This window comes from Solanum lycopersicum, chromosome 12, assembly GCF_036512215.1.
Source record: "Solanum lycopersicum chromosome 12, SLM_r2.1".
Taxonomy (NCBI): domain Eukaryota; kingdom Viridiplantae; phylum Streptophyta; class Magnoliopsida; order Solanales; family Solanaceae; genus Solanum; species Solanum lycopersicum.
Window position 1 is genome coordinate 35007270 of NC_090811.1, and position 107196 is coordinate 35114465.

Genomic DNA, 107196 nt, shown 5'->3' on the forward strand with positions numbered 1-107196 from the left:
GAGAATTTATATGTTAACTTAATTATAAAGTTGGATAAGCTTTTCGGTCTAAGCTAAACCTATATAACATAAGTGTTGTTAGTGTCGGAATTTGATTCCAACTATATACTTAAATAGATTGCATTGGTTTTGAAGCTCAACGAAAGGGGAAAACACAAGTCCCGGAGTGATTGTTCGTTGATTTGAGGCAAGTGGATTTCTAAACTCTTGTTAAGCGTATGAAATTCGTGTAACTTCTTGTGTGATGTTGAGAACTTATTTGTTGGTGTTGTATTCCTTCTTGTAAATTACGCTTTTGTATCAAAATGGTTATCTCCTAATTTTCATTTGAGCATGTCATTTGCATTGTATCTGAGAAATGGTTAAGGTAAGAGGATGTACCATTTCGAGGTTCGTATCGCGCGCCGTGATAGATATTATATTTCGAGGGACGTATCGCGCACCGCAATGGTTACTATTATCGAGGGTCGTGTCATGCGCTGCGATAGATGCATGGACAGATATGTCCCCCATGGGTCCTGGACTGAGAGACAGCGGGTGTGTATCGTTAAGAAAGACATGCATCATTATACTTGACATTGCATCTCATGACATTGCACATTTTATTATTAATGAACTTGAGCACGTGTTTTGCTGATCTTGTGATTGTTTTTCTATGAAGCTTGTGACTGTTGAATATTGAGTTGTTATTGAGAATGTGTAAACTGATAGAGTGTGGTTATTTAGTTGTGTGTTTGGTAAACTGTAAACTGTTAGGCTGTAGCGTGGAGGTTTAGATAGGGTGTAAGGAGTACCCGTATTTTGTTCACTTAACGTGTGTTTAGAGGTTTGCTTGTTGGGTACCGCGTGGTTTGGTACTCACCCCTTGCTTCTACAAATTTTTGTAAGTTACGAGCCCGAATCTTCGTGATACTTGTCATTCTTTTCATTTCCGAGGCATCTTGTGGAAGGTTGTGAGGTAGCTGTTTGTCATCTCAGCGAACTTTCCTACTCCAGTTTATGACTTTGTTTTTACTTGAAAGACAACTTCATGTTAGACTTCTATTTTATTTCAATTCTAATATTTACATTAGAGGCTTGTGCACGTGACAACCTGGTTTTGGGAATTGAATTAATACGACTTGGTTTCATAATAGAAATTGTTGTTGGAATGTTATTTACTTCCGCACTTTGTTAGATATTGGGTTTTAGGCTGACTTGTCTTGGTGAGATAAGACGAGTGCCATCATACTCATTTTTGGGTCGTAACAAAATGGTATTAGAGCCCCAGGTTCATAAGTCTTACGTGTACACAAGCCGAGTCTACGTAGACTCTCAAGGATCAGTACGGAGACGTCTGTACTTATCTCTGAGAGGCTACGAGGATTACTAGGAAACTTCCTTTTGTTCATTCCTTCTCATCGTGCTTAGTTACCTTCGTTAGTACTGAGTTCTTGTATACTCTTTTGACAGATGACGAGGACTAGAACTAATGTTAGTGGTGGCAGAGGGTTGAGTGGAAGAGTGTTAGTGGTTCTTATCCTAGAAAGGTCATATCTTTTATCCGTGCTCAGAGATTGGTGGAGAGAGGGTGTTTGTCTTACTTAGCTTTTATTCGGGATACTAGTGTTGAACCACCTACCATGGACTCTGTTCCCGTGGTTCAGGAGTTTCTCGATGTATTTCCTTCTGATCTTCCAGGTGTGCCTCCCGATAGGGATATTGATTTTGCTATTGATTTGGAGTCGGGAACTAAGCCTATTTCTATACCTCCATAACATATGGCCCCAGCAGAGTTGAAAGAATTGAAGGATCAGTTGCAAGATTTAATGAGTAAGGTTTTATTCGCCCTAGTGTATCACCTTAGGGTGCCCCTGTATTGTTTGTGAAGAAAAAGGATGGGACTATGAAGATGTGTATTGATTACAGACAGTTGAACAAAGTAACAGTGAAGAATAAGTATCCTCTTCCGCATATTGATGACTTATTTGATCAATTACAGGGAGCATCACTGTTCTCTAAGATTGATTTGAGGTCTGGATATCATCAGTTGAAGATTAGGGCATCAGATATCCCTAAGACAGCTTTTCGGACCCGGTATGGGCATTATGAGTTTCTAGTGATGTCCTTCGGATTGACTAATGCCCCTGCAGCATTCATGGAGTTGATGAATGGGGTGTTTCGACCATACCTTGATTCTTTTTTTATTGTTTTCATCGATGACATCTTGGTTTACTCTAAGACTAAGGAGGACCATGTCCGACACCTGAGGATTGTACTTCAGAGGTTGAGAGAAGAGAAGTTGTATGCCAAGTTCTCAAAATGTGAGTTTTGGCTTACTTCTATGACATTCTTGGGACACGTGGTGTCCAAGAAGGGTATTAGAGTAGATCCGGCCAAGATTGAGGCAGTTAGAGGTTGGACGCGACCTACTTCACCTACTAAGATTAGGAGTTTTGTGGGATTGGCAGGCTATTATCGACGATTTGTTCAGAGTATCTCTACTACTGCAGCTCCATTGACTAGATTGACTCGACAGGATGTGAGTTTTCAGTGGTCCGATGAGTGTGAGGAGAGCTTTTAAAAGCTCAAGACTTTGTTGACTTCTGCTCCTGTGTTGACTCTACCTGAGGAAGGTGTAGACTTTACTGTGTATTGTGATGCTTCAGGAATTGGTTTGGGTGGTGTGTTGATGCAGAAGGGAAAAGTGATTGCTTATGCTTCTAGGCAATTGAAGTCTCATGAGAAGAACTACCCTACTCATGATCTGGAGTTAGCGGCTGTGGTATTTGTACTTAAGTTATGGCGTCATTATTTGTATGGATTGCATTGTGAGATCTTCACTGATCATCGGAGTCTTCATTATATCTTTAGCCAGAGGGATTTGAACTTGAGGCAACGAAGATGGCTTGAGTTGCTCAAGGACTATGATGTGACCATTCTGTATAATCCGGGAAAGGCAAATGTTGTGGCCGATGCTTTGAGTAGGAAGACTCATAGCATGGAGAGTCTTGCATCTCTTAGTATTGAGGAGAGACCATTGGCTAGAGATGTTCAATTGTTAGCTAATAGTCTTGTCCGATTGCGGATCTCAGAGGAGAGTGATGGGATGATTGCTTTTATTGAGGCTCGATCTTCTTTAGTTGAGCAGATCCGTGCACACCAGTTCAATGATGAAAAGTTATGTCTCATTCGAGACAAAGTATTGAGAGGGGAAGCTAAGGAGGCTGTCCTTGACTCTGATTGTGTCTTGAGGATCGGAGGCAGGATTTGTGTGCCCAAGACAGGTGATTTGATTAGATTGATCCTTGAGGAGGCCCATTGTTCTCGGTATTCCATCCATCCGGGAGCGGCGAAGATGTATCATGATCTGAGTCAGCATTACTGGTGGTGTGGAATGAAGAGAGATATTACAGACGTTGTTTCTAGGTGTTTGACTTGCCAGCAGGTCAAGTGTGCACACCAGCGGCCCGGGGGTGTATCTCAGAGGATGCCTATTCCTACTTGGAAGTGGGAGCGGATTACTATGGACTTTGTTGTGGGTTTACCTACCAAAGCGAGTGGTTATGACTCCATTTGGGTTATTGTTGATAGGCTGACCAAGTCTGCCCACTTCATTCCGGTTCGGGTGAAGTATATGGTAGAAAAGTTAGCGGAGCTATATATTAGTCAGATTGTGCGACTACATGGAGTTCCAATTTCTATCATATCAGATCGGGATTCACTATTTACTTCTCATTTCTGGAAGGCATTACAACATGGTCTAGGTACCCAGTTAGATATGAGTACGGCATTTCACCCGCAAACAGATGGTCAATCTAAGCGGACCATTCAGGTATTGGAAGATATGCTTCGAGCGTGTGTGATCGATTTTGGTGCTAGATGGGATCAACATTTACCATTAGCGGAGTTTGCTTATTATAACAGTTATCACTCTAGTATCCAGATCGCCCCATTTGAGGCGTTGTATGGAAGGTAGTGTAGGTCTCCGATTGGTTGGTTTGATTCGGCGGAGATGGACTCTTTGGATACAGACTTGTTGAGAGATGTTATGGATCAAGTCCGTATGATTCAGTATAGATTATTGACAGCTCAGAGTCGACAGAAGAGTTACATAGACCGAAGAGTTAGAGCCTTGGTGTTTATGGAGGGTGATCATGTTTGGCTCCAAGTATCACCCATGAAGGGTGTGATGAGGTTAAGAAAGAAGGGCAAGCTTAGTCCTAGATTCATTGGCCCTTTTGAGATTTTAGGCCGAGTGGGAGAGTTGGCCTATAAGTTGGCCTTGCCATCTAGTTTGTCAGCAGTACATCCTGTTTTTCATGTCTCTATGCTTCGGAAGTATATTCAGGACGAATCTCATGTTCTTTCACTTGACTCTGTGGAGTTGGGTCCAGACTTGGCATTTGAGGAGGAGCCTATAGCTATTTTGGATAGGCAAATTCGAAAGCTTAGGACCAAAGAGACTGCTTCAGTGAAGGTGCAATGAAAGCACCGATCAGTGGGAGAGGCAACTTGGGAGACTGAGTCTGACATGCGTGCTAGATATCCTCAACTTTTTGAAGCTTCAGGTAATTACTTTTACTCTATGTTCGAGGACGAACATGATTTTTAGTGGTGGATAATGTAATGACCCAAAAGCTCCTCTTTAGAATTTTGAATATTTATTTAACTTAAGTTAATTAATCGATAGTTTATGGGCTAAAGTGATAATTTATTTAAGACCCTATACCATTTAGACTATATTTAATAAAATATGTGGGTAAAACCTATCACTTTTAGTACATAATTAATTTTTTTTTTAAAAAGAGTCAGAAAACACAAACGAAAAAGGGAGAGGAATGGCGTAACCTAGCGCAGCATCGATCAAAGAGGAAAAACAAAAAGAAAGAGATTTGCAGAATTCCCGTTGGCCATCTTCAATTCTTGGTAGGCATGCATTAAATACTTTATGTTACTTTATATAAAATATAGAAAATGTTTACTGTTGGATATATATATAGAATTGGAAGGAGTATGTTGGTTGGAAGTTTTAGGGGAGGAACTAATACTTAAACTATGCCTAATTTAAATGCTTTTGTGCAAATGTTTCCATTTAATGGATATATATATATGATATGATATTATAATGGAATGGAAAGAAAAGAGATTTGGAATAAGGAAGGGGCAGTGTTATACGTATTAGAGTTGGGTATGAATATGGCTGATTTCTATGGTCTAATCATTGTCCAATGTGGCCTAATCATTGGACAATGATGGCTTAATCATTGGACAATGATCCTTGGGAAATTTAAGTGAGGAATAGTGATAGTTAATTGGCACTACTGCACGAATATTTTATCCCTGTGCTTTCTTTATAAATTAATATATATATATATATATATATATATATATATATATATATATATATATATATAAATGGTATCACCTTATTATTAAAGTTATGAGTTAGTGATAGAAGTAATCAAATATTAGATTAAAATGTTATATGAATATCATTAAATTTATGATATTGGGGAATTATGCTTTAACCTTAGACTTGAAATTTGGAAATATGAGAATTTATATGTTAACTTAATTATAAAGTTGGATAAGCTTTTCAGTCTAAGCTAAACCTATATAACATAAGTGTTGTTAGTGTCGGAATTTGATTCCAACTATATACTTGAATAGATTGCATTGGTTTGGAAGCTCAACGAAAGGGGAAAACACAAGTCCCGGAGTGATTGTTCGTTGATTTGAGGCAAGTGGTTTTCTAAACTCTTGTTAAGCGTATGAAATTCGTGTATGTATTCCTTCTTGTAAATTGCGCTTTTGTATCAAAATGGTTATCTCCTAATTTTCATTTGAGCATGTCATTTGCATTATATCTGAGACATGGTTGTGGTAAGAGGATGTACCATTTCGACGGTCGTATCGCGCACCGTGATGGATATTATATTTCGAGGGACGTATCATGCGCCGCGATGGTTACTATTATCGAGGGTCGTGTCGTGCGCCGCGACAGATGCATGGACAGATATGTCCCCCATGGGTCCCAGACTGAGAGACAGCGTGTGTGTATCGTTAAGAAAGACATGCATCATTATACTTGACATTGCATCTCATGATATTGCATATTTTATTATTAATGAACTTGAACACATTTTTTGCTGATCTTGTGATTGTTTCTCTGTGAAGCTTGTTACTGTTTAATATTGAGTTGTTATTGAGAATGTGTAAACTGATAGAGTGTGGTTATTGAGTTGTGTGTTTGGTAAACTGTAAACTGTTAGGCTGTAGCGTGGAGGTTTAGATAGGGTGTAAGGAGTACCCGTATTTTGTTCACTTAACGTGTGTTTAGAGGTTTGCTTGTTGGGTACCGCGTGGTTTGGTACTCACCCCTTGCTTCTACAAATTTTTGTAGGTTACGAGCCCGGATCTTCGTGATACTTGTCATTCTTTTCGTTTCCGAGGCATCTTGTGGAGGGTTGTGAGGTAGCTGTTTGTCATCTCAGCGAACTTTCCTACTCCAGTTTATGACTTTGTTTTTACTTGAAAGACAACTTCATGTTAGACTTCTATTTTATTTCAATTCTAGTATTTACATTAGAGGCTTGTGCACGTGACAACCTGGTTTTGAGAATTGAATTAATACGACTTGGTTTCATAATAGAAATTGTTGTTGGATTGTTATTTACTTCCGCACTTTGTTAGATATAGGGTTTTAGGCTGACTTGTCTTGGTTAGATAAAACGAGTGCCATCACACTCATTTTTGGGTCGTGACAATATCTCCCTCATACGATATCAAAAATGTGCAAACTTAGTGGTATTGGAAATATCTCTCCAAGGGATTTCCAACCATATATAGAAATGACTCTAACTTATCCTGAACTAGAAGTTATGTCCATTTAAAAATGGCCGAAAACTCACTTTTCACACTTAGAAATTTTCCAAATTTTTCCTGTTGTTTGAAAAACTCAAAAATTAAGCTTCTTAGCTTCTTGGCAATTACAAGTTACGAGATAATACAATATCTCTCCCTTGGGAACATTCGCCCTTGAATGAGTTTTATTTCACTATGTTAAGGACAGTAACAATCTAAAAGCAAGTAACAATCATGCTTAGTCATAGTTTATGAAGTAATAAGAAGAGGATTAGTACCTTGTTCTACATTCTCTACGGATTCAAAGAGGTGCGGATATCTCTTCTTCATATCCTCTTTAATTTTCCAAGTCGCTTCTTCAACAAATTGGTTCCTCAAAGGACCTTGACTGATGTAACTTCCTTGGTTCTCAACTTGTGTACTTGAAGATCTAAAATTTGGACCGGAATTTCTTTGTAGGAAAATATAACCTTAATCCCAAAATTCTCAGTCAGTACAATCAATGAAGGATCACCCATGCACTTCTTCAACATAGAGATATGAAATAATGTATGAACCGCTACTAACTCTTGTGGTAGCTCCAACTCAAAAGCTACGTTGCCAATCCTCTTGGATCTTCTATAAGGTCCAATATACCGAGGACTAAGTTTACCCTTTTTGCTAAATCTCATAACACCCTTCATGTGTGAAACATTCAGATATACCCATTCATCAACTTCAAACTCCAATGACCTTCTTCTCACATCTGTCTAGGAATTTTGACGACTCTCTGCCGTCTTCAAACTCTCTTGAATCATCTTCACTTTCTCCATGGCTTTTTAGACTAGATATGGTCCTATCAACAGTGCTTCACCAACTTAAAACCAGCCAATAGGATATCTGCATCTTCTCCTAATACCCTTTGAAATCAATCACACAGGCCCTCAGCATATCTTCTAAGGTCTGGATGGTACGCTATATCCATCTCTATGAGGATGAGAACCAGTCCTTAAGTTCTCCATAAGAAAAACGTGGTCTTGGTTTTGCTTTTCTTTCAACTCTGGCACTAGTGATGATTCATCCCCATTAGTCACCACTATCCCTCCTTCTGTGGAATCCATAAGTCTGACTACCACGCATGCAAGTCTGTGCACATCTTTAGCTCACTCTCTCTTTTCTTCCTCAACATGGGTTCTACTCCTCATGGATAACCTACTCAGGGCATCAGCAACCACATTATCCTTACATGACTGGTAAAGAATACTCATGTCATAATCCTTATGTGCATATAACCACCTCCTTTGTTTGAAATTTAGCTCCTTCTGGGTGAACACATATTATAGGCTCTAGTGGTCAGTAAATATATCCACATGAACGTCGTACAAAAAGTGGTGCCATATCTTCAAGATATAAACCACAATAACCAACTCTAAATCATGGGTTAGGTAGTTCCTCTCATGAACTTTCAATTTTGTGGTGGCTAGGATATGAACTTGCATTTCTGCATTAGCACACAACTCAAACCAACTCTTGATGCATCACAGTACACAACAAAACCTTGATTACCCTGAGGTAACGTCAAAACAGGAGTAGTAGTCAACCTCTTTTTCAATTCTTGAAAGATTTTTTCACAAGCTTCAGACCATTGAAATTTAACTATCTTCTGAGTAAGCTTGGTCAAGAGAGACGAGATAGATGAAAAACCCTCAACAAACCTTCTATTGTAGCCAGCTAAACCCAAGAAAAATTCTAATATCGGTTGTAGACGTGAGTCTAGGCTAATTCTGAACTACTTCTATCTTTTGGGTAGCGACTCTTATCCCATCACCGGAAATTATGTGGACCAAGAATGCCACAGAAGCCAAAACTCACACTTAGAGAACTTGACTACTCCTCCTTTTCTTTCAAAGTTTGAAGTACTATTGTGAGGTGACTAGCATGATCTTGTTCATTCATTGAATAGATTAGTATGTCATCAATGAAGACGATATCAAACATATCTAAGTAAGGCATGAAGACTCTATTCATAAGATTCATGAACGTTGCTAGCGCATTGGTCAACCCAAAAGACAACCAAAAACTCATAATGCCCATATCTGGTTCTAAAGGCTGTCTTTGGAATGTCACATTCTCTAACTCTTAACTGATGGTAGCCAGATTTAAGACCAATTTTGAGAAATAGGCGACACCCTGAAGTTGGTCAAAAATATCATCTATCCTTTGAAGCGGATACTTAACCTTATAGAGTAGTCAGTAGTCTATACACATCCTAAGAAAACCATCCTTCTTTATCACAAACAAAACGGGAAGTGAGAGACTTGGTTGAATAAAACCTTTATTGAATAGATATTTCAGCTGCTCTTTCAACTCTTTTAACTCTACCGGTGCCATTCTATATAGTGAAATAAAGATAGGACGAGTATTTTGAATGACCCCTCCACCTTTCACCAACCTACCCCTAAAAAATTATTTTACAAAAAAAAAATTCTGTTTTTCAAAAAAAAAAAAATTTACCCCGCACTCTGACAACCACCCCTGTCCCCCTCCCCACCTTCCACCAACATACCCTATTTTTTTTCAAAAAAAAGAATTGTTTTTGCAAAAAAAAAAAGTTTACTCTCTTCTCCCGGGCATTCTCCGCCCCCACCCGAAACTTCCACCAACCTACCTCTAAATTTTTTTTATTGAGTGAAAGTGAAAATAAGTGATCTAATATGGATCAAATTGATACCTTTGACCATATTTGAAGAGACTTTTAAAATAGCTTGAAGCTCATATTTGATCAATTGTAATATGAGCGATCGAAGTCATTATATATGATCAAAATGGGCTCATTGTATTAATATGGGCTGAAATTGTCACCCCTACATACATTGTATTGTTAATATATGCATATCTTCTTCTTCTTCTTCTTCTTCTTTTCCATTTATATATTTGTTGTATATTGTGTGAGATTTTAATCCAAGACAATTACACAACAAAGTCATATCACTTTATTAATATGCAATAATAAATTTAAAAGTTTTGCATTATATAGATTGTATTTCTAAAAATAGTTATTTATTGTACTTTATTATTCAAATAGGTGAGTATCGATATTTTTAAAAATGTAGATGTTTTCCGGCAAAATATGCCTGCACAAGATGAACTTATCAACAATAAGCATTGGAGGTTAAAAGTTGGAGTTGCAATGATACGTATTAGATCACAAATATTCACATAGCTTATTATGTATTGGTTCATGATTCTCCGAGATAAGAAGGTAATTTTTTAGTTATTATTTGATCTATTGCATTTAAATTTTTATGTTGTATTATATTTTGATAGATTTTCTATTTTAATTTTTTTTCAAATTATATAGTCGACGTTGTTCTTTTATATATGTATTAGTTTGTTGAGTTTTAATGAATAAAACACAAGGAACATAATTTGATTTCACAAAACCTTACAAAATTATTTTACGGAAAAAATTCTCATTATTTTTGTTGTAATCTTAAACATTGTTTAACGATTAATAATATTTTAGCTTTTTATCATTTCATATATCTGTACATCTTATCTTTCATAAAAATAAAACTCCTAATAGTAAATATATAACTTTTATTATATAAAAATAACAAATTTAAAATTTATATATTTTTAAAATTCAAAAAATGAACTTTTATAGCTGAGTAACCCACATCGTTGCTCACGTTCCCTAACTATTTATTCTCCTACCCATTAGCCCATAGAATATATAGAGATACAGATCAAGCTAAATAAATAAAGTTTTGCAAAAGATTTACTTAGACAAAGATAGAAAACATCATATTAACATTAGTATATGATCAAGTTAAATAGTTGTGGATAAATGTTATATTAATGTAATCAGTTTTCCTATTATTTAGGCCTTATCTCTAATATTTTTACATAAAATCTAAAATCTTAAATTTAAAATCTAAAATCTTAAATATAAATAACAACAAAATTACATTCTCCTTTAATCATATCAAATCAAATTATTTCTCTTCTTCAACAAAACAACAGTACAATATTTTAGTATTTAATAAAGGAGAACAATTCAACAGGCCAGTGAACATCCATTCAAACACAATAAATAATCAACAAAGAGAGAGTTTAATCATATGTAAGATTATTTCTTTTTCAATTAATTGATTTTCAATGAATAAAAATTATTATTATTATCATGCAATTATAGTAATTGTTTATTTCCTTTTTACTGAGCAATCAAAATAATAATATCTTCATTCAGCAATTTTGACTTCAAAATGCACAAATCAAAATATTTACATTTTGATGTATTGTGTTTCTTTTATAAAAAAATATGATGATAAATGTAATCACGGACAACATATTTTCATACTGTTATGAAATTATATAAAATTAGAAGATGAATAAAGTAGAGCAAAGTATAAAAATTTTCTTATTCATCTTGAAGTATAGTCATGATTCATTGATCTTCTTTACAATGAAGGAAAATCCTTTATTTATAGGGAAAACTTAACATTGTTCCCAAGTAGGCTTCCTAACCATATCCTAAAAAGACTCCACATAATTAGACATTCATTATAATACAAATTGTTTATAACACTCCGCCTTGAATGTCGGTAGATTATGTGCCTCGTTAAAACCTTACTAAATAAAGCTCAATGGAAAAAAAGATCTAGTGAGGAAAAAGAGTACTTATATATAATAATACGTATTATGGATGCCTCATTATAAACCTTACAAGGAAAGCTCAATGGGACAAAACCTTGTGAGGGAAAAAGAGTACATCGCGTATTAACTCCCCCTAATCACAACATCAATTCAGAGACTAGAATCTTCGTTTTCCAAGCTTGTGCACAATCTTCTTAAAACTTGTAGTTGGTAGAGACTTGGTGAATAAATCAACAATAATATTACTTGAACAGACGTCTTGCATGTTGATATCATCATTCTTGGGAGCTTATGAGTGTAGAAAAAAACTTGACGAAATATGCTTGCTTCTATTTGCTTTTATAAATCTTCCCTTCTGGGTCAAAGCTTTCTACTAGTTCCTTATTTCAACTTCTTTAAGTAAATAATCTATTGCCAAGAGTTTCAATTCTAGCCATCAACTTGCATAATAACACTTATATATGCTCTAGGCATTTTGAATCTATTTAATCCTTATGACAATGATAAACAAGTTTTTCAAAACTTGTATATGCTTTAGATTTTGAACACATTGATATATTTTCATATCAATTTTGTCAAGTGACAACATTCAATATGAGATGAATGACATCTTCTAGTGCCTAGATTGCAAGGCAAATAAGTTTTACGCTTACCAAGATGCATTATTTCACTTTTCACTTGATAATTGTTTCTACATCAACATGCTTTAATAGATGTAGAATTCATATCCTCGTAATCTTTTACCATACTGTGCGCTATCGTATCAAAGATATCTTTAATGATATATCGTGTTGCTTGATTTCCAATACTGCATAACTAGTTAAGATCTCATCACTTCATTATTTTTAGGTAGATATCCCTCTCATTAGATTTTATAAAGTGTTATGTTGTAGCTCATCAGCAACACATTGTCTCCTTATTATGGTCATTTGGATTCTTTGATCCTCCCCTTTTTCAAGGATTATTTTATTTAGAATTGATTAATATATCAAGCTTCATGCATGTCGTAGACTCTATCCTTAAGGAACATTCAATAAGAGTATTTACAACACTTGTGTTGCTTCTAATCTCCCCTTTATATTGGACAAACTAACATATATCTCAATCTTTGGAGAATCTATCCTTGTGCATCAATTTATATTCATTGATTATATACTATATATCAAAATAATCAGATAAAAATATTTGGTCTCCGACCATAAATCAATTGAAAGAAATTTTGATCATAATTTATTGGTCTAATGCGTACAATTACTTTTGTATGCAATATCGTATATTATATCAACATATGAAGTTTTATTTTCATAAACAATGATTTTACTATTTGAGACATTTAGTGTCAAATCGTCTTGAGTATTTATCAATACTATCAAAATAAAGTGTCTCGACTACATATTCTGAAATTGTGCTCTTAAATCTATTATTTTTGGACAAACAATTTTGTGAATGTCAAACTGAAAGTTGACAACAAACGCACATGTGATTATCTTATTAAGGCATCTTTTTATCATATCATATGATAGAAGAACATGTTCATATTCACCTTTTATACTTTTCAGAATTTAGGAATTTAGTCTCAACTTTAGTTGATCCAATCAACTTTATCACGAGAACAAGCAACATAAAGAATTCTTGAAGAATCTTCTACTTTTTCAATGTATGTTCATTACTCAATATATACATCTTTGGGATAACCAAATTATTCATGCCAACTAATAAAATTATTAGTACTCGTAAATTTCAAGTTTACTACGTCATATGTCTTTTGCTTTAGTAAATTTCTCATTTACTATTATATGAGTAAATTTCAATTTTACCAATCCAAGAGTAACTTTCATGTTTATTTTTTTTCAAATACTTCTCCCTCTAGGAGAGTCGTGATCCCATCATTGAATGAACTAATCTGAAGAAAATTGTGCATATAAATATATTATTTGTGCCAACATTTTTGCAAACATCAAGTTGTGAGATAATAACAGGTACACATGAGACCATATATATAGTAGAAACATTTATTAGGACCATTAAATATCTAAACAATCCACTAGGTGGATGACTATGTCCACAAATATCTGTATACGTTCCTAGAACGCAGAAAATTCAATCTCAAATTTTGTTTACGATGGTCTCACAATTAGCTTGTCTTGCCAACAAGTAGTACAAAAAAATTTACTTACTTGGTCCCCAAATATGATTTGTGACCATATCCTATAAGGACTCTATACAATTAGACATTCACTGTGATACAAATATGTTTATAACAATAATGAATATGAAGTTTTAGGGGGAATTCTAATATTGAACTTTTAGAAATAAACATTTATAATTACTATTATTATTTAACAATTTGCACTTATATTTTTAAATATACTTAAAAGTAGGATATTTTAAAATTCAAATTAAATAATTATTATAGAAACTAACTAATATGTCATTCAAATTTATACTAGCTATATTTGGATAACAACGAAGTTGAATTGAATAATTAAATATATAATTAGTTTGAACAAGGGTAAGATAAATAAAAAGTTTAAATATAAAACAGTTATTTACCGTTCATATTCTCAATTCGAAATTCAAATAATTTTATAAAATAATTTTAAATAATTAAAAAATAAAATATGATAACTTCCAACAAAAAAGGGAACTACACAGACTAGGACTACAAACCCTATTCATTATAACCTTTTTAAACTACATACCCTAGGACTACATGAAATTGTTGATATAATTTGTCTTTCATATTTTCTAAGAAGTTATTTTTTTTAATTTCTACTACTAATAATATAATTTAAATAATAATAATATATTAATTCCTATTAATTTAATCTAACTTTTAAAATGTTACAAAATGCTCCAAAACGGAATTTAGAATTATTAAAAATAATGAAAAAAAACTAAATTGCACCACATGCACAGTAAATCTTCTTTTCAAATTTGAATTGAGATAAATTATTTTGTTGTGACACTACTTAAATATTTTCTCCATTACTTTATATAAATGAATATGTTAAAAGAAAAGAAAAAACACTTTTGTAACAGTTCACATACCTTTCCATTACTACACAAACCTATAATCAATAAAAATCTATTCAGATAACTTTTTATTTTATTCGTGTTTATCTTACATTTAAAAAACATGAATTATGAAGAAAAAAAACCTTCAAATAACAAATTTTTATAAATATGAAATTAAAAAAATTAGGAAATAAAAAAAATCACAATGATTGTGAATCATCAGTAAAACAAAAACTTATTCAAATTTATTTTACCTGAAGCCAACCAATTGGGAACTGATTAAATATAATATTAAAATATAAAATTAATATTAAAATATAAAATTATATTTATACCAAAAATAATAAAAGAGGTGTAATGATGTTCCAATATTTTACAATTAGTGGGATTGCCTTACAATTATGTAAATATTTTTGTGTTTTACTTCCTCCGACCATAATTATTTGTCATGTTAAGGTCATGCACACCTCTTAAGAAAATTTAATACAATGTGTAGTTTGACTGATATAATTCTATCAAGAATATCAAAAGTCTACCTAATTTTTTAATTGAACTACAATTTTAGTAAGGGCGAATTTGGGAAAAAATGATTAATTGTTTCTTGATTATTTAAATTGATAATTAATTTTTGACATCTATTTTTAGTATTCCTACCAAATAATTGTGGACGGAGAGAGTAATTTGGTGCTATGGATGGAGTAATAGTTCCTAAAATATAGGTATGCGATTAAATATGTTTTTTTCAAAAAAAAAATAACTGTTTAAAACAAAAAAAAATACCAACACTATATTATATCGAAATAAATGATGAAGTTTATATTTTTCTTGGCCTATTTTTAATCACATTTAAAAGCAAATTCAATCACTTTTAACTACTTATTAATCATAGATATTTGTTTATAATTATTCAACTAATATTTATTTGCGTATTAGTTTTTAAATAAATCCCTTCATAAATTTTATCTAAATTAATACGTTAAAGAAATATTTACATAAAGATAATTACTTCAAAATCTAATTATTGTACATGTATAAAGAGCAAATAATTAGGGAACAAATACTTTATATATACATATATATATTTCTACTATTATAGAAAAAAGCGTATTCAAAATGGCAACTTAATGTCAATAAATTTCAATTTGAGGATATATTTGACTTTTCAAGCATTAAGTAAGACGTGTCTTTTATCCTAAAATCAAATGGACACGTAGTCCATCACTTTGAAGTCAAGTTTTATCTTCCTCCAAAAAGAAAAAATCCCTACAACTTCTACACCTTTCCACTAGAACTAGAATAGTCAGCTTATTTGTTTTTCCTCTTCATCACACAACACAAATCAAAGCTGAAAGAACGAAAATTATCCGAAAGTAGAGGAGAAAGTTGGAAAAGGGGGCTATTGTTGCTTCCTCTCAGTAATGTCTGTAATTCCTTCTTCATTATGTGAAAAATAAACAAAAATTTGATATATCCTTTCGCATTTAAAAATTTTAAGAGCGATCCATTAATCTTTGATTATTCTATAGAACTTTCAATCCTAAAGTGCGGAACATCAGTAATAGTACTACTAATAATAATTGTTGCGAAAATTTCAATGCTATTATGACGACTTTCTTCTTTCTCTCACCAAATTGATAGTGGAGGAAAAATTTGACAAGTATCTTGGTTGGTTAACTTGGAGGAAAAGTGACCCTGCAATTGGTGCTTGTAGCCATTGAGGTGATTCCAGTCACTCTTGCCGAGTTGTAAGTATTACAGATCTGAGCCTCAATGTTTCATTTGCTATTATAAATTTCTTTGAACATTACACTTGTTGAATTCATATGTTAATAAGCACATGAGAATCTTTCCATTAAAGGAAAAAGACTTATCCTAGATTCAGAGCCAAATAATGAGGATTGTAGAGAGTAACGGGGAAAACTTCAAAGGTATGTTGCTCCTCTCTCTGCAATGCCCGTTATTTCAGTTCTTGTTGTGATAAATATAAATTCAATTGATATATTAAGTTCTTCAACTACCAAACCGTCCCTTAATCTTAGCTTGCTCTCTCCAAAAATTCTCAAACCCAAAGAGAGAATCAATAGCATTAGTAGTAATTACTAATAATAATTGGTGTGAAAATTCTGAGGCTATAATGATGATTTTCTTTTTTCTCTGAGAAAATCAATAGTGTACGAAAAATTGGATGCATCTCTTGGTCGAGCAATTCAAATGGCAGATTACCCTTTAATTTATACTTGAAGCCATAGCAGGAGATCACATACTCTTTTGCCGTATCAAAAGTATTATAAATATTAACTTTAATGTTTAATTTGCTTTGGATCGATTGAAAATCCCATCTTCACCTGCACAAAGTAGAGTTGAGATAACCTAAATGTCTGTTGAAATGATTTAACTATCAACAATTTGTACAGTGCAACTTGTGATTGAGTTCATAAATGTTCTTTACTTATATTTTTTCAAAGATTTATTACGTATGTGTTTGTGCATTGCAGAAATAATATATTGTAGGATTGAAAGAGAAAAGATTAATACACACCAATCCATTGGGAAAGAATATAAATTATAATATATGTTAATTTTTCCGTCGTGATTAAAGATATTTGTTTGAGAGTTCCAACTTCATATGTTTCTTGATATTCTCTTATGTCTTCTTAATATGTTTCTCCTTTGCCTACAAAAACAATTGAACGCAACTCTTTCATATGATGTTTGTACTTCAAATTAAAATGAGTAAAAGGTGAAAATAGATGATGTGTGGAGAAATGATCCTCTGCTTTTTGTTATCTTTCAGACATCTTCATTCTGAAGAAGAACATGGGAGAATGCTTGCAATACAATTGTTATGATTTTGAACATTTTGAGCCGGTATATTTGTCTTTTATTTTTTTTATGTTTCCTACATATGTATAGAAGACAAATCTCATGTTAGATATTCAGCTTGGTAGTTTTTATTAGTTGAGCTTGTCATTTTCAATCACTAATTTTCTATTGATATCAGTAATTTTGTTGCCTTAAATTCTTTGTATTCCTTCTTAGCTTATTCTCAATACTAAAAAAATTCAACTGGAGTTCTTTAAAAAGGGTCGTTGAATGAGATACAACTTTGATGAATTCCAAAAACTAATTTTGAAGGTATTTTTATTTCCACAATCCTCATTTGATCACGAGAATTGTTAACTAGCCAACATTCATTCTGGTAATATAGTCGGTCCAAATATCAATTTATTTGGCTGAATAATTCTTGAAGGTTTGTTATCTCCTCAGTTATTTCTATTAGTTGTGTTATTTTGTGGAGTTTAAGTTGAGTTTCATTGTTGCGCGTTGCTTAATCTATGTGTCTTAGGTGGGTTAGGAAACCTGATGTCAAACCCCTACAGATAATCAAAGACTACCCTGTCTACATGCACATTCTTTTTTCAAGTTCTTGATTACATTGATCGGTGATTATTTCTTCTACAATATTCATTAGGTATTGATATTCTATCAAGTTATTATTAGCTTGAGTTATCCAAGTTGCTTTAAACTAATTGTTTGAATGACACAAGGTATAATCTTGCAGTTATACCATTTATACAAGACGATAACTCTATGAATGACACAAGGAAAAATCCTACAGCTATACCGTTCATAAAAGAGGCTAACTATTTGAATGACTGACACAAGGTAAAAATGTTGCAGCTATACTATTGATATGACCTACAAAGTCTTGCATCAAATATTGCAGATAGATAAAATTTTCTTTTCCACATGCACAAGCTTGAGAGGAGTTTTTTCTTTTCAGTTACTCTTTGTGCGCGTTATAGTGAACTTTATTTATGCTGCTGAAATCATTATTTCATCATAACTAAGAACGAGTTACAAAAGAATAGTAATTTAATTCGGCTCTACTAATTATAGGATTCACTTTTATCCTAAAAATATGATGTGGGTGAATTACTCGCTCACACTTCCTCCTTCACAATTTGGAGATGAATATTTCCTCTAGGCAGGGTCTTTATGTGTTTGCTTTTACTATAATGACTTTGACAGAATGATGGCAAAATTATATTTATTAAGAGTGATTGCTAATTCTACTTCGTAATGAACTCTCCCTTTCTTTTGTTATGTTTTTTTTTTGCTTCTTTTTAATTGATAAGTTTTTAAACCTTCTTAAATTATCCTTGGTATTAAAGAGTTTGTTGTGTTGTAACAATTAAGCTTATCATGTATATGATCAATTGCTTATTGATTGTAATTCTTCTAGGCAGAGTCCCAATACCCATACCTAGACTAGGCTAGACCTCTTAGGTTATCCAAGTTAGAGTTCATGTCCTTTAATTCATTTTACCTTTTGATAACATCTTGCCCTAACCGACATAGACCACATGAGCTAGTGTGGAATCTCGTATAAGAAAGCTCTACATCGAAAGAAAGCGGACTATTTTCCAAGGTAGTACCAAAACAAAAAACATAGAAACTACGTGGATCTACTAGCTAATATTCCTATGCGGGAAACATAGTTCAAGAACTATGAGATTTATTTGTGACCCTCTTTACGCGCCATGCATTATAGTCTCTAATCTCGAGAGTAATATAGTGTTCCTACCTCCCCTATATGGAAGGGACACTCCTCTATCTAGTTCACTCGGTGCTAAGCTGGAGTTCCTTTTTGAAATGTCTTTAAGCCTTTAATTACCATTCATAACTTAATTTAGGTCATATGCTCTACCCCTTGCATATTCATCATCATCAATAACTCAATAAGAATTGTATGAGTATAAGTCCTTTCATCACAATTCATAAAAGTGAGGTTAACACAATAGTGCTTCATAACATATTAAGGCACATTGATAGTTTTCACCATCCTTATGCACATACACCTTAATGAACCTCACCACATAGTCAAGACATTTCAATTCAACATAATACCACCCTAGAGTCCTAGTACAAGGCATACTCCAAACGTAATATCATGACTTAACAACAATTAATCACAATTAGAAGTAAAGGTAGAGATTCTAAGACTTACCAAGTCTTCTCAAAGTATATCATCAAGATATTATCATCAACCCAACTTGGTGAGTACCATCATCACACAATGATAACCAATAGAATAACAAGGCCAATTGTATCTCTATAATACAATTCATCTTTAGATCACAACAGGAGACAAGGTACGCAGGCTAATTTCACATTATAATTCATAACCTAAACCACATCTCAAGAACTAGCATGATAGGCCTATAATTCATCTAAATTTAATAAAAATATCACCATAGGATAGTAATCTAATCAACAACAAACTTAATTGAATAATCACCATACAATATAGGTCAAGGTCGCCACCTAGGGTTAGGGATAGAGGATCATATTCTTCAATTTAGACTAAACCATAAACAATTACAATAAAAAAGTTGAATTACATGTTAATATACTCAATATAACCCTAAGAATTCATTAACAACTCAATCCCGAATTTCAATTTCGTAATTAAATGAAACCCATAAGAAAACTCAACTTTTTGATATCTATTTTGAAAGAACCCTTTAAGGAAAGAATCTCAAAGGTGAATAGAACCATACTTTAATGTTTTTCAACAATTTGATGAAGAATCCACCCTTTTTACATCCCCCAAACTCTAGTTCTTGCTAGCCTTCAATGGTGAGTTCTCGTAGAGAGAAATAAGAGAGAAGGAAGAGAGTTTATTTTGAGAGTTGTCTTTAGGTTAATGAGGATTAAGGGTATTCATAGTAGGGATTATTTAACTTAATTAGTCTCCCTTTAGTTTTAACTAACCCCTAAACCACTTAATTACTTAAATAAAGTCATTTAAAATTTAATAGTGAAACTCGACCCTCACCGACGAGATCCCAATCGACGTTTCGTTGGTGAGTCAACGGACAACCCCCCCCCTACGTCTTGCACTCCGTCGTATCGGTCAGAGACTTTGCAGGCAAGGGCTTTCTCCAATTTTTCTAATTGTGGGATGACAGTGGCCTTGACTCCCCGTCGAGCCACTGATGCCCCCGTCAACCCCCTTTCGTCGCGTGTAACAGTATCTAGGTAAGCAAGAGACTACAACCGTCGTTTGTCCCATCGATGCACATTGCCAGGCAGTGCTGCATCAAATTGCAGGGGTCCTCCTTAAGGGCCCTTGGTTGTTCCTAGGGGAGTCGTGCCCATACGTTTCAATGATGAAACAAATCAAACACTTATTAGCTACCTTTCCACACATTTTCGTACATTGTTGACTCCTAAAAGTTAGTAAAAAGGCTAAGGCACACTAACATCTTTTGAACCAACTTTCTGGATGTTTTGGTTCTTAAACCTTCTAAATGACCTATATTCATTAAAATGGACTTAGAAACAGTGTTTAGACTTTACGACACCTATATTTGTCCTTACAATGAGTCTTGGATTTTCAAGGTGTTATATTATCCCACCCTTTTAGGAACATTCGTCTCCGAATGACACTAAAATTCTTTTGAAGGAAGGAATAGACCCAAGACTAGCAGCCCAACCAATCAACAATATCCATTTAACAATAAATCATGTCACTTCAACAAGACAAATATCAAAACTCATATTACCACACCTAAGGCTCAAAACGCTTCTTCATGAGGCATTTCCTTCTCACAACACTTATGAGCTCAACATACATCACATGAGACAATTAGCACAAAGTTCAACTTAACAACATGTTACTTATCATTTTATGAAGACTCGTCATATCCAAAATGCACAAGATAAATCAAAGCAGGTAAAAAGTAAAATTTCATGTTTTTAATAGCAATACTACAGTGATTTCACAATAAAACTTACTGTGAGGTTTTCAAAAAATTCCCCTTTTTTGTAATACTTCACCCAAAAATCAAGAAACTTCAATTTCTAATCATATTTATAATATTAAAAAGAATGACTAACCTTAATTCTCAAAAAAATGAGGGTAATGGGTCTTCATGTCGGCCTCGGCCTCCCCTGTTTCACCCTCAACTAGATGATTTTTTCATAACACCTTTACGAAAACCACCTCTTTATTCCTCAATTTCTTGACTTGCCTATCAAGAATTTGAACCGGGAGTTCCTCATAAGAGATTTTATCCTTGGCACCAAGACCTTCAATAGGAAGAATGGACTCGGAATCACCGATACACTTTTTCAACATTGAAACATGGAAAACCGGATGAACCGAAGACAATTCACTAGGAAGTTTCAATTCATAGGAAACCTTGCCAACCCTTTGCAAGAATTCAAGGGACCCACATAACGAGGACTCAATTTCCCTTTCTTGCCAAACCTAACTACCCCTTTCATTGGTGAAATTTTTAAATACATCTTATCACCTTCTTGAAACTGCAAATCACCTCTCCTATTATCGGCATAACACTTTTGCCGACTATAGGCCGTTTGCAACCGGTTCCTTATGATATGAAACTTTTCCAAAGTCTTATAAAGCAACTCAGGACCAAAAAGTGATGGCTCACCCACTTCAAACCATCCAATAGAAGACCTACACCTCCTACCATACAAGGCTTCATAGGGAGCCATGGATATGCATGAATGAAAACTATTGTTGTAGGCAAACTCCACTTAAGGTAAATGCCTATACCAACTCCCTTTAAAATTAATAATGCAATTTCTAAGCATATATTCAAGGGTTTGTATCGTACAGTCCGCTTGACCATCCATTTGGGGATGAAAAGCGGTGCTCAACTTCACTGTAGTACCTAGCCCTTTTTGAAACGACCTCAAAAATCTAGATGTAAATTATGCGCCCCGATCGAATATGATAGATAACGAAATGCCATGATGACACAAAATATCATCTAGGAAGTTTCTTGCGTAATCCTCCGCCGAATATAAAGACTTGACGGGGATAAAGCGCGCGGATTTAGTCAGTTGATCCACAACCACCCATATGGAATAATAGGACTTTTGGGTCCGGGGTAAACCTACTACAAAGTCTATATTGATGTCTTTCCACTTTCAAGCTGGAATTTGGATCTCTTGTAGTTAGTCACCCGAGTTTAGGTGTTCGGCCTTTACTTGTTTGAAATTCAGACATTTAGCAACAAATTTCCCTTAGGTCATGGTACATTTTTGTCGACCACAGATGAAGTGAGTAGTGGGACCCATGTGCTTCTTCAAAGATCCGATCCCTCAACCCATCAACATTGGGAACACATAATCTCCCTTGGTACCTTAACACACCATCCCCCTTAGGAGAATGATTCATTCAACTCGCCAAGAACCGATTCTTTCAACTTCACTAAGGCTAAATCAAGGTGTTGTTTGGACTTTACCTCAAACCACTAAAGATGACTCAGAGTTATGATGAACTACAGAACCCCCATGCGGAGAACTCTCTAACCTCACCCCCAACCTAACCAACCTATGCACATCCCTTGTTAGGTCATTTTTGGCTTCATCAAGATGGGATACACTACCCATAGTTATCCGACTTAAGGCATCCGCCACTACATTAGCCTTTCCGGGGTGATAAATGACACTCATACTATAATATTTCAATTACTCAAGTCACCTTATTTGTCGGAGATTTAACTCCTTTTGGGTAAACACATACTAGGGACTCTTATGATCGGTAAAAACATCTACATGAACCCCATACAAGTAATGCCTCCAAATTTTTAAAGCAAACAACACGGCTGCTAATTCAAGGTCATGAGTGGGGTAATTTCCCTTGTGTAACTTTAGTTGACTAGAAAAATAAGCTATCACCTTACCGTTTTTCATAACCACAAACCTACTCAGGATGCATCACAATACACCACGAAGTCTTAGTACCCTCTGATAAGGTCAACATCGGAGCGGAAATAAGCCTATCTTTCAAAAATTCGAAGATCTTTTCACATCCCTGAGACCACTCAAACTTTTTACTCTTTTGTGTCAAAGTAGTCAAAGCAGATGCAATGGACGCGAAACCATCCACAAACCTCTGATAGTAACCCGCTAAACCAAAGAAACTCTTGATATCAGTCGGAGTCAATGGTCTAGGCCAATTTCTCACCGCTTCTATTTTCTTTGGGTCTATTTCAGCTCCCTCACTAGAAATGATGTGCCAAAGAAAAGTAATCGATCTCAACCAAAACTCACACTTACTATATTTGACATACAATTGATGTTCTTTAAGGGTTTGCAACACTACCCTCAAATGACCCATATGATCACCCTCATTCTTCTAGTATACCAAGATATCATCAATGAAGACAATGACAAAAAAATCTAGGTAATTTCAAAATACTCTATTCATTAGGTCCATAAATGCCGCCAGAGCATTAGTAGGACAGAAAGGACATGCCAAGAACTCCTAATGCCCATACCTAGTCCGAAAGGTTGTTTCTTCGGTATATCATTCCCTCTCACCCTGAGTTAATGATACCCCAAAGAGAAGTCTATATCTGAAAAGTAACTCACCCCTTGGAGTTGGTCAAATAACTCATCAATCCGAGGTAGAGGGTACTTATTCTTAATGATGACCTGGTTGAGTTGGCGGTAGACCCATCCTTCTTTTTGACAAATTACACCGGAACACCACATGGAGATATACTAGGCCTTATAAAGCCTTTGTCAAGCAAATCCTTGAGTTGAGCTTCAAATCTTTCAATTCGTCCGTAGCCATCCGATATGGAGGGATTGAAATGGGATTTGTTTTCTTTAGAAAATCGATACAGAAATCAATTTGCCATTCGGGAGGAATACCGGGAAGGACATTAGCAAAAACCTCTGGAAATTCATTCAGTACAGGGACCGAATCAATAGGAGGAATATTGAAATTTAAATCTTGGACTCTTACTATGTGATAGAGACAACCTTTTGAGATCATTTTACATGCTTTTAGACAAGATATGATGCGACCTCTAGGACTAGAATTTCCCCCCTTCCACTTAACAACGGGTTCATTTGGGAAGTTAAACCTCACCATTTTTTCCTACAATCAATGGATGAAAAACATGAATGCAATCAATCTATACCCAATATAATATCAAAATCAAGATTATCTAGTTCTACTAGATCAACATAAGAAACTCTATTGGGCAATGAAATGGGACAATTTTGATAGACTCTTTTAGCAATTACTTACTCTCCCACCAGAGTAGACACTAGAAAAGGCTCATGCAAAATATTGCGTAAAACATCAAACATTTTAGCTACTAGAGGTGTAAAAACGGAGAATGTAGAACCTGGATCAAGCATACACATCAAGAATAGAGATTTTTTAAATACCCATCACCACATCGAGAGAGATCTCTTGCTCACCCCTCGAGCGGAGAGCATAGAAGCAGTTCTTCTTTGGAGCATCACTAGAACCACTTGCTTGAGTTTTGCCACTACCCTTATCTTGACTCTTCAAGTTTGGACAATCTCATTTTTTGTGACCACTCTTTCCACAACTAAAGCAATTATCCATCCCCTTAAGGCACTCACCATGGTACTTTATACCATATTTTCCACAAGTTGGCTTCTTTTAGTGAATTAGAACCTTTTCCCTTCTTAAATTTAGGATTAGACACCTTATCACCACTAGCTCTTGTGAATTTGGTAGGGACTTGATTTGAACCCTGCTTCTTAAGTTTAGGCTTAACTTGTATCTCAAGCCTATTCTTTAAGGAGCCTCCATTAAATGATCTAGCACTCTTAGCATCTCTACTTTTTCGTTTAGCTCTTGCGTCCTCAACCCTTCTTGCATAAACTATAAGATGGGAAATGTTCATGTTGTCATGTAGCATGGCCGATAGGCACTCCTCTTGTAAGTCCTCCGACACCTCCATCACCAAAATGTCTCATTTGGTCTCTAGGATTGCATAGTAAAGAAGGAGCATATTTGGACAACTTAACGAATTCCAAAGAAAACTCATGAACACTCTTTCCTCCTTGGCGAAGATACATGAACTCCGTGACTTTCTCCTCCCTCATCTCTCTAGGGAAGAACCGATCTAGAAAAGCCACCTTAAAGATCTCCAAAGTCACTGAACAACCCCTCAACGACCTATTATCCCTGCATTCCACATACCAAGTTTGAGCCACATCCTTGAGTTGATATGAGGCCAACTCGGCCTTATCACTTGAAGTAACCCCTATAATATATAGCACCTTGTAGACCTCATCAACAAATTCTTGGGGGTCTTCATCAACCTTAGACCCATAGAAAGTAGGAGGGTTCATCCAAGTGAAATCCCTTAGATGGGAAGCCATAGTAGTGACTTGTTGATGAGGACGAAGAGCAATTCCCGATTGCTTGAACCGTTATAGCTTGGGCTTGAACCATTGCGGATTTGGCTTGAACCATTGTGGATTGAACCATTTGAGCAACAATAGCCATCATCTACGCCTCCGTCATAGGTGGAGAGTTAACTGGGGCTTGATGAACATTAGCATTTTCCTCAAGTAGAGGAACTTTCTCATCATGGGGAGGGGCTCCCGCATTATCAACTTCCTCATCAAGTCTTCGAGCCGTGTTCCTTCGAGTGTTCATGCTTCCTATAAGCACAACAATATGATTAGATACAAGGCACCCCATAAGTATACATTATTGGCATAATATAAGGTTTCCAAGAACGAGACTGATGCCTAAGCATCATATAGGTTCCTACTCATAAATGTGGCGCTCTTCACAATTATGAATAAAAATATGCATAGACGTGGTAGAGAGAGATACATAATCAACTGTATACAAGTTCATGCTCTGATAACAAGTTTGTCACATCCTGGTTTACCCCATAGACATAACCGGCGTCGTCGTCCTTTTTAAGGACTAATACTAGCCTCTTAGTTTCATGTCATTACATTCATAGGTTGAAAAATTGCGGGGGCAACATATTTCAAGAACTAGGAGATTTAGTAGGAACCCTGTTTATGTGACATGCATTATAGTCTCCAATATCGGGAGTAATATAATGTTCCTACCTTCCCTATGTAGGAAGGGACACTCCTTTATCTAGTTCATTTGGTGCTAAGCTAGAGTTCCTTTTTGAAATGTCTTTAAGCCTTTAATTACCATTCATAACTTAATTTAGGACATAGGGTCTACCCCTTGTATAATCATCATCATCAATAGCTCAATAAGAATTGTATGAGTATAAGTCCTTTCATCATAATTCATATAAGTGAGGTTAACACATTAGCGTTTCATAACATATTAAGGCACATTGATAGTTTTCACCATCCTTATAGCACATACACCGTAATCAACCTCACCACATAGTCAAGACATTTCAATTCAACATCATACTACCCTATAGTCCTAGTACAAGGCATACTCCAAATGTAATATCTTGATTTAACAACAATTATTCATAATTAGAAGTAAAGGTAGAGATTCTAAGACTTACCATCAACCCATAAATCAACACAACTTTGTGAGTAACATCATCGCACAATGATAACCAATAGAATAACAAGACCAATTGTATCTCTATAATACAATTTATCTTTAGATAACAACTTGAGACAAGGTACGTAGGCTAATTTTACATTATAATTAATAACCTAAATCACATATCAAGAACAATCATGATAGGCATATAATTAATATTAATTTAATCATAATAGCACCATAGGATAGTAATCTAATTAACAACCAACTCAATTGAATGATCAACATACAGTATAGGTCAAGATCACTACCTAGGCTTAGGGATAGAGGATCATATTCTTCAATTTAGACCAAACCATCAACAATTACCATAAAAAAGTCAAATTACATGTTAATCTACTCAATATAATTCTAAGAATTCATTATAAACTTAATCCACAACTTCAATTTCGTAATTAAATGAAACCCATAAGAAAACTCAACTTTTTGATATCTATTTTAAAAGAACCCTGTTAGGAGAGAATCTCAAAGGTGAATAGAACTCATACCTTAATGTTTATAAACAATTTTATGAAGAATCCACCCTTTTTCCAGCCCCCAAACCCTAGTTCTTGCTAGCCTTCAATGGTGAGTTCATGTAGAGAGAAATAAAAGAGAAGGAAGAGAGTTTATTTTGAGAGTTATCTTTAGGTTAATGAGGGTTAAAGGTATTTATAGTGGGGCTTAATTAACTTAATTAGTCTTTCTTTAATCCCTAACTAACCCATAAACCACATAATTACTTAAATGAAAACATTTAAAATTTAACAGAGAAACTTGACCCTCATCGATGAGACCCTAATCGACGTTCCGTTGGTGAGTCAATGGATGACTCCCACGCTTCTGTCCTACACTCAGTCGTCTAAGTCAGAGACTTTTCAGGCGAGGGCTTCCTCCAATTTTTCTAATTATGGGATGACGGTGGCCTCGACGCCCCGTCAACCCCCTTTTGTCGCATGTAATAGTGGCTAGGTAAGCAAGATCCTTCACGAATCTTTATAAGTGTGGGATGAAGGTGGCCTCGATGCCCTGTCAAGCCATGCACAGACCATCGTCTGTATCCTCGGTGTATAATGCCAGGCAATGCTGCATCAAGCTGCAGGGGTCCTCCTCAAGGGCCCTTGGATGGTCCTAGGGGAGTCGTACCCAGACATTTCAATCATGAAACAACTCAAACACACATTAGCTACTTTTTCATACATTTTCGTATATTTCCGACTCCTAAAAGTTAGTAAAAAGGTTGAGGCACACTAACATCCCTTTGAACCAACTTCCCAGATATTTTTGGACGTTTTGGTTCTTAAACCTCCTAAATGACCTATAGTCATTAAAAATGGACTTATAAACAGTGCTTAGACTTTACGACACCTATTTTAGGATTTACAATGAGTCTTGAATATTCAAGGTGTTTCACTTGTGATCAGTGAATATATCCACATGAACACCATAAATGTAGTGATACCATATCTTTAAAGTAAACACTACTGTAGCAAATTCTAAGTCATGAGTTTGATAATTCTTCGCATAAATGTTCAACTATCTGGAAGAATATGTGATGACCTTGCTATTATGCATTAACACACAGACTAAGCTAACTCTTGATGCATTGCAATACACCATAAAGCCCTAGTACCCTCTGGTAAGGTCAAAATCGGAACGGTAGTCAATATCTTTTTCAACTCCTTAAAGGTTTTGTCAGGAGCTTCAGACCATTGAAACTTGACTTTATTCTAAGTTAACATGGTCAAAGAAGAATATATATATGAGATCCTTCAACAAATCTCCTATTATAGCAATCAAGCCCAAGAAACTCCTTATATATGTTAGAGACTTGGGTCTAGGCCAACTTTTGAATTGCTTCAATCTTTTGAGTGTCAACTGTAATCCCTAGATGAGAAATAATGTGGCCTAAGAATGGCACAGACTTAAGCCAAAATTCACACTTTGAGAACTTGGCATATATCTCCTTATCTCTCAATGCCTGAAGAACAATTCTTAGGTGATTAGCATGATCTTCTTCATTCCTTGATTAAATTAGTATGTGATCAATGAAGACGATGAAAAGTAGATCTAAATAAGGTTTGAAGACTATGTTCATAAGATCAATGAACATTGCTAGTGCATTCGTTAAACTAAAGGACATAACCAAAAATTCATAATGACATTACCTTGTTCTAAAAGTCGCCTTGAGAATATCACATTCCCTAACCATCAACTGATGATAGTCTGATCTAAGGTCAATCTTGAAAAAGCAAGAAGCACCTTGAAGTTGGTCGAAGAGATCATCTATTCTTGGAAGAGGATATTTATTTTTATGATCACCTGATTCAACTGATGGTAATCTATACACATCCTAAGGGACCCATCCTTTTTCCTAACAAACAAGACCAGAGCGCCCCAAAGAGAGACACTTGGTTGGATAAAACCTTTATCTAACAGATCCTTTAACTATTTCTTTAGCTCTTTTACTCTGTTGGTGCAATTATTTATGGTGGAATAGATATAGGACGAGTTATGGGATTATGTCTATGCCAAAGTCTATCTCACTTTCAGGAGGAACACCGGGTAGGTCATCATAATAGACTCCTAGAAACTCACTAACTATAGGAACTGACTGAAGGAAAGGTACCTCAACACTTGAGTCATTAACTCTAACTAAGTTATCGATATATCTCTTAGCAACTAGCTTTCTCGCCTTAAGGTATGAAATGAAACGACCCTTAAGCACTGTTGAACTACTAGCTCACTCTATGACAAGCTCATTAGGAATCATAAATTTGGAAACTCAAGTTATGCAATTTATTGATGCAAACAGGCATAGAGTCAGTCCATACCAAGAATGACATCAAAATCTACCATGTATAACTCTATTAAATTAGCCATGGTACTCTTGTGACTGACGAAAATAAGACAATCACGATAGACTCTGCTGAATAGAATGGATTTACCAATAGGTGTGGACACACTGAATGGTTCTCTATGTTGTTCAGGAGAAACCTCAAAGTTCATAGCAACATACGGAGTTACAAAATATAAACTAGCTCATGGGTCTAATAATGCATAAGCCGTAAAGTCAAATACTCGAATCATACCAGTGACAACATCTAGAGAATTTTCTTGTTCATGGCGATTTTTAAGAGCATACAAGCAGTATGTTCCTCCGCCTGTACCAGAAGTAGCTCCTCTAAATGTATCTCTGTCTAGTGGAGAAATCGAGGAAGAATGAGTTCTATTGCCCCCATTACCATACTTGTTCTTACTCTTGAGACATTCTCTCATGAAATGTCTGGCCTGACCGCACTTGAAACAACCCGCGGAATCATCGTGACAGATGCTAGATTGATTACTATCACACTTGGCACAGGAAGGAGGCTTAGTACCTCCTTTAACCACACTACCTTGAGACTGAGTTGGTCTATCCTTGAATTTCTGTGATTTATGGACACTATACTCACCTCTGTTTCTGTGCTCAGGTGTACTAGCCGATGATGGTGCATGCCTCTTTGATATCAAAAATTGTGACTTGAACCACCTTTCTGTTGTCTAAACTCATTTGCAGTCTTTGCCTTATTGTTCCAAGACTCTTGTCTGTCCTTCACCTTCTCTTCTTTGACTTGTTGCACATATATCATAAGCCTAGATATGTCCATGTCACCTATCGACATGGCAGCCCTACCTTCCTTACTTGAAGTACGAACCAACCCAAAAATAAACAAACTCATTCTGATCCTTACGTCCTTCACCATATCCGGAGAATAGCGAGACAGTTGGGTGAACTTCAACCCATATTCATGAACACTCATGGAGTCCTGTTTGAGAGTAAGGAACTCACTCACCTTGTCTTCCTTTAGTTCTCGAGGAAAGAACCACCCTAAGAAGGCTTTTTTTAAGCAAGCCCAACTTGGATGTGGTGCATCTTCAGCTCTACCATCCTTCAATTGATCACACCAGGCCACACCCTTTAGTTCATATGCAGCTAATTCAACCCTCTTCACATCAACCACATGCATTACCTCAAATACCTTTTTCAACTCTTCTACGAAGTTCTCCGGATCTTTGTTATTGTTCATTCCGGTGAAACTGGGGGATTTATCCTAAGGAACTCACGAATTTATAAGGTTTCAACCCCTTTTTCTCGAGCTCCATTCTGTTGACCAACTTGGTTAGTCACCTCTTGACTCAGCATTCGGATAGCCTCGCCACACTCAGCATTGGTAACCTCTCCTTGGAGTAGTACCTAAGGTGCATTTCAAATCTATTTTACCTCAAAATTTATTCGTAGTCGACCTCTGACTGCTCTTCTTCGAGGCATGATGAGCTGATAAAAATATTTGTGATCACGAGTTAGAGAGAGAGAGAGATTTAGAAATAAAACCTTCGTATGAAAGAAGATGAAAGAAATTACACATTCCTAAATATTGTAGCCTCCTAATCATAGATGTGTCGCGCTTCATACCGATGACTAAGACTCTATAGACACGACTTCATGGACTCCCTAGGACTCTCTAAATATGTGCTCTGATACAAAATTTGTTACTCGCCGAGCCTACACCCTGGCAGGACCGACACTAGAAGACCATTGCTGGTTCCCAAGCAAACCCTTGGCCTGACTTACATAACTCAGTAGAAGACTAAAATCAACTTAAGATAGAATGGAAACCTATTAAAAGGAAATATTTCATATCATAAATCTGGTCAAAATGCCACTTAAGTCTAAATAACTAAAAATTAAACTGTAAAACAGAAATTCTACTTTCCACAAAGCCTCTAAACTTACTGAAGAAGGATGTTCGGATAGACACCACAACATCCTAAAACTAAACTACTAAAATTGAATGAAATGGATGTCCTCCAAAAAACAAAGAGGCTCACCACTAACTCTGAAGCTCAATATAGATCAATGAAACGATGCATGCTAATCCTGGTTACCTGTGTCTATATCATAAAATGATCTAGGCCAATCGCATTAGTATATTGAATGTACGAGTATGAGAGTTTGAGAACTGACAAAACATAGGCTTGAAAAGGGAGTAAGAATGAATACTTACCTTGTCTCTGCTCAACTCATGATCTACTAACTCATATTCATTATACGCAGTTAAAATAAATGCAATATAAACAAATGATAACTGAAAAGCTTAAATCTCAATGTATATGTATATACAAGTATACAATAATTTTTGAGATATATATATAATACAATACTGGTGTATATGATAATACAATAATGTTGTGTATGAAAATACAACGACTGATGTATATGAAATGCACTACTCTGTCAAAGATTCTCTATCCGACAACCATCACTTAAGAGCTACAGTGACAATAAAGCGTTACTCGGATCAAGCTGCCTGGCCATCCTTACCTTGCCAGAGTATAGGACCTTAACTGCCTAATGGATTCACTAGTAAACTATGAGGAGGGTTCATCTAAAAAGTATGATCCTTTTCTACTCATGATGACTACATGATTTACATTGAGACTTGATTTATCTGAACTCGCATCCCCACATCAGTGTTCAATACTACTCCCAAAAATATATATATACTGGCTCATATGTTTTTAAAACTTCCTGATTCTGCAATTTGAGATTAGTTTAAAAAGCTCTCTTGGAAATCAGAGTTTCCTCTTCCTTCTATTAAAACTAGTCATAGGCTTTGTAGAAGTCTAGTTTCCCTTCCTTTTCAAAAGTTTGAAAACATTTTGTTTAAGCTCTTGGGGACTATTTAGTTCCCTTATAACTCTTGAAAATTCAACTCAAGTTGATACACGTTGCTTACTTGGAACTTAAATCTTAGCGAATACTTAGTTCCCTTATAGCTTTTTGGAAATGAAATCAACTCTTTACTCTTTCTTGACTTGAACTTTAAATCTTTTAAAACAAGGTGAAAACGTTTTTGAAAGACTTAGAAAACTTTATAACTTTACTTTGACTTGCTTCTTAACTTTCAGACTTGGCTCTTAACTTCCTTGAATTGAAGTATGGATTCAAGGATCATGATCTCATCTTTATGGATGATTTCATGATGTTTAGATGAACTCTAGAGTGTTGGAATCAACTAAGAATTAAGGGTATGTTACTTAGGAACTAGTAAGAAGATATAGGAAAAGAAGGGGCTCTCCAGGGGGTCGGGGTGCTTTGAGAGGCCTGAAGGACAGAGGCTGTCCTCTGACGCTCTGGCAGGCGCAGCGCGCTAGAGCCTGACGGGCAGAGTCTATCTTGAGGCGCTTTGAAGGCCTGGCACTACAGTGCCTATCAGACGGGTATTCTGACATTCTCCTTCGTTTTCCATCTCTAAACCTTCCCAAACTTCAATGGATTCCACCCCAAACATTTTGGATACCTAATTAACTCACTGTCCAATAGTTTAGACCCAGAAACAAGAACCCAAACTACTAGAGATCAACTACAAATAAACCAACAAGATTTCACAATGTTTCATCAAGAATTCCATGTTCATCATTCACAAATTCAAACTTTACTGAACTAAAACAATTTGGGTGTGGGTGAAAGGATCCATCATCAAACGATCTCACATACCTTGTTAGGTATCACCCTCGACGAAATCAACGAACGAATTCTTGACGTTCTTGCGTCTTCTTCTCCCTTCTCCTTTTTTCTCCTTTCTCTCAAATCTCTAACTTATTTTCTAAATGTCAAAACTGAATTGGATCAGCTTAGACCCCAAATTTATTACCCTTAAAACAAAAAGAATGATTAATTTACGAAAAAGACCAAAACACCCTTAACAAATCTGGATTTGGAATTTCTTCTACTCAACAACCCAAATTCCAGAAGTCATATCTCCTTTATACGATCTCCAAATTTTGGAAACTTGACGTCATTGAAAAGATATTCCCATGAGCGTTCCATCCATATAAAGAACTCACCCAAATTCTTCATGAGATGAAAGTTATGACCGTTTGAAAATGACTAAAACTCACTTTTGAAATCTAGAAAATTTCCATATTTGTTTAGTTATTTCCAATTTTGATTCTTCTTGTTTCTAGAATATGAGATGTTACACTATTATTCATGAACTTCATTTTTTTTATAATTTGTAGTGCATAACACTTGATCAATATATTATGAATTATATATAGTCATTAATTAAGCCTTAAATATTTGTAACTATTTCTTAATGCAATATATTAATTATATTATTAGGGAATCAGCTCGCTCTTCACGCGATTGATAAAATATTTGTATTGAAGAATTTATTATATATGTTTTTATTTTCAAATTTTGAAATAACATGATATAATTTTTGAAATATAAAATGAGTTGTTGTTAGTTCATTTTTGAAATATAATCTAAAACAAAAGTTTATAATTCTTATTCTTAAGTATTTTACAAAAATTCTAAATTTTTAAAAAGGAAATAAAATGAACAAAAAACCAAAAAAATAAAGAAGGAAAATGTCAACCTTAAAAATGAGTAACATATGTTTAAGTATGTAACTACTATTATGCATAATAACTAATGGTAAATGTTATTAAAAGTAAAACTTTTCATATTGAATATATTAAATTCAATGTAACTTGGTTTTTAAATATCAATACTTATTATTTTGTTGCTCATTTTTCAATTCTAATGAATATTGCATTGATATCTATATTTTTCTTTAAAAAATATGATATGAGAAAGTAAATAAATACATTATGGAATGACAATTTTTATGCAATATTTAGATTTTAATTCTAACATAAAGAGAAAAACTAAATAATCAGAGAAAAAAATTATATTAATGACAATAAGAAATTAAAAATCTTAAATGAAGATAAATGAAAGAAAATTACTAGCATTGATTAAAGGAATTAAATGTTCTCTTCAAATGGAAGACTATTCTTTCATTTTTCTCCTCATTTTAAAGAATTTCTTCAGTAATATTTTTTTCTACTTTTTGGTTAACTTTTTATTAATCTATATCAATTTGGAAAATTGCAATAAAAGAAGATTAAATATGGAACAATTTAATGTAATAACACTAATAAATAAATAAATAAATAAAAGAAAATAATGCATTGTCATGACCCAGACCATCGTGATGGGTATCCACGCTAATCCTTCGGTAGGAGAACCGCTACTACAATCCAACTAAAAAACTAAACTAAATCTAAGGCAATTAAGTTACGAAAGCAAGTCAATTAACTAAATATTTGCGGAACTAAGATACCTAAAATCTAAAAGTCCATATACCAAAACATCTAACAAGATCCATAAATCTCACAAGAAGGGATACATCCCCAACTAATGAATTACTCGACTATATAGAACAAATGTCTAAGTCCAGAAAGGGTGGAAATAGATGAAAAATAATCTCATGGCAGCCCGGACGAATTGGCTCACCCTTGAATTCAAGCAACCATCACTAATCTCCTAAGCCGGGTCTGTCATTAGCAACTTGAATATGTCATGTACTCAAAAAAAAAGGAGCAAGTGCAGAATCAGTACACAAGCACAATGTACTGGTAGGATCACCCGGCTATCCACTAGTGTAACATAAACAAGTCAAGAAACATTATAATTGCATGCATATATATCAACATATACATCATTATCAACATGAAAAATCAACTATAGATTTCACATTTATCATCACATCATTGGTCCTCTCACAGAACCCAAACTCAAACAATTAGCTTGCCAGAACATGGCAGTTTGATTCCATTTTTATGGCAAAACATGACAACTGATCCCAGTTTGTTTGTCAAAACATGAAAATCTGATCGAATAGTTGTGTCGGAACGTTGCAACCCCATCTTAGTTAACTAGCCAAAATGTAGCAATTTGATCTCCATTCACACACCACAATTACAATCACAAGTATATCATCAAGATCATACATTATATCATGATTTCATGGTTACATCATGCATCTTTCTCATTTACAACAAGTACGATCAATATTGCAATATTCATACACATACAAGTATCAATATGAAGCAAGAACATGCATACATCACATAAACATAGAATCACAATCATAACATACCTCAAAACAAGCATGAAACCCCAAAAAACTCTATCCTTCCCTTTTCGGATTCATTCTGCTTGTTCTTGGTCAATAAAAATTGAGAATCAACCAAAAAATGCTAATTACCCAAAACTATAACAATTCTATGAACCTTATATCAAACTCACGATCCCAACTAACCAATTTTCGGTTATTTCCACCATAGAATATTTATCACATCCCTTCTCAATCATTCTTAACGCATTCTATTATGTTCTACGCATCAAAAATGAATTCGAGAGATGAAAATCTTACCTTTAACCTCAAGATAAGTTAAAATGATTAGAAATCGCATTGGAGACGTTTCTTAGGTTTAAAAGTCAAAAAATTTCAAATAAGGTCGTGTAGGGGTTTATTAACGATATTATGTCGCACCTGGCCCACCACAGCGGCACCCATCCCGCCATAGCAGCGGAGCCAGAGTGGCATAATCACCCGCAAGGGCAAGATTCTCGAACCAGTGCGATCACTCAAGATTTTAAAAAACATATTTCACAACACACTTCTAACCCAGATGCTCAGAAAATAACTTTTATGATAAGTTCAATTCTCATAGATCTATTCACTCAAATTCATTTTTGCAAAGATATATGATTTCGTTAATTATTTACGTAACTACTCATGTAATCAAAATAATAAATGTTTCACCTGATTGATACAAGATTTCTCCACACATTAGTGACTCTTATTTCCTCAAAATCTAGACAAGGTTGGGAAAATTCAAATACTACTAAAAAGGTTTTCTGGACCCAATTTTCTCCCATTGGAATTTCTATAATGACAAAAAGAGGATGTTACATTAGATATCAATTACCCATCACTCATCCTCGAGTGATAATACTTAGGAAAATAGGCTAAGGAAAGAAAGAGGTAGTACCTTATTTAACGAACAATGGAGGATACTTGTCTCGCATGTCTTTCTTGGTCTCCTAAGTAGCTTCCTCGACTGGTCGATCCTTCAATTGATACTTCACGGACTTAATCTCTTTGGTCCTCAACTTGCGCACATCACGATCAAGAATTGCATTCAGTTCTTCATCACATAAGAGGTCATTGTCTAACACAATTGAGTATCACTTAATTATATACTCCCAATCAATATGATACCTCTTTAACATGGATACATGGTATACCGGTTGAACACTTGATAAATTAAGAGTTCAGGCCAACTTATACGCTACTGGTCCCACATATTAAAGAATCTCAGATGGACCAATGTATCTAGGATTTAGCTTACCCCTCTTATCTAATCTCATCACCCCTTTCGTGGGTGATACATTAAGAAGAACATTCTCTCCAGTCCGATATTCCATGTCTCTTACCTTATGATTCGTGTACTTCTTTTGTCTACTCTGGGTTGCTAAATTTTAGCTTGAATACTCTTACATTATCTTGAAAATCATTCACTAAATCGATATCCAAAGGTTTCACATCTCCGTCGCCATACCAACCTATGGGTGATTTACATCCCCTCCCATATAATGCCTCAAACAGTGTCATATCAAAGCTGGAGAGATAACTATTATTATAAGAGAATCTACACAAGGGTAAGAACTTCACCTAATGCCCTCCAAAATCAATCACACACTCTCTCAACATGTCTTCCAACATTTAGATAGTCCTCTCGAAATGTTCATCCATCTGTGGATGAAAGGTTGTACTAAACGTGAGTTGGGTGCCCAACTCATCAAACTATTTCCACCAGAACATAGGAGTAAATTGGGTACCACGATTTGAGATGCTGGAAAGGGGCACTTCATGCAACAACATTATCAATTTAACATACACCATAGCCAATTATTCAGCATTATAATCTGTTCTCACCTGAATAATATGGGATGACTTAGTCAATCTATCAACCACTATCCAAATAGAATCAAATTTTTCCAAAGTCTTGGGAATACCAACCACAAAGTGTATAACTATTTTTTCCCACTTCCATTGCGGAATTGGCATCTTTTGAAGAAAACATGTCGGCCATTAATGCTCATATTTTACTTGTTGGCAGATACTTCACCACAAATTTTACGACGTCTTTTTTATACCCGACCACCAATAAATTTGTTTCAAATCTCTATACAGCTTGGTCACACTCGGATGAATAGAATATCGTGATCCATGAGATTCTGCCAACAATTTTTTAATCAAGTCATCAACTCAAGGCACATAAATTCTCCCTTAGACACTGATCACACCATCCGCATCAAATTGTCCAACCTTGATCTCCTTAATGAAGGTGGCCTTAACTTTAATGCTAGCTAACTCCCTTCCCCTCTCGAAGATGCCCAAATGCATGAACTTGGACTCTAAGGTCTGAATTTCTTTGGCTAAAATCTCTTGGTTTCTCTCAAGTAAGATAAGCTACCCATACTTATCGTTTTTCAACTCAAATTGCCTACCACAAAATTAGCCTTGTCAGATGGTATTGAATGGTCACATCATAATTTTTTAGTAACTCCATCGATATTTGTTCTCTCAAATTCAGATCCATGAACATATGTTGCAAATTACGATGATCGGTAAACACTTAACACTTAACGCCATAGAGGTAATATCGCCTTATCTTGAGATCAAGTAATACCGCTGCCAATTCTAAGTCATGCGTTGGATAATTCTTCTTATGCACCTTTAATTGGCGCGATGCATCAGCTATAACACCCTTACTTTTCACTAACGTAGCACCCAAACACAAATGTGAGGCATCACAGTAAACTAATATTTACCATCAACTGGTAATGCTAGAATGTGCGGGGTGGTAATGATAGTCTCCAGCTTTTGGAATCTCTATTCACATTTTTCATTCCATTAAAATGGTATCTCCTTCTTAGGCAAATAGGCAAGTGCGTAGCAATAGAGGCAAAATTCTTAACAAATCAACAATAATAGATTTCGAGTCTCACAAAACTCCTAAATTTCATCACTGAATTAGGCCGAACACAATTCTTAACTGTCTCAATCTTATGAGGATCTACTTTTACTTCTTCTTTTGAAACAACATGCCTAAAAAATGCAACCATATTCAATCAAAATTCACTCATAGAAAATTAAGCATACAACTTTTGCTTCCCAAGAACACCCAAAATAGTGCAAAGATGGTTGGCATGCTTTTCTTCACTTTTAGAATAAATCAAAATGTCATCAATAAATACTAAATCACAAATGAATCAAGAAATGTTTTGAATACTTCATTCATCAAACTCATGAACGATGCAAAAGCATTGGCTTACCCAAAAGACAGAATCAAAAATTCATAGTGTCCATAATGAGTCCTAAACGTCGTCTTGGGCACATCCTAAGGCCTAATTTTCAATTGATGGTACCTGAATCTTAGATCATTCTTAGAGAAAATCATTCCCCCTTGAAATTGTTCAAAGAGATCATCTATTCTAGGCAAGGGATACTTGTTCCGAATAGTTACTCTATTTAATTGCGGTAATCTATACACATTCTCATATTACAATCCTTCTTCTTAACAAGCAAAACTCGAGCGCCCTATAGGGAGACATTAGGGTGAATAAATCCCTAATCAAGAAGCTCTTAGATTTGAGCCTTAAGCTCTCTTGTTTCTGTTAGAGCCGTGAAATATGGAGGGATGGAAATGGGGCGCGTGTCAAGCTCTAAATCAATACAAAAATCTATATCTTTATCTGAAGGCATGCCAGACAAGTCATTGGAAAACACTTCACTAAATTCGGGAAACACATAAATAGAATCAATAAATGGAGCCTCAATCTCAACCTCTCCAATATGAGCCAAATAAGCCAAACAACCCTGTTCTACTAATTTGCTAGCCCAAATAGAGAATACAATATTAGCGTGCTTAGGTTTGTACACCCTTTCCAACTCTAATATTTTCCCTTCCTTGAATTTCTAGAGTTACAAACTTAGTATTACAATTAAGCACAACATAATATGGGGACAACTAATTCAGGCCTATGATTATGTCAAAGTCAATCATATCCAAAATCACCAAATCATCCCAAGTCTGAAATCCCATAAATAAAATAGGACAAGCATGACATACATGGGTAACTATGACTGACTATCTTACTGGGGTCGAAACATGAATAAGGGCATCAAAAATATCACAAACCATATAAAATTCTGAGGTGAATTTCGAGGACACATAATAATAAGTAGATACTGGATCAAATAACACATTATCTATCTGATCACAAACAAGAATAATGCATGTGATTATTTCATCAGACGCCTCTGCCTCATTCTTGCTCGGAAAAAGCATAACATTGGGCCCTATTCTCTTGACGATCTCTTCTGTGCCTGGTTGCACATTGCCTCTACCTCCACCATTATTTCCTCTACCTCTACAGCCTCGTTGATTACCTCCTCGCCTAACTTGTGGGTGTCCTCTACCATTATTAAAATTCCTCCGGTACGACCATTCTAGAGGGCTATTGCGCTGCGTTTAGCACATGCGGATGGGGGCAACCTCTCCCCATATGTCCAAGTTCCCCATAATTATAGCAAATACGATCACAAGATGGTATACTTCCCATCAAAAGCGCGACTCCCTGGATAACCCTAAAAATTATTAGGTTGGGTTTCCAAATAGTTACATGTAGAGGCGGGCATATCGGACAAAATTGTCTTGGCTGCCAACCTTAGCCTGACCCTTTCGCCCCACTACCTCCACTTTCTTGACATAATATGTCACCTCGTTAAAGCTTCTCCTTGCATAAGTCATGTGGACAGATAACACTTGCAACTCTAAATTCAATCCTCAAAAAAATAATTGGATCCTCTCTTCCTCTGTATTCACTAACTGCATAGCATATCTAGATAAAGAATGACACTTTGCCTCATAAGCATCCACAGACATACCACCTTTCTCTAAGGCCATGAACTCGTCCCTCGTGTGGTCTCTCAGAGTTTTAGGCACATATTTTTTCAAAAATGAAACTGGGTCCAAGTGAGTATCGGTAAAGTAGAAGATTTGCACTCCATATAAGCTCTCCACCACTGCTTAGCCTCACATTCAAGTTGGAAAGACACGAATTCAACCCCATGTTGGTGAACAATACCCAATTTATGAAGCCTCTCATAACAGCGAAGATATTTATAAGCATCTTGAGTTTCGAAATCAAAAAATACCGAAGGCTTAAGCTTAAAAACTTAGTCAACATGTCAAGCTCATTACTAGTCATAATGAAACCCAACAAAGGACAAAAGAAAGCATCTGATCCTACATTTCCACTCGTCTTGGGAACAGTGCTAGCAATAGGAGGATTAGCTTGAGCTTGAGTAGGTGGAAGAACTTCAGGACCAGTCAACCCTTTTAAGAATGTCATAATTTGTTGATCTTACACTGGATCAATGGGGGGAACAATCGTAGTCTATATCGGAATCTCTTAGTCTTGTCCATTACCCTTGACATTTCCACCCTTAATATCATCTCTAATCTCTTCATTATAGACTGGAGGGATCTTGTTTATAGGTGCATTGTCAATCACTACTTCATGCCCAACAGGAGCTACTCTCCAATGACCTCTAACCCTAGCTCTTTCTCTATTCCTTTCTCGACCGCGACCTCTCGTTACTGGTTCTTTAACTGGAGCATTGAAAGGGAACTACGGGAAAGTTGTTGGACCTTGTATTAACCATGAGCAAACTGAAGAGTGAAGGATGTTAGATACCAATTTGTATCACCTAGATACCAATAAGACGCAAGTTAGAGCACGAAAGAAGACAAGAGAAAATATAGAAATTTCTTAAAGTCATATAGCCTCTACAAGACTTCTAAAGCTGTCCCGTTACCATTTCATGAGACTCTATTAGAGTTGTTTTGGCATATCGAGATCAATGAACCTAAGCTCTGATACAAATTTTTTCATGACTCTGACCGTCAATATTTTCACCCACACTAACCCTCTGGTGGGAGAACCACTACTATAACCCAACTAAGCAACTAAATCAAATCTAAGACAATTAAGTTTCAGAAGCAAGTTAATTAACTAAGAAAATGTTGAATTTTAATACCTAGAGTTTGAAAGTCAATGTACCCAAACATCCAACAAGATCCATAAGTCTAACAAGAAGGGATACATCCCACACTAATGAACTACTCGACTATCAAGAGCAAATGTCTAAGTCGGAATAGGGTGCACATAAATGAAAGAGAACTCCATGGAAGCCCGAAAGAATTGGCTCACCCTTGAATTTCAGAAACGATCACTGATCTCTTAAGTGAGATGTGTCAATAGTCGCTTGAAGATACCTGTACTTAACAAAAATAAGAGCTAGTGTAGAATAAGTACACGACCATAGCGTATTGGTAGGATCACAAGGTTATCCCACTAGTGTAACAAAAATAAGTCAAGCAACATTATAATCGAATGCATATATATCAACATATACAATATTATCAACATGAAAAATTAACAATACATTACAAATTTATCATCACATTTTGGTATTCTCACGCAACACAAACCCAAACAGTTAGCTTTTTGAAATGTGGCAATCGAATTTCATTTTTATACTGGAACATAGAAATCAATCCCAGTTAACTTATCGGAATGTGACAATCTGATCGCATAGTTGTGATGGAATGTGGCAACCCAATCCATTTAGCTTGCCAGAATGTAGCGATTCGATCACATTCACACACCACAATTGCAACCACAAGTATATCATTAAAATCATACATTTAAATTATGAATTCATGGTTACATCATGCATCTATGTCATTTACAATAAATGTAATCAATATTGCAACATTCATACACATACAAGTATCACAATAAAGCAACATCATGCATACATCACACAATAATAGAACTCTAACCATCACCTACCTCGAAATAAACTTGAAACCCTAAGAAACTTGATCATTCCCCTTTAAGATATGTTCCACTTGTTATTGGTCTACAAAAAATCAATAAAATACGAGAATCAGCAAACGGTAGCTAATTACTCGAAACTATAAACAATTCTATGAACCCTAGATCAAACTCATGATCCCAACTAACCAATTTATGGTTGTTTCTACCATAGAATCTCCTCACTATAATTCTCAACACATTCTATTACGTTCTACATATCGAAAAATAGATTCGAGGGATGAGAAGCTTACCTTTAGCCTCAAGAGTAGAAAGAGTAGAAATTGTCTGGGTGTCCTTAGCTCTAAAAGTCTAAAAGCGCCAAATAAGGTCGTTTAGGAATTTATTAACGACATTATGTCACGTCTGGCCCGCCACAGCAGCACCCTTCCCGCCACAGCTGTGGCGCCAGAGCAAGACAATTCATCTCCAAGGAGAGATTCTCAAACTAGTGAGCTCACCCAAGAATCCAAAATCTCATTTCACAACACACCTCTAACCTACGACGCTTAGAAAATACCTTTTATGCTAAGTTCAGTTCCGCAGAGATCTACTCACTCAAATTTAATTTCATAAAGTCATACGAGTTTGTTGAAAGTTGTCTAACTACACATGTAATCAAAATAAGAAATGGTTCACCCGATTGTTACCAGATTTCTCTACATTTCAGTGACTCCGATTTTCTTAAAATCTGGACAAGGTTTAGAAAATCCAATTACTACTACAAGTTTTTCCGGACCCAAATTTTTTCCCGGTGGCATCTCTCAAACGACGATAACTCTTTTTAATTCAAATTTTCTCGTAAGTAGAAGATAAATTTTTCCTTTTTTTTCCTCACAATTTTTTTTGAAAAAAAAGTAAATGATATTTTTACTCTTTAATTTATAAATTAATTAATAATTTTTGTATATGAATTTCTTGAAAGTAAATATGAAACAAAGCTATACATATAAAAAATTCAAATGATTTGAAAAAAATACAAAAAACAAGAAATAATTATAAGCAACAATATAGTCTAAATGTAAAATTCAAAGTATGGACATTATAATATTTTTCTTTACTAATTATTTTCATGTCGAAGAGATTATGGCAGATCATGTCGCTAAAAAATGATCCGAAGTTGAATCTTGATATATTCGAGATTGTTTTTTTTAAATTGTAATCAAAGATGTTTTCTTGTCTATCTTTTTTTTGTGTATTTTCGTTCCATTTACCTTATATAATTTATAATTACACTACAAATAAAATAATTGGTGACAATTTTCTTAACTCAAATTTTTCTTTATTAGAAGATCATTCTTTTCTTTTTCTCCTCATTTAAAGATTTTTAAAGTGATAACTCTTACCATTTTATTAATTTTTATTATGCTACATCAATTTCGGGAAATTATGAAATAAATTTAAATATATATGGAACAATTAAAATAAACTAATAATACATAATTTGAAAATAACAATAAAATAATAAAACAAAATTGAAAATTTCAAAGTTGGGGAGTTAGAACTTTTCATATATACTTTTTATTTTTCGCTCCATTTTCTTTAATTTCCATGCTAATAAAAAATAATTCCTTTCATTTTTTCTCTACATAACATTTCTTTCCATTTATCAGTCTATCATTTTTCTTTTTCAATTTATTTTCAAAACTATACATGGAACAAGCTAAATGAATCATTAATAGAAAATTGAACTTAAATTTCAACCATATTATACGAAAATTATGAATTGTTTTCTTTCTTTTACTTATTCCTCTGTGCATTTTTTTCATTTTTCATTTTATTTTTTCACTTTAGCCTCTATATAATGTTTACTCCAACCTATGATTTATGCTCATTTTATCCCCTTTCTATTTTATGAAATATCTTTCATATTCAATTTTCTCTCTAAAATACTTTATTATTTTTTTCTATGATAAAATAAGATAAAAAAGATAGAATGCTAGTTCTTACTGTTCATTATGATATGAATATACCCCATCAATTCGTGACAAAAAAATACATTCATATAAGAGTCTATGTAGACAATATATATTCCATTTTATTTTGTCACTTACTCTCTATATATTCTTTACTCCCAACTTATAATTTATACTTATTTTATTTATCTCCTTCCAATTTTATGAACTATCTCCCATATTCAATTTTATCTTAAAATAGTTCATCATTTTTTCTACATTAAATTATAAATATAAAAGGTAGAGTAAAAACACATTCATATAAGAGTCTATGTTAACAAAATTATCATATTACTTGGTGACTTCAAAAAATAACCTTTAGAAGTGTTTTGATTCTCGTTAGACCCCAATTATGACTTAGTCATTCTCTGTCGCAATCCACTACTTTAATGGTCATCACAAAAAAAAATATTTGATCAACGTTCTCACAACACTCATTTACCATTCAAGACAGAAAGCATCAACTTTATCGATATGAAATTATTGGACATGTGTAACATTAAAAGGATAGATGTAGATCATTATGTGTTATGTTGTATATTTGTTTATGTAGTACTCAAAAATTAATGGTAAAAAAACTTTTCAAATTCTATAATTAAAGGATAAAACAATAAACCTCTTAAATTTTGTAATTAAGTGATGCAAATAGAAAAATGTAACAGAAAGAATTTCTTTACAATAAGAATATATTTTATTGTAAACAATTGATAACTGAAGTGTTTATATTTAGGCATTAATGAGAAGAGAATTAAATCTAATGTTTTAATATTTCATAAAAAATTAAGAAATATTATATCTCTTTTATGTGTGTGTACATATATATATATATATATATATATATATATATATATATATATATGAAAGGTTACTTAAAAAATATTTTTGATGTAAGTTAGTTTTATTATAAGGGATAAGACATTAGTGTCCTGCTAGACTATAATCGAAATCTCAGAGACGCACCTTAACTAAAGTAAGGTTCTATTACCCTCTGAACTTTTTTTTTGTAATTTTGTACATCTTTTTGGTCTACGTGGACTCCAAATATCTTTTACGCGCCTCACTTAAGTGGTAGCACGGAGTGTGTCATTTAATCCACAATGTGTACAAAATTACACAAAAAATGAGTTTAGGGAAAAGGGATAATAGGACCTTAGATTAATTAAGGTGTATCTCTGAGATTCCGGTCTTAGTCTAAGGGATGCTTGTGTCTTATTTCTTATTATAATTTATAATTGTATTAAAAATAATCGTCATAAAAAAAAGTGCAATGCTAATGAGTAATTAAACCCAAAACACCTAAGAGAGAAAAGATATCAATTCCCTCCTGAATTTGTTGTGAATTTGTCCTGAAAAATCATTTGCACGCTTAAACTAATGTAATGACTACACACCTAATCTTTTTCAAAATGATATTAATACCCCCTTAGATGGTGACATGACACAGAAAGTGTCTTCACCTTCCTTAAGATATGTGAGAAGAAGAAAATTTATGTTAAAATGATAAGTTTAAACACGTAGCACTATTTTATTGGTCATTATATAATGAAGTATTATAATTTATAATATCTAAGTATTACTTAAGATATTTTTTTCTTTTTATTGGTGATCCCAATTTCTTTAAAGATTTTTACATTTTTTTTGAAGTTCTTCTTTTATACAAATTCTTTATCACAATTGATGATTTCTTTGCATATCCGTCACTCTATCTTAAAAAGGAACTCTAAATAGAAGTTAACAAATTGTGGGGGTGATGTTGATTTCCATCGGAAAGTTAATAATTTTAACTTAAGGTTCATGATTTTTATTCAGGCTCACCGGAGGATTCATCGGAGAAGAGCACCGAAAAATATTATGAGAAACATATTGATTTTTTTTAAATCCTTTGATATTTATGCATAACATTCATGTTTCATTGCAATGATTTTCAAAAACTAATCGAAGAAAATTCTTTTCTATCTTTATCATCTTTATTTTCGCCGGAGAACCACCCCCAACTATCGCAATGTTATTTTTGTCTCAAGTCATAAATAGCATATTTGATTTTACAGACAAAGAATACTAATGAAATGCTTAATTTTCATCTCTAGTTATCAAGATTTCAAAAGAACTTATACAAATCTGAAAAAATTTTATTTGTTTCGCCGACAATAATGGTGTTGCCCACAGCCTATCTTCTCGCTCAACATCACTAAACTTCATAATCTTCTTATTGTCTCATGTTCTCTCTTCAAATTTCTTGTTTTCCCTTCAATTAATGAAATAATAAAGAAAAAGAAGAAATGAATTTTAAGAAGAAAAAAATGTAAGGTGGAGGAGAAAGAAAGTCTAGGTTTCTACTTTTTGCAATAGTCTAAGAAAATATTAAGCAAAAATGATTTTTTTTAAAAAAAATAATCTCATAAATCAGTCAAAACGTGTGTATAACACATTTTCACACAAAAACTTGTATTGTCTTCGGGAAAGGGGTATTGATTTCACTTTAAACAAAATTGAGTGTGTAATAGATCGTCATGATAGTTTAAGCGTGTAACTAACTTTTCAAAAAAAATTCTTCATGAGAAAATTTATGTTTGTTCTCCATCTAAAAGTATATTGTTAATTTGTCCACTACTTATCTCCCGAATTGATAATTTTTCAAAATGAATTTAATTTCAATTATTATGATTCGAATGTTCATTAAGTGCAAACAAATAAGGCCTAACTTAAATTCAATACACCATGATCTTGCCACATTTGTAAAATACATTCCTAAATTCTCATCAAGTTTATGAGTATTTAACACATCTCTGAGTTTTTTCATTAAGAGTCTGATGTTATTACAAGAGTTGAAGACAACTTATTTGACATATGTCAGACCGAGATTGTATATTAAGTTTAGTTGTTCAAGTAAAAAAATATTTTAAGATAATAAATAATTTGAAAACAAATATTCAGAACAAATACACTATGTCAAACAAACCCCAAGGATATACGTTTGTTTGAAAAGGCACTAGGTAATTGAAATTGTAATTATCACTCTATGAATTACACAACCTAGCAATTACGCTAACTTGTTTGGTTGCAACACTGTAATTATATTTAATTTTATTATATGTTGCACAAGTATAATCATAAGGTTATATTGAATTAAGAATGCAAATTAATTGTTGAAAATTAAACATTTATATTAGACAAATAAGGAGTTTTATAAATGATAATAGATTGAATATTTAAGATATATATTGTCTTTTGAATATAAATAAACTAATAAACAGATGTTCTTAACTAATATTATAAACATAATTCATTAATATTTTCAATTTGGTGTATTTTAATTAAATTAATCATAAAAACTAAAAGTACAAAAATTCTATAAACATTATGAAATGCATGTTTGAAAAAAAGATTAGTATTATAAATATAATGTCATAAAATTATAAAACATTTGACAAAAGGATAATCTATGGAGTCTACTTAAAAGAAATAGTTTGCAATGTAAAATATCTAGTCAATACTTGTAGAATAAATGAAGTGAAAATATAATATAAGTTCTAAATTCAAAAAAAGAATTAACATAAAACTCATATGTCAAATTTCAACATAATATACATAAATATGAATTTTTAAAAGGGATAATGCACAAGTACCCCCTCAATCTATGCCCGAAATCTTAAAGACATATTGATACTATATTAAGAACCTATTACCCCCCCCCCGGAAGTTATTTTAGTAATAATTTTATATCCCTTTTTAACCTACGTGGCACTATCTTGTGGGCCCAACGTTAGTTGACTATTTTTTTAAGCTAGTGTCACGTAGGCCGAAAAAGGAGAAGAAAATTACTTATAAAATAAGTTCAGGGGTAATAGGACCTTAGTATAGTATAAGTGTGTCTCTGAGATTTCGGGCATAGGTTGAAACAGGGAGTACTTGTGCATTTTCCCTTTTTTTAAAAAAAATATTTAAGTTTAACTCTATTCAACAATGAATTCTACTTTAAAGTAAAAGATTGAGAATATGAAAGAAATGAAATATGAATAATAAAAAATTGTTTTTTTTAGAAATATTAGAATAATAAAAATAAAAATAATAAAATAATAATACATTAAATAAATAATTAAAAGATTTTAAAAAGTAATCAATTTGTAATTACATCATGTAATTACCAAGAATTTACATTCCTTCTATGAATTAGAGAGTGAAATTAGACCCTGCAAATTACACACAATTATTTGATGGCGAGGTAGTTAACTCAATTACATCATATTTAATTATCGGAATAAGGTTTAAGTATCTCTCTAGACTATGACCGAAATCCTAGTGACACACCTAAGCTTAACTAATGTCTTAATCCCCCCTCCCCCTCCCCCAAAATAAAGAACTCATATTTTTGTACTTTTGTGCATGTTCAACCACTCAAGTTTATTGAGTTTGTACACACTCACTCCCCACACGTGTAAATATTATTATTTATAATTTTTAAAAATTAACAAAAAAATTTTTTTAAAAATATTCTTCTTTTCTATATCTTGCATTTAAATGAAGTTAATACACATTTTTTTACCCTGTATCGAAACTTTTCCTTAGATACATTCATTATTTTTTTCTCGATTATTTTTCTACTGATTTTATTTTCTTTGTCTTTTGTTTTGATTTGATTTCGAATATGATTCCAACTGTCTTGTTGTAACGACCTGTTTAGTCGTTTAGAGCAGTAGATTTCAATTCTGGAAAAGTTGTCTTGGTCGACGGACCCCACGACGGACTGTCGAGGGTGTCTCGTTCCAAAATACTTAGAATTCTTAAAATTGGGTACTGAAATCGACTCTCTGAACTTCGTGACGAAGTGACAGGACGGACCGTCACAGGCATGACGGGCCGTCACAGACTCTTCAGTAAATTTCAGTCTTTGAACTCTGTGACGGAAGCAGCAGGACGGACCGTCGCAGGCACGACGGCCCGTCGCAGGCTGCGTAATCCCAGGCGGAGTCGGATTTTTTTAAGTGTTTTAAGGGACGTTTTGGACTATTCCTGCTATAATTATAAATTTAGTGGGTTAATGTTAATAATTTAACTACTTGAGGGTTAAAAGAGATAACCTTGAATTAGTTAGTGGGTTAAACTCATCATCTTTCATACTTAATTATATGCTAATTAGGGTAAAAGAAAGAAGGTTTGAATAAGAAAAAGAAAAGAACAGAAAGAGAGGGAGAAACGATCTCGAGAGAGAGAGAGAGAAACGAAGAGGAAAGCAAAGATCTTGAGGAAATTGCTTGCTTGATCACGAATCTTCGGTGGAAGTAGGTTATGGTTTATATACTATTCGTAGTTAACTCTTAATACCGAATGATATGTGTTGGGTTGTATTGTAAAGTCTTCTATATGCTTAATTGTATGCTTGCATGAATATGATTATATAATTGTGATGAAATAAGCATGATGAAGCTATTGAATCCCAAATCTTGAAAACTCCAATCTTGAAAACCCCATGTTAATGATGATGCCTTGGTATAAAAGAAGGCTTGATGAACTAAAGTAATGAGATTGATATGCCTTGGTATAAAAGAAGGCTTGATGAACTAAAGTAATGAGATTGATATGCCTTGGTATAAAAGAAGGCATGATGAATTAACAGAATAAGATTACTGGAGCGGGTGTCACGAACCGGCACGTAGAAGTAGGGGATCGGGTGTCACGAACCGACACGTAGAATTAGAGGATCGGGTGTCACGAACCGACACGTAGAATTAGGGGATCGGGTGTCACGATTCGACACGTAGAATTAGGGGATCGGGTGTCACAAACCGACATATAGAATTAGGGGATCGAAATGTCACTTTCTGACACATAGTATTAGGGGATCGGAATGTCACGTTCCGACACCAGGATAGTATGATGAGGATCGGAGTGTCACGTACCGACACGATAGGAATAAAGATAATGAATTTTGAAAGATGCTAATATACTCAATTTAATGAACCTATTTCCCAAATGAGTATGATATGGAGGCTTGAGTCCTCATGAGTGTACTTGACGTTATTTATCAAAGATTCTTGCACATGTTGTTGCTACAGATTGAGTATTGTAGTTGATTTATGATATGATCTGATATATATTATTTTCTATTTTGAGTTGGCCGATGATATCTACTCAGTACCCATGTTTTGTACTGACCCCTACTTTTATGTTTCTTTCATTGTTATTTGTGGAGTGCAGCAAACGTGCCGTCGTCTTCAACTCAACCGCAACTCTAGCCGGTCTTCATTACACCAGATTTCAGGGTGAGCTAACGCTTCTAGCTTGGACTGGATCTTCTTCTTCATGTCTCTATGCCTTGAAGTTTCGGCATGGACTAGCTTTTTATTTATTCTAGTTTTCTGGATACTATTAGATTTAGTAATTTGAGATAGATGTTCTTGTGATGATGACTTCCAGATTTTGGGTATAATAATAGTTGTCGAGTTTTTAGAAGTTATTTAATTGATTTTCATTAATGAGTTTAAGTCTTCCGCATTATATTGTGTTATTATATTCGAAATGTTGGGTTTTGAATTGATTGGTTCGCTCACATAGGAGGGTAAGTGTGGGTGCCAATCGTGGCTCGCTTTGGGTCGTGACAAACTTGGTATCACAACCTTAGGTTCGTTGGTCTCATCACACAAGAACGAGTCTATTACAGTCTTAAGGAACAGTAGGGGGACGCCTTTACTTTTCTTTGAGAGGCTATAAGACTTTAGGAAAATTCCATTCTTTCTTTCTTTCTTTCGTGCTATTACTTGGATCCAATTGGTATCTAGGTGATACAAATTGGTATCTGACCATCTTCACTCTATTTCGCAGATGGTTAGAACTAGAGCAACAACCGCGCCAACATCAACATCGGCAAGACAAGATGCATCTGAGCCAGCCACTGGGACTGTAGCTCAAAGAGGAGCAGTAGCAAGAGGTCGCGGTAGAGGTCACGGGAGGACGTCCTCTAGAGGAAGAGGACGAATGCCTAGCCCATCTGGTACTAAGGCGGTGACTCCTCCAACGACTGAGGAAGTAGTAAGAGAAGGGGAGGATGGGGAAAGTGAACAAGTACAGAATGAGGAATTAACACCCCAACCTACCCCAGAGATGATCAATCAGGTTCTTTCTTATCTTATCGGGTTATCTGATCAAGGCCAAGCGCCTCCAGTGTTTTCTGCACCAGCACCTCAGGCTCCGGAGGTACAACATGCGGCTACTGTGGCTCCCCGCATGGATGCCTCATTGGACATAGGAACGTTTCCTCGTCTGACTACAGGGCCTATAATGACAAATTGAAACATCCAGTCTTCAAGGGTGCTGAATCTGAGGATGCCTTCGATTTTCTGGTTGACTTTCATGAGCTACTACACAAGATGGGTATAGTAGAACGGTTTGGTGTTGAGTTTGTGACTTATCAGTTTCAAGGAAACGCCAAAATGTGGTGGCGGTCACATGTTGAGTGTCAACCAACAGACGCACCACCTATGACTTGGGCATCATTCTCTAGCTTGTTTATGGAGAAGTATATCCCCCGGACTTTGAGGGATAGGAAAAGAGATGAGTTCTTGAGCCTAGAGCAAGGTAGGATGTCGGTTACTGCATATGAGGCTAAGTTTCGTGCATTATCCCGGTATGTCACCCAACTATGTTTCAGTCCACAAGAGCGGATCCGCCGTTTTGTGAAGGGGCTGAGATCAGAGTTGCGAATTTCAGCCTTACAGGTATCGGCTACAGCGAAATCTTTTCAAGAAGTGGTAGACTTCGTGATAGAGGTAGAGAAAGTGAAGCTAGATGACTTCACCATGGCAACGACATCAAAAAGGTTTCGAAAGGGAGGTGAGTTTAATGGTTCTTACTCTAGAGGACAGAGTTCAGCAGGTTACTCAGTCCGACCAATTCAGTCTTCACTACAGACTGTAGTTGGGGGTCCACCTCAGACCGGTCAACACTTCTCTAAGAGACCTATGCTTGACTCCAGGGAGTGTTATGGATGTGGGGAGACTGGACATATTAGGAGGAATTGTCCAAAACAGAGTTATAGACCCCCAATAGCTAGAGGTAGAGGTGGTCATGGTAGAGGCCGCTATTCTGGAGGACGTGGTGGCCGAGGTAATAATGGTCACCAAAATGGCCGGGGTGACGGACAAATGGGAACTACTGCAGCGCAACATGGTAGGAGCAACGGGTAGACAGGTGATAGGGCCCATTTTTATGCTTTCCCTGGGAGATATGAAGCGGAGACATCTGATGCTGTAATCACAGGTAATCTTTTGGTTTGTGATTGCATGGCTTCTATATCGTTTGATCCTGGATCCACATTTTTTATGTATCTTCCTCATTTGCTAATGGTCTTAATTTACATTGTGAATTGCTTGACATGCCTATTCGTGTTTCTACTCCGGTGGGTGAGTCTATGATAGTTGAAAAAGTATATAGGTCTGGTCTGGTGACTTTTGTGTGGAGCAATACTTATGTAGACTTGGTTATCTTAGAAATGGTTGATTTTGATGTAATTCTGGGTATGACTTGGCTTTCTCCGAATTTTGCGATCTTGGATTGTAATGCTAAAACTGTTACGTTAGCCAAGCCTGGGACAGATCCGTTAGTGTGGGAGGGTGACTACACTTCCAATCCGGTTCGTATCATCTCCTTTCTTCGTGCTAAGAAAATGGTTAGTAAGGGTTGTTTAGCGTTCTTGGCACATCTCAGGGATGATACTACCCAAGTACCTCCAATTGAGTCGGTTTGATAGTTCACGAGTTTTTAGATGTTTTTCCCGCAGACCTTCCGGGTATGCCACCGGATAGGGAAATGGACTTCTGCATTGATCTTGAACTGGGTACTCGCCCCATTTCTATACCCCCTTATAGAATGGCTCCCGCGGAGTTGAGAGAGTTAAAGGCCCAACTTCAAGAGTTGTTGAGCAAAGGCTTCATTAGACCAAGTGCATCCCCTTGGGGTGCTCCGGTGTTATTTGTGAAGAAGAAGGATGGGAGTTTTCGGATGTGCATAGACTACTAGCAGTTGAACAAGGTAACTATTAAGAACAAGTATCTCATTCCTCGCATTGATGACTTGTTCGATCAGTTACAAGGTGCTTGTGTCTTCTCTAAGATTGACTTGAGGTCCGGTTATCATCAATTGAAAATAAGGGCAACGGATGTGCCAAAGACTGCTTTTCGGACCAGGTATGGGCATTACGAATTTGTAGAGATGTCTTTTGGTTTTACGAATGCCCCTGCTACTTTCATGAGCTTGATGAATGGGATTTTTAAGCCATATCTGGATCTCTTTGTGATCGTATTTATTGATGATATATTGGTATACTCAAAGAGCAAGAAGGAACATGAGGAGCACTTGAGAATTGTATTGGAAATGTTGAGGGAGAAAAAGTTTTATGCCAAATTCTCCAAGTGTGAGTTTTGGCTAGATGCAGTGTCCTTCTTGGGGCATGTGGTTTCTAAGGATGGGGTGATGGTGGATCCTTCTAAGATTGAGACAGTGAAGAATTAGGTAAGACCTACTAATGTGTCAGAAATAAGGAGCTTTGTTGGTTTAGCTAGCTATTACCGTGGATTTGTCAAGGGATTCTCTTCCATTGCTTCCCAATTGACGAACTTGACTAAACAGAATGTTCCATTTGTATGGCCGGACGAATGTGAAGAAAGCTTTCAGAAACTCAAGACATTGTTGACTACTGCACCAATCCTTACCCTACCATTGGAAGGTAAGAATTTCATTTTCTATTGTGATGCATACTATTCGGGTTTGGGTACAGTGCTAATGCAAGAGAAGAATTTAATTGCTTATGCTTCTAGGCAATTAAAGGTGCACGAACGTAATTATCCGACCCACGATTTGGAATTGGCTGTGGTAGTGTTTGCCTTAAAGCAATGGAGACACTATCTATATGGGGTTAAGTGTGAAGTATACACAGATCATCGTAGCCTACAGTATGTCTTTACTAAAAAAGATTTGAATTTGAGACAGAGGAGATGGATGGAACTACTGAAGGACTACGATATCACTATCTTGTATCATCCGGGAAAGGCTAATGTTGTGGCAGATGCCTTAAGTAGAAAGGCAGGGAGCATGGGAAGTCTAGCTCACTTGCAAGTTTCTAGATGTCCATTGGCTAGAGAGGTTTAGACTCTAGCTAACGACTTGATGAGGTTAGAAGTAAATGAGAAGGGAGGATTGTTGGCTTATGTGGAGGCAAGATCTTCTTTTCTTGACAAGATTAAGGGAAAACAGTTTGATGATGAGAAACTAAGCAGAATCCGAGATAAAGTATTGTGAGGAGAGGCTAAGGAAGCGCAAATCGATGAGGAAGGTGTTTTGAGAATCAAGGGAAGGGTATGTATACCCCGCGTTGATGATTTGATCAACACTATTCTGACAGAGGCTCATAGTTCAAGGTACTCTATACATCCTGGTGCAACCAAGATGTACCGTGACCTAAAGCAACACTTTTGGTGGAGTAGAATGAAGCGCGACATTGTTTATTTTGTTGCCAAATGTCCAAATTGTCAACAAGTAAAGTATGAACACCAGAGGCTCGGAGGAACACTTCAGAGAATGCCCATTCCTGAATGGAAGTGGGAAAGGATTGCAATGGACTTCGTGGTTGGTCTTCCCAAGACAATGGGTAAGTATGACTCCATTTGGGTAATTGTTGATAGGTTAACTAAGTCTGCTCACTTCATTCAGGTCAAGGTGACTTACAATGCAGAGAAGTTAGCCAAACTTTACATCTCGGAAGTGGTGCGATTGCATAGTGTTCCACTCTCCATTATATCAGATAGAGGTACGCAGTTTACTTCTAAGTTTTGGAAAACATTGCATGCGGAATCGGGTACTAGGTTGGACCTTAGTACTGCGTTCCATCCTCAGACCGATGGTCAATCTGAGAGAACAATTCAAGTGTTGGAGGATATTCTTCGCGCATGTGTGATAGAATTTGGTTGTCATTGGGATAGCTTCTTACCCTTAGCAGATTTCTCCTACATCAATAGCTATCACTCAAGTATTGATATGGCCCCATTTGAAGCATTGTATGGGAGGAGATGTAGGTCTCCCATTAGTTGGTTTGATGCATTTGAGGTCAGACCTTGGGGTACTGACCTTTTGACGGATTCATTAGAGAAAGTGAAATCTATTCAAGAAAAGCTTTTAGCGGCGCAAAGTAGGCGAAAGTAATATGCAGATCGAAAGGTTAGAGACTTGGAGTTTATGGAGGGTGAACAAGTCTTACTGAAGGTTTCACCCATGAAAGGAGTGATGCAGTTTGGTAAAAGAGGTAAACTAAGCCCAAGGTATATTGGTCCCTTTGAAGTACTTAAGCGAGTAGGGGAGGTGGCTTATGAGTTAGCCTTGCCTATAGGGCTGTCCGGAGTGCATCCGGTATTTCATGTCTCTATGTTAAAAAGATACCATGGGGATGGAAACTACATCATTCGTTGGGATTCAGTGCTGCTTGATGAAAATTTGTCTTATGAGGAGGAGTCTGTTGCTATTTTAGATAGAGATGTTCGCAAGTTGAGGTCAAGGGAGATTGCATCCATAAAAGTTCAATGGAAGAATCGACCCGTTGAAGAAGCCACTTGGGAGAAAGAGGCTGACATGCCAGAAAGATACCCACACCTGTTTACAGATTCAGGTACTCCTTTTCGCCCTTGTTTTTCTTCTTACGATCGTTCGAGGACGAACGATGGGTAAATTGGTATCTATTGTAACAACCTGTTTAGTCGTTTTGAGCAGCAGATTTTAATTCTGGAAAAGCTGTCTTGGTCAACGGACCCCACAACGGACCGTCGTAGGCACAACGGACCATCGAGGGTGTCTCGTTCCAAAATACTTAGAATTCTGAAAATTGGGTACTGAAATCGACTCTCTGAACTTCGTGACGAAGTGACAGGACGAATCTTCGGTGGAAGTAGGTTATGGTTTTTATACTATTCGTAGTTAACTCCTAATAGCGAATGATATGTGTTGGGTTGTATTGTAAAGTCTTCTATATGTTTAATTGTATGCTTGCATTAATATGATTATATATTGTGATGAAATAAGCATGATGAAGCTATTGAATCCTAAATCTTGAAAACTCCAATCTTGAAAACCTCTTGTTAATGATGACGCCTTGGTATAAAAGAAGGCTTGATGAACTAAAGTAATGAGATTGATATGCCTTGGTATAAAAGAAGGCTTAATGAACTAAAGTAATAAGATTGATATGCCTTGGTATAAAAGAAGGCTTGATGAACTAAAGTAATGATATCGATATGCCTTGGTATAAAAGAAGGCTTGATGAATTAACAGAATAAGATTAGTGGAGCGGGTGTCACGAACCGGCACGTAGAAGTAGGGGATCAGGTGTCACGAACCGACACGTAGAATTAGGGGATCGGGTGTCACGAACCGACACGTAGAATTAGGGGATCGGGTGTCACAAACTGACACGTAGAATTAGGGGATCGGGTGTCACGAACCGACACGTAGAATTAGGGGATCGGAGTGTCACGTTCCGAGACATAGTATTAGGGGATCGGAGTGTCACGTTCCGACACCAGGATAGTATGATGAGGATCGGAGTGTCACGTACCGACACGAGAGGAATAAAGATAATGAATCTTGAAAGATGCTAATATACTCAATTTAATGAACCTATTTCCCAAATGAGTATGATATGGAGGCTTGAGTCCTCATGAGTGTACTTGACGTTATTTATCAAAGATTCTTGCACATGTTGTTGCTACAGATTGAGTATTGTAGTTGATTTATGATATGATCTGATATATATTGTTTTCTATTTTGAGTTGGCCGATGATATCTACTCAGTACCCGTGTTTTGTACTGACCCCTACTTGTATGTTTCTTTCCTTGTTATTTGTGGAGTGCAGCAAACGTGCCGTCGTCTTCAACTCAACCGCAACTCCATCCGGTCTTCATTACACCGGATTTCAGGGTGAGCTAACGCTTCTAGCATGGACTGGATCTTCTTCTTCATGTCTCGATGCCTTGAAGTTCCGGCATGGACTAGCTCTTTATTTATTCTAGTTTTCTAGATACTCTTAGATTTAGTAATTTGAGATAGATGTTCTTGTGATGATGACTTCCAGATTTTGGGGATAACAATAGTTGTCTTGTTTTTAGAAGTTACTTAAATGATTTTCATTAATGAGTTTAAGTCTTCCGCATTATATTGTGTTATTATATTCGAAATGTTGGGTTTTCTATTGATTGGTTCGCTCACATAGGAGGGTAAGTGTGGGTGCCAGTCGCGGCTTTTATAACTATTTTTTTAAAAACAGATAACTTTTTTAAAATAATTAAAAGTGAAAATATAATAAATTAATTTTAAAAAAGTTTAAAAGTGAAATGAAATTCAAATAAATATTTTAGGGAGAAATAAATAAAAATAAATAAAAATATATAGAAATTTTAAAATCAATAAATATGTGTAACTAATTACTCCCTCTATTCATTTTTATTTGTTATGCTGCGCTTTTCGAAAGTTAATTTGACTAGTTTTTAAAGTTAAATAAGATTACATTAATTTGATATTTTTTAAAAAAAAAATTAGATATTCAAAACTATACGAAAAGTACTATAAATATTTTTTTTCATATTAACATAATAAAAATATACATCTTAAAATATTGGTCAAAGTTCTTATAGTTTAACTCTTAAAAAAACCATGACAGTTAAATGTGGACGGAGGGAATATAATATTACAAATCAAAAAAATGGCATGTGTCCAATGTGTGCACCCATCACTTGTCTTTCAAGAGAGTGTGCACACTCTATATCATGTCAACATTTGTAGTGTATTTACTTCATTTTAAATTAGTTTAGAACTAATAGATTTCACTAAGTTTAGATATATTTCTTAAATTTTGATTATAATCTAAAAATAATTGTATCTTGTTCCTTAATTATCATGATGACCCTAAAAGACATCTCACGTGCAATCTTGACCTATTTCTTTCTAATGCGGAAAACTTATTATCAAATTAAATTATACCCCAAAACCTAGTCGCCACGTGTACAAACCTCTAAAGTATTACAACTGAATTAAAATAAAATATAAGTTTTATATGACATTGTTTCCACAGTAGAATAAAATCATAAACAGGAGTAAGAAAATCTGTTGAGATGACAAATAGCTACCTCACAAATCTTCAAGAAGCCTCAAAAAAGAAGAATATATCATTAAGGTTCGAGCTAGTAACCTACAAAAAAATTGTAGAAGCAAGGGGTGAGTACCAAACCACATTGTACTCACCAAGTAAACCCTTAAACACAAGATAAGCTAATGAAATACGGGTACTTCTACCACCCAACCGAACCTCCACAACTACAACTTATATAAAAATCAGCTCAACCTAACAACTCACAATTTACATAGCACATAGCTCAACAACTACACTTAGACAAATTACATATCCTCAACAACAACACTTTGACAAGTTACATATCCCTAACAATACACTTTAACGCACTATATATCCTGAACAATTCGTGCAATATTTATCAATCACAAGTTTCACAAAAAGACACTAACAAGGTCAACAATACACAAGATCAAGTTTACCAATGATAAAGATGTGCAATGCAATTAGATGTAATGTCAAGTATAGTGATACATGTTTGACCTAATGATACACATCCATTGTCTCTCAGTTCGGGACCCATGGGGGACATATCTATTCATGCATCCATCGTGACGTCCAATACGACCCTCGATAATAGTAACAACTATGGCGTGCAATACGTCCCTCAAAATATAATATCCATCGCGGAGCGCAATACGTCCCTCAAAATGATACATCCTCATTAATTTATTATTCTTTCTCAATGCACATAACACTTGTCACAACCATGTATCTAAACAATTCGAATGGTATGTTCACAAAAATAATAAGGAGATGACCATTTTCATAACATTGCACAATTCACAATAACATCAACAATGACTCAATAAGTCTTTCAAACCATTCTCCATTATCAATCCACCACACACGAACAATTAATCACATTGCCTTTTTATTATATTTTTTCCATCTTTAGAATTATTCAACATGGACAAGTCAACATATCATCAATTCACATTACTCACAAACACATATTATAAGAAAATACACGAATTTCATACACTTAACGAGGGCTTAGAAATTCACTTGCCTCGAATAGTCAAACAATCACTTCGGTACTTGAGTCTCCCCCTATTAGTTGGGCTTCTAAATCAATTCAATCTGTTCATATACATAATCACAATACGTCTTCGAAACTAACAACACCATATTACTATAGGTCTAGCTTAAATCCAAAATTCATCCGAATTTGTAATTAAACTCCCAGTTTTGATGCAAATTAATATTTCAATTATCATATTTTTCAAGTTTCAAGCCTAGGATTAAGTCATTATTTCTCCAAAAATATACAATTCTAATAATTTTCATATAATATAATACACCTTATCTTAGTTACCCATTTTTAATACAGCAAAATTGAATCTAATGTGATAACTATATGGATAAAGAACGAAATATAAAAAACCAATAAAGTTTGTGAATCCTCAATTCATTCGCTGTAAGTTACAACATGAAATTATCATTCATTACCAATATTCCTTCCAATCATTTAGGTAGTCATTAACTAATCATTAGATTAAGGTCTTGTCAATCATTATTAATCAATATTTAACTATTTAAAAAATGAATCCTATCTATCAATAGTGTACACAATAACAATAATTTCCTGCCAACAATCATATTACCTCGTTAATGCCAATGCAACATGTTTGTTCTCTCGCCTAATCCTTTAATTGTGAAATCACTAAATTTGGACATCCAATTCTGACTTGATAGTTGTTGCTCCTACGCGGTGCCGCAGTTGAGTTTTCTCGTCCACTCTTCTTTATGTTCTTTATAGATTCATTATGTACTGAATGTGACAACCTTATTAATTTATAAATATGAATTAAACAGTATAGGTATTTAATAAATTGTGGCATTGTTCATTAATCACCAACTATATAAATAAAAATTTTAATATATACCCATCAATTAAATAATCGTAGTTATTGAATAGTTTAAAATTCTCAACACAACTTCACCGACGAATCATAAATGACTTGGGACAACTATCGAAAGGGGTAAAATGATTATTTTATAAAATTTCTAAAAAAAAAATCTGGGTCATTACACAAACTATTTTATATAATTGTACTTTTGATTTATGCTTGTAGGGACGAAGAAGAGAGTTGAGGAAAGACATACAAGAATAGAATATTGTGAGTTGCAGAAAAGATTGAAGAGACCTTACCGAGTATTCAAGAACCATGTTCTTGAAGAACGTGCAAGTTGCTTACGTTAGTAACTAGTAACACCACTATTTTGTGGAAACCTTCCTAACTAAAGGAAGGGAAAAATCGCACTGAAATTTTATATTAATTTAAGATTTACAACAGTAATAATCAATAAATCTAACTCTAAACTTCTACCCTTTTCACTTAATTCTAATCGAATAATCTCCACTCACCAAGAAGTTAAATTCGTTTATTGTTTACAAGAACTCTCAACTCTTCTTAACTTTAACCACCAAAGAAGTCAAACCCACTTCTTATTTACAAATCTCACAGCCTCTCTCTTAACTTTACCCCCAAGAAGTCAAACCCACTTCTTGTTACAATTCACTCAAGACTCTACTCCTAAGAAGTCAAACCCACTTCTTGTTATACAATCTAGGAATTATTACAAATCAATGATAAACCTAGAACAAATAAACAAAGACTAATAACCCTAGATTCTAATTAATAAGACTTCAACATTCAATAGTTCAGAGTGGAACAGAACTCGTGAACCTGGTCCTTATATAAAGCTACGCTTCTTTCATCAATAATTACTACTCCCAAGATGATAAATTTCGTGAATATGCAAAAGCTATCAGTTTGGCTTTGCTGAAAAGTTCTCGATTTGTGTTTTTGCAAATACTACTTTTCTTCTTTCATTTCTTGAACCTTTTATAGAGTTTTATTTTCCTTCATCAACTTCTACAAGCAAAGAAATTACAAATCCTTTTCCTTCTTGAACTTGTCTATATTTACTTCTTTCCTTATTTGACTTGAATTGCTACTTCTTTATTTCTTTCCTTATTTGACTTGAATAATATTTATTTATTTATTTCAATATTTGCTTGCTTTTTTCCTTCTTTATTTCTGCACTTTTTCTTCTTTTCCGCAATCTCTCGTAATTGTACAGGTCATCTGCAGTCACGAGAACCCGGTTCACCTAATAGAGCACACATAAGACAACAAGTAGTGAACCATGTTCACTTTATTAATAATCAAAACTACTTTATAGATTCTACTTCGTAACATTTTCCCCCTTTTTTGATAATGATAAACAATGTTTTTTTCACACATCAAGCTCTTTGTCAATAATCAAAACTACAAACCATCAATACTTTTTGTTTATCATCAAAACTACTAACTCCATCTTCTCTCATTCCTCAGCAATTCTCCCCTTTTTGATAATGGCAAACTATGCATAATATGTACCTAACCCACATCATATAACTTCCCCCTTTTGGCATCATTGAAAACCGATAAGCAAAGAACTCAATTAACATTCGATGAATGCAATATTATTTAAACTCATGACCACTTGGGAAACACTTTCAAGTATACGTCTGCTAACAATAAAGTAAGTTAATCTGAGGATATTAGTCATCTTAAACTCACAATAACAAAGATCTTCAATGAGAAACAAAATAAACAATATGTACCAATTTAAGACCTTAGATCCCTAAATCAAAAGCATATAATATCATGAGTATGAGACAAACATTAGCACATAAAGAGTCATAAAGTCTGAAAAAATTGAGGATAAGGATTGGGGCAAAGATTACTAAAGCTAGGAGGAAAGGAATATTTATTGTCATTTAATAATTTTTTCAGTATGTCCATTGTGCACCAACTCGTTCGTTCTGATCTTAGACTGTGAAATTTCATCAAGATCAACATGAGGTCCATCATCATTAAGCTTAATCAGATTCAAGAAAACCAGGTGAGTATTGTCAAGCTTTAGGACCAATAACAAATGAGTTACTCTTTTCTTGAATTTTTTTTAATTCTACTCCATTCATTTTCACTCATCCATTGCCTTTTTTATAGCCTTTTTATTGATAGAATTTCGTAGGAATACCCACTATATGTAAGAGATTCATCACATTTTGATTCAATAGAGATGTGTTTATCAATAATGAAGACAAGCACTAATAATAGTTTATTTCTATGAGAATTGTTGCGAGATATAAACTAGTTACAACTTGGAATTTGTGAACCTGGTTCAGATGTGAGAGGTTAAGCCAGGTTCTCCCTGAATTAAAGAATGATTGGCTTCAAGACTAAGGTTTTCATCATTAGAGAAGTTTAGGATTGAATGATTCTTATTGTAAAAGAGATGGTTCTTGGTGATTTCTAAAGGAGTTGGATTTTGATGATCGACCAGGTTCACTAGTGCTTATGTTTCACACAAACTCAGGAAATTCATGCATTGAACAAGGATGGTACTTACCTGAGTATTACAGAGAAGTTAAGTTCCCCTTTCGTGTGTTCCTCAATGATTTACTTAATGTTGTTACCAAAAGAGTAGGGATAATATCCGCAGACCTTCTAAACATTGTTTGAGATGTGGCTGGAGTATATACTTGTAGTACGAGACTGAGTTAGTGTATATTCATTGTATAATCACTCAAGCATAACATTATTAGTATACTAGCTAATTATCAAAGGAAATCATGTTAACGAGTTAGCTTTTTTCAACAAGACCAGGCTTTGGCGTTCATGAGTATGTATACATCATCATATTCTCTTAGATCACAGAAATCTCAACCTCGGTAAGAGAGAGTCATGCCCTGTCAATGTTCAATAACTTCTAATGAATAAAAAGGACCAGGTTCACCCAAAGAAATTTTTCTTGAAGATGTGCCATACTCTAAGTGTCCTGATTGCCTTCTCTATTATTCCCCTATCTCCAAAACCACAAGTTAGTCCAGTGACTCCTACTGCATGTGAATCAATGATTGTTAGTGTTGAACCAAGTTCATTTTCTATGTTTCCTAACTTTGCATCATCAAAGATGTTTGATATCATGTCACTTTCTTCAACTTTTTCACTCTTGTCTCTTTCACTTTTTTTCAAGGACTTCACTGCCACCTTGAAAATCTAAGAGCGAGCGGAAATTGTCTATCATTTTAGCACATTTTTGGACCATACACTATTCATGTACAAGATCCACCTTTCCCTCTTAGCTTCACCTTACACACTTAGCCAAAGATTAGTCCTGAAAACTCAGAATTAGCTTGGACTCCCTTTCGTGAGTAAAAGGATGAATAAGATTTCTTCTGGCCCATAAAAACAAATAAGAAAACCTTTTATCTGAAGCATTTTATTTGGAATCAGGTTCTTAATTGTTTCACCCTTTAACTTTTTGGTGAGCTTAACATTTTTCTGAAAGGCCTCGAATAAAGCCTTACGTTGATTATTTAAATAGCCTGAGTTTCCATAATGAGTGCATAAACTTTTGGACACGTGAATAGTGTGTGCTACAAGGTTATTCTCTTTTGCAAAAACTATTCCACTTCGACTAGTGGTTTGCCTTTCTTGAATCTAAGTTAAAATTTCAAAAGACTTGGTCCATCTAAGATTTCGTTCAAGATCAAGTGTGGTATAATCAAGATTTTCTTCTAGAAGCCTATTTCTTTCGGTTAAGTCCTGACAATTTATCATTAACTATTTTATTTTTCTTTCAGAGCTTATTGAATTGTACTAGCGGAGTTTTTGCCCTTGTGATTCAACTTTGAGTTCTGAACCTGCTTTTTAATTTATTTTGAAGACAGTGATTATGTTTCTCAAAAATGTCATTGTCTTCTCTTAAAGATGCATAGTTTTTCATCAATGTTTCTCTTTTAGAACTAATTCATTGATATGAATCTATATAATTACTCAAAAGGGACTCTAATCTCTTTTAGAATATGATTCAAATTTACTTTAATGTGATGAAAATTACCTTGTTTTGTGTGTCATCATCTTCAGAATCTATTTTAGCAATGAGTGTAAGAAAATCATATTTATCTCTTTGTTCTATTGCAAGTAGTGATTGATTTTCGAATTCTCCATCCCCAGATTCTTATTTTGATGAGTCACTTATAGCGGTGAAAGCCCTTTGCATTGAGGGATCAACTTCTTATCAGTCATTCGTATGTTTGTGGGGATATACTTATCATTCTTGATTTATTTTACTTTCTTCGAATTGTTCCTCTTTTCTGTAGAGCTTGTAATGGACAAAACTTAATAAAGTGATTCAGACTTCCACACTTGTGACATACTTGATCTGTTGGATTTTTCAGTGGTTTTCTGAGAGTCCTTCTTTGAAACACTTGTCCCTTTTTAACATTCTTGAGAACCCTTTGTTCATTACTACTATGACATTTTGGAAACACTGGTCCACTAGAACTTCATGACAATTAGTCAATCCTTTCCTCTTAGTCTAATTACTGGAATTACCATCACCTTCCACTTCGCAACTTAAGTACTACTTACTCACTTACTTCGCATTATGTCTCAAATAGCTCTATCTTCCTCTAAATACCATGAGGTTCTCTTTTCAAATCTCATAATCCTAGATTAATCTATCACATTCTGATTAGTCTGGATCTTCTATAAATATTCACCGCTTACACTAGGTCATTACTAACATAATATTACATCCTCATGACCACTTTTCTAGCTAAAACACACTCTCATCCTATGATGGAAACTTCAGAATATACCAGTTTTTAGTCTACTCATAACGGAAACTTTTCATGAATAGTTTATTAGGTGCATGACTATACAACCTAGTTTTCCAAAACACCGTCTCCTTTTCATAGATATCTATACCTCTATACTTTTCTCTAACTATGACTCTTTCACTAATACTTCTCATGATCTATAACTCCTACTACTTTTTCGGGTGAAAATCATACCCAAGCTCTAAACGTACTCACTCTCATAAAGATCTCAGCATAAACAAGATTTAGGAAAAAAGAGTACTACTCTTTTTTAGCTCAAACGCACGATTAATGTGAATATGGGTGCATTGCTCTGAAACCAAATACTTTACTCTTGGGCTTCTCTGAAGCCTCTTAGGAGTCTCATGACTTCCTCAAAACTCTTGCTAAGAACAACTCATTAAAATAGAACTGACTCTACTTTTCAACCACCTCTAGTAATGATGGGTAGTCGAATTGTTCTGAGAAATTCACAAGTTAGAATAAATCTCTATGACTTAGATCTTTCGCACAATTAAGAGTATGAAAGAAGGGAAACTTTTCTTAAATGCCTAAAGTATCTCATTCATAGAAGTGGAGCCCTCACAACCATAAATAAGAACCTACTGTCACGGCTTCATAGACATCCTAGGGCACTTAATCATTTGCTCAGATACCAAGTTTGTCATGACCCGAGTCTACACCCTGGACATGGCCGGCACTCAAAGAAGTTACAAATCCTTTTCCTTATTGAACTTTTCTATATTTACTTCTTTCCTTATTTGACTTCAATCGTTACTTGTTTATTTCTTTTCTTATTCGACTTGAATTGCTACTTTTTTATTTCTTTCCTTGTTTATTTCTTTTCATATTTGTTTTCTTCTCTTCCTTCTTTATTTTTGCATTTTGTCTTCTTTGTCGCAATCTCTCATAATTGTACAGATTGTCTGCAGTTACAAGAACCTGGTTCACCTGATAGAGTACACATAAGACAACAAGTAGTAAACCATGTTCACTTTATCAATCATTAGAACTACTATATATATTCTCCTACTTCCCAACATTTTGCCCCCTTTTGATGATGATAAAAAATGTTTTTTCACACATCAAAACTCTTTGTCAATCATCTATAAACCATCAAAACTTTTTGTCAATCAACAAAACTACAAACTCTATGTTCTCTCATTCCTCGACAAAGATGATATAGATTGTTACAGTCAAATTATTGTGATAGTACTTTGATCTTTTAATTTTTGTTTCTTCTCTATATTTCATTTATATACTCTATTGAAGAACATAAATATATTTAAAAATTCTATTAATTATAACTTTTTATATTATTTTTTTCTTAAAGTTATATTTTTAAAAAGTAATTGAATTTTTTTTTCTTTTATATGAGTATAATTGTACATATATAATTTATTAGGTTAATTTATGGTTAGCTTTTGTGAATTTTTATCATGAAATCTTTTTACAACATTTGAAAACAAACATTATGTATTCGATGTTATTGTTTATTTGCATGTTGAAGTGCATTCTAAATACAATACTACGATTAGAACCATTTTTAAAAAGAAAATTTGATAACTTACAAAAAGAAAATAAACTTTATTCGAGCAATGAATTAAAAAAAATGACAAAATACTCAAAAGTCCCCCTAATCCATAGAAGGATTCCCAACAACACACTCATACTTTACGGGGGAGGGGGGGTCCTATTATGTCCTTGAATTTTATAAAACTGAAATTATTACCTCCCTAAATGCTTACTTGGCAAAGTGAGTATATTTCACTCTCTTTAAGAGAGTGAGCAGCCAAAACAATATTAAAAATTTGTTTTAAATATCTCTTTTAATAAATATATTTATTTTAAACCATTTCTTGTTCTTATTTGTTTTATTTCTTCTCCATAGCAATATAAGTCAGATATCTTCATCTTTCACCATCTCTAAGCCATTATTGTCACCACCATTTCCACCGAATGTATCATTTGATTTTAAACAAAGTTTCAAATTCATGTAGAACTTTTGCAAAACCAATTAACCAAAATCAAGTATAGATAAATTTACACATTCATATCACCACAAAATACTTTAGATATGATTTGAGAAAAATCAACATGGATTTACTTTATATTAATAATAAAATATAAATTAATATAATATATTAATTTACTTTGAATTCTTTTGGTACAAAGTGCACATTTTCTTAGAGATAATTTTCGGTGTACACAAAAGTGCACATTTTACAGATAATCACATTGTGACTCCAACCATTGGACAACACTATGTTTAATCTCTCCATCGAGTTCAAGGATTGTTGAAACATTCTTCCCAAATTCGTTGACGATTTTTGTTCGTATCTTCACATCATTTTGGAGACAACACTAGAAACTGCAGAATGGGGAACCCCAATTTTCTTCATTCTTGTCTTTTAAGAACTAGCATCTTGGGATCTAGGTTTACTTCAAATTCACCTTTTTAAATTTGTTTTTAGGTTTTCAAAGCAATGTTCAGATATTTCGATATCATCATTTACCTATCTTCCACAAAGACTCGGTTCATTATTCACTCATCTTATTCAAAGACCCAATTTAATGAACTTATGGTGTCCTAGTAATGTTGAAAATGATGAAACTGTTTTGGTGATGGAAGGAATGAGTGAAAATATAAAAGAAAAGGATAAAGAAATATAAAAATGAAAATAATAATATATTTAGTGACTGTTCCACATGTCAAATTCGTGAAATTCACATACCACCATAATCTGATTATGGTTTTTTAACGGTATAATTATTTCATTTTTAAATAGTTCAGGAGGGTGATAGGATTCCTGTAAAGTCTAAGTGTGTAGTTAAAAGTCCGGGTATACATTGAGGAGAACTTTAACCATTTTCTCAAAAAAAAAACATATCAAACTTAAGTATTCATATAATTCTCTAAAAAAAACACTAGAAAACATTATATGCCAAACTCTCTTTTATATACAAAGGAAAAAAAAGACAAAGATCCTATTCATTTATTTAATTTCTACGCTATCCATTCATTTCTATCTTTAAAACACTTAAACGTCTCAAAATTTATTATTTTACTTATTCATGTTCTTTATTGTAAATTTAAATATCTAAATATTTAACTCCATGAAAAATGAAAATTTAATATCTATCCATATATTATATAAACCTAAATATTTAAAAAATTATCCTACTTATCTTTATTTTTGTATGTTGTAATTTTCTCTATATTTCTATTTATTATTATTATTATTAAAAGAGTTGTCAATGATTATTTCCTTAATTAATTTCTATTATTTATTGTAACAATTTAAATATCTCAAACTTTACTACTCTTCTTATTCCTGTTATTTATTGTAAATTTATAGGTAATTATTTATCACTCAAATATTTTATTTTCTCCTTAAAGAATGACAAATTATTAATATATTATAATGAAATATCATACAAAAATAGCTTGAAAAAAATATATAAAATCACCCCTTTCACTCCCCTAATTATGAGATTTCTCTTTTTTATCTAATTTTCAAAAATCTAAAAGTATTATATATTTAGTCAATTAAAGAATAAGATTATTGTTCCCTAAATTAATTTTAAAATGGAAAGGTCTAACTCTCCAAAAAAATATATCCCAACATTCATTTATATTTATTACATTTCATGATGAACCCATGATTAAAGTTGACAACATAAAAATATTGCACCAGCCAAAGAAATAATTGTTTAATTTCCCCCCTTATTTTCTTATTTATTTTACTAATTTATAAGAATAAAAGTCACAATATTATCATTATTGACTAATTTTTCATATTATTTATTAAAAATTGAAACTCATTCACACATTAATTTATGAAATTATTGATATTCATTTTTAACTTTTTTTATATTTTTTAAATATTTGAATTATATAATTTACTAAGCTTCTGTACAAGTTAAAATTTGTATTTGAGTTTTCTTGTGTAAATATTATTTTAAAGGTCTAATATAATTGTATTTTACGAAATATTAATTAATTAGTAAATGTTTGGATTGAATATAACTTCTATTTTCTTTCTCGAATTTAGAATTATACTTTCTATACTATTCATAAGAAAGTTCTGTGTGACTATATGAAAAAGTTAAGCTATTAATCTTAACTATTATACTAATTGATGATATGCTCGTATTTTAAAGTAATAATTGCGAAAATATTAAGTTAAGCAAACTGTGTTAATATCAATTACTTTCTAGATGATTCTGCAACACGTTTGAAACAAAATCAAAATATCTTCATTTGGATATTTCGTTGAACTTAACTGGCATAATATATTATAAGTAAAAGAAATTGTAAGAACTCTAAATTAAAATAGTTAAATAGATAATCAAATATAAATAGTATTATATAGAGGAAATTATTGGTAAAATAACATAAATAATTAAAAACACCCAAAAATTGAGATGGTGACATATATAAAATAAGTGCATAAAACATATTAAATTAGTGCATAAAACATATGTCTTTGTATTCTTTCTAGGGAAAATTATAATTTTTTTCTTTTTTTGGAAACTAGTTTAATTTTAATACTTTTTTTAATTTCTTTTATTATTATTTTCTGTTAGATTTGCAAATTTTTTTATAGAAATTAAATATAGAAAAATAGGATCGCGCGAAGCGCGATTTAATTAACTAGTTAAAGAATATTTTTCAAAATTCTATCCTTCAAAATTTCTGACGTTATTTATAATCCGTATCTGACTATCACCATTTAAATATATTTTTATTCTTATAACCAAATAAACCTTCCATAAAAAAAGTTTTAAAAAAATTGAAAAGCGTTTTAAGTTTTAAGATATTTTTATTTCATTCAACCCTTACCATCTTTACTTCCTGTCCTCAAAAGGTTTGTTTTTGGAAAATATTTTAGATTTTTATTTTTATTTTATTTGGCCTAAGTCATCTGCAGCCCCTTAAAGTTGTCCACATAATTCACTTAGACACCTGAACTAGGACTTATACCTATTGAACACCTAAATTATCAAGAAATGTGCCTATTAAACACAAAACGCTGATGTGGCAAAATAAGTGTATCTCACTGCTGCTGAGCGCGTGAATACTTTTTTTTAATTTTTTTTTAAAATATTAATACCTACTTTGTTGACACTTGGCATGCATTGACTAAATATATATAAAAAAATAATTTAATTAAACATAAATCTTTTAAATCATTAAAAAAAAAACTCACACTCATCTTCCTTCAACCCACCATTTAAACTACCATCCATTCAATTCCCCCAAAATCCCTTATTTTTCCATCCAAAAACAACATGAAGAAATCACTTCTCTTAGCAGCCTCTGTTTCTGCTGCCCACCGCCACCGTCTCTTCTGTATCCGAAGTTCGAATTTCTCTTCACAAGGACGATAATTTGAAGAAAAATGAAGATTGTTCAAAATCGGTGAAAGCATCAACCTACCATTTTAAAAACTTCAAATTTCTCTGTCTTTTGTTATGATTCATTTTTTTTTCATTTTATGTAAATAAAATACCTGTTGAATTTTCAAGAAGAAGAAAAAATGGACCATTTGAGAAATAGCATATAACGAAGAAAATGAAAGAGGACAACATTTGGTGGATGAATTCGGAATGAGATGGGGTTAGGCATTTTTTTTTTGTTATGCAAAGAAATGGTGATTGTGGAACAACAGAGAAGAAGAAGAGAAGAAGATGAAGAAAAAAGCGCAGTAAGTTAGATGGGGTGGGGGTTAGGTGGGGGTGAGGGTGGGGAGAAAGATTTTTTTTTATCAATTTAATTTTTTATATATTATTAAAGGAAGGAAAATATTCTTTATCTTTTAAAATTAAAATTATGGGCCCATATGCCACGTGTCGTAGTTCTATTCGTAATTTTTGTCAAGATAAGGAGTGTGCATTACACGCACAATATTTGTAAAGGTAATTGTTATTTTATGTTTGATAGGTAAATATTTATTAATATTAAAGTGTCTAATTGGTAAGAGTCTCAGTTGAGGTGTCTAAATGAATTATGCGGACAACTTTAAGGGGCTATCGATGACTTAGGCCATTTTATTTTTACTTTTACATCATCCCCAACAAGTTCATCCCCTCCCCTCCACCTTCGTCATTTTGAAAACACGTTATTTTTATGTCATTTGCACCCCCACCACCCTACTTAAGCCATCTCCATCAATTTTTATATTATTTTAAAAAAAGTTCTTAGAAAATGTTTCAATTTTTTTTTTTTATTTTTAAAAAAATAGCATGTTTTGGAAAATATTTCAAATTTAATTATTTTTTTTTCCAACTCGCCTAGTTCCCCCCTCGCGATCCCATCAAACAATTTCAAAAAATTGTTTTTGAAATAAAACTTTCCTTGGTCAAGTTAAGGGTCGAAAGTTTGGGTTAGGTTTTGGGACAAATCTAAGAGTCAGATTTTGAAACGGTTATTGGAATCTTGTCCTAGTTTGAATATTAGATCAATTATAGATGTTGATTTTTTTATCCGAAATAATTTTTAAAGAGTATTTTTTAGTATCAAGTCAAAAATACGCAATATTTTTGAAAAATATTTTTAAATCATCAAACAAACACGAGAAAATAAGTTAGAAATTTACCTGTTTTTCAAAAAAAATCCTTCATACCAAAATTGAATCTATCAAAAGGTCTTAATCTATGCCACAAACTTATGTTCCAAAATCGAATATAATCTGATGCCCGAAAAGAATCACAACATGTAATATTAACAAGACACCCAAATTAAGGCAGCACTTTTGAGCTCAAATTTACCTCAAACAAATTCAAATCACAAACCCAAGTGGCCACACTCCCAACAATTACATGGGACTTCGAACCACTCAAATTAGAGCTCAAATAATAGATAAACCGTCATTTGAATCAGGGTCTTAAAGCTGAAATTTTTAGGTATAAATACTAAATATTGGTCACTAAAAATAAACTCTAGTTGCTAAATTTCTAATATTTGGTCGTTAATAATTTGCACTAGATATCAGCACTTTATCTGGTTTGCTCCAACTCTAAATTCTTCGAAAGGGTGCTTGGTATTCAGTCAAAAACCCGTGTGTGCAAACAAAGTATTGTACCCTATTGAATTGGGGATTCCAAACTCAACAGAACCATCAAAACTTCCTTCCGAATTTGTTTCGACAAAAAGTGGGTCCCATACACTAGTATCATTTAAGATAAAAATCACAAGAAGACTCAAAATGAGATCAAAAGCCTAGGGAACCGCATGAAAAGATTGTTTTAGATCAAACTCGACAATCCAAAACTACTCGTGCTGACAAAATTTTAAATGTTGACCAAAGTTAACCTTTGACTTAAAATTCAAAGTTAAAATGCCTAACGACACAAACTCATACCAGAAGTCTTGGACCTTAACCAACCATGTCCTAGACAAACATGACCCTTTATGGAGCTGATGAAACCGTCATAATTGCATTCATAGGTCATCTTCCTAAACTTTTAACTGAAATCAACCATTCATGTTTCAACGGCTCTAAAATATGAGAACTTACACAAATCCAAACAAATGACTTGATGACTGAAATCAACCGTTCAAGTTTCAAAGGCTCTAAAATATGAAAACTTACACAAAATTCAAACGAATGACCCACGACCAATCTATCAGTCTCAGCAAGTCGTAAATGACTTGTGATCATTCCAGAAAATCTCTAAACGATGAAAAGATTGGAAAACAAAGAAAATGATACGGATGGTTATTACAATTACAGAGTTCAAATGAGCATTTTTCCCCTTAATTTTTTATGTCTAGCTAAAAATTGTTCAACAAGCATAACCGCAATTACAACCGCAACAATTCTTTGGATCATATATTGATTTTTTTTCCTGAATATTATTAAATAAAAAAATGACCTACCTAATTACTAAATTATTGTTGTGTTTTTTAAAATTATTGTGTTATGTAGTGTTTTGTTATCTTGTATTTAAATTATTATGTTATGTATTGTACTTTAAATTAAAATTTTCATCATATCATTTAAATTATGTGCTTTCTTCGTAGTGAAAATTGATAGCCATATCAAATTATATTACTTAAAGTTCAAAAATTTAAAAATATGTATTATTAATTCGGAAAAAAAGTATCAATTAAATAATATATTTTTAAAATGTTATTTTACATGTAATATTAATATTAGAAATTTAATAAATATTCTTATATAACAAATAATATGTTAATTACACAATAAAATCATAACAATATAATATTTAAAAAGTGAAATACATTGTATGGATAATTCTCCAATTTTGGAAAAATTACGATTCAATACTTTATGATTGGAGAGTAGGAAGTAAATCAGAGAGTTGGAGAAAACACTCTCTCTAAATATCGAGAGTATAGAGTAAAATAGAGAGGGGTTTGAGAACTATTATTCATGTTCTCTATATTATTTTTAATAATTTAAATATTGTCTATATTGTATAACCAATATTTATAATTAATATATTCTAAATTATATATACTCAGTAATTCATTCTTTAGTACACGTAATAATTTTTTAATACAATATTTTTATATATTATCTTTAAGATTACATTAATTTATAATTTTTATTAAGAGGTTCTTTAGAAAAATATTTAAGATATAAGGTAGTTTTATTATAATTTATATTTGTATTAAAAACATAACCATCACAAAATGAAAAGTCCACTGCTAAATGAGTGATTAAATTAAAAATATCTAAAAATATATTATTGATCAGTTCGCTACTTATATCATGAGTTAATAATTTTTTTAATTTAATTTAATTTGAATAATTATAATTCAAATTTTTATTAAGTGTAAATAAATATAGTCTAACTTAACCTAAATACATCCCTAAACTTGTTACCATGGATGAAATATACTCTTGAAAGCAAAAGTAACAATTACGCCAAATTCAAAAGATATTTTCATTACTTATTTCTATTTTTTCTAATATATTTTACCAAATAACTCTAACGATTTAAAAAATACATTTATCGTAAAATCTTGACCTATATACATACGACTTTATTGGAATGGTTTTGGACGGAAAAAACCTACCTGCACCAGGTGTATACATCAAATTAATGTAATTTCTATTATTATGTAATTTAACAAAGTAAAATACTTGATAATTACTTAAAGCTAATATAAATTTAAACAAATGATATACATACATACATATATATATATATATATATATATATCTAATATAAATTTAAACAAATGATATACATACATACATACATATATATATATATATATATGTATCATTTGTTTAAATTTATATTAAATTTAAGTAATTATCCTTTTGGGCTCACATTCGAAGCCTCAAGTCCACTCAAAATCTATAAGTAAAACATTTACACGGAACAAAGAAAACTCCAAGCCCTAATTTGCTGCAGCTATTTAGCAACCACTGTTGTCTCCTTCCCCAATCCAATCCAAATTTTCTTTTGATTTTGGAATCGCAGCTTATTTTTTCAATTTGTTATATTTTTGAGGCACTATAAATGTTTTTTTTAGCTTTTTGTTTGTTGGTTGTGGATGAATTGTTAGGGGCAAAGATGGCGGTGCTTTTTTATTTCTGACACCTCTTGTATGAGAAGAGCCTTGAAAACGTTCTTCCATGAGCACATTAAGCAAACCTCTGAGCCCCTCATATATTTTTTTTTCAATTTCAAATCACAAGAACATATAGTTTTCAAACTATATCTGTTTTTTCCTTTGTTGTTTTGCGTTCTGTAAATTTTTTAGTGGAAATTCAGGCAGCCCCCTTTTCTATAATTGATTGGAAGGGAGGTGTTAATCTGCTCGTAAATTGAATTTGTTTATGCTCTTCAGATTTGCTTAGATATATTAATATCTTTGAAGCTGGTCCAGTAAGCTTAAGCACAATTTCGATAATTGATTTTATTATCAGATTAATAATACATGGGTATAATATGATTGATTATGAATAATTTGAATGATTTAGGTTATGGATGTGATGAATATTTCCCCAGATAATCGAAGCTGAAATAACTGAGCGCTTTATAATGTATTTTCTCCTCTTGTGGGAAAATCCAAGCCAGATATTCTGATCCATATACTTTTAATATGATTATTTACGTTGTATGCATGTTTAGTGCTTGTTAAAATGCATCAATGATGTGCCATCAATGCTTATATACAATGATCTGATATGATTTGTATATTCTATTTTTGCTTCGTAATTTAGCTCTGTTTGAATGAGATTTAGAGATATTTTCATTGTTTAATTAATAGAAGTATGTATCACTTCTGAATTTATCCTCTTAATGCAAATTATGTCTTGCATGTTGAATACCTTTAATCATTTTGACATGGTCGACTGAAATGTACCACTTGAGAAGACAAAAAAAGTCGAGAAAATTGGTGAATCCCTTAACTAACGGATTCGCTCAAATTCAGTAGGAATACTCAACAAAGCATACTGTGATATATCATAAAAATGAGGCTTGTACTTGGAATCTCACACGGAGCTATGCTCAAACTCATCCTTGTTGATTACAAAGACTATAAGACATAGATGTCTCCAAAAATATCTAAGTTTCATGAGCTATCTTCTTTTGCTTTTTCCACTATATCTATTGAGTTTGAACTGTTTCGTAAGTTGGTGAAGGAAGCCACAACTTTTATTGTGTTATTAGGTTATACACTCTCCCTTTAAAAAAGAAAGACTTAGTTTGACTTGGAACGAAGTTTAAGAAATGAAAGAAGACTTTTGAGGCTTGTGGTTCTAAATTAAAGTTATGTCAAATGTATTAAAATATTTTTTAATCTTGTAGTTTTAAGCATGTCACGTGGAAAGTTAAAATTAAATTGTTGCCAATAAAGAAAAGGGATCATTCTGTTTTAAACAGACTAAAAAGGAAATGTGTACGTTAAGAATATTGTCAATCTTGCTAGTATGATCGAGGGTATTTGACATCCTAGATAGGATAGTGTCATTTTGTTATCAGGTGAGTCCAACGTCATACATTTAGGTGTTGAGTTTATTCGGGGTAGGGCATTGGTGTTGACTATTGTATCTAGGAATTCAAGGCAGTGCTAGCGGACATAGGTCCAGTCAAACTAGTCATGGAGAACGTACAAACTCTTTTGGTTTTTCAAAGTAAGGTTTAGGTCCTCGAGATTTCTGATTGTGATCGAGTTTGGGCACAAGACAAGGTATTTCCCTAAACGTGCCTCTTTTAGTATTTAATCGAGGTTAGAGATTTTTTCAGCGCTATGTCATTTCAGTAATTCGTACAGTGCTAGATGTGGTACAAAGGCTAGCTCAAGGCATTGCTCATGGTGGTTCTTAGGTTAGTGGTGATAACATAGTATGCCATGTTATACCGGTAGATCCTAGGTAGATGTCTCTAATGCAGTGATCACATGTATAGTCTCAGTTTGCAATCGTCTCACTACAATGTTATTTTGTTCCAAGTCTACCTACTCATGTGTCTACTTATTTTGTTGTTTTGATTTTGTGTGCGAGACCCTTGTAGTAAATACTACATGTTTGGTACAGAGATTAATGACGAATGGATTAATAATGTAGGCATAAATAATACATGGAATAGTATTATAGTGGCTAGGAGTGCAAGGGTTAGTTTTTATTAACTGTTTGGTTCATTACATCCCACTTAATCTTGTCTTTGGATTAAAAATTTTCAAAAAGATTCTTTTCAATTATACCCTTGAATCATTATTATTTTATGTAATTGGGCCAATGTAAATATATGTCGGACAATATTAAATTTTTGTGGCCTTCTAACTAGATAAAAAAATAATAATTTGTCACCATATTTGTTGTTTTTTCACTTGAATAATTTGAGGGTAAATAATTGTTTTCTTCATATATTAATCGGTCAAAAAACACTAATTTTCAATTTTTAAAAGATAGATCGTCTACTTTAAAATTAAAAGGATAGTAACAATAGGAAAATTGAATAAAACATTTATATTTAGAAATAAAAATTGCAAGTTGTAGTTTTTATCTCTATATGATTATATAAATTGTTCAAAATACAAATAATTAAAAACTACATATATATCAACAAATAATACATTCAATTATGATCACAAACGTTAGATCTGTTAATATGGGTCAGGCCCGTTGGGTCTAGCCTAACTCCGATTCGATAGGGCTAAAGAAAAAAGTTTTTTTAGCCCGACTTGAATAAGTCTGTCGATTTGTTGGATTTAAAAAATATGGATAAGGCTGGCCCGTGAGCCAAATAAAAATTAACTAAATGAATAAATAGAGTATTAAAATAACAAGATTCTAAACTCAAAATCAGTTTAAAGTTTGGATAATTATTATTTAAGTACAAATTATATTTATAAAATATGTATTACATAACACAAAAAATTCCTAAAATTTCTAGTAATCACTACATAGGTCGTAAGCTTATGGAATATTTTCATAGTTTTTGTGTTTTATTATTATCATTGGAAAACAATTAGGTTTATATTTTTATTTATTTATTTATGTTTTTACTTGAAATCAAACTTAATAAATATTGTAATGATAACTTTATCTGTGGGTTTGATCAATAAATAGTAACACTAACACCAAGTAATATTATCTTCTCGATATTTATGATAATATTTTTAAATTATAATTTAATTTTAAAAAAATATAAAAAATATATTTTTACGTAAAGAGGGTTGACCAAGCAAGCCCGTACTCCACGTATTTGTGGGCTGAGCAGATCATTTTTCGGCCCACAGCAAAAATGGACTAGCCCGGCCTAACCCGTCAAATTTCAAAGCTTGTATCGGTAAACGAAATTGGATGTGTCAGCTCTGTCACGACACAAAAGTCACGAGTCGTGATGGCACCTATGTTCCCAACCAATAGGTAAGCCAACGAACATATTTAACAAACTTAACTAACTAATTAGTGAAAAGACCACAATTAACAAAATCTCCAACACTGAGTTCCTTATAAGTACAAATGCGAAAAACTGAAAGAAATACTACCCAAGAGTTGGTGTCATAAGTGCAAGATCTTCTAGAATACAATGCAAGTCTGAAACTAAAATGACAAATCTAACATAAGGGATATCCTGTCTGAATACTGAATAGCAGAATACGTAAAAGATAGAGGGATATGTGGGCCACGGAACAACCAAGCAGCTCACCACAACTCCAAGACACTCACAAACTCAGACTCAAACTTCTCCTCGAGATGTGCTCCTACTCGGAATCGAATCTGCACCACAAATAGTGCAACAAATGTAGTATGAGCACAAAACCACGTGTACCCAGTATGTCTCATTGACCGACAACGAAGAAGTAGTGACGGGAGTTTATATAAGAAAATAAATTCTTAACTTATACAAGTATATATATATATATACACCTACTATTTTAGTTTTACCAATAAAGGAAATCAACATAAAGTACTTTTCAAACACCAAACGAAACATATAATCATCAAGAATGAATGATGTGATGAAATGATGCAATAAGATACCATGTAATGATATGTCTTAGACTACCCAGTACTCACTCAACCGTATATACATGATACTCCTCGGAAATACATCGAGAGCTCATGACCCATGGGGGACTCGCAAGGTCCATATACCGACACGGACGATCTCTACGTGTCTGGGTGGACGATCTCAACGCACCATCATAATATCAACAATTTCCGCAAGGACGGTCTCCACGTGCCCAAATTACAATCTTAACATCTTATCATCCCCAGCACGGACAATCTCCACGTGCCCATCTTATACTTAATCTCATGTCAATGCATGTATACAATATTATTTCAAAATAAAGGGATGATGATGCATCTCACTCAATCAATATCGACATAATACACAACCACCTCCATTATCACAACTATACGGGTGTAAAAAAATAATAAAACACAATCACACAAAAATTTCAAGTCAATAATATATCATCCAATGCCCATATGCTTTGGAAAATTCTCAAATTACAATCCACATTTTATAGTAGAAACTTTCCGTTTTATAACACCGATACTCGTACCAATGCCCGTCACACCATTGATACGAGACACCCATCTTTCACCCTTACCCCTTTGTCTATTTTCATTTTTAATCTTTATTTAGGAAAACGTCCTTCAACAAGTCTAAAAAGTCTTAACATACCTTAGATGCCGAACTTGTGCCATGAATCTTTTAAGATTTTTTTCTTTCCTTTTCGCAAGGTTTGAGAATGTTCCCAATCTACCAATTATGCAATATTTGTAAGTAAGCAATTTTTGTAAACATTCAAATTATTATATGTCTATCATAGACGCTAAAACTCACTCATATTTCCAACCAAACTCCAAATCTTGATATACAGTGGTATGCCAAATTTTTCATACTTGCTAAATTGCAAGCCAAGAACTTAACTCTAACCTCTTCAAATGGACTAAAATTCAATGTTAGATCATATAAACTAACACCTAATAATTAATTACCTATCTCAATATATCAAACTTAAATCTTTATTTGATAAATAAAAAAAACATCTTAAAAATATCAACAGTGAAGTGCACTGTTAACACGACCTTTGTTTCTTTTTCTCTTTTTTTTCAATATGTTATGTACTATATCTAATTCTAATAGAAAACATACCAAATGCCAATCATTGGCATTGTTGCCTAATGATTGGCTTATAAGTTTGTCCCCCATTATTGATAAATATTACCTCCATAAGAAATAATTTAAACCCTTGATAGATGTACTTCAACCTCACATCAATAATATAATAACGATAACAATTCTATTAACCCTTATTCAAGTTTGCAATTCTATTCAACAGAAATTTGTAAAAATAATAATCTTGATAGATTTCTTTTTCCTTACCTGAATGACAGTTCTTCTCGGACGCCTAGGTATTGACTATTGAGTGAGCAGTTATCACTATTTCTGCTTCCGTCAAATTATGATATATGAATTTTTAACTCCTCTAACTTATTTTAATACATGGGATAAATATTAAAGGTAGTGCATGAGTTATGGACTTAGCCCACTAACTATTAACTTATTATTTATTTAATAAAAGTTTCATCAATTGGGTATTCATAGTTATGAATAGTTTAAAAATACCCCTTTAAATTTTCAAAAGGAGTCAAACTAGTCCCAGTTCTCAAAACGACCAAGCGGGTCGTTACATCACCTACCACTTAAACAAACGTTCGTCCCCGAACGGGAAAAAAAAAGAGCTAACCTGAACGCTCAAAAAGATGAGGATATTTACTCCTCATGTATGACTCTGTCTCCCATGTAGCCTCCTCTACTGGACGATGCTTCCACTGAACCTTTACTGAAGCAACCTCCTTGGACCTTAGCTTCCGAATTTGCCTATCCAAAATGGTGATCGGCTCTTCCTCAAAAGTTATATTCTGATCAAGTAACACTGAATCCTATTGAATCACATGATCACCACCCTGATGATACTTCTTAAGCATAGAAATATGAAATACAAGATGGACACTTGACAAACCAGGTGGCAAAGCCAACTGATACGCCACCTCACCAATATGCTCAACAATCTCGAAAGGACCAATATACCTTGGGCTCAAATTGCCCTTCTTTCCAAACCTCATTACACCCTTCATGGGTGAAACCTTCAATAAAATCCTCTCTCCAACCATAAACTCTAAATCACGAATCTTTCGATCTGCATAACTATTTTGCCTACTCTGAGCCATGAGAATTCTATCTTGGATCAACTTGACCTTGTCCAAGGACTCCCTCAACAAATCTGTACCCCATGCTCTAACCTCAAATGCATCAAACCAGCCAATTGGAGATCGACATCTCCTACCATACAGAGCCTCAAATGGTGCCATCTCAATGCTCGAATGATAACTATTTTTGTAAAGCAAACTCCGCTAAAGGCAAGAACTGATCCCACTGACCACCAAAGTCAATCACACACGCCCACAACATGTACTCAAGAACCTGAATAGTCCGCTCAGACTGACCATCAGTCTGAGGGTGAAAGGCTGTACTAAGATCCACCCGAGTGCCCAACTCTTTCTGCATAGACCGCCAGAAATGAAATGTAAATTGGGTGCCATGATCTGAAATAATAGATATATGAACCCCATGCAACCGAAATACCTCCCAAATATAAGTCTTGGCTAACCTTTCTGAGTTATAGGTAGTCTGAACTGGTACAAAGTGTGCAGACTTAGTCAGTCGATCCACAATGACCCATATAGCATCGAGCTTACCCAAGGTATGTGGCAACCCTAACACATAGTCCATAGCAATGCGCTCCCACTTCCACTCAGGTATGGGCATCCTCTGAGTCATACCTCCGGGCTTTTGGTGTTCATACTTCACTTGTTGACAATTCAAACATCGAGATACAAAATCTACTATGTCCCTCTTCATACGACACCACCAATAGTGTTGCTTCAAGTCACGATACATCTAAGTAGCCCTTGGATGAATAGAGTACCTCGAACTATGGGCCTCCTCCATGATCAATCTAGTCAAATCACCTGTCCGAGGAACACAGATACGACCTTTAATCCTCAAAACTCCCTCACTATTCAGAATTGAAGCCTTGGCTTCTCCTTTTAACACCTTCTCTCTAATCTTACATAACTCACCATCATCAAACTATTGAGCCCGAATCTGTTCCAACAAGGATGACCTAGCCTCCATATAAGCCAACACCTTACGAGAATCTGAAATATCAAGTTTCACAAAGCTATTGGCCAAGGATTGGATATCCCTAGATAAAGGGCGCTCGTCAACCTATAACATGGCTAGACTACCCATACTTACCGCCTTTCGACTTAAGGCATCTGCTACAACATTTGCCTTGCCTGGATATAAAGAATAGTCATGTCGTAGTCCTTAAGAAACTCCAACCATCTCCGCTGCCTCAAATTCAGATCCCTCTGATTGAATATATATTGGAGGCTACGATGATCCGTTAACACCTTACAATGCACACCATAAAGATAATGCCTCCAAATCTTCAATGCAAACACAATAGCCGCCAACTCTAAATCAGAATAGGGTAGTTCTTCTCATGAACTTTCAACTGCCTCGAAGCATAAGCTATCACCTTTCCCTTCTGCATCAATACACAACCCAGACCAATTTGAGAAGCATCACAATATACAACAAAACCCTCTCTCTCCACGGGTAGGGTCTAAATCGGAGATATAGTCAATAAAGTCTTGAGTTTTTGGAAACTAATCTCACACTTGTCAGACCATTAAAAAGTCACTTCCTTCTGTGTCAATCTAGTTAATGGTGATGCAATAGATGAGAAAGCTTCTACAAACCGTCTATAATAACCATCAATGCCTAAGAAACTCCGAATCTCAGTAACTGAAGCAGGTCTGACCCAATCTCTAACTGCCTCAATTTTCTTAGGATCCACCATGATACCCTCCTTGGACACTACATGTCCTAAGAATTCTACCAAACTAAGCCAAAACTCACACTTTGAAAACTTTGCATAAAGCTTTTTCTCCTTTAGAATCCCAAGCACAATCCTCAAATGATGCTCATGTTCCTCCTTACTGTGTGAGTATATCAATATATCATCAATGAATACAATAACAAAGGAATCCAAATATGGTTTGAACACTCCATTCATCAAGTCCATAAAAGTTACAGGGGCATTAGTCAATCCAAAAGACATTACCAAAAACTCGTAATGGCCATAACGTGTTCGAAAAGCTGTCTTAGGGATATCATCCGCCCTAATCTTCAGCTGATGATATCCAGATCTCAAATCAATCTTGGAGAAAACTGAAGCACCCTGCAACTGATCAAATAAGTCATCAATACGAGGTATCGGGTACTTATTTCTGATGGTTACCTTGTTCAACTGTCGATAGTCAATACACATACGCGTAGATCCATCTTTCTTCTTCACAAATAACACTGTAGTATCCCAAGGAGATACACTCGGTCTAATAAAACCTTTGCTTAACAAATCCTGTAACTGCTCCTTCAACTCTTTCAATTCAGTCGGTGCCATACGATAAGGAGGAATGGAAATAGGTTGAGTGTTTGGCTCCACGTCAATACAGAAATAAAAATCACGATCTGGTGGAAGACCTGGCAAATCGGTCGGAAATACTTCTGAAAAATTCACTCACTACTGGAATAGACTCAAGCATAGGAGTCTCAATACTAGTATCTCGAATGTGGGCCAAGTAAGCAAAACATCCTCTCTGTACCAACTGACGAGCCTTAAGGAATGATATCACACCCTTAGAAGGGTGACTAAGAGAACCTCTCCATTCTACTATAGGAATTCCAGGCATAGCTAAAGTGATGGTCTTGGCATGACAATTTAAAATTGCGTGGTAAGAAGATAACCAATCCATACCAAGAATCACATCAAAATCTATCATATAAAGGACTTTTAAATCTGCATGAGGGTCATAACCCATCAAAGTAACAGTACATAATCGATACACCCGATCTACAATTACAAAATCCCCGACAGGAGTAGAAAAACGTATCAGCAAATCAAGAGACTCACACAATATATCTAGACTAGGAGCAAAATATGTGGACACATAAGAATAAGTAGATCCCGGATCAAATAATACAGTAGTTGAGCGATGACAAACCGGAATAATAGGTGTGATAACAGCATCTGAGGCTTCAGCCTCTGGCCTACCTGGAAAAGCATAACAGTGAGAACAACCTCCATCAGATTGTGAACCTTCACGACCATTACCTCGACCAGAAGGAGAACCACCAATACCTGAATGAGAACCACCTCTACCATTCTGTGCACCACCCCTAGCTGGAGGTTGTGCAGCCTTTGAAGTCGAAGCCTGAGAACCCTGATGTAAGCCACAACGTCTGGTCCTAGGGCAGTCTCTCACAAAGTGTCCCATATCACCACACTCAAAACAGCCCCCACGAGACGCAGGCTGATGAGAGGAACCTGAATGACCGAAATGACCTCCACAAACTACAGGTCTAGAAGATGAACCCTGCGAAGTATGTACAGAGCTCGAAGAGTTATGCCCAGCGTAACCAGCCTCAGACGCTGGTATAGCAGCATGTATAGGTCTGCTGGACTGAGGGTGATAACCTCTGCCCAAGTAACCCCGACTCCTAGGCGGAGCACCACCATAATCACCTGAATAATGAGTCCTCTTGCCCTCTCGCTGCTCAAATCCCTCACGCCGAATCATCTCCAACTCCTTAGCAGCATCTGCCACTTTCTGGAATGGAACACCAGAAGTAGCAACCTGAGAAACTCCTAGATGGATCGGAATTATCAGCCCCTTAACAAACCTTCTCACTCTCTCAGCCTCTGTGGGAAGTATCATCAAAGCATGCCTAGCCAAGGCATGAAATTTACCCTCACACTCTGCAACTGACATACCATTTTGCTGCAAACCCTCAAATTTGACCCTCTTGCGCTCCCTCTCACAGCGTGGAACAAATTTGGATAGAAATACCTAAGTAAACTGAGTCCTGGATAGTGGATGGGATCCAACTGGACTACTACTAATATAATCCCTCCACCACTTCTTAGTAGAGCCAGTCATCTGAAACGTTGTGTAGTCAACTCCATGAGACTCCACTAATCCAAGATTATGCAACCTCTCATGACAACTAACTATAATTTCATATGCATCCTCAGCTAAGTCACCAGTATAAGTAGAAGGATTCATTAGTCTGACTTCCCAAACATCTTTAGCTCATCAATAGTCATAGAAGGCCTGTTCACCAAATGTAATGTCATATATGGGAACTCCATACTATCCAAACGAGGAGCTACAGCGGCAGCTGGCTGAGCCTTGGGAGTCTGAGAATCTGGAGCAACTATCGGATCTAGAGTTTGACCTCCAACACGGGTCTGTGAGCCATCATAAGTGACAGGAAAAGCTCCTGCCTGAGTTATCCCCTCTAGGAGTCCTAACATACGAGCCAAGGAATCTTGAAGCACTGGGTGACAATAGTACTGGGTGGAGCCTGAGCTGGCCCATCCCCCTCGACACGATCGTGGACATCCCCATGAATAACCTCTGCATCAGGAGGTACAGTCCTATCACGACCCTTGGTAGCTATTGGTACTTGACCATCCGTAGGTGCTGCAATACGGCCCCTATCCCGACCTTGAGCTCGTCCCTTACCTCTACCTTAGATAGTGTTCCCAGAAGCAAGCGCAGGAATAGGATCTTGACCACCACTTGTCGATGTACGATTCTTCGCCATTTGAGAGAGAATGAGATATTCAAGATAAGAATTTCTACAAGGTCAAGTGTGCACGATAATGAATAAAAGAACTAAATATTTCCTAAATGCCCTATAGCCTCTCGAAGATAGGTATGGACGTCTTCATACCGATCCGCAAGACTCTACTAGTATTTGCTCTTGTACTCTTGAGACCGATGAAGCTATGACTCTGATACCAAATTTGTCACGATCCAAAAATCACGAGTCGTGATGGCACCTATGTTCCCAACCAATAGGTAAGCCAACGAACATATTTAACAAACTTAACTAACTAATGAGTAAAAAGACCACAATTAACCAAATCTCCAACACTGATTTCCTTATAAGTACGAATGCGGAAAACTAAAAGAAATACTACCCAATAGTTGGTGTCATAAGTACAAGAGATTCTAGAATACGATGCAAGTCTGAAACTAAAATGACAAATCTAATATAAGGGATATCCTGTCTGAATACTGAATAGCAGAATACGTAAAAGATAGAAGGAGATGTGGGCCACGCAACAGCCACGCAGCTTACCACAACTCCAAGACACTCTCAAACTCGGACTCAAACTGCTCCTCGAGATGTGCTCCTACTCAGAATCGAATCTGCAACACAAATAGTGCAACACGTGTACCCAGTATTCTCATTGACCGACAACGAAGAAGTAGTGACGGGAGTTTATATAAGAAAATAAATTCTTAACTTATAGAAGTATATATATATATATATATATATATATATATATATATATATATATATATATATATATATATATACACACACACACACCTACTATTTTAGTTATACCAATAAAGGAAATCAACATAAAGTACTTTTCAAACACCAAACGAAACATATAATCATCAAGAATGAATGATGTGATGAAATGTGATGCAATAAGATACCATGTAATAATATGTCTTAGACTACCCAGTATTCACTCAACCGTATATACATGATACTCCTCGGAAATACATCGGGATCTCATGACCCATGGGGGACTCGCGAGATCCATATACCGACACGGACGATCTCCACGTGTCTGTGCGGGCGATCTCAACGCACCATCATAATATCAAACAATTTCCGCATGGACGGTATCCACGTGCCCAAATTACAATCTTAACATCTTACCATCCCCAGCACGGACGATCTCCACGTGCCCATCTTATACTCAATCTCATGTCAATGCATATATACAATATTATTTCAAAATAAGGGGATGATGATGCATCTCACTCACTCAATATCGACATAATACTCAACCACCTCCATTATCACAACTATACGGGTGTAAAAAAATAATAAAACACAATCACACAAAAATTTCAAGTCAATAATATATCATCCAATGCCGATATGCTTTGGCAAATTCTCAAATTACAATCCACATTCTATAGTAGTAACTTTCCATTTTATAACACCGGTACGCGTACCAATGCCCATCACACCATTGATACGAGACCCCCATCTTTCGCCCTTACCCCTTTGTCTATTTTTATTTTTAATCTTTAATTAGGAAAACGTTCTTTAACACGTCTAAAAAGTCTTAACATACCTTAGATGCCGAACTTGTGCCACGAATCTTTTAAGATTTTTCCTTTCCTTTTCGCAAGGTTTCGGAGCGTTCTATGTAATATTTGTAAGTAAGTAATTTTTGTAAACATTCAAATTATTATATGTCTATCATAGATGCTAAAATTCACTCATATTTCCAACCAAACTCCAAATCTTGATATATAGTGGTATGCCAAATTTTTCATACTGGCTAAATTTCAAGCCAAGATCTTAACTCTAACCTCTTCAAATGGACTAAAATTCAATGTTAGATCATATAAAATAACACCTAATAATTAATTACCTATCTCAATATATCAAACTTAAATCTTTATTTGATAAATAAAAAAAACATCTTAAAAATATCAACAGTGAAGTGCACTGTTAACACGACCTTTGTTTCTTTTTATTTTTTTCAATCTGTTATGTACTATATCTAATTCTAATAGAGAACATACCAAATGTCAATCATTGGCATTATTGCCTAATGATTGGCTTATATGTTTTTCCCCCATTATTGATAAATATTACCTCCATAAGAAATAATTTAAACCCTTGACAGATGTACTTGAACCTCACATCAATAATATAATAACGATAACAATTCAATTTACCCTTATTCAAGTTTGCAATTCTATTCGACAGAAAATTGTAAAAAAAATAATCTTGATAGAGTTCTTTTTAATTACCTGAACAACGGTTCTTCTCTGACGCCTAGGTATTGACTATTGAATGACCAGTTATCACTATTTCTGCTTCCCTCAAAATATAATATATTTATTTTAACTCCTCTAACTTATTTTAATACACGGGCTAAATATTAAAGGTAGTGCATGAGTTATGGACTTAGCCCACTAACTATTAACTTATTATTTATTTAATAAAAGTTTCATCAATTGGGTATTCATAGTTATCGAATAGTTTAAAAATACCTCTTTAAATTTTCAAAAGGAGTCAAACTAGTCCTAGTTCTCAAAACGACCTAGCGGGTCGTTACAAGCTCATATTGATAGCTCCATCACACGTCATGTTGTCATATATTTGCCTTTACTAATTCAAACATTGTATTTATTTGTATTGGATTTATTTAGTAACAAATAACTCTCTAAATCATCAAATTTTTAAGCTAATTTATTTAGATAAATTTACTAGTACAAATATAAAATATAGAAATCAAGAAAATTAACAAAATAATTAAATAGATTTCATGGATATTTTTCTTTTAACAGAGATTAATCTCGTGGTATTAAATCCTATGTATGAATAATACCACAAAATGTAAGGTATTGGTTATCCATCCTATATGTGTCCATGCATTAGTTATACATAGGTCGAACTCTCCTACCAAACATAGTACTCCTTCCGTCTCATTTTATGTGAGGTAGTTTTACTCCCCACAAAGTTTAAGGAAAAAAAATAAGACTTTTAAAACTTGTGGTAAAAAATGAAATGATAAAAATTTGTGTGACTATAAATAATGGTAATATGAATATTTTAAAGATAAATTGTTACTTAATATAGAAATGTATCATTATATTTGAGAATGATTAAAAAGAAAGTAAGTCACATAAATGGGACAGAGAAAGTACTTAATAATATATACATAATACATGGACTATTTCTCGTAAAACTCCCTACCAAACAATCTCTTAGTGTCTCTATCCCCATAGGCGATTCTTTAGTGGTGCATCAGGTGTATCGAGGTGTGTATTGACACTATTAGGTTGTGAGACTTGGAAAAACTTTATTTTATTAGATATGGTTGATTTTGACGTGATCTTGAGTATGAACGGGTTAGTTCCCTATGAAGTGATTCTAGATTATTCTGTTTAGGTTGTGCCCTTATCTTATCCCGATTTACCTAGATAAGAGTGGAAGGTACTCTGAGTCCGTGTCTGAAAGCAGTGAAATTTGTTCGATGTGTTCATCACATGAAGGAAAACAATTGCTTATCATATTTGATTCATGGTTGTGATGTTATAAAGGGTCCTTCTTTTTTTAGAGACCACGAGGGTGGTAAGAGATTTGTAGACGTGTTTATTATAGATTTATCGTGTGCAACTTCCTTGTTACCTTCTAACCTGTTTGTCCAAAATGTTAATCGGATCTTCTTCATAAGAAAGACTTTCCTTAATACCAAGACTCTCCAATGGTACAATTGATGTCAAATATTCAACACACTTCTTCAACAAAGAGATATAAAATACCGGATGTACTGATGTTAAATCATTAGGCAACTCAAGTTTGTATCTTTACAGATACACCTCGAAATTTGATATGAGCCCACATACTAAGGAAGAAGATTCCCTTTATTTCGAAGCCTCATGACACTCTTCATACGTGAAATCTTCAAGTAAATCCAATCATTCAACATCAAAGTCAAAATCCTTTCTTCTAACACCGACATAGGACTTTTGTTGACTTTGAGTCATTGTCAACCCTTCTCTAATAAATCAAACTTTCTCAATAGCCTCATGTACCAAACCAGCACCTATCAAAGCAACCTCACCAACTTCAAACCAACATATAAAAGATCTACACCTCCTATCATATTAAAGAGATTCAAATAGGGTCATATCAATACTTGTTTCTTATATGCAAGCTCAATTGAAGAAAAATGATCATTCCAATTACCCTTGTAGTCAAACACAAAAAATCTCAATATATATTTCAAAATTTGGATAGTACGCTCCATTTGCCAATCGATATGAGAGTCAAAGGACATACTAAGCTTGACACGAGTATCATGACACTATAAAAAACTCAATTTATGGAGGCCATGTTGTCAATTTGTGGCGCTTCAGGACCCCACAAATTAAATTACGATAGTTTTTAAAAATGCTACAATTACTCTTGCCACGAGAATATTTGTAGCAATTTTAACAAACCTTCACGACGCCCCCAACAAAATGATTGGTAACTTTGTGGAGATTTTAAAGTATCAATTTGTGTCGGTTTAAGACCTTCACAATATGATTTCAATATTATAATTTTTATTTTTGTGGATTTAAAATTTTAGTGATATAAGATCAATATTTACATAATATGATTTACGGAGTCTTACAAATTACTATTATTATTATTATTATTATTATTATTATTATAAAAATGAAATTTGATTTATATAGAGCCTTAAAATAATGTAAATAAATAATTTTATTAAATAACACACTTAATGCAAATCAATTTTCACTAGACAAATTTATATTTATAAGTTTCACAAATTAAAACTCATGTAAAATAAAAGTAATACAAACTTGTGTGTAATAGTTCAACATTCCATTTTAAATCATGAAAAAAATAAAAAAAAATATAAAAGAAATTCTATAACATTTGTTTGGTGATTTAGGTTGTTGTCCCTCAATCTCTTATTTAAGGTGAAGCAAGCCGAAACAATAAAAAAAAAAACTATACACAATTAGGTAAACATATATTGATACATATATATTTTTGTAAGTATTAAAAAAAATAATCGATATTTAGTTCATTTCAAAAGAAAATTCATATAAAGCTTTGGTTTTTAAAAAACTAGGGATAATGGTCTGAAAATTACCTCAACTTTGGTCGAATTTATTGTTGCGATACTAAACTTTCATGAAAACCTATTACCTCCCTGAACTATTTAATAGTGTATTCTTTACCCCTGAACTATTTAATGGTGCATTTAAAGATATATATGTGCCCAAGTGGACATATTACAATTTATAATTTTGCATTATTTTTTATGTCCACATGGACAAATATATATTTTTAAAATACGGTATTAAATAGTTTAGAGAGGTAATAGTTCTCGTGAATATTTAGTATCGCGACAATAAATTCGATCAAATTAGTTGAAGTATTTTTTAGACCCTTATCCCAAGTAATTATAGAACTATGAATGAGAAAACTTTATTTTGATGTTCTCTCATACACATTGATGTGAATAATAACGATTTCACGATTATTTCTACGAAAACAAAAGCTAGTACAAAATAGAAAAATACATATTTTAAAGTTATACTTATATTGATCACAACTCATACGCAAAAGAATCCTATAATTTGCAATAGTTAAATCCAATCAAGAATAAAATTATTACATGATATTTAACTAAACAAAAATAAATTAATTAAGGCTTACCTGAAATTAATTAAAGGTTGATTATAAATAACTTTACGATATGGTGAGAATTTAAACAAATCCTGAGATATGTAAAGGCATTAATGCATTAGATTCAACAACTTGCATTGTAAATGCAAATTATCTACAAATTAAATAGTACTATAAATAATAACACAAAATTCTAATATGGATCATCAAACTTAACTTACAAAAGATCAATATTTACATGTAAAGAAATTAAGATCAATGTTTATATGTAAAATTTCATTTACCATCTATTCTATTGCAAAACCTACAGGAGAAAAAATTAATTAGCAAAGACTTAAAATTCACACTCACGTAAAACATTACCTTAAAAGAAGTGTAAAAAAAAAGAGTTAGAGATAAAGGGAAAGAAGAGAAGTTGACAGAAAAGCAATAAGTTAGGGAGGGGGGGGGGGGGGGGGGATTATAAGTGATTTGGGTGTGGAAATATTACGTGGGAAGGGGTGGGTAGGGTGTGATTATTTTGTTGGTTAGAAAATTTTAAGGGAGTTAGTGGGAATATATATATATATATATATATATATATATATATATATATATATATATATATATATATATATATATATAAAACTTTGAAAAGTAACAAAACAATTTTTAGGGATCGATAATCTCCGCAAACTATACTAACTTATGGTGATTCTCTAACATCCTTAATAAAACTTAAAAAACTCTCACAAAAATATTGTGGGAGTTAAAAAAAAGTTACAATATGTATTAATAGTGAAGTTTTTAAAAACTCCCTCATGTTAATCGCCATAAATTGAGGAGTAAATTGGATACCATTGTTGGAAAAATTGATGGGGCACTCCATGCAACCTAACCATTTTCTTTAGATAGAACTAAAGCATAATCTTCCACCAAATAAAAAACTTTAACAGAAAATTAAAAGGGTACCAACATTATTTCCGCACAGGTTGTAAAATTAATTCTAAAGTAAAGCTATAAGACGAGTAAAGCAACTTACTTCAACATACATGGAAGCAACATATTTTTTCTTTTAAATTTATCAATATTCATGCATTACCATTACAATTTCATATTAAACAAAAAAAATATTTTAGGAAATTTTTTAATGAGATATTATATTAATATGATTGTAGTCAATTATAATGAAAACTATGTTAGTAATTTGTCTTAAAATTACCTATTAATTGCGAATTAATTTTATATTTAATCACAATTATAATTGTCATCAATAATCATCATTTAAAGAGACAATTTTATTTTGTTGATACGATAATATTTAATTTTTAACGACGAGATGATAGTTTTCGATTACGAGATTGTTTTTGTAACCAATTTATATAGTAAATGAAGAAATATTTATCATATATAAAAGAAAGATTTTAGTGATGAATTAATTTTTTTTCAGCTACAAATTATATCGTTACTAATTAACATAATAGTTTGCGACAAGATTATTTCATTTTATTAATCACCTTTTTAGTCACAAACACACAATCAATCACACTTTCTTTTACTATATTCTATAAACAAATTTATCAAAAATAGTATGTTTTTAGAGACGAAAAGGAATTTTTGTAGGCAATAAATTTTATTTAGCAACGAAACACTAAATTGTCTTTAAATACTTTTAATGATTCACATTTTGTGATGAATGTATGCCTATTTATTTTTCGTCACTAAATATATTTTATGACGAAATGAAAATTTTAAGTGGCAATATAATTCCTCACTAATAATAAAATTTATTTTAGTGTATTGTTATGAATCAAAGGAAATATAAGTTGGATTTGTATGTGAAGCTAGGATTAGCAGTCTAGAGTTCAACAAGAAGTTGACATCTACTAAGTTTGATCAATGCACATGTAAAAAAGACAATGCATAAGACTAATAGGCAGGTTGTTGTATTTGAACATGACCAGTTCAGGTACTTAGTGTTTGCCGATCTCTCTTATGAAAATCAGAAATTACTGGTTGTAATCAATCATTCGGAAACACGAAGTAACTGAGATTTATAGAACCAGTAAATAAGATGAATATAAATTTATTTGTAAAAAATAATTGAATCTGTAAAAACTTACCGGAATCTGAAATACTCTTTTTAATTTTTGGAAGAAAATCAAGTCCACTGAATTCACAGTGTCCCCTTAAGGAAATTATTCCCCTCTAGTATCCGAGGTTTGATTTGGAATATAACCTCACAGGGTAAAATGATCTTAATCAGTAGAGTGCAGATATCAAAAACTCTACTATCAGCGAATCAATCCACAGCAGAAAAGTACACGAAGAAATATGTGTTTAGAAGAAGAAAGAAGATCAGAATATCCGTAGGAAAATATTCTGAAAAATGAATGATATTTATAGGCAAGAAGAATATATTCTAAAAGGTTGCAACCCTTTCAGAATTGACACGCCATTAATGAGAGGTTGCAAACTTTCAAATGGTATTGACTGTTCCTGAAAGTTGCAACCTTTCAGAACAGTCATGGCGGAAATTTTAAAATATAACGGAAATTAAAACGGGTCACGCGCGCGGATCCAAATCGAGTCGGGTTAACTAAAAAGTTGAAAACATTTTGGTTAACTTCTGTTATCAACTAATTAATTGAAAATAATTTTTGCCCATTTAATTAATTAAATAAATAATTAAAATAAATTTGTTCAAAAAATAATCTCTCGATCGCTCATTTGCCTTTGCCATTTCCAAAGTCGTCGACGACGGCGCGAAGGTGTCCCTCTTTCCAATCCTTTTAACAATTATTAGGAGTGTTTATTTATTTAAACTCTCCTATTTTCATATCCATTACCGATGAGGGACAATTGCCTTTTTCATTAAAACATTAGAGGACTTTTCAAGTTCCCAACCATTTAAGTTCTAAACTTTTCAAATTCCTCACCTTCCCTCTATTTCCCATCAATTCTTACTACATACCCAACACTTAGTCAATACATGCTCTGACCAGAACTATCCCACATGTAAGCTGCACTCAGACTAGTTAGATACATAAAAGAACAATAGGTTTGCACCTGTTTATGCCAAACAACAGAGCTACTGAAATAGTGGCTTACTGTGACTGAAACTGGGGAGATTATATAGAGTCAAAATGGTCAATACACTATATCAGAAATAATTTTAGCGGCATTAAATATTAACACTAATAAAAAGTACTAAAGTCTTTACCGGTATTAAATATTGACACTAACAAAGAGTGCTATAGTCTTTACTGGCATTAGTTAAGTGTCATTGGAACCAATGTCGCTAAAGGCAAAGAGTGACAATTGCCGCTAAAAATACATATTTAGCGGTAATTAAAAATTAAATGCCGCGAATAGTCATTTTTATTATAGTAATAACTGGTTATGTAGTTAAAGTAGGAAATGCTATCATGTCCTAAAAGCAAAGAAGCAAAGCACAGTCTCACGAAGTTCTGCAGAAGCAGAGTTCAGGAGTATGGCTGCAATAGTAGTAGCTGAGATAGTTTGGATAGAAGGATTATTCAACGAGCTGGAATTAGGAAATAAAATTGTTTTGTGACAACAAAACTTCCATTAAAATAACAACACATCCAATCTTTAGCAAGAGAATTGAACATCTTGACATAAACTGTCATTTTGAAAGGAAAAGTCGTGGAACGTACACGACACATAGGAACAAGAGAACATCAGGCTGATCTATTTTTTAAAGGGTTGTGCAAGCCTCAACATGAAGCACTGATTAACAAGCTTGGAATGAAAAACAAATTTTTTCTTTCAGCTTAAGGGAGAGTGTTGAATACATTATAACTAATTAATTATAATAGTTTGTAACTTAGTTAAGAAAGTTAATTAGTTAGAATAGAAGCTTGTAGATTCCCTTGGTAGTTGGAAATGTTGTTAGCTATAAAAGCATGACCCATTGTCCAAATTACATTTACGATTAATAAAAACTTGTTAATTTTATATTTAACACATTTTCAACTTACCAATTAACATGAGTAAAAAACAGACATACTTTTTAGCCATAATACTGATAATAGAGTTTGTCGTCCACCGTAAGTATGCATGTATAAAACATAAAGATTTATGCCGTATCCAATTTATATGATTTATTTTTATTTTTAGTTAATTCGAAAAAAATAACATATATCTAATATTAAGTTTGAATTTAAAATATTAATTTTACTATAAATAAAATAATTTTAATCACATAAAAATCTATTAAATTTAAAAAATCATTTTTTCTTTATTAAATTTTATATCAAATCAAACTAATTTATATAAAATGGAACAGATGTAATAGAAATTAGATAAGCTCAGATGGAATGTATCTGGATTATAAGTTTAACAATTAGTGGAGACAGAATGGAATAGATAAAAAAATGCCTATATTTATGTTTCAACTGTGTTCTGAGGATGACTTTATTTATGTATGTCTCAATTTGTTACCGCTATTACAATTCTATACGACTCCTACTTGTGCATGTGAAGTTCAACACATATTATAATATTAATGACTAATAATATGTTCCATCATACAATTATACCATTCTTTGCTTCCACCAACATAATAACCCCCACCCCACCTTACCCCCGTCTCATTTCTTCGATCTTCTAAAATTCTACAAAAATTAATATTCCATCGGTTTAAAAAAGAATGATCTTATTTTTTTTTAGTGTATTTCAAAAAGAATGATTCATTTTTTTTATAATATTTTAACTTTTCACATGACATGCTTAAAACTACAAGATTAAAGGATATTTTCATACATTTGACATAACTTTAATTTAGAACGAAAATATTTAAAAATCTTCGTTCTTTTCTTATATTTCGTTCCAAGTCAAACTATACCATTCTTTTTTTAATGGGGGAGTATTTCATATGTCCTAATTTATGTTACACTTTTCGTTTTTCGAGAGTCAAACGGTTTAGGTTGATTGGGAATTTCCGCATGAATTTTTTAATTTTGTTTTTTAAAATGAAATTTATATATGTGTAAACTACATTAGAAAAATATTATAAGTCACAATGATTGACAATTCAATAAATTGGGACGGATGAAGTATACTTCATTTTAAGTTCAAAGCCGGGGAGAATTAAATATTTATCAGTCAAACTATTTATAATGTATTTACAAGTAAATATTTAGGTTATTCCTAAATCTATATTAACATAATAAAAATATAAATTAAATTATAATAACCGATTAAAATTTGCATTAATAAAGTAAAAATAACTAGCTGCAATGTTTATATATATATATATATATATATAAATTTTCTACTATATAGAAGCACGAAGAGTAGGACGACTACAACTTAAACATATGGTACCTTTCGCAGCAAAAGTTGGACAAATTTATACTATTTAGTTATTTAAATGTAAAGGGAAAATACCCAAGTACCCCTCAACCTATGCTCGAAATTCCATAGACACACTTATACTATACTAAGGTCCTATTACCCCCGAACTTATTTTATATGTAATTTTCTACCCTTTTTTAGCCTACGTGGCACTAGTTCGAAAAAAAAGTCAACCATCGTTGGACCCACAATATAGTGCCACGTAAGCTAAAAAGGGGTAAATAATTATTAATAAAATAAGTTCAGGGGGTAATAGGACCTTAATATCGTATAAGTGTGTCCCTGAGATTTCGGGCATAGATTGAGGGGTACTTGAGCATTATCCCAAATGTAAACTAAGGGTATTTTTGTCTTTATATCACATCTTCACTTCTGTACTCTTCTCGATCATTCTTCCTCTCTAATTCCTCTTCTTTACTCTCTAACCTAAGAGACGAAGGCTAAGGGTGGCAACTGAACGAGACTCATGTTGTATACGACCTTCACCTGCAACTGCTACTTCTGAGACAAATACAATGACTATTGGAGAAGACAAAAAAAAATCTTAGAAATCTTCTTTATATTTCTGCTTATTACCTTCTTATATTATACTAAGAAATTCTTCATACTAATTCTTCTTAGTGAAAATCTTCTTTATATTTCTGTTTATTACCTTTTTTCTATTGGACACACAATGTGACTTAGTATGTATCCTTGGAATTCTGAGTTGAGATTTGAGATTTCACATTTGACATTTGATTATTTGATTTCTAATATATGTTTTTCTTATTGAATTTTTATTTAGTGTATATAGTACATTGAGTTCTCATATCCAAGTAAGCCAACACCAATCTTTGTATATCCGCACAACTCCTTCGAGTGTGAGATGAATTTCTATTTTTTAAAGACTTAAATTTTTTTGCTAATATGCGACTTTTGCATATTCTTGCATCTGCTGATACATGGTATGTTTTCAATTGTCATGAACTTTTCATAATTTTTTTTTCTATAGATTTTTAATTATTGTAATTTAATTTTGTTTTGAGTTGGTGATATTATATTAACACCAGCAGTTGTTTGGTGACCCTGATGTACACTAGTTTTCACCGTATGTGTTGGAATGGGTGCATCAACTAATAGTCAATGGATCAGGTCCCTTGACACAGTAAGAACAGAATGTAAGTACAGATAGTGGTGAACATCTACTATACGTCAATGGACCAGGTCCCTTGACATAGCAAGAACGACAGCTGAAAAAATGCAAAAAGTAAATGGTTGTAACTAAAATTTTCACCATGATTTTACGTGGAAACCTCCTTGCTCAAGGGAGTAAAACCACGACCTGTCGCACAGGATTTACAACCGTCTTCACTAATCTTCACAAGCAAAAGTGAAACCCGGTTACAACCAATGTGAGAAAAAGTTATTAGTCTCACGATCAAGTAATCTACCTATAACTTAAAGAGCCTAAACGGATACAACACCTCTCACTAAGCGATTACCCCTAGATAACTTAGACTTTGCTAAGCGGATACCACACTGCCCACTAAACCACCACGCTCCAGATGATTTAGAATTTGAATAAGCAACAAAACAATGTTGCCCATTAAATCCGTTAACTTTAACTGATTTAGACTTTTACAAACAGGAAACAAACATTTGAATCCTTTCTAGATTAGCAACATATTTACAATGTAAGCACTGAAGATATAATCCTAATACAACTATATAAATTGTAACTATATTAGATCCTTGTTGCTCTTATGATGACACTTCTTGAAGAGGACTTTTGAGTTTTGAGCTTTTGGATTTTCTGAAATCCAAAACTTTGTTTGCCAAAAAAAATAGTTTGTGTTGTTGGAGAAGGGACTATATTCAAATGGACACAAACCCTTGGGACAATGCTATTGGCTGAGAGCATGCTGTCATGAAAAGTTGTGCACCAGCCCCATCAGAGTTGGCAGCTTTTTGATAGCTGTCTTTTCGTCCTTCTCTCATGCGCATATTTTTCGGGACCAAGTCCTTTGCTGCGGCCTGCGTTCTTTGATGCTTGAGTTCTTGACAAAGACTTGTTTCTCTCTCTTTTCTTGAATGAATGAACTTAATATTTTATTTATCATGTTGAAAGTATCAACCATAAAGAGTTATTAACCGTTGGATAAAAAACATCTTCCATTCTGATTGATTCAATACGCAGGCGTCTCACCTACCACTGAGAGGAAAACTTAACAGTTGACACCATTATGTATAAGATGGAGAGAACTCTGTCAGGGACTAGGTATCTGAATTTGTGAACCACTGAAATAGTCCACTCTTCGTATTGGTTAAGTACGCGACACTTTCACCTACCACCTGACGTGATAACTTTATAGTTGTATCCCAGGATGAATCCGTACGAGATCACTCTGCTAGGGACAGGGTATCGATATTTGACAGGATCATCAAAACATTTAGAATATAATATTTCCCCCTTTTTTTATGAAGACACACAAATAATCATTATGCTGAATTTATTCATTAAGTACCCCTTTCTTCAATCTCAACACCAGAGGACCGTTTCCTGGGTCTGGAACCTTGTTGGACTCTGCATTTGTAAGAATCATCAAAACACCTTGTATATAACATTTTCCCCCTTCTTGATGATGAGACATAAATATTTTTCATACTGAGCTCATTCGTACATTGTCTCTGTCAACAGTTCCAATACCAAGGATCTGGTCCCTTGTTATATCCCTAAGTCTTCTTCCCCCTTTCAACAATTCCCCCTATCAGCATGTCTCTTGAGATAATTGGATTGATACCCTTTTTGCATCTTCCCCAAAATTGTCAAATAATAAAAACATCATTGAAATAGTATTTTCCCCCTTTTTTAATAATGACAAACTTTTTCAACTTCTTCATTCTATTAGCAAGATCATGCTCCCTTCAAGTAGCATTTCTTACCCCTATCAGTGTGATCATATCATCATTGATCGCATAATAGATATGTCATGATTAATCGCATACCATACCATCATCATTGATCTCATACCCTAACAATCTTCCCCCTTTTGACATCATAAAAAAGGGTTAAAGCAGTAAACCAAGTTGCTAGAAATATAGTTCAAGCAAATTCATGGTCACTTGGGTAACACTGAGCATGAGTAAAAATGTATAAATTGACGAGAAAAGTCACTTTAAATAAGACATTTTTCATTCACAAATGAAAGATCAAACATCAAAGCATTGAAAATATCAATACCCAGTGAGTGTCGATAAAAAAGATAAAGGAGGAATGACATCGCAATTTAAGGAAAGAGGAGATGGATTCAGAGAAAGGGATGAAAAGAATAAAATTAATAAAACATATCTCTTAGCATGGTTTTTTAGAAGTTTCTCTTAAGTTTCAGCATAGCATGCCGCCAACCTTATTGTTTTGTTGTACCTAGTCCCTTTGATTGTTCCACCAGAAGCTAAACCTTCAAACAACTATTTTAGTATCCCTATTGGCAAAAGTAGCTGGCATAGCTTTGAAATCAATCATGAGTTTCTCATGAAAAAAGGATTAGAAAGATGAAACTTACTTAAGGCCTACGATATGAATAGATCAATAATTGAGGAACCATTACAATTTTTTTAGTCAGACACCCTCATATTCTGCATACTTTGAGTTCTCAGACTATCAACCTTTTCTTTCATCATCTTTTCCACCAACTTTTTTTGCTTATTAGACATGGTCCTCTTCACACTGAAAATTTCTTAATTGAATATTCCCCTGTAGGAACAAAGGGTTTAATCATTTGAAAGTTTTAGAGAGAATGGAAAAGAGGGTATTGAGTATTTCTGACTTTTGGAAGGGAATTTGTGTTTTCTGGGATACGAAAAGACACATGGAGTACAAGGAAATTAGAATCAAGTTTCATATTGGTATTTAAAAGATAGCACAACGATCATACATCTTGCAATTGCAAGAGTTCTCATGCATAATTCAAAATGCAATGTTAAGAGTGCTAACCTTCGAGAATGGACCATGTCCCTCTATGTATGTTGAATGTGATTTCCTAGACCTGTCCTGACCTCCCTTTTCCTTTAGCTCTTTTGTCAAGTGTCTATACCTACAAAAGGTATGAAACTGAACTTACTAAAACATACATAACTAAAAACACGGATACCTGCTTCCTTTGCATAGTCATGAGAGGGTTGATTGCTTTAGGCAGGATCCGTTCAAGAAAGTTTCAGCAATTCCAACTTCAGCTTGATTATCTCAGTCATGTCGTCTAAGATCTTCAAGATGCTGCTTTATCTACAAGAGTTGAACACTTCATGGTTCAACTGCTACATACTTTGCCTCAGTTGTTGAAAGAGAACTAAATCTTACCTTTTAGTTTCCCATGAGTGAGAGCTCAACCTATAAGCCATTCATGAGTTACTCTTTCTGTTAATAGGATACCAATCATGATCAACATCACCTTGTTAGTCTAAGTTAAAAAGTCTCTTGATGGACGGAATAGAACCAGGTCCATGTCTTCTTTGAATATGTTAGGATTCTCTGAGCAGCTTTCAAATGTGATTCCATTGGAAAACCATGGAATCTTTCACAAATGCTAACACTTGCATCGTTAATATAGAACATGTTTATTATCACCCAACATTGAATTGGTTCCCTTGGGAGTATCATTTGACTTGGCTTCCATAATATGAAACTTCTTCAGTAGTTGAGCTGGAACCAAGTCCCTATCCTTAGAAAATGGTCCTTTCTTAGGACTTTGGTGAATATGGAAGCCACTTGATCTTCCATTTTTCAAATCTTTAGAAGTTTGCTTGCTTCACAACTTCAAGAAGAAATTTAATTCTTCCATCATGCTCACTTCACAACTCACTACTCATGAGTGTAACACACTCTTCACCCAACACCTGAAAAATTGCTTCAAAGATGATATCATTGGTGGATATTTGAATGCTCAACAAGTTAGTTCAAAAAGAGAATTTTGTTAATTTTTACATCTTTTGAAACCATTTTTAAGAGGAACTTGGATAACTTGTCAACTAGTTGGGGAAATAGGTGTCATGTTTTTCTTCTTTCAAACTGATGCACCTTTGTATTCTTTGTCAGCTTCTAACCTTGATCAGTATCTTTCTTCCTGCCTTCAGAATCTGCATTATGAAATTGAACTGCATCATCTCTATTCAACATTGACTATTGGACCAGGTCCCTTATCAAGTTCATTATCTACATCAGCTTCCTTGAACTTGCTGGATTCATAAAGAGGATGTTCTTAAACAAGCTCACTGTTTAGCCCATCTCTCTAAATCTGAAGCAACTCTTATATCTCAGAAACTTCTTTGTTTTGCAGCTGCTTAATTCTTCCTAACTCATCAAAATATCACATGAACAACTTTTCCAAAGGACTATTCTTGTTTTCATGCACATGATAAGCCTTTTTACAGGAAGAATATCTCACAACCATTCTATCATAACCATTAAGATCAAACTTCTCAATATCACCCTTTAGGTCACATAACATGTGGTATTCACAACTTCAACGGAAAATTCTTTGGAAGATAAAAGATTTGCTTATTCAACTTGAAGGATGGACTAATATGTTTCTCTTTAGCACAAGTATCACAAACTTTGTCATCTGCAATTTTTATTTTGAGCAGACCGTGGACCAGGTCCATTGACATAAGTTTGTTTGGAGAGAATAGTTCAACTCGCAAAGTCTCATGCCTCATAAAACCATATTCTCAACTTGAGCATCAAAGGAAGTGAGACTGTTGTAACAAGAAGCGTTTAGATCAGCAATACATGCTCTTGCATCGCCTTCATATCAGCATAATCATCCGAGAAAGCAAGTTTTGACCACCCATTTATCTCATAAAACTTAACTCAGTTGAGTTCATAACAAATCTATGAAATACTTGAAAGGTTGTACCTCAACCATGTACATAGTACACATCATCAATGGTATGTTCCACAGATTTCCAACCACGCATGCACCATTAATATACCTTTCTTGCCATCGCTAAATAACACACCTCCACCTTGAAGTGCCTTGAGAGTGGAAGTTTTCAATTTTCCCAGTCAAGTGTTTTGAGAATCCACTATTCATGAACCAACATGAACTGCTACTACTTCCTCTCACTTGCATACCTTATCACTTGTTAGCCTTGGTAACCCACTTTAGTCGAAGTTCCAAGTAACCATAAAATGGAGTGATAAGGGAGTACTTTGTCCAGTGAGGAAGACTGATTTTCTTCACCTTAGGACCAGATGCACGAATAAGTACCTTTTTCTGCTTGTTCTTTAGCTGAGAATAGTTTGAGAAACTTACTTGAGATCTCTTCCAGGTTGGACACTCTTTCTTCAATTGACCATCTCGCGTGCAATGCAAACATAGTAGATTGTCAACAACAACAACATTTTTGGTGTGAGGATTGTATGGGTAATCTGTCTTCTCACAACCCAATCCTCTTCAATTGTTTTTACCCTTAATAATTACATTTGTAAGAATTTTAGAGGAAGTGGTCTATTTGACGGATTTGTTCAATTCCTCTCTTACACGGACCAGGTCCTTCTCCAGCACAAGATTTCTTTCTAGAGACAAGTTCATTTTCAAAATAGCATTGTGTAACTTATTTCAAGCTCCAGCTGCAAGTTTCTCACTTCGTTCTTTCCATTAGAAGTTGTAGGAGTCACCCTTTTTATCGTTTCATTTAGTTCTAGATTTTCAGCTTCTAGAACTATCAATTATTCTTCCACAAGAGATACTTGATCCACCACAACTACCTTTTCTTCATGGAGGATATCTAGGTTGTTGTTCATCAAATCATTTTCAATTGTTAACTCAATGATAGAGTCAATCAACACAATGTCTAGATTCCTTAACCTTTTAACATTTAAGACACAAGTTTTGTTTAAGATCAAGGATAGTTACCTTTTCTTTATCTTCCTCGTCATCGAATCTCACCATGAATGCGAACATGCCATCAAACACATTCTCATCGTCTTTAACAGCTAGCATGGATGCATCTACAAGACTTTCTGATTCACCTGACTCACTTGATGAGTCTCCCCATACATCAAAAGCCTTATTTACGATGTATCCAGCTGCAACTTTTCTTGCTTTCATATCGGGGACCGGGTCCCTTTTTTCTGTCTTTCTCTTCTCAGGGACTTTGATAATATTTGACTTCAACCTTATGCATGGGGAAATCTCTAATAAAATGTCATGGCTTTACACACTTGTGGCACAGGTGGTTTGCATTTGCAGCTCTATTTGAATTTTCTACCTTTCGTAAACCTCTATGTTTCCTTTCCCATTTTTGATACCTTCTCGTGAGGCATTTCATGTCCTTATCTTTATCAAAAAGTTTCACCAGATATCATCTTGATAGCTAGAGACTTCTATTCCTCTGATGCTTCTTGATTTCTGTTAAATGGAGCAACCATTTTTCCACAGGTATTTCTCTTGGTGTTAACCAGCTAGAGAGCACCTGCTCTAATACCAATTGTTGGAATGGGTGCATCCACTAACAGTCAATGGACCAGGTCCCTTGGCACAGTAAGAACAAAATGTAAGTACAGACAGTGGTCAGCATCTACTGTACGTCAATCAACCAGGTCCCTTTACTCAGCAAGAACAAAATTAAATCTAGAAAGTAAATAGCTGTAACTAAAATTTGCACAATGATTTTACGTGGAAACCTCCTTGATCAAGGGAGTAAAACTACGACCTGTTGGGACAAGATTTAAAATCGTCTTCACTAATCTTCTTAAGCAAAAGTGAAACCCAGTTACAACTAAAGAGAGAAAAAGTTATTAATATCACGATCAAGTAATCTACCTATTATTTAAAGATACTAAGCGAATACAACATCACTCACTAAGCTATTACCCCTAGATAACTTAGACTTTGCTAAGAGGATACCACACCGCCCACTAAACCACCATGCTCCGAATGATTTAGAATTTGAATAAGCAACAAAACAATGTTGGCCACTAAATCCGTTAACCTTAATTGATTTACAGTTTTATGAACCACAAACAAATATCTAAATCCTGTATAGATTAGGAAAAAATTTACAATTCAAACACGGAAGATATAATCCTAAGATAACTATATAGTTTGTAGCTCTATCAGGTCCTTGTTGCTCTTAGGATGACACTTCTTGAAGATGGACTTTGCTTTTTGAGCTTTTAAATTTTCTAAAATCCAAAACTTTGTTTGTCAAAAAAAACTAGTTTGTGTTGTTGGAGAAGGGACTATATTCAAATGGACACAAACCCTTGGGTCGAGGCTATTGGTTGAGAGCCTGCTGTCATGAAAAGTTGTGCACCAACCCCATCATAGTTGGAAGATTTTTGACAGCTTTTTTATCGTCCTTTTCTCGTGCGCAGACTTTTCGGGACCAGGTCCCTTGCTGCGGCCTGTGTTCTTTGATGCTTGAGTTCTTGACAAAGACTTGTTGCTCTCTCTCTTCTTGAATGAATGAACTTAATATGTTGTTTTGTCATGTTGAAAGTATCAACCCATTAAGAGTTATTAACCATTGGACAAACAATCTCTTCCATTCTGATTGGTTCAGCAGTTGGCACCTCACCTACCACTTACAGGACAACTTTACAGTTGTATACCATTATGTGTCAGATGGAGAGAACTCTGCCAGGGACCAGGTCCTTACATTTGTGAGTCACTGAAATAGTCCACTCTTCGTATTGGTTCAGTACGCTGCACTTTCACCTACCACATGAAGTTACAACTTTATAGTTGTACCCCAGGATGAATCCGTACGACAGCTCTCTTCTAGGTACTGGATCACTATATTTGTGAAGATCATCAAAACACTTAGAATATAACATTACGGAATTCCACAGATGGTTTTAAGGAGAATCGATGACACCTCACTATAGCTGATTGTTTATCTAAAGTTGTCTAACTGATGTTAAAGGCATGAACACTAGAGGTGATTATAAGTGTACTAATTCGACAGAGTTTATTATTTTTTTCTTTAATATTGTACATTACAAACTAATAATTTATGTATTTAGACAATTGAATACAATACGCGTATTCTAACACATTTTGTTCTACTTTTCTTATGGAGGTTGTTAGAATCCGTGCGTCCACTATCATTCAATAGACCAGGTCCCTTGACACACAAATAAGGATATAACAGAAAGTAAATGCATTTTAACAACAGAGGAGTTTTACATGGAAACCTCTTTGCTCAACGGAGTAAAATCACGACCTGTCTCACAGGATTTTCACAACCGTTTCACTAATCTTCACAAGCAAAAGTAAACCGGTTACACAAATATGAGAAAAAGTTTTTCATCTCACCAACAAGCAATAACTCTATTGCTTGATGAGCGTAAGTAGATGTTATTCTAACCACTAAGCTATCACTCTAAATTTTCTAAGCAACACAACAGTTACCCACTAAATTAGTTTAACTAACTAACTTAAAATTTCAAATCAAACCATATTGATTCCTTTATAGAATTAGGATTAGTTTACAATGTAAGACCGAAAGAATATATTCTCAAACAACAACACAATATATGTCTGAGTTTAGGTTGTTCTTGAATGATTCTTCTCCTTGATTTTCTTAAGCCTTTGCAAGAGATATTGAATGTGCTTTTTCAAGTTGCCAAAACTAAAGAGCAATGTGTGGAAAGATGAAATTGTATATACAAGTCACTTTCCTTAAACCTCTGCCATTGGTTGAAAAGGTCTGACGTTTTTGACGCAGTTGGAAACTGTGCACCAACTTTCTGTACCTTCTCCAGCTGGCAGTCAACGAACTATTCAAGTTGAGAACCAGGTACCTTCACAATGTCCCTGAGTTTGTTACATCATCAAAACTACAAATAACATTTTCCCCTTTTCGATGATGAGAATCCCAGACTCCAGTCCAGCTTTAGGACAAGTTCCCCCTGAATGACTTATCCACCGTCCTAGCATAGAATCCAAACCAAAAGAAAACATAGTATACACTGCACTAGTTGTATTCCCCCACGCTGTATTCCTCCTCACAAACATGTCTAGTCACAACAACCAGTTAAAATTCCCCCTTTTGGCATCATAAAAAAAAGATACAGTAAACCAACAGTATCAATAATAATATCAGAGAAGATCATAGCCTTATGGCAATCAAACATAAAAGAAATCATTTGACAAGATATATCAGCTAGAACACCAGGGGAATAATATAAATAGCATTTCAAAATTAACATTCAATACATTAACAGAAAACTGAAATACAAGGACGAAAAGATAAGCCACACAAAGAAGACAAGGGAAGATTATGAGACGGACTATGAAGGGGGAGGTTGATGGGAAAGAGACTGAATGATGAGAGTGAATCTAGCATTAGCATCATCATTATCCTTGATTACTTTTTCTTATAAAGCAATAACTTTGGCCTTCAATTCTTCATTTTCCCTTTCCACGGCTTGAACCATAGCGGTACCAGGTCCCTCTGTCTGCGCAGTGAGTAGCTCGGCCTTAAGAATAGTAATTTCAGCATCC

General features: G+C 34.0%; 2 protein-coding genes and 3 non-coding genes across 8 annotated transcripts; 4 read left to right on the forward strand and 1 right to left on the reverse strand.

Annotated features, from left to right (window-relative positions):
* Positions 1-15784: 15784 nt before the first annotated feature.
* On the forward strand, positions 15785-66397 carry LOC104645149 (uncharacterized). Of its 4 annotated transcripts, XR_011213433.1 has the most exons (6): positions 15785-15922; positions 16141-16247; positions 17297-17370; positions 18065-18168; positions 50864-50928; positions 57559-66397. XR_011213433.1 is itself a non-coding variant. In XM_069292617.1 (2 exons), the coding sequence occupies exon 1, from the start codon at positions 52033-52035 to the stop codon at positions 52846-52848; it is 816 nt and encodes a 271-aa protein (XP_069148718.1). In that variant the 5' UTR covers positions 50940-52032; the 3' UTR covers positions 52849-52921; positions 57559-66397. The 4 variants fall into 4 exon arrangements, 1 of the variants encoding a protein (XP_069148718.1); XR_011213432.1 differs by having other exon boundaries at positions 15785-16247; XR_011213434.1 differs by lacking the exons at positions 15785-15922; positions 16141-16247 and adding an exon at positions 16262-16430.
* An 8648-nt stretch (positions 66398-75045) lies between these two features.
* On the forward strand, positions 75046-75142 carry LOC112940571 (small nucleolar RNA snoR1). Its single transcript, XR_003244908.1, has one exon. It is a non-coding gene; the product is annotated as a small nucleolar RNA snoR1 (small nucleolar RNA).
* Positions 75143-75251: 109 nt separating this feature from the next.
* LOC112940585 (small nucleolar RNA snoR77) lies at positions 75252-75384 on the forward strand. The gene has a single exon (XR_003244924.1). It is a non-coding gene; the product is annotated as a small nucleolar RNA snoR77 (small nucleolar RNA).
* An 81-nt stretch (positions 75385-75465) lies between these two features.
* On the forward strand, positions 75466-75573 carry LOC112940557 (small nucleolar RNA Z103). Its single transcript, XR_003244895.1, has one exon. It is a non-coding gene; the product is annotated as a small nucleolar RNA Z103 (small nucleolar RNA).
* A 7971-nt stretch (positions 75574-83544) lies between these two features.
* On the reverse strand, positions 83545-85146 carry LOC138340333 (uncharacterized). The gene is made up of 2 exons (XM_069292048.1): positions 84998-85146; positions 83545-84895 (listed from the first exon to the last, which is right to left on the reverse strand). Exons 1-2 carry the CDS (start codon positions 85144-85146, stop codon positions 83545-83547), a joined length of 1500 nt encoding a protein of 499 aa, XP_069148149.1.
* Positions 85147-107196: the final 22050 nt, after the last annotated feature.

Excerpts from the sequence above, each read along its gene's own strand:
- LOC138340333 (XM_069292048.1), bottom strand. The coding sequence starts at position 85,146 with ATGAATCCTTCTACTTATACTGGTGACTTAGCTGAGGATGCATATGAA. Across the intron at positions 84,896-84,997 it reads ACTGGCTCTACTAAGAAGTG|GGAGCGCAAGAGGGTCAAAT; the intron begins GTGGAGGGATTA and ends ACGCTGTGAGAG.
- LOC104645149 (XM_069292617.1), top strand. The coding sequence starts at position 52,033 with ATGGGTATAGTAGAACGGTTTGGTGTTGAGTTTGTGACTTATCAGTTT.